The sequence below is a fragment of the Myotis daubentonii genome, chromosome 1 (assembly GCF_963259705.1).
Source record: "Myotis daubentonii chromosome 1, mMyoDau2.1, whole genome shotgun sequence".
Lineage (NCBI taxonomy): Eukaryota > Metazoa > Chordata > Mammalia > Chiroptera > Vespertilionidae > Myotis > Myotis daubentonii.
The window spans coordinates 65,689,873-65,808,268 of record NC_081840.1 but is presented as its reverse complement, the minus strand read 5'-3'; the positions used below and the strand labels follow the sequence as shown (position 1 = coordinate 65,808,268).

General features: G+C 48.9%; 2 protein-coding genes and 1 long non-coding RNA gene across 4 annotated transcripts; all 3 read right to left on the bottom strand.

Annotated features, from left to right (window-relative positions):
- Nucleotides 1-1,024: 1,024 nt before the first annotated feature.
- On the bottom strand, nt 1,025-2,711 carry LOC132238675 (splicing factor 1-like). The gene is given in 2 exon segments (XM_059704574.1): nt 1,025-1,355; nt 1,357-2,711. Coding segments are annotated over 2 exon segments (1,569 nt in total). The 5' UTR covers nt 2,706-2,711; the 3' UTR covers nt 1,025-1,135.
- A 23,715-nt stretch (nt 2,712-26,426) lies between these two features.
- Nucleotides 26,427-113,926, bottom strand: EHD4 (EH domain containing 4). Of its 2 annotated transcripts, XR_009453854.1 has the most exons (7): nt 113,567-113,926; nt 95,769-95,945; nt 80,484-80,581; nt 48,188-48,600; nt 38,135-38,299; nt 28,070-30,349; nt 26,427-28,039 (listed from the first exon to the last, which is right to left on the bottom strand). XR_009453854.1 is itself a non-coding variant. In XM_059704551.1 (6 exons), exons 1-6 carry the CDS (start codon nt 113,800-113,802, stop codon nt 29,813-29,815), a joined length of 1,626 nt encoding a protein of 541 aa, XP_059560534.1. In that variant the 5' UTR covers nt 113,803-113,926; the 3' UTR covers nt 26,427-29,812. The 2 variants fall into 2 exon arrangements, 1 of the variants encoding a protein (XP_059560534.1); XM_059704551.1 differs by having other exon boundaries at nt 26,427-30,349.
- On the bottom strand, nt 87,573-94,283 carry LOC132238669 (uncharacterized). Its single transcript, XR_009453857.1, has 2 exons — nt 88,999-94,283; nt 87,573-88,330 (listed from the first exon to the last, which is right to left on the bottom strand). It is a non-coding gene; the product is annotated as an uncharacterized LOC132238669 (long non-coding RNA).
- Nucleotides 113,927-118,396: the final 4,470 nt, after the last annotated feature.

Genomic DNA, 118,396 nt, shown 5'->3' with positions numbered 1-118,396 from the left:
GAGTTGAAGTCTGCAGTTTGTTGGGTTAAGCTGCAAAATCGCAGGTGGTTCCTTTTGTGCCACTGGCACAGCTTGGGCGGGGATGTAAATTGAGTAGGGTGGGGTCTCAGGGAATCACCAGGGCGGAGCAAGCAGCAATGGCGTCTCCGTGACTCCTCTCCTCTCCGTCCCTGAGTGCCAGCGAGCAGCTCCACAAGAGAGCCACCCTCATTTTCCGACCCGCTGCAAGGCCGTCCTGCCTCTCCACGTAGGGGTCTGGGACCTCAGAATCCCACCCCAAACATGCTCAGTGGATTCGAGAGTTAGTAACCCCTTCCGATTGAAAAAAACCGCGCATCCAGTTGCAGCCTGATTAAAGTGATTAATTACCCACCTGGCACTTAGTTAAGGGGTTTTATTCCCTCCTAACTTCAGGGGGAAATCCCTACCTGGGGAAACAACCTTTCTCGGAGAGGTGACCTTGGTTAAAACACATAGCGCCAAGAAGGGGAGCAAACATATTAAGAACAGTATGCCATATACGCCAGGTCCCTTGAAACATATGCTGTGCAGATGTTTCTTCCCTGCAGTGACTGTGTCAAGCAGCAAGGATGGACCAGCTTCCGGGAACTTCCCCCTTTTTTATTTTTTAAATGCTAGCGCATGCAAATCAGCGGCCACCTCTCGGATTGGGTTGTTTAAGACTGGGAAGAAGACTGACAAGCAATGATAGTGAGCATAGCTATAAACATAGTGGATGGAGCGCACCAGGAGCCTTGTTCCTGTAGAAGGTTGCTGCCTCTTCAGTCAAGGGATTTCAGCTGTCCTCAAGTCGGTGGTTTGGTTGTCCTTGTTGATCTGGCTAGCGGGCAGCGTCATTGGTGACAGGCTTCCCGAAGCTTCAGTGAGTTGAAGGGCTGCATCAAAGGGTCCATCAGGGCCGCGCTTGATGGTGGTGTTGGTGTGGGGGGGGGGGGGAGGGGGGTGTCAGCTGTGCTCTCTGGGTCGGCGGATATGGATGATACCGGGCGGAGGAGGGTGTCCACAAAAATAACTCAGGCTGCTTTGCCGAACCATCCTGTCCACCAGGGGCGCTGCTGAGGCTGTCTGCCTGGAAGGGTCACCAATGGACGTGGAAAGTCCTTACTCTCATGGCTCAGGCCATCGCTGCTGTGGGGAGGGATCTTTGCTGCCATGGCAAGGGGGTACTGGAAGCCATACTGCTGCTGGGCGGAGGGGGTGGTGGAGGCTGCTGCTGCTGCTGTTGCCATGGAGGAAGAGGACCAGTAGGCGGGGGAGGAGGTTGCCCACTGGGTGGCGGCGGCGGCGGTGGCGGCATCATGCCATTTCCTTGATGCAGGCGATAGACCCCAGAGCGTACTTCCCAGGTACTGATCCATCGGAGGAGGGCCATGGTGCCCAGGTGGTTGGGGGCCCTGGCTCATCGGTGGTGGTGGTGGCTGCATCCAAGGAGGTAGAGGTCCATTAGGGTTGTGCTGCATAGGATGCCCACCATGCCCACCTGTGAGGCTGGGTAATGGGTGTGGGAAGCTGTGGGGGCCGCCTCCAGGCCCACCTCCGTGCATGCCGTGGTAGCGCCGACTCTCTGAAGGGCCAGAATTCATCCAGGGTGGGCGGCTCTGGGTGGCAGACATGAGAGACGGTGGAGGTGGGTTGTTGGCGGGAGCAGCAGGCCGAGGTGCACTGGCCAGAGGTGTGCTGGCAGGCACAGAGGTGGAGCCCACAGATGCTGGCACAGGAGCTTCACCCAGTTCAGCCATAAGGGACAAATATTCTTTATCCATCCGAGCTTTATCCTGAGCTGACTGCGGGTCACCAGGCCTTTGGAATTTGCAGTCAGAAGCAATGTGGCCAGCCCCTCCACACTTGGTACACACTGTAGTATTGGTAATGCTACGGGTCTCTGAGCTCTGCCAGGGTCTTAAGATCTGGTTATCATCTTCCCTAAAGGTCCCATTCAAGCGAGCCAACTCCCGAAGTTGCATCTTCCGAAGGTCATTCTGGTCCTCAGGGGTCTCAATCCCTTGCTTCAAGATGTTTCTTATCTGCTCTACTGCTTTCTTCACATTCTCCATGGCGTTGGCGGTAACCAGGGCATGAAGTGGCTCGTCTTCTCCTGACAACATCTGGCCATCTTTGTGCCCGACTTTCCCTTCTTTCACAGACCCTTTCCCTCGGATCATGATCTTCGCATTACACTCCTTCTCTATGTTCTTCAATGTGTTCCCTCTGGGCCCAATTAGCAGCCCTATAAAGTTGATTTCTGGATACTCATCTTGTGGAATCATTACTTTATCGCTCACACGCGTTGCAGGTTTGTAATCTGCAGGTGGCTTGAAGTCAGGGTTGAGAGCAACCATTTCTGTGATGAGGTTATGCCGCTCCTCTTCCAGCGTCTTGCACGTGCGGAACTCGCGGGTGTTAAGCCGCTTCCCCTCGCTATTGTAGATGGGCTCCGGGGAAGGGGACCTGTCCTCAGGGTTAGCGGGGATGCCCAGGTCTCCTGTCCGCAGTTTACGAGTCAGGTCTTCTATCTGCAGTTGCACTATATAAGCTCTCTCTTGTTCCCGAGTAACTCCAGGGGGGATCACCGTAGGCATTCCTGGAATCACCGTTTTCTGTTCCATTGTGTCTTGATCCCAGCGGCTCCTCTTCCGCTTCTTACCTGGGAAGCCCAGCGGGGTGGCGTTCGCTCCGGTAGCCATGGCGCCCCCGGGACCGCACCAGCGCCTCCTCTTCGGTGGCTTCTCCTTAGGGAGCCTTCCAGGGGGAGGGGACTCGACTGCGTTGCCGTGGAATGCGTGGAGCCCTTCCTCTCGCGTGGCCCGTGAGACGCACAAAGAGGGAGGAGAGAGCGTGTCACGGGGTCGGGCTGGGGGCCACGGGCCGAAGCCTGGATTGGGCCGGGCTGAGGCAAAGGGTCTGACCGGCGGCCTCCGATAGGCGGAGCTTCTGTCCTGCTCGCTGTGCGCGGGGATTGGCCGGACTGTTAGGCCCGGCGAGGAAATGGCAGCCGAGGCTGGAGAGCTGGGAGGTGTGGACCGAGTCCGCGAAGAAGGAATGACACGAAGACAGTGTTCAGTTGATCAGCAGCCTAGCCAGGTTCTCTAGCCAGGTTCTAGCCAGGATCTAGCCAGGATCTCCAGCCAGGTTCTGTGTTTTATTGTCTGGTTACATCTGTATTTATACCAGTTGAATTTAATCCTATCAATTTCTATTCCAAAGGTTAGGGCGTTTTTTATCTCCATTCCAAGGAGTAAAGATTATGTAGCTTAAGCGTGATTATTCGTAGTTAAAGTGATTAATTACCCACCTGGCACTTAGTTAAGGGGTTTTATTCCCTCCCTAACTTCAGGGGAAAATCCCTACCTGGGGAAACAACCTTTCTCGGAGAGGTGACCTTGGTTAAAACACACAGCGCCAAGAAGGGGAGCAAACATATTAAGAACAGTATGCCATATATGCCAGGTCCCTTGAAACATATGCTGTGCAGATGTTTCTTCCTTGCAGTGACTGTGTCAAGCAGCAAGGATGGACCGGCTTCCGGCAGAGTCCAGTTCCCCAAAGAGCTGGGTGACCCCCACCCTGCAGGCAGAGCTGAGCCCACAGGGGGGCCAGGATGCCACCTACAGTAGTTCCTGACAGCGTCCAAGGTGTGGCCCCGGGCAGCCTGCTCCAGCTGCCGGCCCCGCTCCTGGACCTTCGCATCCAGGGTGGCCAGGCCTCCTGCACCTTGGCCAACTGCTGGGCCAGGCTGTCCTGGGCCAGGCCCAGGCGGTAAGCCTCCGTCCGCACCTGTGCCACCTTCTTCTCCACGGCTGCCAATTCCCTCTGCTGCCAGGACAGAGGATCAGATCTCACTCCCTGCTGAGTGCTCCTCACTCAAGAGTGCAGTCCTCAAATTTAATTGATATGAGGAGAACCAAGATGGCGGCATAGGTTAACGCCGGAGTTTGCTGCTTTGAACAACTACTTCAAAAGTGAAACTAAAACACGGAACGGACATCACCCAGAACCACAGGAACGCTGGCTGAGTGAAGTCCTACAACTAGGAGGAAAGAGAAACGCATACGGACACTCAGAGGAGGCGCAGTGCTGGGGTCAAATTCTGAGGTGCGGAGTGTGCGGGGCGGGCTGGCGGCGGAGGGCGCGGTTGGCGTTTTCAATCGGGAGGGAGTCGCAGACTCTGAGCTCCAGATCCGGGCGAGTCTTTAGGGACCCAGACTCGGGCGGGAGAAGCGGGACTGTCTGGCTTCGGTCAGAGCGAGTGCAGCTTTCTCTCCGAGCTTTGCTGCGGGTGCTGGGACTCAGAGAGGCAGAGCCCCTGGGGACAGGACTGAGAGCCGCCATAACTGCTCTCTCTGGCCCACCCTGTTGATCCTGTGCGACCTGCCCTGCCCACGCCCTGCACAGAGGCATTTGCCGGATAGCCTCAGGCAAAGGCTAGATTAGCACCTCCCTAGAGGACAGAAGTTCTCTCACTGCTGACACAGCTGATTCTCATAGCCACTTGGCCTGGAGGTCAAACCCTCCCTGGTATTAGCTACAACAATCAAGATTTATCTATAAGACTTCGAACAAAGACCACTAGGGGGTGCACCAAGGAAGCATAACAAAATGCGGAGACAAAGAAATAGGACAAAATTGTCAATGGAAGAAATAGAGTTCAGAACCACACTTTTAAGGTCTCTCAAGAACTGTTTAGAAGCTGCCGATAAACTTAATGAGATCTACACGAAAACTAATAAGACCCTCGATCTTATATTGGGGAAACAACTAGAAATTAAGCACACACGGACTGAAATAACGAATATTATACAGACACCCGACAGCAGACCAGAGGAGCGCAAGAATCAAGTCAATGATTTGAAATGCGAGGAAGCAAAAAACATCCAACCGGAAAAGCAAAATGAAAAAAGAATCCAAAAATGCGAGGATAGTGTAAGGAGCCTCTGGGACAGCTTCAAGCGTACCAACATCAGAATTATAGGGGTGCCAGAAGATGAGAGAGAGCAAGATATTGAAAACCTATTTGAAGAAATAATGACAGAAAACTTCCCCCACCTGGTGAAAGAAATGGACTTACAGGTCCAAGAAGCGCGGAGAACCCCAAACAAAAGGAATCCAAAGAGGACCACACCAAGACACATCATCATTAAAATGCCAAGAGCAAAAGATAAAGAGAGAATCTTAAAAACAGCAAGAGAAAGAAACTCAGTTACCTACAAGGGAATACCCATACGACTGTCAGCTGATTTCTCAACAGAAACTTTGCAGGCCAGAAGGGAGTGGCAAGAAATATTCAAAGTGATGAATACCAAGAACCTACAACCAAGATTACTTTATCCAGCAAAGCTATCATTCAGAATTGAAGGTCAGATAAAGAGCTTCACAGATAAGGAAAAGCTAAAGGAGTTCATCACCACCAAACCAGGATTATATGAAATGCTGAAAGGTATCCTTTAAGAAGAGGAAGAGGAAGAAAAAGGTAAAGATACAAATTATGAACAACAAATATGCATCTATCAACAAGTGAATCTAAGAATCAAGTGAATAAATAATCTGATGAAAAGAATGAACTGTTGATTATAATAGAATCAGGGACATAGAAAGGGAATGGACTGACTATTCTTGGGGGGGAAAGGAGTGTGGGAGATGTGGGAAGAGACTGGACAAAAATCGTGCACCTATGGATGAGGACAGTGGGTGGGGAGTGAGGGCGGAGGGTGGGGTGGGAACTGGGAGGAGGGGAGTTATGGGGGGGAAAAAAAGGGAACAAATGTAATAATCTGAACAATAAAGATTTAATTAAAAAAAAAAAAAAAGAGTGCAGTCCTCACTGGCCAGGCCACCTACGCTCTGCTCCACAAGCTGGGAGGGGGTCTTTGCCTCTCGATTCTGGGGTCCCCTTACCCACTGTCTTCAGGGAGTGGCTCAGACAGGAAGCCCAGAGCATGGGCCCTCACCTCCAGGCACCTGTGCTGTTGCTGCAGGGTCTCCATCGATGACAAAACTGTGGGCACAGGTGTCTCTTGCCATCAGGGTGGCCTTGTCCTGCATACAGGCTGAGCTCAGCCATGGCCTGCTCCAAGCCACGAAGCTCCCGGGCTGCAGCCAGGCCGGAAGAGGAGGGCGGGCTGCTCTGGGCTCGGCGTATTCCTAGGGTCCTTTCTTCCCGGAGCCATGACCTCCTGGGCCATCCCCTTGTGGGGCTGGGTGACTTGCTCATGACCCCCAGGCACAGAACATGTCCCAGATGTGGCAGCTGCTCAGTGAAACGCGATGTTACTGATGATGTGGGGAGAGGGTCTTCAGGGCACAATGTGTGAGAAAGACAGAGATGGGGGCTCTGCAGCGGGTGAGGTGGGTCCATGTGGGGAGGACGCTGGTTTGGGGCATCCACCTGCTGAGAGGAGAGGGTCAGCTCAGGAGGCGGCTCTGGCTTGGACCCTTGGAGATGGCATCTCTGGGCTGCGGGGTCTATGGGGGCACAAGGAGCTGGCTGCTTATAGGAACCATCAGCCGTGCCTGAGAGCTAAGTGTGGGGACCCTGAAGGTTTCCTTGGTGTACAAATCCCTGGAGCACTCAGGTGAGGAGAGCCAGTGAGTGGAGCCTCTGTCGTGCGTCTTAGTAAAACCGGAGCTGTGTGGGGTGGCTTGGCGGAGTTAGGAGCTGCCCAAATGCTGTCTGCTTCCTGGAGGCGTGAACCATACCAGGAGGGGCCAGGTAGGGTGGCAAGAGGTGGAAGACTTCGAGACTCTTGGCCTGCTCGGTGCTGGGAGTTGGGGCAGCCACCCTCCCCCGCCCCCCCCCCCCCCACCCACACACACCCCAGTGGGTCTGTTTGTCCCTGGCCCATGCAAAAGGCACAGGTGGCTCTGCCCCTTGGCTGGCCCGGCGGTGGCACCCACCTGCGTGCGGGCTTGTATCGCCCTGGCCAGCCTCTCCCAAGTGGCCTCGATGTGACTCCTCTGGGCTTGAACCCGGGGACAGCAGCTGGCCTGGCCCTGGCCTGCCCCAGGCTCTGGACTCCTCTCTGGAAGCATCAAACTTCCCTTCCAGCCCCTGCGAGGGCCGAGGGCCGGGAGGGTCACTCGGGAGGGGTGCCCAGCAGCTCCGGACGCTCACAAAGGGCTGGGCAGTGTTGGCAGTTCCAACATCCCTCGGCCCAGGCTCTAGAACCGAGAGTCTCCCAGGGCCCAGAGGTCCCCCATCCCCCTTCTGCTCACCCCTCACCTCCCTGGACGCTGACCTTCTCTGCCTCAATTCACTCTCCCCCAGGTTCACTCAGGAGTGACCCACCTTGAGGCCTCCAGGTCCCGTCCGTAGTCCTGAGACTCAGCCGTGGCCACTCTGCTGGCCAGCCAGGTAGCGAGGAGCCCGGCCGCACGCTCCCGTTGGTGGAGCTGCAGCTGCTCCCGCAGGCCTCGCCCCTGCCGTCTGCTCTCTGCGGCAGCCCCGAAGGCGCCTCCCTCACGCCTGCATCTGGGCCAGCACCTTGGGGCCGTGGCAGGAAGGACAGCCGACTGGAGCCCTTCCTCTCCAGGCCGGACCAGCCTGTGTGGCTCTGTAGGGAGCGCCCCCCTGCTCTTCCCTGGACGGGCCCGGCTCCACCCACCTTTCTGGGCTCTGGCTGCTCTGGAGGAGGGCTGCTGTCCGCTGAAGCCCCTCAATGCCTGTGCCCAACCCCTCCCGGTCTCTCCTGGGGGCCCCCAGCAGCCGCAGAAGGGCCTGTGCGGCCTCGGCACTCTGGCCCATGCCAGGCTATCCAGGACACAGCCCCGTTGGGCCAGGATTCTGCCTCCAGGAGCTGGGGTGAGGCACAGGAGGGCAGGTTTCCTGGGGCAATGCCTCCAGGGCTCCCCACGTAGGGTTTACGCCTCAGGATTGAGAGCCATGGTTGTCAGTCTGGCTGTACATTGGAATCACCCGTGAGCTTAACCAATGCCCTGTGCCTGGGTCTCTCCCTGAGAAGATTCTAATTGGGTCTGAAAATGGAGCCTGAGCATCAGCATTGCCAGGTGAGGCCTGGTGGGGAGTCAGGTGGTTAAAGCCAAGGTTGCAGGTTTGATCCCAGGTCAGGGCACAGACAGGAATCAACCAATGAATGTACAAGTGGGCGGAGCAGCAAATCAATGTCTCTCTCCCTTCCTCCCTCCCCTACGCGCACTCTCTCAAATCAATAAATTAAATAATAATAAAAAATAAGGTTCCAGGTGAAGCATTGATTTAGAAACACTGGTTTGAAGAAATAGTGAAACCAAACCAAACTCAGCAGTCTGTTTTCCTGGAAACATGCCGAGGGGAGGCCTTAAGGGCAGGAGCCAAGTTAGTGGAGGTGACAGAGATGCACAGAGCCAGGACCCCACGTGGGGGTCACCTTTCAGGCCTGCATACACTCTGGGTATCCTCATGCCCACCCAGCCCTCCATACTCTGCCTTATTCCTCGCCTCCTTGCCCCTCGCCTCCTTGCCCCTCGCCTCCTTGCCCCTCGCCCCCTTGCCCCTCGCCCCCTTGCCCCTCGCCCCCTTGCTGGGCCTCCTGAGCCTGCTGCCGCCTCTGCACGGCCTCTGCCTGAAGGTGGCCCCTGGCTTTCTCCAGCTGCTGTACTTGGGCAGCCACGTCCCAGGCAGCAAAGTGCCCAGCCTGCACCAGCTTGTGCCCTGTGCCCAGCACTGCCTGGACCAGGGCTTTGTGGCTGCTCACCTCACTCTCCAGGTTCTGTGGAGTCGGGGGAAGACAGGACCAGGGATGCTACTAGGCACCCCCTAGAGACTCCAGAATTGTGCCTGAAGCCCCTGGGATCCCATGAACTTGTCCCCGAGTAGTTTCCTGTCTTGTGCCACCCACAGAGCCCAGGTGCCCCAGAAGCCCCTGAAGCCAAGCTCCCAGCTGGGCCACAGTGCCATTCCCATGGTGGATTGGCGGGGGGCCTGCCTGGTACCTCTCCTGCAGGCACCGCAGGGTGCTCAGGCTCTGGCCGCAGTCTGGGTGTCCCCCAGGGCCAGCGTCTCCCGCACCCAGGCCATCCCTCATCCGTGTCCCTGAAGACCTGCAGGAGGCAGCTCCGGGCCTCCAGGGCTGCCCTGCACTCCTGCACTCCTGCAGCAGTGGAGGGGGCCAGGGTAGGTGGGCACCATGGTCATCAGTATTAGGGCCACTCTGTGCCCCTCACTGAAGGCAGGGGAGGCACTGAGGAGACGAGCTGGGGGCAGGGAGGAGGAGGGCGAGGAGGATGGGTATGGGCAGATCTACCTTTGAAGCGGCAGCTGCACCTGCTCTGTCACATCCCAGGCGGGCGAGGTGGGGGCCTTCCTGTGTACAGGCCTGGGCCTGGCCTCGCAGGGCCTGCGCCCGCCTGGCCTGCCTGTCCACCGCTGCCTCCAGCTCTCCCTGGTCCCCCAGGAGCTCCTCCAGGCCAGCTGGTCCTGGCGCCGATGGGAGCTCTCAGCTCAACCTCTACAGGCTTCAGCCAGCTCTCTAGTTCCTCCACGCTCCTCCGTAGACGAAGGGCCTGGGGCAGAGTGGACGTGGGCATGATGGGGAGAGGCCCGGAGCCCACCCAGCCTGCTCCATAGCCCGTGGGCCGCACCTCACAGGCCGCCTGCAGCGTGGCTGCCTTCCTCTGGCAGTTGGCCTGCAGCTCGTCCCAGAGCCCTGGCGGCTCCTGCAGGCGCCCCTGGATGGTCTCTGAGCCGGGTGTGCCCCCTGCAGCAGCCTCTGCCCCTCCTACAGCCACAACATGCACTGCTGGTGCCAGGGCACTTGTGTCGGCTCCAAGCACCAGCCCATGGTTACAATCTGTGTGCTGGCTGTGTGATCTTGGGCAAGTTCCTTAACCTCTCTGAACTCATTAGCTTTATCCATTCATTGAGATAATGATGGTGATTTTGCTTAATTGAGGTAAAGCATTTAAAATACTTAGCAGGGCACTTTCTATCCGAGGGAGCCGCCGGGTCAGGGTAATGTAAAAGGGGCTGCACTTCGACTCCAGGACGCTGGCTGTGCCCTGACTGCGTCTTCTCACCTTTCCAAGACAGTTTTAAAACCATCACATCAAAATAGTATCTTTAAATTGTTGAAGAGGCACCATTTTAGGAGGGTGTCCAGGAAGCGACGATTTCTCACTGCCCTTCGGCACTGAGCACGGGCTGCGCTCACAGAGCACTCGGTGAGCATCGGCTGTCCATGACGATGGCCAGAGCCACTGACTGCCAGGGCTCGGTGGAGCAGCCTCGTGCTCTGGCCTGCCAGACTGCCCCCCGGTCCCCCAGCTGGGCCCGGGGCCTCACCATCTGCAGCCTTTGCTGTTGGTGCAGCTCGGCCTCAAGATCCTGTTGCTTCCACAGCTGTGCCCGCAGCCTGGCTGGGTCCCGCCAGCCCTCTGCCAGGGCCACCAGGTTCTTCTCTCTGAGCCATGAGACCACCTGGATGCACAGGGAGGACCAGGCTCTGCTGCCTGGGGCTCCCCCTCCCCTAACCTCTGGGCTGCCCTGAGGAAGGGTGGCCTCTCTCTGGGGCAACTCCTACCCTCCCTCCCACTGGGGATCAAGGACCCTCTCCCCCAACTGGTGGAACCTCGAAGGAATCCTGCAGGAGAGTCTGCAGCTGCCGGAGCTCCTCCAGTCGGCGGCGACGGGTCCGGGCTCGCTCCAGGAGGGCCTCTTTCCTGCCAGAAGGAGGGTCTCATGTGCCCACAGGCCTGCCCACCAGGACCTGGAGCTGCTCAGGGGTGTGTGTATGCCATGTGCAGGTTGCCCTGCCAGCCTAGGGCAGCCTTACTTGGTAGCCATATAACCTGGATCTGGGGTTTCCTTTGAAATTGAGACAGACTCTATCTCCTCTTCCTCAGTGTCTGCTACGGGCTGAATGTGTCCCCTCATCCCCATATTCTTATGTTGGAGTCCTAACCCCCAGCTCCTCAGAACGTGACTTATTTGGAGATAGGGTCTTTAAAGAGGTAATTGAATTAAAATGCGGTCATTAGGGTGGGCCCTCATCCAACAGGACTGGTGTCCTTATAAGAAAGGTTGAGACACAGAAACACGTAGAGGGACGACTATGTAAAGGCAGAGGGAGAAGCCAGCCGCCGTAAGCCAAGGACAGAGACCTCAGGAGAAACCAATCCTCCCAACATCTCGGTCTCGGCCTTCCAGCCTCCAGTGCTGTGAGAAAACACAATTCTGTGGTTTAAGCCACAGTCTGTGGTACGTTGTAATGGCAGCCTGAGCAGGCTGGTAGTGTATAAACAACCTATATATTTTTATTGATTTCAGAGAGGAAGGGAGAGAGAGAGAGAGACAGAAACATCAATGATGAGAGAGAGTCCGGCCGGCGTGGCTCAGTGGTTGAGTATTGACCTATGATACAAGAGGTCACGGTTCGATTCCCTGTGAGGGCACATGCCCAGGTTCGGGCTCAATCCCAAGTATAGGGCATGCAGGAGATGGCCAATCAATGATTCTCTCTCATCATTAATGTTTCTCTCTCTCCCTCTCCTTTCTTCTATCTGAAATCAATAAAAACTTATTTTAAAAAAATGATGTGCCCTGACGGGGAATTGAACTGCGACCTCCTGGTTCATAGGTTGATACTCAACCACTGAGCCATGCCAGTCAGGCCGTCTAAACCACCTTTGATCATGAACTGCTATTAGTAAGAATTTTTTGAGCAGGCACTTCCCAAATATATATGTATTTGTGTGTGTGTGCATGTATTTAGCTATATATTATTCTATCTACACTAGTAAAAGACAAAGATGCTAATTGACCTTACCTTCACTATGCCCTAAGCCACGCCCACCAGCCAATCAGAGCGACTATATGCAAATTAACCCAGCCACGGAGATGGAGCAAGCAGGAGGCTTGGTTGCCTGGGCGATGGAGGAAGCCAAGCTTCCCGCCAGCCCTGAGCCGGCTGTGGCCTCCCCTAAAGGTAACAAAGTTTCAATTATAGAAGACAAACAAATCCCAGATACCTGCTTCCAGCCATCCTCCACTGGGAGCTTGGGTGGCTGGGTTTGTGGCCAGCCTGCAAACAGCCATCAGCCCCTCACCCAGGCTGACCAGGCACTCCTATATAATAAAAGGGTTATATGAAAATTGACCCTAACAGCAGAACTACTGGGAATGACTGGTCACTATGACACACACTGACCACCAGGGGGCAGATGCTCAATGCAGGAGCTGCCCCTGGTGGTCAGTGCGCTCCCACAGGGGCAGCTCTGCTCAGCCACAAGCCACGTTGACGGCTGCCAGTACAGCAGTGGTGGTGGGAGCCTCTCCCGCCTCCTCAGCAGCACTAAGGATGTCCGACAGCAGCTTAGGCCTGCTCCTCGCTGGCAAGTGGACATCCCCCGAAGGCTCCCAGGCTGCCAGAGGGATGTCTGACTGCCAGCTTAGGCCCAATCCCCCAGGGAGTGGGCCTAAGCCAGCAGGTGGTCATCCCTCTAGGGGTCCCAGACTACGAGAGGGCACAGGCCGGGATGAGGGACCCCCCGAGTGCACAAATTTTTGTGCACTGGGCCTCTAATATATGTATGTACTTCTGTACTAATATGTTAAGTACATTGTCATGTGTTCAAAAAAGAAATGAGATCAATAAAAAATAGGAAAAGAAAGTTTAATATGCCTCCCTGGGACCCACCCACACCTCATATTGGCCGAGTCCCCACACTGGTGTGAGTGTTAGCCTTTGTCTCCTCCTTCTGGGGTTGCCGAAGGGGGTGCAGGGGCCATGCAGGGAGCTTGATGGAACCCAACACCTGAGAGGACGCCAGAAGCCTGGGAGGGGAGGGGTCAGGTGGCGCTCTCCATGGAGGCAGCTGGGCCTTCCAGGAACGGTCTAAAGTGACTGGGCAGAGGGGGTGTTGACAGAGACCAGCAAACCAAAGCTTGCCATCTGTCAATCAAAGACCCCCCAAGGTTCCCAGGTAGGGGTCTACCTGCAAGGAGGAGGAGGGGATGGCTCACCTGTCCCTGCCAGGGCGCCAGCACGGGGCATCACAAACACTATGGGTTCCAGTGGGCTCTCTCAGGAGGAAGACCCTGCCAGTCTGGGGTCCAGCTTTTGGCCAAGATCTGCCTTGATCTAAAAGTCTGAGGAGCTGGACGAGGCTCCTTGTGGAACCTGGCACCTTGTAAGCGGTGTCGGTTTCAGTTAAATGAGCATAAAAGAAACCTGTCAGCGGCCAGAGTGCCAGGCACCAGCAAGGACAGGAGGGCTCCCTTCAGGCTCATGCAGCCCCAGAGGCAGGCAGTGCTGTCCCCGTGTAGCAGACACTGGACTCCATGAGGAGTCTGCCCCAGCCCCCCCGTGAGTGGGCAGCAGGGAACTCGGGGCTGCCTGGCTCTGGAGGCCTGACACGGAGCCGTGGCGCTGGTACCCTCATTCCATTAGGTTGTTTCTCTCTTCGTTCCCCCTGTAACACGCCCCCTGATCTCAGCCCAACGACCATGTGCTGCTTGGCATTCATAACGGACCCCCTCCCTGCAGGGGGGAGGTGGTGGGGCCCTGGCTTCTGATTGCAGCCCTTGGCAAAGGCCGGTGAGCCTGGGCCAGGAGGCAGAAGGGCAGAAGGGAAGAGCCAGGTGTCCGTGCCCAGGCCAGCCTCCCACGACTGCCCTCAGCCCCAGAGCCAGAGGTACCCGAGGAGCGTGGCCCGGCACCGGCCGGGGGTGCCCTGGGCCTCGGGGTGTCCACCCGGTGCAGGCTGTGGGCCAGGCGTCTCGAGCGCTGATCCTTCCCGCCGGTGCCTCCAGGCCCCGCTCCAGCACCCTGTGCTCCCGCGGGAGGGTCTCCACGTTGGCCAAGGGGTCCTGGGGGAAGCAGGCTTTACTCAGGGGAGTGCCGGCTCCGGCCGGAGGAGTAACAGCCGAGTGGACCCCGCCGGCTCTCGAGGTGCCGAAGCCCCTGGTCCTCCGCGGCCTTCCCAGGGCCCCACCTCCACGCCCAGCCCCACGCCGCCAGCCGGGCCTGGATGGGGCCCATTTCCTGTGCCAACTTCTCACGTTTCCGCAGCAGCCTCTGCACGCAGTCCAGGGCCTGGACCAGGGCGGCCTGGGAGGAATGGGGAGGTACGGCCTGGCCTTTCTCCAGCTCCTCCCTCCCTGCAGAGGGGTCGCTGGCTGCAGGGTTTTGTGTAAGAAGTGAGCACGCAGCGTGACTCCCTTCCCAGAGCCCTCGGTGTGGCGGAGGGTTCCGAGGAGAGACGTGGGGTGGGGACCGCCATCCATCCGTGAGGTGCTTCCCATACACGGTCTCATTGGACCCTCATCCCTTTGGGGGGAGCTGAGCATGGACGGGCGGGCCTGGCGAGGTGGGAGCCACAGGGGGAGTGAGGATGGTCTGTTCCACATGGGGCCTCTCAGGCTGCCTGCAGCCCCTCCACTCTGCCTCTGCCGGCGGCCGGCCGGCCATTCTCGCGGTGCCAGACACAATCCTGGGCTAACGCCCCGTCTGAGCTTGCTCGGGACAACGGAGAAAACCCTGGGGTGGGGGGTCTGGCCTCTGGACTCGCGGTGCTTCTCGGGGTGAAAGGATCCAGTGGGGTATCCTCAAAGACCGCAGTGGGGGCTCCTACAGTCCAGAGAGGGCCCTGAGAGCCCCAGAGGCCCCCCTGGTGGAACCTCCAAGTGCCCTCGCTGAAGAGGAGAGGTGGGCGAGGGCAGGATCCATGGGCAGCGCTCACCCTGGGCTGCATTTCTCTCTGATTCGCTCAGTGACCCCATCCAACTCACAGGACAACGTGTGTGTCTCCAAGGCATCTTCAAGCTGCCGCTGGTGCCGGAGCAGGTTGCCATGGAAACTGTGCCACCTGGCAGAGAGGATGTGAGGCTGAGTCTGAGCTGGCCCTCCAGCCCCCTCTCCTGCCCACTGCTCCCCACCCTGGGGCTGGCCTGCTGCTGAGCCGGGGTTGCCGCTGGCAGATGGCCCTGACTTGCTGGGGGTCCCGGTTCTTGAGAGGCAGCGACAAGTCCTTGATGCTCCTGCGGTGTCACCCACCGCGCCCTGCGGGGGGGCAGGGTGAGTGCATTGGCACCGCCCACTCGGAGCCCCCATCTGCACTGCAGTTGGCACTGAGTGTCTGCTTGGGCCCGAGGGAGCATGAGAGGCAGCTCGTCCGGGAAGTGGAGGCAGCTGCCTCCTCCGTGCCCCATCCCATCCCGCCCCACCCAGGGGCAGTGAGCAGGGCACACCAGGAGCCCGCAGCCTCACAGTCAGGCCAGAAAGAAATGTGCTCCTGAGTCAGGACCAGATGGGAGGGGGCGGTGGGTGCGCACTAATTAACAGACGCTTTTGGAGCTAAAATGCAGCTTGTTGGGATAAGAAAGGCACCCTCATAAGAGAAATAGATGTTTGGGGGTATGTGTAGGGGGAGATGCTGAGATAGTGAAGGATAGTTACTGATTATCCATTACACTCAGGCACACATGCATTCTTGCATTCTTTTATTTTCAATTTTGAAGTAATTATAGATGTCCAGGAACTTGCAAAACTAGTATAGAAAAGTCCCATTACTCTTCCCCCAGCTTCCCCTGACTGGTAACAGCTTACATTATCTACAACACAGTATGAATAACTGGGCTACAGATTTCATTCAGAGTTCATCCGTTTCTACATGCGCGTATCTGTGTGTGTGTGTGGGGGGGGGGGTGGGGGGGCGGGCGCGGGAGGTATAGTGCTGTGTAGTTTTGTTACTCATACAGATTCGTGTAACCACCCCCACATGTACTTGCTCTCTTGCCTATGAGGTGGTAGGTGTTATCCCCATTTTAAAGACAGAGAAACTGAGGCTCAGCAAGATGAGGGAGCCTGTCTCAGCACATCCAGGCAGTAAGTGCGGAGCTGTCACTTGAGCCCACACCTGACTCCAGAGCCCAATACTCTGAGCTGTTTTCCCAATCGGGGGTGTGTTGGCCGACCTCCCCCCTGCAGGACCCTTACCCCGGCCCAGACTCCTTGGAGCTCCCAGAGCTGTTTGAGGATCAGCAGGCAGTGCTCACGGTCTGTCCCAGGTCACCGATGCTCACCATCACCCCCTGTGGAGGTGGAGCAGCAGGAGGGCAGCCCTGTGAGCACCAGCCCTGGTGCACCCAGCCCCCTGGCACCTTGCTGCCGTGGCTCCCACCTGTCAGGGAGCCAGGGGGCTGCAGGCCTGGGGCTCCCCAGTTCTCAGCCCCACAGCCTCACCCACAACTCCCCCCTGCCAAGCGGGACCTCACCAGGCCCTGCATCCAGGCCTCACAATGGTCCGCTCTCTGCAGGAACTCCAGGAAGTTCTGTATGTCCTGCAGGTTCTGGCCCCAGAGGGCCACCGCCTGCGTCAGCGTCCCCCAGCGCTCCTGCAGCCTCTGGGAGAACTCTTTCACCTGCGGGTGGCTCTGTGCCAGGAGAGCCTCGCCTTCCTGGGAAGGGGGGCCACTGGGAGGCCCTGCCCGTCACCCCCCCCCTCTTTCCTCTGTCACAGGCCCCTGCCTAAGGCCTTTCCCATTGGCCATCCTGGGGCAGGGCTGGGGCTGAGGGCCTGGCTGTTACCTTGGCGACTGACATTATGACCTCCTCGTGGGCCTGGACCTCAGCCGGGAAGGCCTGGTGTTCCCGCAGGTGCCTCAACTGACCTTTCGGTCCCCAGCAGGGGGCAGCTCTCCCATCGCTGAGCCCGCTGAGCCCGCTCCTGGATCCATCCTCGGCCTGGTGGGGGTGGGAACATGAACCCATGATGCTGATACCGCCTCTGCCACAGAGACATCCCGCCGCCTCCCCTCAGCTGTGTCCCAAGGGCAGGTTGGGGGAGAGCCTGGTAAATGAGAACCAGTGGGTCTAGCCCAGAAAGACGCGGCCCGGGCCCCGCTGGCCCCACCACAGGAAGGCAGGACCTTCTGTTGGAGATGAGGCTCGTTCCCCCCCCCCCCCCCCCCCCCCCCCCCCCGCTCTGCCCCGGCCCTGCGAGAGCTGAGGACGCAGCGGGGTTTGCACAAAGATGTCTTTGAGTAAAATATTCTGGGCTCTAGCATGGCCTCTGGGAAGGCACTGAACTCTCCAAAACTCAGTGTCCTCATCACGGGGTGTGGTGACGCCTGAGTGAGCCTGGGACGGTGAGTGTCATCTGTAAACTACAATGTGGCCCAAATGGAAGGCCCTGACCTGGGTCGCGGCCCTGGTGAAGCCGCCATCAGCAGGGAGGCGTGCAGGGCCCGTCTCCGCGTCTCGGCCAGTTTCTTTACTCAAGCCCGATGCTCCAGCACAGCCTGGAGCAGGTCCTGGGGCCCCCAGGGAAGCCCTGCCCTCAGGCCTGCGTGGCCTGGGGTGACCCAGCGCTGGCTGATCCTCCCCGACAGCCAGAACCCAGTGACCCCATGATATGGGGCCACGTGGGCTCCCTGTCCCTGCCATGTGCCCCACCCATCCAAGGCCCCCTTCTTTTTTTAAATAATATATTTTTATTGATTCCAGAGAGGAAGGGAGAGGGAGAGAGGCAGGTAGAGACATCAATGATGACAATGGATCACTGACCGGCTGCCTCCGGCACGCCCCCCACTGGAGATCGTGCCACGCAATAGCACCAGGGGCCGCTGCCTCGGATTCCCTTGGCTACAGCGGGCCCAGAACAGAGGCACAGGTATGGCCCCAGGCCCCGTTTGTGGCAAAACTCCCAGGCAGAAAGCAGCGGGTGGAAGAGACTTGGAAATCAGGACACCCTGAAGCAGAGGGTTCTAAGGCCTGGGGATAGGACGTCACAGATCCTGGGAGAAGGAGGGACGATACCTCATGCTTGTGGGGAAGGCTCTGGGCGTCATCCAAGCACTTGGTGGAACTGGCAGAGTTTGCACTGGGCATGTGCTCAGCTACCCGCGTGAGCTCCGTGCTGGTCAAGTGGTGGAACTGGTACAGCTCCACCCAGGCCGGTGCTGCAGGCGCCGGGTGGCCAGATGTTTCTGCGAGGACTTCAACCCGGTGGAGGCAGAAGAAATGAAAGGTTGGGACACGTGAGGACACACCTTCAGGCCTTTCCTTGGCTCAGCCAGGGACCCGGGAGGAACAAGGTGGGGTATGAATGGGGAAGCCTCATCTGATGGAGGGGCGGGGGGCACAGCTGGAGACGGTCCAGGGCCCAACCTCCCACCCAGGTGACCCACCTGATTTCAGAGACTGTGGGGTGCTTCAGAGACTTGGGGTCTCTGCCGCTCCTACCCTGGGAATGACTCCTCTCATGAAGGGGATCTGGACAGCCTCAGGCCCTGGAGGTGCTGCCTGCTGGGCTCACAGGGTGGGACGCCCTCATGCTCACACGGGAGGGTGACACGTGGGGTGAAGGTGGAGCAGGCAGGTGAGTACCTCTGCAGGGACTTTGGGGTCTCCTCCATGCCGGCTGGGAACTGACCACCTGCTGGGCCTGGGGGGCGAGGGCAGCTGCTGTTTCTGCAGCCCCGGCTGGAGCCCAGGTCCTGCCCCGTGTCTGCCCTCCGCAGGGCCCCCTCCAGCTGCTCCGTCTTCTCTTGGGCGTCCTGGGGAGGGATGATGGTGCGTGTCCGGCTCCCCACAGGGAGGCTAGCAAATGGCCCTTTTGGGCTCTCAGACTGGTGCTTGCAGCACACCATGTTCACCAGGGACCTGCTGCTCTGATGCTTCCACCCCCTCCAGCCCTGCCCCAACCTTCCCCAGAACCTCACAAACACCCCTGCCCCTCACGCTCTTCCTCCCTGGGGGACTCAGATGGCATTCACACACACTGGGGGCCCAGGAGACAATCCTGTGTTGGCCTGCCGGTGGGTAAAGCCGGGCTCAACTTGCCACAGGCCGGAGGCATCCAACGGCTGCAGGACTTCCCAGGCCACTCCGGAGTCAGCCACACACCCAGACTCCTCCTCTCCCCACCCGTCCTGCCTGAGCCCAGCCCAGCGCGGCCTCAGTCTCCCTCCTGTGCCCTGCTCTGACCTGTAGCAGCCCCGGGAGCTGGTCCTGCTGCCTGGCCTGCCGCAGCTGCTCCCCACGCTCTGCCATCTTGCGGTTCAACTCTTCCCACCTGCGACTCAGGCCCCGAAGCCTGGCCTGCACATCCCCTTGGGTACGGGGCCCGCTGCTCAGTAGCTTTCTCCCCACCTGTGTGGACACAGGGGCCTATGATCAGCCACCGCAAGCTGGACCCAGGTGGCAGAGGAGGGGCGGCTGGCAATGAGCTGCATTCTACAGGCTGCAAAGGCTCAAAGAGTTCACGTGGCCCCGAACCTGTGGGCAGAGGTGGGAGGGCTTTCCTCGGATGCCCACGATAGTGCCAGGCGAGCAGGCATCCATCCAGCTAATAGTAGGAAGGGCTTTGTTCAGGTGGAGGAGGCAGGCCCTGGGCCGCTCCAGAGGGCTGAGGGGAAGGGACAAGGGAAGCTCTCCGGCTGGTTTGGGTGCACAGAGCGGAGGAGCCCACTGAGGGAGGGAGGAGGGGGCAGTCCTAACTGTGGTAACTGAGGCTGAGCCTCCTCCAGTGAGTGTGTCCATGAAACATGCCGTGCAGCTGGGCAGGGATGTGGGCCCCACACCCTCTGCCAGGCCCGCCTGCTGCAGGCCCTGCACATGCCCGCGGCGGCCAGCAGCTCGTGCTCAGCTCTTTCGTGCCTCTTGAGTTTCTGCAGGATGTGGCCGGGCTCCTGGGAGGGCTCGTCCACCGCCATCCGCCCCTTCTCCTCCAGCCACAGTATCAGTTCAGCCACCTGCTTCCATTCCTGCCTGAGAACCGGGGGAGAGGGTCTCACAGACAGAGGCGGAGGGCGCTGCCAGGGCCTCTGTGATCGGGGTCTAAGAAGGCTCCGTGGGACCCAGAGCCAATCCTGGGGTGCAAGAGGAGTGGGGCTTGGGGTTACTGCTCCCAGGTGGGGACAGGGAACCTGAGATTGGGAGGCACATGTCTCAGGGAAAACAGGAGGAGGAGGAGGAGGAGACCGGGGGATGGAGGACCCAGCCCCACAGTGCCCTCTGCCCAGCGAGGAGGAGAGCCAGCCAGGCCCCACCACTCCGCCAGTGCAGGGCTGTGTGGCCGTCCCTCTCCAAATGGGCTGCAGCCCCGGGAGGCCTGTGGGCGGGCCCAGCGCTGAGCCCCGGTGGGCAGAGGAACCAACACCTGGCAGCCACAGTCTGCAGCTGGTGCCCAGGCCCCATGCAGGAGCCTAGAGTGTGGCCATGGACCCTGGGGCAGGGGAGGGGCTGGAGGAGGAAGGGTGAGGGTGATTCGAGACTTCGGGCCTAGATTTGCTCTGATCAGTGCGGCCTCAGCCTCGGTTTCCTCATCTGGAATCAGAGTCACGATGCCCGTCTCACAGGGCGCTGTGAGGGCCGGTGACTAACGTGTGGGGAAGTGCTCTGCCTGCTGCACAGCCGCTAGGGCAGCAGTGGGCCCTTAGGGGTTCCTCCAGGGGAGCCTCAGGCAGGTATGTTCGTGCTGCATCCCTCTGGGAGAGCCGGCGTCTGTGCCCTTAAAGGGATAGGAGGACCCTTTGAAAATTCAGGGGCAAGCATCCAAGTTGGAAAGGAAGAAGTGAAACAGTCACCAGTTGCAGATGACATGGTTTACAGAGAACCCTAAAGGTTCCACCAAAAAAGCGTTAGAACTAAGCCATGAATTCAGTAAAGTTGTAGGATGAAAAACCAATACACACAAATCTGTTGCATTTCTATACACTAATAACAAAAGAGAAACTAAAGAAGATAATCCCATTTACAGTGGCATCAAAGAGAATAAAATACCTAGGAATAAATTGAAACAAAGAGGTGAGAGATCTGAATGCTCACAACTGTAAGACATGGATGAAAGAAACTGAAGACACAAATAAATGAAAAGATAGTCTGTACTCATGGGTTGGAGGAATTAATGTTAAAATGTCCATACTACCCAAAACAGTCTACAGATGCAGGGCAATCCCTGATAGGTCCCGATGCTGACCTGGGGAGGAGGTAATGGGGACATAGAAAAGTTCTGGAGAAGGTGGATGAGGGCTGAGGCCGAGCCCGTCACTCCAGCTACGGGAGAAGTCGGTGATGCTGACGTGAGCGTAGCAGCTGCCTTCCGCGGGCCCCGGGCCAGCAGAGCTTCCTTGGCAGACAGCAGGGCTGCCCTGGCTCCAAGCTCCTCCTGCAGGGACAGGGCAGCGGTCACCAGGCAGGGACAGGTGGGGCGGCAGCGGGGCCTGTAGCTGCGGGGGAGGCAGGCAGGCTGGGGCTGAGATGCTGTTCCCCTTCCCCACGGGGGCTGGCTGTGCCCTCGGGTTGTCTGAAAGCTTCACCTCTGAGCAGCCGGCTTTCAGTTGCAACAGGAGCGGTAGCCCCCGTTCCTCAGCCCTTCTAATGGGCCGGCATGGTGCTCACCAACCCCACACAGCATGGAAGCAGGCGGCTCCTGGACACTGGGCTTTCTGCCAGCCAGGCCTCGGGCCCATACACGCAGCTCTCCGTGCCGCACGTGCTTCTTATTAAAGCTGGGGACCTGCTGCCCTAGGTCTTTTCACTTGGACGGGGAGGAGGAGTGAATCCAGGGAGAAAGGAACACATAAACATCAAAGCCACGTGTGACCTGGGTCCTTTCACCTGCTGGCCACGTCCCCCTCTCCTGGGTCACATGGCAAGGCCCAGAGGGTTCTTGCACTTCCCCGAGAGTGTAAGCCCAGGCCGCAGGGCCTTTGCACTGGCTGTCCTGGTGTCTGAAAATATTATTCTCCCCAATTGCCCTATGGCTACCTCCCTCCCTCCCTTTGCTCAAATGCCACTTTCTCTGCGAGGCCCACCCTGGCCACTTTATTTACATCAAAGCCCGAGGACTGTTCCTGCTGCCCAGACACACGGGCTGGCGCCTTCACTCTGCGTGGGCGGGGATCCTGGTTTTGTTCCCTGATGCTCTCTCAGTGGGAATACTGTGCCAGGAAGGACTCCTTCTGGACTCAGGCTCCAGAGCGTCTGCTATGCCCCGTGGCCAGCCCAGGAGAGATGGTCTAGGAGTCCAGCCTGTCCCCGCTGCTCACCCAGCACCCACCCAGCAAACCCCTCCCCGGTGCCCACCTTGGCCCTGAGGAAGGCCAGAGCCCGGCTGCTGTTCTCCAGGAAGCACACTCGCATTCGGCCCTGGGGGCTGGGGGTGGCAGAGCCTCACCCGAGATGAGCTCCAGCAGCCGCAGTAGGTGGGTGCCATGGGTCAGCTCTGTGTACAGTTTTTGGACCTTGAGGCCCACCTGGGGGGAATGGGGGAGGGCACGGGGTCAGCCCAGCCTCACCTGCCTGCCCCCCAGGACCTGGGAGATGCAGCCCAGAGCAGCTGCCTCGAGGAGGGAGCATTGGCCTCAGTTGTGCTGTGGGGTCCAGAGAAGTCTCAGCCAGATGACCTCCTCGCCAGGCCCCAGGGTCCACTGGCGGGAGAGCGGGGGAGGGAGGGGGAACGGAAGGGCAGAGGCGGGCTGCGGGGCACCCGGTCGCACTGGAAGATGTTGATCCAGTTGGTGAGTCTCCTGCATCCGCTTGTGCTGTGCCCGCAGCTGCCTAATGTGGCCCATCTCCTACGCAGAGTCCATGGTGGGCCTGGGCTGGGAGAGCCGGCTCAGGGCCCTGGGCAGCCCTCCTGCTTCAGGTGTCCTGGAGCCCGAGGAGCTGCTGGGGAGTGTGGGGCTGATGGGTCGAGGGGCCAGTGGCAGACATTTCCCTGCTGGGGATGTTGGGGGAATGGAGGCCGGGGAAGCGTGTGGATATGATGGCTCCTCCGTGGGACGGGGTGCCTCTGCCAGGGGTAAGGAGACCCTCCCTGCCAGGCTGGCTGCCCACATTGGAGCCTCGCCAGGGGAGGTTGGGGTGCTCCCGGCTGGGGCCCTGCACTTGAATGGCCCAGGGCCCCCTTTTGCCCACCGCACTTTCCAGATTGTTCTTTGAGCTCTGGTGCCAGAGGTCTCCCCTGGGCCACAGCGATTGGCTGCTGCTCCTTGGGATAAGCCGCTCACCGTGGCGATGCCTGGGCCTGTGGAGGAGACGGGCTGGACGGACGGGGACGGGAGACAGAGGACACTGTGGGGCAGGAGTGAGCCGTCAGGAGAGGCGGAGGCTGGAGCCAGGCTGCGTCATGGCCTCCTCTTGAGCCAGCAGGACGGTGGGAACGCACAGCCTCAGCCCACATTAACCTCCCACCTGCCGCGGGGCGTGGCCCAGGCTGGAGCGGGCGGCTCAGGAATGCTCCAGACCATTGGTCAGATCCCCTTCTTCATCATGTCCCCAATGCCAGGTGGGGGCCCTGGCTCCCAAGACACAGAGGCCCATGGGCTGGCCTCCAGTCGCTGGGGTCGGGAGCCCCATGGAGGAGCTGCAGTCGGGGGAGAGGAACTAGGGCAGAACCTCTGTCAGCAGCTTTTGCACCCACTTCCCAGTCAGGGACTGCCTTTCTGCACCCACAGGGCCTCTCTGGGGCACACACAGGGCCTCTCTGGGGCACACACAGGGCCTCTCTGGGGGCACACACAGCACCTTTCTGCACCCACAGGGCCTCTCTGGGGGCACACACAGGGCCTCTCTGGGGGCACCCACAGGGCCTCTCTGGGAGCACCCACAGGGCCTCTCTGGGGCACACACAGGGCCTCTCTGGGGCACCCACAGGGCCTCTCTGGGGGCACCCACAGTGCCTCTCTGGGGGCACCCACAGGGCCTCTCTGGGGCACACACAGGGCCTCTCTGGAGCACCCACAGGGCCTCTCTGGGGCACCCACAGGGCCTCTCTGGGGCACCCACAGGGCCTCTCTGGGGGCACCCACAGGGCCTCTCTGGGGCACCCACAGGGCCTCTCTGGGGGCACCCACAGGGCCTCTCTGGGGCACCCACAGTGCCTCTCTGGGGGCACCCACAGGGCCTCTCTGGGGCACACACAGGGCCTCTCTGGGGCACACACAGGGCCTCTCTGGGGACACACAGGGCCTCTCTGGGGCACCCACAGGGCCTCTCTGGGGACACACAGGGCCTCTCTGGGGCACACACAGGGCCTCTCTGGGGCACACACAGGGCCTCTCTGGGGCACCCACAGCCAGGGGTGGGAGGGAACATGCTGGGCCGGAGCCCCTCCCTTCCCCTCCTGGGGAATTGTCCGACTCTGGGCTCGGCCTTCCAGCCCAGACGGAAAGGCACCCAACCTGGCCCAGGGCGGACTGGCAGCGCTCCCTCACCCCCGGGGCTGCTCTCTGAAAGGGACTCCCCCCGGGAAGGGTAACCTGGATCCGAAAAGGCCATGGAGACCACAGTGGCTCCTTCAAAGCCATGGGTCCCTGTTTGGGCTCCAAGACGGGGCCCCAGCGCCTACGGGCCCGAGTTGGCCGGCGGGGCTCCGAGGACAGCGTGCGAGGGAGCGTGAGTTCTGCTGCAGGCGGCTCACAGAACAGTCTGGCTGAACTCCGAGCTGGGGGACGTGTCTGTGGTCGCCCACCCGGCAGCCCTGGGAGACTCGGGGGAGACACAACACTCCCCAGGGAGGTGTCCCTGACAGGCAAGGCCAGCGAGGGGAGGCGCGGCCACTGCCTGAGCCTGAGAGCCAGGGAGGGCGACTCACACTGAACCCCGGCTGTGGCTCTTGGGATGGGGCAACTCCCCTACATCTGAGAGGAGCTTTTGCCCGGGATCCTCTCCCTGTGAGGTCCTCGCTCCCAGCCCAGATCCACTGTCACCAGTGGCTGCGACTGCGGCGCCCCCAGTGCTCCACGGTCCACCCTCCCGTCCTGTCCACTCTCCCTGCCCCTGCAGGTGCTCATCACAGCCCCCAGCCTGTCATCCTGCCTGCACGGCACCTGCTCACAGCCCTGATTTACCTCCCAGGGCACAGCTCTGCTCACACCCAGGAAGACTCCCCATTGCCTGGGCAGAAACAGCTTTCCTGCCCACATCTGGGCTTCAGCTTAGAATTCCCTTCTACTCTCCATTCCCCTATCGGATGCAGTGGTCGGCAAACTGCGGCTCGCAAGCCACACGCGGCAATTTGGCCCCTTGAATGTGGCTCTTCCACAAAATACCGACTTCTGCGCATGGGCCACGAAGTTTCAATCACACTGTACGTGCGCGCCGCACGTGGTATTTTGTGGAAGAGCCACACTCAAGGGGCCAAAGAGCCGCATGTGGCTCGCGAGCTGCAGTTTGCGGACCACGGCCCTATCCTATCTGCCCGTTAAAACCTGCTCCTTCTAGGAAGTACCCCCTCTCACCCCCCCCCCCCAGCTTGCTCCCCCTCCTAGTAAGACCTTGGCCCAGGTAAGACCTTCCCCTGTGTGATGCGACCACGGGGAGCTGCACGATGCTTGCACACAGATCTCAGCAGCGGTCGCTGTAGCTGAGGCTGCGCGTGGGGCTGGGGGACCACGTTCCTCCCCGCTTAGCGCAACTGCAGAAAAGCCCTGCACCCAAGGGCGGCCTCTTTGGCAGCGACTGACCGCGCCCCCTCGGAAATGAGTCCCTGGTGGTTTTGGATCACTTACCTCGAAAGTAAGTGGAATCTCAAGTCAAATGGGTTTAAACAATGTAAAGGGAATGTATCGGCCCACATAAGGGAAGTGTGAGGGAGGAGGACTTTAAGTGAGGTTTGATCCAGCAGCTCAAAGGATGCCCCCACAAGCCTGGGTCCTCTCTGCCCACCCTCCCTCCCCTACCCCAGCAGCTCTGTGCACCATTTCAAGGCCATTTATACTGCTGCACTAACAGGCTTGCTTTTTCACATGGCAGGATTCAGAGAAGAGAGCATTTCTCCTAAGAACTGAAACAGAAGCCTGAGGGGTCTGGCTCTCATAGGCTCCACTGAAACACATCCAGTCCTGAACCAATCTCTGTGAGCAGGGGGATGAAATACTCTGCCTCAGGACCCACCCCGGAAATATCTCACCCAACCCTGACGGCTCAGACTGAGGGTGGGGGAGTGGGACGTGCTCTGCAAAGGAGATTCTAGGTCTAGAACCCCAGAAGGTAGGTGGGTGCCGGTGGGGAGACCCAGGTGTCTGCTCTGGGGTCCACACCTGTGAGGGGTCCCAGCAGCCAGGGCTCCCCCTGGTACCACTGCCCCGTCCTGTGTGCGGGAAGGACTCGCGGCAGGACTGCTCCCTCAAGGGTGCTCAGTGATGCCCATCCGTCCTCGGAAGGGCCCGCCTCCCAGGTCCCCTCTGGTCTTGGCTTACACTCCCAGTTGGAGCGTCAGCTTCCCTGGGGGCTGCGCCCAGACCTGGCCTCGGCCCTCGGCCCCCGTGGCTGAGCTGCTTTCCCTCTAAAGCCCCACTGGGGGAGCCCCCCCTAGAGGGCAAGGAGGTCGGGAGTCACAGGGGGCACCCGCCCCCTCACCCGCCTGGTTTCAGAACAGATGGCAGGGATCCCCACTTTACCGCAGACCTGCAGACGGCTGCGGGCAGCCCCTGGACAACCAGAGCCAGCAGAGCAGCAGAGGAAAGGTGATTTTTTCAGAAGTTTATTGATCAGTAGACGGTGTCTTTTTTTTGTTTGACTTCTAAACAAGGTTACAAAACAAACAGAAGCATTGTGTATTAACTGCATTGGCTAATTGACAGGTAACCTGACACACTCTTAAATCAGGCCCGTTTACCTGAATAAACTCAGTGCTTATCTGTCCCAAGAATGTTCTTGTTAAATGCGCTCCTTATCCTCAAGGCGACTTATCCAGGTGTTGGGTGTCCGGCAAGGCACCGGGGGGTGGACTCCAGTACAAGACATTCCCCGGGGGGTGGAGAGGGGCTCCTGAGGACCCGGAGACACTGGGAGGGACAGTGGTTGGGGCAGGGGGCCAGGCTCTGCCAGGGCGTCTCCTGTGAGCTGGTAAGGAGGGCAGGGGCTGGGGAGAGAGCAGGAGGCATTTGCTGCTCACGCCCTCTGACCCACCTGGACCCTCAGTCCTCTGATAATAGAATAAGAATTCAGCTCTTCAAGGCCCTCCATTTGTGGGAGCAACCAAAGCCCAAGTCCGAAGACACTATTGCTGCACAATGACTGTGTTCCAAACAGAACCCAGTCCAGCCCTGGGGAAGCAAACGCCAACTCACTGAACGGCCCTCCCCACTGAGGAGGGACCCGCCGTGGGCCGTCCAGGTGCTGGGGGAGGAAGGGGAGATGCTGGGCTGGAGCCGGAGGCTGAGGCAGGTGGCCGCCTGCACGTGCGACAGAGCTGGGGAGCCGGGGCAGGTCTCAGTGCGGGTCCGTTACAGATGGTGCAGGAGGGCCTCGTAGCAGGCTCACAACTGGGAAGAGGAGGCTAAAGTCTTCATTCCCCCCAAACACCAGACTGCAGAGGTCTGTTATGTGGTATCACGTGCTGTGTACAATCAGATTTTCTCTTGTGGAACCATGGGGAGCACGAAGATAGTTCTTAGAGCTAGAGTTCACCTACTGCCACCCTCCCAACCACCTGTAAACACTCTGGGGAGGGGAACTTGGAGAATTGGGGTGGCGTGGGACGGCAAGAAGGTCCGTTGAGGTGGACAGGCCCTCCTGTCCCCCTGCCCTGCTGCGTGGGGTTGGGGGTGGGGATAATGGATGTTTTGGACACAATTAAAGGAACTTTGTGCCAATCCTGGGAAGATACGGTTTCTCACTTGGCGGCCATCCCTAATGTTTCCCAGTGTTTTTCTTTCCAGTCAATTCCAATGACTTCATGTGGGAAGAGAAGATATTAAGAAAAAAGGGTCACACGATTTCCCCCCTTTTTTTCCTGAGCAGGGAAAGGATTCAGCTGTCCGATGCTCTCCCCCTGAGGGCATGGGGTAGAGGTCACAATGCCATCCGTTTCCGTCCACACAGAAACCAGAAACCTCAGTCCATTGGCTCCCTAAAACACCTTTCTTACATGTCTCTACATACACAACCTTTGGCCATATCTACATATGTACACATTGACAAGTTCAAAAATACATATTTATGTGACATATATGTGTATATATTTATCTTTATATGTGACAATTCAGTAGAGTTAAAGCAGCGAGATAATTCTGGATGGAAAATCGGCTAACCCTGGCATCTCTGAACCTGTGGACGATTGAACTCTCTCTCTTCCTCTCTCGGTGCTGCCCTTCGGTGGACGCCACTGTGCTACACAGGTGGGCAGTCCCCATGCATTCACAGAACTCTGCTCATAATACAGCAGGAATTGTGACCGTCCCTTTTCTGTGTCTAATTAATTTTAAAGTGCTCAGTAAGAATAAAAACCATGCTATGCATTTATTTCTCTTAAAACAAAATTATTGAGACAGCAAGCTAGGGAGTATGCGGGCTGGCATCTGGATGCATGCTTCTCTAAAGTAAAACATTTCTCTTAAGCCTGCAGTTCTGACCCTGATGTCACAGGTAACATCAGAAAAAACCACAATGTGGCTTTTGGGAGGCTCGGGTGGGGCTGCTCTGATTTCACGCATGTCTGGTGCTGGCAGGGCCCCTGCCATGCGGCCACGCCGTCATTATTTTGCATCTCTCCCCTTTACTGCCTAAGTCATGGTGAAAGGCACTGGGCCGAGCCAGCGCCCACATGGTAGGGAGGGTGTAGGCAAGCATTAACACCTCCACCCAACACAGGGCCCAAGTGCTCGGTCCAGAGGGGCTGACATGGGGGACCTGGGAGAGACCCTCAGGGAGCCGCTAGATATGGGCCTGCCCAAATCCTGCCTCGAGATGGGCATTCATGATACAAGCCACACAGCTTTTTGAAGAAAAGGCTTTATAGGAAAGGTTCCATCCTGTTTCTGTATAAAGGCTTTTATCCTATAAGGAAAAAACCAAAAACCTAGACATAATAAAAATGCCTTTAAAAAATAAAAATGAAAATAGTATCTAAGGCTAGTAGACCGATCTCTTATCCCTGACAGCCGTGCAGGCTGGCTTCTCATCCCTGTGTCCGCAGGTCTGGACTCTGCTCACTGAGACACGATTTGCCGAATTTAAATCCTGCCGTTGAGCAAGGAGCCCTGGGGGCCTGTAACAAGGCTAAGTGACAACTGGGGAGAACCACCTCTTTTCCTCACTGTAGTGTGAGTACGATAAATAGACTTTGCTACAAATTATTGGACAGACCAGTAAGAAAAGCTAATCTTTAGATTCCAACATGACTTGAAATCTTGCTGGGGCTAATCAAACGAATTATTAATTAATTCCTAAGTAATTCCAAGTTCCTAACCAAATACAACTTGGCGGGGAAGGCCCGGGGGTGGGTGCTGGGAGGGCCAGTGAGTGTGATGCTGGGACAGACCATGTTTGTGGCCAGCTGCCTGTTCTGCTCGGGGCTGCAGAAGGCATGGGGCATAGGCAGGCACTACACCCTGCTTTCAAACTGTGGGCACCAATCGCCTTCTCTTTGGTAGACAGTTGAGAGAGAACAGAAACCCTCTCTGCCCTATTCCCTCCTCCCCCCTAAATATATAAGGAAACAAACAAGATCATCTTTGCTCCCACAGGGCAAACAGGTTTATGATGATGAGTGGTCCAGGGAAGCCCCAGCTCACTCCCCAATCTCCTGGGGCTCCAGCAAGCCCAACCCCACACTTAATGTCTCTCCAGGATTCTGAGTACTCTTTGGTCAATTTCCATTTCTTTTCCAGAGTTACAATCTCCTTACCCACCTCCCCCCAGTATTTTAATAAAAACTCAGGGAATTTTAGAGGTGAAAGGACCTCATCTAGTGTCCAATGTCTGCCCTCCCATTCTACAGATGGGGAAACTGAGGCAGAGAGGGCAGTGCCTTTCTCGGGGTCACTCAGTGAGTCAGTGGCAGCAAGGACCTCAGGCCCCAGTCCCAGGAGCCCCACTCCGCACTGCCTGCCTTGTGGGTGGCCCGCCCCTCAGTCGGCCTTCTGAAAGGACTTCCTGTGAGAGGGGGGCACCAGGTGGGGAGGCAGGCTGTTGGGCAGCTCGTAGCCGTCCAGCTTGATCTTGATGAGGTGCTTGGCCAGCGCGAACTCCTCCTCGTCCAGCATGCCGTCACAGTCACAGTCGGCCAGCTTCCAGATCTTGCCCAGGACGCTGTTGGGCAGCTTGGAGGTCACCATCTCCTTCTTGGCGTTGACCCCTGATATCTTGCCATTGATGGGCGACAGGGCATAGAAGAGCTCATCGTAGACGGGCTTGTCTTTGGCCACCACCCACTCCTCCTCGTCGGCGCCCTCCTTGGCGCCCTCCCCGTAGCCCTGGTTGAAGGGGCCCTCGGAGGTGCCATCGAAGGCGCCGCCCTGCACGAGCTGCATGGGCGTGTTCAGCTCCTCCTGGCTGATGAGGCTCATCAGGGATGAGATCTTACTGGTCAGCATGTTGTCCACGGCCTCGATCAGCTTGGGCTTCAGCGAGTGGAATTTGGTGAAGTCGTAGCTCTCAAGCTGTTCCTGCAAAAGGAGAAACCACAGACTCGGTGGCATGCCCTCTCCTCCGGAAGCAAAGAGAGGGGAGCGGAGGGAGGGCAGTTCTCCCGTAAAGCGCACCCCGTGCCCGGGCCTGTTCCGGGGCTCTCTGGTGGGGTCCCCACATCCAAACTCACCAGACACAGGAGTGGCTTTTAGAACAAGAAATAAGATGCATGGGATGCCACACTTAGCTACAGGAGCTCAGCCCTGCGGGCTGCGGTGTGACTGACAGCGCTCCCTCAGGGCCGACGACCTTCCCGCACCCTGCCTTTTCAGCCCTCAGATTCAGCATCTCATCTCTTACCACAGACCTCGGTTGACCTTCACAACAATGCTGGGAGCAAGCAAGGACAGCATAATAGCCGTGTGTTACAGAGAGCACACGGGGCGTCCTGGCGGAGTCAAGACAAGACCCCGTGCCTCCTGCCTTGCCTGGTGCTCCTTGTGCTGTGACATGACGCTGTGGAGAGGGACTTAGTTAAGGACACTATTTTTGGGTCAGCTTTTAAAAATGTAGTTTAGGGTACAAATAAGTAAATGTTGAAACTGGTAAGAGGGAACAGAGTAGGATGGGAAGGGTGAGTATAAATCCTATGCTCGTCAAGTCAGGCAGGTCTCAGCTCCTCCCAGGAGAACTGGCCGTCAGCAGTCGGAGAGGCAGGAGCACAGGCTCCAGGGACACCATGATAATTGCCTGACGGGACAGGAACCAACCATGGTGCCCGGATGGCTGTGCAGAAGCACTCCTCCTACCTTGGCTCTCTTTGGTTACTCATCCATCCATCCATCCATCCATGCATCCATCTGTCCGTCCATCCATCCATCCAACATTTATTGGCCATTTGTTATGTGCCAGGCCGTTTTAGGGCCTGGGATATAAATAGGAAAAGCCAGTCCATACCTTCAGGGGCCAGTGTTGTAATAGAGGAAGGACATTTAAGTATCTCTGTTCCTGTCTAATTGCAAAAAGGGTGGACCTAGCTTATAGTGAAAATGTTATCACAAAGTAGAAGTCATAAAAAAGGGAAAAGCCAAGTAATTAAGAGGGAGAGGTTGGGAATGAACACATCAGACAACTGAGGAGAGAAAAGTGACTGCCCCTCAGCTGCCCCCCACTGAGTCGGGGCGGGGGATGGGGGGAGGATCACATCCCCTCATTGTCCGAGGGAGAAGCCACCTGTTCATTACAAGCTTTCTCTTGTCCTGAACGGTGAGGTGGTTACCCAGGGCCTTGTATGAGGGGCCTCAAAGATCCAGTGAAAAATGTCTTCAACAGCAGTTTTGTCAAGTAAATGCAGGAAATTCCAGGATGGCAGTTTTTATATGGCCTCTCTGTGAAGCAGTTCTGTTGGGACGACTCTAGAGGGCCAGTGTGCCACGTCTGGGAGATGAGGCAGGGAGGCTCAAGGAAAAGAGGTTTCACATACCTTCACACCTGACTGTTTGTGGCAGAAGTAAAGCAGTAGGCCATTAGAAAATATAAAACTTTGAGCTATCACAAATATCATACATTTATTGTAAGTACTAGAGGCCCAGTGCATGAAATTCATGCATGGGGGTAGGGGGTCCCTCAGCCCGGCCTGCACCCTCTCCAATCCAGGACCCCTTGGCGGATGTCCAACTGCCTCTCGCAATCTGGGACCACTGGCTCCTAACCACTTGCCTGCCTGCCTGCCTGATTGCCCCTAACCCAGCCGTGGGCAAACTACGGCCCGCGGGCCGGATCCGGACCATTTAAAATGAATAAAACTAAAAAAAAAAAAAAAACCGTACCCTTTTATGTAATGATGTTTACTTTGAATTTATATTAGTTCACACAAACACTCCATCCATGCTTTTGTTCCGGCCCTCCGGTCCAATTTAAGAACCCATTGTGGCCCTCGAGTCAAAAAGTTTGCCCACCCCTGCCCTAACCCCTCTGCCTGCCTGATCACCCCTAACCACCTCTGCCTGCCTGCCTGATTGCTGCTAATTGCTCCCCTACCTGCCTGATCACCCCTAACTGCTCCCCTGCTGGCCTGATCACCCTTAACCACCTCTGCCTCGCCCCGCATCTGGGACCTAGGATTCCTTCCTCCGGCTGGTCGCAGGCACCTGGGACCCAGGCTTCCCTCCCTCTAGCCAGCTGCAGGCACCCAGGACCTGGGCCAGCTTCACCTGGGCCAGCTGTAGCTGCAGGGGACCATGGACGGGTGGCTTCGCCTGGGCTGCAGGCGCCCGGGACTGCGGGGTGGGCGGCTTGTCCCTCTCCCGGGCTGCAGCCTGGCTGGTCCCCATTCCTCTCTTGCGAGCTCATTTGGGCCTGGCTGGTCCCCATTCCTCTCTCCCCAGTGTTGAGTGTTTGAGCCCTTATGGTGGCATGAGGGCATGATGACTATTTGCATATTAGCTCTTTATTATATAGGATTATAGGGGGTGGGGGGACCGGAAAACAAAAATAAAAAATTTAAATCACTTATGGTCCCATCACCCAGCAATAACCTGCTAATATTTTGGGACATGCATTTCCAGCCATTTTTATAAACACACACACACACTCTTTAACTGAAATAAGACCACACTGTAAAATAACCTGTATTTTAAAGAAATAATGTATTATATTGTTCCATGATATTAATTTTGTACAAACTTTTTTTGTAATTTTCCCAAACTATTTTTTGCACAGACTGCATTCACTGAAATCCGTTTCTTAGTCTGTGTTCAGTTAGTGTTTTGACAGACATTTCCTTAAATGTCAGAAGCTAAAACAAAAAATAAAAGCAAAACTCCAAGACCAGCCAAACCACCAAACAACCAACAAAAGAATCCACCTCCCGCCTCTGCAGAATTGCTTTGTCCTGGGCAGTGCTTCCATACTCAGCCAGGCTGGCTGAACCCCGGAATCAGCCTGACCTATAACCTTAACCTTAATAGCTACAGAATACTGAGTTTTTAGCTGAGCCACTGTCATTCACCTTGTCCCATGTAGTTGGATGTTTAGACTGTTTCCAATGGAGAAGCAAAACTGTGGTCTCTAGGGCAGTGGTTGCCAACCGGTGGTCCGTGGACCACTGGTGGTCCATGAGGTCCGAAAGGTTGGAGACCGCTGCTCTGGGGAATACTGGCAGGGCAGGCATTCTAAGTGGTTCATTTTGAAGCAGAGCCCTTAGCTTTAGACGGTGGAGGGGGCAGAACGGAAAGCTAGAGTCTGACATTATCTCTAGAGAGGCACCTCCAAACACTCTTAGCAACTCTGCAGTTGTAGGTCTCGTTGGGCTGGGCTGACATTATCCTCCCTGACAGTCTGTGGACACCTGTATGGCACCCCAACATCAGCACCAAACGATGCTGCCAACATCTCAGTCAGCCAAGGGCACTGAGACAAGAAAGCTCAGGAGGAGAGCAGGCAGCCTACACAAAAATCCCAGCGCTGCAGCGGCAAACAAGCCCGGATTCCCCGGGTGCACAGACACCTACCCTCTTTCCTCATGAATGAGCCTGAGCCCTGAGCACACACAGAGCCCTGTACCTGGCCAAGCAGACAAAGGAGGGTGGTGTCCGCCCAAACTTTCCACCCTCCTGCAGGGGCCGTGCATCCAGACTGCAAACCTCTGGAAAGCTGGCAAGGGGAAATGGCCATCCTGTGGGGGTGGCAGGAAGCAGCAGCAGCAGCAGCAGGCACACAGGAAACAAACCCCACATGGCCCGCCCCCAGGCCTGACCAGGGAGTGTGGGGTAGAGATTAAACCACTGCCTTCCCTGCTCTAGGGTGGCTCCAGAACAGAAGTCTTTTTAATGGGATGAATGCACCTCAGGGAATTTAAAGATCAACTCATCAACAATCACACCTGTCAAAGCCACCAAGCCCAGGAGAGCCCCTCCCAGACACAATGGTCAGTGCCCAGCCCCGTCTCCATTCGCAGTCCCTGGCCCCTTCACTCCCAACCTTCACCAGAAGCCGTTTTCGAATCCAGAGATCTGAGCAGATGGGATGGCTCTGCTGCCCTCTGCTGTTGAAATGCTGCCAACTCCTCAGCTGTGGGGCCCAATTCTCAGAGGACCACTGAGGCAGCAGTGAAGGTGGTCTCGCCAGTGTTCTCCTTGTTTGGCAGTATGGACACATCAGTGTGGTAAATCAGGTTCCTTCCCAAAGGGAAGGGTGGACACAGGCAGCTCACCAGCAGGTCACAGTTACCTCCCAGCAGCAGGCAAAAGCCTTCAAAATGCACTTGGCTCCTTATGGCTAAGAGTCAACCAGACCAGCTTGGTTTATGAGAGCACAGGGAGAACAGAGACTCAGAGCTGGCATCGGGAGCTCTGAGTGACCCTGAGATGTGCAAAGATCTTAATAAAGTCATTGCCAAGCTTAAGCCCTGTCCTGGATGAGGTTAAGGTGAGGTCGAGTGCCTGAGCTGTAGAGGATGTCAGACCTCGAGACTCAGGGATGACAGAGGCCCTGGCCCACACTGTGAACCCTGCTCCCCCCGCCCCCCCAAGCTTCTAGCCTGAAGCACACCTTACAGGCTCCGGGCCTGCCTTGTTTCCTGGGGAGTCCCTGAAGGGACTGGGGTGGTGTGATCAGGGCCCAGCTAGCTTCCCAAGGAGGAAGCCTGTTCCCGCTCCCAGGGGGCTGCTCTGGGAACTGCGGGTCTGTAAGCCCTGAGAGAATCAGTCAGGGCTGGGCCAGGGTCTGAGAAAGTCACCAGCCGAGAGCCTGCTGTGATTCACATGTGAGGAAAACAGAGGCGATGTAGCAACCCTGCCAAGCACAGTGACCGGAGGGACCACACAGGATGTTTGCTCACCAATTCCCAGCTGGGCATGTCACAGTGCATGGGCACCCTCTGCGCCTATCGATTCCTTATAGAAGGTTAATTTGTGCCTTAAGTGAGCCCCGTTTATTGTTTTGTGCATCTGGGATAACATGCCCTTAAGAATGTCAATAACTGTCTTTTCAGACCTCTTGGAGGAGGCATAACCATCTGCACCAGGAAATGCCTTATTGTTATCTTGTTGCCTCGGACCATCTCTATTTACTGTAAATGTGAAATGATAAGCATCCTGTACCTACCACTGTAAAAGAAGTATGTATCTATTTTACTTTTTATCCAATCCTAGAGATTTCCCTGCTTTGCCTTCTGCTACCTCCCTAACTTACCAGCAATGGATTGTATGTAACCTTCCTTACATTTTCTCCTTTATTTCGAAATGTATAAAAAGAACTGCAAAACTGCCATTTTTGAAGCATTTGCTCAATCCTTTGAGATTTTGCTTCTGGCTGGCCTTCAGTTTTTTCCCCCTGAAATAAATGCTTATATAATTTTCTATAGGCTTGGATATAAGCATACACTAACTTAATGATGAACTCACTCAACACATATTCATTGAGCACCTGCTACATGCCAGTTGCTGGCGATATGGAGGTGAACAGGACATGGGTCACTGGCCTCATGGAGTTGTAGCCAATGAACACAACATCACTTGTAACAAGGAGCATATGTCCCCAGAATAAGCTTTGCTGCCAAAAGTTTCACTGCCAACCATAGTCACAGTGGTAGATACCATAATCCATAACGTATACCCCATAGGGACAGAGATATTTGCCATTTGTTCATTTTTGTTTGTTGATTTATTCTGGGGCCTAGAAAAGTGCCTGGTCACAGTAGGCTTAATATTCCTTGAGTGAATGGACGAATGAACACAGGTGAATGGGGCACCTGTCAGGTGGGACTCCTTGATCCCAGTCCTAGGGCCCTCAGGTGTCCATTGAAGGTGCTAAGGCACCTGTATGGGGCCTGACCCCCAGGGTCCTCAGAGAAAGTTTGGGCCCTTCCTAAACTGTCCATCTAACTGGGCTGTGTCTGCTCCAGAGACCTGACGTGAGGGGGCATATGGCTTCCTTGTTTCTTCCCCAGGGACTGCCCTTCTGCCCCAGCTCTGACCTGGCAGGCTCAGGCTAAAGTAGTCACAGTTTGCTCCCTATGTTAAGGGAGGTCACTGGGGGATGGGTGGTAGGCCTGGGTAGGGGGGCTTGCAGCAGCCCCCGGTGGCTCAGTGGTGCCTGAGATCTGGGGAGCAGCATTTTCTTGTGAGTGGGCATTGTGGTAGCCTCACTAGGCTAATGAGCCGCAGAAGCCCCAATGGGCTATAGTGTGCACAGTTTTCAGTGCAGTCAAGAAGCCAATTTCCCTTCAAAAATTTCTGAAGGATGCCAAGAATCAGTTGTCCTTCAGCTGGTCATGGGGTGCAGCGCATAAACCAAGGGTGTGCAAGAGGAATCTGCTCAGGAAGTTGCTCCGAGAGGCCCCTAAAATTAGCCATCTTGTGACCAGAAAAAAAGCAATTCGTCTTCTGAGTACAGGAATAATTATTTCATTTATGGAAGAACGCAGATATTTCTGTATTGATTCTGAAGTCACCTAAGTCCCATCTGACCAGATCTTGTATTGCAGATACTCTCCCCTGAGCCCTGCCATGGCAACAGGGAGTGTAACCTGCCCCTCTCCCATGTGCACTGTATACTGCACCCCCACTCGGCGTTCTTTCTCTGTGCCTCGGGGCGCAGCCAGCAGGAAGGTATCCTCTGTCTGGCCTATGCAGTATTCTTTGAAAGTTTGAGCCGAAATTGGAAAGCCAGGGGACTTTATAGATTTCCAGCTTCCAGTGTTCCCCCAGGGCAGCGACCACTGGGCGGGACAGGGCCTTCCTGCTGGCGTGGGGTTCGAATCTCCCATCTCCCGCACTGTGGGCCCCCACAAGTCCTCATCTCACTTGTAGATTTGATTTCTTCCTTGTAGAGACACACTTCTAGGAACCTACACCTCCATCAAATGTGAAAAAATAAGAGGTAGTCAGAGAGGGTGACATGGTTTCCTTTTGCCTGGCCTGCCTCGCCTGCTCACGTTACTGGCTAGCGGCTGCAGCCATCTCAACTTGTACTGCTTGCCTTCCAAAGGACTGTGGCCTCCAGGGTGGCCAGGTCCCTCACTGGACCGGAAGATGGGCAGCCTGGCTCAATGAGGACCATCTTCCTGTCCAGTGCAAGGGCCTGTCTGCCTGGCTTGGAAGGATGATGTGGTCAGCATTGATATGTTCACCTAACACCACTGTGCACCGTGGGAACACTGGTTGGGCCAAGATGGCTGAATGCAGCATCCAGTCGGGCTCATCTGGGGCTGCCCACATACAACTCAGGGAGACCCTGAAATCTGGCCAAAGGCTGCCCAACACGGACATTTAACAAAATCCTCGGTGAGCATGTCTCGCTGTGTCCAGAGATGTCCAGCATGTCCACAGAGCCCCACGCCTCTGATGCCTCCTGAGCCTGCAGCAATGACACTGCCTGAACACGTAATCCCACAGCGCAGGGCAGTGCCGGACAGCGCTGGCTGGAGGGGCAGCCTGGGTGACCTCCAAGGTCATTCCCAGCTCTGATTCCCTTACAGTCCTGGGATTCCAAAAAACAGGTGTCATCTCAATGTCAAAACAACATTGAACAGAGCCTGAGAGGGTGGCTCAGATAATTTTTTCATGTGAACTTAACTTCCTGGACTGTGTCCCCTTTTGTTTAAATGTTTCAGGAGGCAGGCAACTCCTGCCTTATTCACAGCAGCCTGTTATCATGGATCACCACAAGGAAGGTGAATTCATTGCATTCTTCTCCATCCTAAACCATGAACCATGTGTATCCTGTGACCAGCCGGACAAGATGGCAGTGCCTCTGCCCCCCGCCCCCCCCGCCCCCCCCCCCCCCCCCCGGCCCATGACGCTGTAACGGGCGCCCAGTACCTGCATTGCCTTGACCTCCGGGAAGTCCCCTGCAGAAATCTGGTATTCTCGCTGCAGCTGAATGTAGATTTCTGGCAACCTGTCGATAAGCTCTCTTTTCTTGTTTTCCTTTCCAAAAACACTCGGCATCTCCTTTTTCAGGTGGCTGATGATGTAGGCATGTACCTGAAAGGGTACATGTCAGTGAGGACGTGCCATTCAGAAGTGCACCAGGACAAACAAGAGGGCATCTTATATGCATCACAACACACAGCAGGCACCCATGCAGAGCCATGGTCCTCGGGACCAGAGGAGGGCAAAGACAGGGAGATTACAGCCTGGTTCTGGATGTGTAGAATGTGAGGTATATGAGGTATATAGGGGAGCTGTCTCAGGGTGAGTGGAAGGGAGAGCTGACCTGGACGATGGGTTTTAGAGTGGGACTTGAGGTGGTAGCAGAGCCACGGGAGTGGATGAGACCACTCGGGGAAAACGAGCAGAGAAAACCCCACTGTTAAGGGTCAGGAGAGGAAAGAGGTGAAAAAAGATCTTGGGATGTGGAATGTGGCAGATAAGGACTGTGGGAGGACAGATTCAGGGAAGAGGTGACATCTGAGTTGGGCCTTGATAAACAGGTAGGATGTGTGGGCAAGGGGAGGGATGTGGCAGTCTGGGGGAGGGAAGAGCATGGATGGAGGTGTGGAGGCAACATGCTGGGCCATTTTTGGGGCAGTGCCGAGTATGAAGATGCAGCGCAGGCTTAGAGGTGGGGAAGGTGGGCTGCATTTAGACTCTGCCTGGGGAACTAGGAGCTGATGGAGGATTTAGAAGGACTGCTGTCCTAGTGCTGTGCTAATGATGGCTCTGGGAGAGCAGGGAGACAGGAATAATGCCGAGAGCTCCCTGCTTTCCAGGGCTGATGATGCCTGGCTGCGTATGGGTGGGGGTGAGGTGGGCTTGCACAGATTTCTCTTGGAACCCTGTCCTAAAAAGCAGCCCTGACAAAGGGCAACTGACATGGGGAAATTCTATAGCCATAGTTCAGTTGTGCCTCTGATTGGTTGTTCCATGGGGAGTGAGCGGGATGGGTGGGGCCTGGGTGAGAAAGATCTTAGTTCTGGTGATTAACCAGAAGACCTAAAGAGAGTTTGAGATACTAAGGCTTCCGGTCAAGATGGAGGCGTAGGTAAATGTAGCACTCTCATCCTCCCTCAGCTATATCAAAATTATAACTAAACAAAAGAACATCCATCATTCAGAACTGCCTGAAATCTGGCTGAATGGAAGTCCTACAATTAGAGAATTAAAGAAGAGGCCACCCTGGCCAGTTTGGCTCAGTGGATAAAGCGTAGGCCTGTGGACTGAAAGGTCCCAGGTTTGATACCGGTCAAGGGCATCTACCTTGGTTGCAGGCACATCCCCAGTAGGAGGTGTGCAGGAGGCAGCTGGTCGATGTTTCTCTCTCATCGATGTTTCTAACTCTCTATCCCTCTCCCTTCCTCTCTGTAAAAAAATCAATAAAATATATTTAAAAGAAGCAGCAGCCATATTGAGACTGATAGGAAGGGTGGAGATGTGGAATGGGCTGATCCAAGACCCATAATTAACCTGTTTTTAATCCGGAGAAGTATCTTGGCTGTGGAGGTCTACATGAGGAACAAGGGGTCCCAGCTCCACATCAAACACCTCAGCTCAGAGTTCCAGTGCAGGGAAGAGAAGTCCCCATAACTTGAGGCTGTAAAAACTAGTGGGGATTGTGACTGAGTGATATGGAGTATGTGGGAGTCCCAGGCAGTTCCTCTTAAAGGGCCCATGCACAGACTTATTTGGACTAATTCCCTTTGAGCTCCAGTGCAGCTTGAAAGGATCCAGGAGCATACAGGAGGAACTAAATTGTGTGGCATCAGAGCAAGAACTCAGAGGCAGATTTTCCCAGATGAAAGTGTTTGGACTTCCCTCAAGCCAGAAAGCCGACTGGCAGGTGCCATATCTGAGTTTCCATTAACCTGGCTCACACTGTTTGCCTGGCCCTGGTGACTCCCTGACACCCTATTCTACCCAATTTGCAGCCCCACCCAAGTTGTTGGCAGTGGTCTTTCTATATGAATAACCTGTCCTAGCTCAGGCTTCAGACTTTTCTAAAATCTCTGAAACAAGCAGCAGCTGGCCTCAGTGTGCCCCATACCTCTCAATAAGAGGCCCCAGGCCTGGAACTAGCAGAAGCCTGCCTTGGTTCACAACTTGGCCTCTCCTGGACATCTCCAAGCCCAATACAAGTAGCAACCATCTGCAGGTCTCTCTATAGCTTGTGGCCCCAGGCAAGATACAGGCAGTGGCTGACTTTGCACCTCCTGTGAGGCCCCAGAGCCAGTGCATCCTGTGGTCAGCTTCAGACAACGCCAGATTACAACCCTATCACATCCATAAATGACATATTCAAGGGGAAGACTCTGAGAGCACCAAAGCCCCACTGAAGCAAGTCCTGCTCTATGGAGGTGTCTCCTGCACAGCAGCTCTTCTGCTATAGTTTCAGCTGGTCTGCACAGCCAATTGGCCTGGTGGGGTCAATCCTGCTCAGTATGCCAACAATAAGCAAAGCTCAACTACAATAGGACAGGGCACACAGACCACAGAGGGCTGCACTTAGAATGCCCAGCTCCAGTTACTGGGGAGACTGAGCCACTGGGACCTACAGGACACCTACTACACAAGGCCACTCTATCAATTCCAGGAGACATAGCAGCTCTAACCAATGCACAGAAACAAACACAGGGAAGCAGCCAAAACGGGGAGACAAAGAAACAGGTTGCAAATGAAAGAACAGAAGAAATATCCAGAAAAAAAAAACTAAATAAAATGGGAGCAAGCAAACTACCAGATACAGAACACTGGTTATAAGGATGCTCAAGGAACTTAATGAGATCTTCAAGGTACTTAGTGACAACTTCAAGGAACTTATAGAGAACATCAACGGCATGAAAAAGGACCAGTCAGAAATGAAGGATACATTAACTGAAATGAAGAATAATTTACAGGGAAGCAACAATAGAGTAGAGGATGCCAAGAATCAAATCAGTGATTTGGAATATGAGGAAGCAAAAAACACCCAATCAGCACAGCAAAAAGAAAAAAGAATCCAAGAATATGAAGATAGTGTAAGGAGCCTCTGGGACAATTTCAAGTATACCAACATTTGTATCACAGGGGTACCAGCAGGAAAAGAGAGGGAGCAAGAAATTGAAAACCTATTTGAAAAAGTAATGACAGAAAGCTTCCCTTACCTGGTGAAAGAAATAGACTTACAAGTCTAGGAAGTGCAGAGTCCCAAACAAGAGGAACCCAAAAGGCCCACACCAAGATACATCATAATTAAAATGCCAAAGGTAAAAATCTAAGAGAGAATCTTAAAAGCATCAAGAGAAAAGCAGTTAGTTACCTACAAGTTGCCCATACAACTGTCAGCTGATTTTTCAACAGAAACTTTGCAGGCCAGAAGGAAGTGGCAAGAAATATTCAAAGTGATGAAAAGCAAGGACCTAAAACCAAGATTACTCTACCCAGCAAAGCTATCATTTAGAATTGAAGGTCATATAAAGAGTTTCACAGACAAGAAAAAGCTAAAGGAGTTCATCACCACCAAACCAGTATTACATGAAATGTTAAAGTGTCTTCTTTAAAAAAAGAAGAAAAAAAAGAATAATAAAATGGCAATAAATACATATCTATCAACAATTGAATCTAAAAATCAAAATAAACAAAGAATCTAATGAACAAAATCACCTGATCAATAAAATAGATCCAGAGGTATGGAAACATGGAACAGACTGGAGAATTTCAGAGGGAAGGGGAGAGGGGAGGGCAAGAAGAGATTAATCAAAGAACTTATATGCATATATGCATAACCCACGGGCACAGACAATAGGGTGGTGAAGGTCTGGGGTGGGGCATATCTGGGTAACGGGGACATCTGTAATACCCTCAATAATAAAGGAGAAAAAAATAGTTTCACTAGGGCCAGTGCCCAAGAGCACCAGGAAACGAAACTGAAGCTGAGTAAATGGCTGATCTTCACAGAAATGTGTGCCCAGTGAGCAGTGAGATGAGGATTCCCATAACCTTCCTGAGAACAGTGTAGACCCCGAGATCTCCACAGGTCAATTCTGCACAGGACCAGCTGCCTGGGCCCAGGCTGGACAGCAGAAGCTTGGTCTGAGAGAGGGACCCCCAATACACGAGGGGGAGCCCAGAAACTCTGACCACACGGGGGTTGCAGGCATGACTAGTACCTGGGAGGTGAATCCTGCTTGGCTGGGGCACCACCTTCCTTAACTTTGGCACTTTTCCACTGAGTTCCAACTTCAGGACATTAAGAAATGTTCTTTAGAAAAGTTCTCTTTGTGTATCTAGAATTCTACAGAGTAATTTAGAAGTCAAGAAAATAACTAAAATAAGAAAGGATGAAAAACAGAGCGGTGATTACAAAACAAAAAATGACTATGTAGCTATGGAAAATCCTATTAAAGAAAACAGACTTCTTCTGTAATCTTGTGGAAGAATGGAAATTAAATAAAGTAAGTAGATACGTCCCATGGTTCAACGGAGGGCCTCTGTGCATGGACACACACTGGGCACAGCCAAAACCACTCAGCTAAGACCCAAACACTAAAATAACTGCACAGTGAAAACGCTGGCATGCTCAAACCAGACAATGCCAACTTCTCCATCCCTATGAAGGCCATTTTTACATAAGCACCCATTGTGCTGTCTGGCTACTGCTACAACTATAGGTTGGGAGAGATGAGTCTAAACTTTCTGCCACTAGTAAACTTGTTTATTTAGTTATTTTTCAAATTAACACTACTTATAATATTTACACAATTCTTTGAGATAGAGAAACCCAAAGTTTGGAATCTTTAATTTAGAACGATGGGCTTTAACTGCATTCCTGAGGGTATGATGAGTAAGTGGTAAGACTAGTAATTTCCTTGTCTTGGGTAGTGATGCCTGACTCGGTTTGGATGGAGCAGGGGAGGGCCCTGTGTAGCCCTGAAGGACTTGGAGGGCTCTCTAAGACCCTCTCACCATCTACTATTGAGGTACCTCAGAGCTTCCAGGCCCCTGCTCAGGGAAGGCTGACTCCCCACCCAGCCCCTGGCCCTCTAGGGTTGGCACTCTGTTCCTTAGCACTTCCTGGTACCCAGGGGCCTGCTCTACCTGGGCTGAACCGTGGGTGATGTGCACCTATCACCCAATGCCTGGCACCTGCTCCCTGAGCTCAGCCCTCATGCTGTTCAATGGCTGATGACTGAGGCTGCTGAATAATGGGCCACCTTCAGACACCAGGCCTCAGGGTTCTGAGATAACTGGGGCAGTTTCTGTGCCAGTCCTCAACTCCCTCCTCCTCCCACCTGCCTGGTGCTACCTGAGTCATGACCCTCAGGTGGCCGACTCATGCTGCAGGATACTCTCAGCCACAACCTCCACTTCCAGGAAGTTCCACTGGCCTGTTTTCTGGAAATTTCCTATTGTGCTATCTCTGAATGACCACCGCTCCCCCCCTTGCCCCCCTGCCCCTTCCTGGGTATCCTGAGACAATAACCAGGGTCAGATTCCATGAATGGGCCCCATCTCTAAGGAGCTTATCAAGTTATGAGGTAAATTATAATCCTTAGAATCATGGAGTATTAAATCTGGAAGGGACCTCCTATATGGAAGTGAACACCTGGTTCCAGGAAATTCATATGACTTTACTCAAGGTCACCCAGCTAGTTAGGGGATGGAGAGTTGACACCACCATTCAACTGCCTCATTCTTATAGAATTCTTATAGAATTGCTTTCTATGAGTATGAATTAAAAAAGTTACTGAAGCTGTTGAAGATCTGGAATTCAAAATGAATTGGGTCCTATAGAACAACAGTGTGGGAAACTTTGAGGTTTGGCTTCTGATTATTCCTAACTCATTTGGAAGGTCATTTACTCTTCCCTTCGACACACAAGAAACAGATATGACACACAACACTATGGACACAATGTGGGTAAAGACTGCAATCTACTGGCAGGATGGCACCCTGTACATTTCTAAGGCCTCTTGGTAAACAGAGGGCACAGCTGGGATGGCTGAAAGCCCTAGTCAACATCAATAAAAGCCCTTATGTGTCAAAGGTGTGTCTCCAAATAAATGGCAGATGGAGGGCCAGACCAGGTGGTGGTCCCCATGGAAGGAGTTGGAAACAGTCTGACACCTTTTGTTCTTCATAATGAGAGAAAACTCACTAAGAAGAAGATATATGGGAATGGGAAGGGGGCAGAGGGAGGGGAGAGGGAGGCAGGGCAGACCAAGCACTGGAAGGGGGGTCAGGCCCTGCCACCACTGCCGCTCCCTGAGCAGCTCCAGGAGAGATGGCTAATCCCCAGCCTCCGTTTGCTCATTTGCAATTTGGAAATTACAACCCTTACCTCACAAGGGAGGGTTGTTATTAAGACTTGAAGGTACTCTGTCCATTAGAAAGAGGAGTAAAAGTTACTTGTTATTGATTAATGGTCAAAGTCCAACAGCTGGAGGTAGCAATGCCAGAGAAGTCTCGTGGCTATTTAGTTCTTATTGAATAATCAATAAACTCTCCATATTTAAATAGTAAGATGGTGAATTCGGGCCCCAAGTGCCTTATTCCCAAGTGAAGGACACTGAACCCTGGGGACTTTGGAACAGTCTTAGCTTGTCCAAGTCACCCATTTATTTCATTGTATAAAACTGGAAAAGCCCAAATGGCACTTTTTCTCTGGGCTAATAACTCAATGAGCAGAAAGATGTCCTCCCTTAAAATGAACATGAATTGATAGTTCACAAAGAGACTCTGCCGCAACCTCGTTAATTGTGCCCAGTGGCAAGTGTTCATATGCACCCAAGACTGAGAAGCATGTACTCAGACTGATACTGGATACATCCACCTGGGCTGGAAGGACAACCCCCAGCAGCGAGACTGGAAGCGTCCAGTGCTCATGGTCAGTAGGAATGGAAGTGCTCATGGAATTTGGATACCGGAAGCAGTTTGAGGGAAGTTAGTCTGGAAAAACATGATTCTACACTGTGCAACCTCATCTGCAAGCTTGACACGACCTGGTGGAGACCTGCGCCTTTGTAGGCCCAGCTGGAACCTTGCAAAGAGCCCTTAACATCAGGGGATCAGCACATTTTTAAAGGGGCTTATGATGATATAAGAAATTCTGTTCACAAATACCCAAAGATGAACCCCTGGGGTCATCAAGTGTGAGACTGCAAGAGGCAGAGAAAAGCAGCTGACAGGTTCCCATTTGAGCAGGAGGTTGGCTGTTCTGTTGAAATCAAAGCTGGCACTGATGGTCATATGATTCTTAACAGCTTAAAGGGGACTTGAGGGGACCACCCAGCCATTTGAGGTCAACCTTCAAAAAGACAGGCTTCCCTATACGGGTTCAAGCACTGACACATACCTCCACAGCAGCTTGGGGCTGACAACTGAGCTATTTTTAAAAGCCCCAATGGCGGACCATCATCACCTACTATGGAATGACTCATACACCTTAACCTGGGTCCCTTTGGTGAGTTCAAAATGTCTAACTTCTCCACAAAAGGAACTGACAGACGAACCAGAAAGCTGGGCTCTGCACATTGCACGTGACCAAGAAGAGAACATGCTTTGAAGATGAAACTAAATTCTGCAGAACTATAGTGAACCCCGAAAATCACTGGCCTCTCCTTTTCCTTCTCATTTTTAGTTGTTCCTTCCTCAAATGTTGACTCATTGTTTTGTTGAGCAAAGATCTCCAAGTGGGCAGGAACCTTTCCTATTCTGGGGCAATGTGTTATAAAGGGTGAGGTCTGCTCGTGAACTGGCCTCGATTTTTACTTTTGTGCATTTACCCCATAAAACACTATCACCTCAGGTTTGTAAGAGCCTCATTTTTTAACGTGGCTATTTGAATCATAGCTGAATACAACTCAATTATATTTTCTAAATGCTTTCTGGGTCTTTCCTCAAGTAGCTTATTTTAAAGAATCATGAGACAAACCTCAACTGCATCTTAGATTGTGGACACTCTCCAGAGAATGATGTCTACTGATATCATGACATGTGCGATCTCTGAGGCTAACCAAAACCCACTCCAAAGGTTTCCTGTTATGTGAAACAGAGCTGTGAAAAAAATACATAAATAGAAAAAGCCAGGAAATCATTAAGTTTCAGAGTTCTTTGGTCAGAGTGCCATGTTTCATAGTATTCAAATGCCATCTTCGTGACACCTCGAGTTTGATCTCCACAGAACTGGCAGGACAGTAACACACTTGTTTATTTTTGGATGCTCATGAATTCTGCCTCATTATGGTGTTCTATAAATAGACACATTCCATACCCTAACTCAGATCTGACACCTCCGAGGTGACATCTGAATACCCTTTGCAGGCTTTCAAAATGTCAGCTCGATAACCTCTGAACTTTTGTAGGTTTCTGTGGGTGGAGAATTTTATAGAATAAACAATGGCAGATCAACGCAGAAAGCAAGGACACTTATTGAGGAGCAATGAATGCCGTCCACGCTGGATTTCAGGTGAACACTTTGCAGGCCAAGGAGGAGGACTGACTGGGGTTGGAATCTGTATTTTGCAACTTACAGGCTACGAAGCCTTGGGCAAGTGGCTTCACCTCTCTGAGCTTTAGCTCCCTTTAGCAGGAGAAATGAAGATAGTGCCTAACTGTGCAGTTACTGATTGGATCAGACGAAACAACACATTCAATGCAGACCGCCATGCTTCCGAAACACGGCAGGCCCTCTGCCAGGGCTGACTTGCAAAAGGAAGACTAGATAAAGAGAAATAAAGATGAATGTACCAAAATCTAAGAGTATTTTTAAGAAACATAAATACAGCAAAAAGAAAAACTCAGGCGACTCCGTGTCCATTTAAGCAACAAGTTCACAAATGGCCATACAACTGCAGATGGTGTAAAGAGGATGGCACCGCAGGCCGCCGGGCCGAGCTCTCCCTCTTACCCTCCCGGGACTGTTTCCCGGCCCCTGCACAGCTTGGCGCTGCCCCCGGAGCACACTGGCACTGAGAAGCTCGGGCTGGATCAGCTGTACTTTAAACATGTTTCTTTATAAGAAGGAACAAGCCAGCACTATTCTCAGGAAGAAAAAAGGTAGACATGCTTTTTTCCTAGAAGTAAACTCAGCAAGTTGACTGCTCCCTGCTCCCATCTACACCGGCCTTCGTTATTCCTGGTGTCTGTCCATTGCAGTATTTTGTGTCTCTCTCGACCCAGGCCACACTGGTCCATGCAGAGGGCGGCAAATGCTCAAAGGTGGCAAAAGGTCCCACGGGCTTGGCACTTCCCAGCGAGCTCTTGGCTCTTTATTTCTTTTTTAAAATATTTTTATTGATTTCAGAGAGAAAAGGGGAGAGGGAGAGAGAGATATATAAACATTGATGAGAGAGAAACATCGACCGGCTGCCTACAGGGGATTGAACCTTGACCAGGAATTGAACTGACAGCCTCCTGGTGCCCAGGATGATGCCCAACCAACTGAGCCACACCGGCTGGGCTCAGCTTTTTATTTCTTTATATGACCGAATACAGCTGCATCTTGAGTCACTAGGCTCTCAATAATGACAGGTAAATTAAATATCCCATGTGCATTTAAAAGTATTTCGAAAAAAAAATATTGAAATCTGCAAAGACTATGACATGATTTACCAGCCTTGATTAGAAAATAATGTTGGGTATCATGTACCCTGACGGTTAAGTCCAGCTGTTTCCACTGGAGAAGAGAAATACCGCATGCCAACAGGTCACTAACACCTGTGACGTGCTCTTCTTCGCTCCGTTTTACAGATTAGAAAACAGTTTGGAGAGGTTAAGCCATTTGCCCAAGGTTAGAGAGCTAGGAGCTAGAATTCAAACAGGGCACCAATCTCAAGGGTCTCTTCTAACCTCTGACAAGTTCATTCCCTAAGTCTCCTGGGATGGGGCACCCCCCTTTCTCTCAGAGAGCGGGAAGAGTCCCCTGCCTGAGGCTGGTGCGGGGACTGTGCTGCTTACCTTGGCCAGCCTCGCTCGCTTGATGAGGTCGTTGAGCTTGCGCACCGCTGCCTTCTGGGGGAGGCTCTGGATATCTCTGAAGAGGTCCTGGGCCTCGGCCTCGAAGAGCCGGCGGTTGTCAGTGTTCTGCAGGGGCTGCGCCCAGAAGGAGCCGATGTAGACGCGCAGCACCTCGGGCGTGTTGATGACTTTGCCCAGGGACCACATGAGGGCCCCGTAGACACGCATCAGCTGCTGCGTGTCCACTTGGTCGGCCTTGTTCAGCACCACGCGGATCTTGTCATCCTGGCCCCGGAAGGCCTTGATGGCCTCGGAGAACTCGTCCGAGATGTCCAGTTTGTGAGCGTCAAAGAGCAAGATGATCCTGTCGACCCGCTCAGCGAACCACTGCAGGACCTGGCAGAAGTCGTACCCTAGGTGGAGAGAGGAGCACGTCAGTACAGCCACTGCTGCGTGTGGGAGACACATGTAACGAGAGTCTGTGAATCACTGGTTCTCCAGCAGTGCCAGGGAGAGGAGGCAGTGGAGGCCTGGACCTGAAAATCACTTCAAATAGGGCCCCTGGATTGAGTGCATCGCATTAATGTTGGTGCTCCCAGGAGCCCTTCTGTGGGAAGAAGTAGGGATTAGAAAGGGGCTCACAGTCACATTGGGCATTCCTTACTTCCACATCTGAGGTTTCATTGAGTCCTCACAAGTCTCTTATTTCACCTAGCACAGTCCTTGGATCAATGGAAAAGTTGATCAATGGCTCTATAAAACCACAGGCCATAGGTCAAAAGCTCCTACTTCTCTCAGCTTCTCACTTTTCTGAAAGTACCAGAGATGGAGAAGAAAGAAAACCTGTTGACCACCTGGAGACCCACTGGGTGTCCAGTAAGTGCAACAAGAGACGAATTGCCTTTTCTTGACCCAAGTTTTTAAGAGTGTTAAGGAGGTCAAAGGTTGGGCTGACTGAAATTGTGACCAATATTTATCATTTGGACTATTTATATCTTAAGGATGTTATAAATATTTAAAAAAAAATTATGTCTCACAGCCATTCTATGAAATGGTCTCTTGCCAATTTCTTTTTTTAAAGTGGCTAGGCCCACCACAAGTTCTGTTTAGTTTGCTTTGGCCACGTACCAATACACTTCAAATCATGCAGTTAAATCAACACTCCTCGTAGCCTGTGGTCAAGACTTTCAGGATTTCCCCAGGGAACAGAGTCCCCCAAAAAAGCTAATTAGAGGAGGTTTATTTTTAATCTCAATCTGATTAGCTTCAGAATCAGAGTCAGTGCAGCCATTCAGAGCCGGGATGGCACCTTTCTTAACTCCTACTTTAGTGCTTGTCTGTCTTGTTTTAGATTTTGAAAACTTCCAAACGCATACCAGTCTAGAGAATCATAACATAAGTCTAGATTATTTATATAACAAAATACCATACAGCACTGAGGATGAACTAGATTTTTACTTGTCAACACAGGCCAATCTCCAAAAAACTGGTGAGTGAAAACAAAAAAATCAGTTTCAAAAGGATATGTACAGTTTAATAACATTCAGGTAAAATGCAAAAACAAAACAAAGCAATACTCAATTGCCTATGGATGCATACTGCAGCAGAAATATAAAAATGTTCACATCCATTTTGGGATACTGGGAGTGAGGGATGTAAGATGGATGAGAAAGTGTCTAGAGGGCAATGATCTATTAGGCAGAAATAAAGGGACTCCATGCACTAAAGTTCCCATGACATTTGAAGAGCAGGCGTAAGAGGAGTCGTTGAACGAGCAAACCGATCCAGACCCATTTTTAATATAAACCCCAAATGTTCAGCAATGCTGAAGCCGCCTGTGCACCCGTCCCCAAGCCCTTGACTCAACCTCCTCCCGGAGGAAACTGCTGCCCAAAGGCGGCATTTATCGTCACCACCCGTCTGTGTGCTCTGGGTCAGGAGGTTCACTTCTCTATTCTGCCTCACTCCTGATTCCCTGGGGACGACGAGGACAAAGGTAGTCCTCAGAATGTGGGCCCAAGCTTACTGTCATTGCTGCCAGCAGCTAGCGTAGAACAGAGGAAAATAAAAAACCCAGTGAACGGGTCACACAGCAGCATGTAAAGACTCAGAGCCAAGCTTTCACTCTGAGTTCTTTCCCTGTGAGGCCAGAACAAACTGTCTCCCGAGATAAGAGTAAGTGGTTCTGTCACTGGGGACTGGCTTGTGGGCCAGAGAGCCCCAGGTCCTGGTGGTGGGTCAGCAGAAGAATGAGGCGCTGTTCCCAGGAGCCGAAGGGAAGACACCTTGGCCCCGCCCACCGGAAGAACCTGCCTGTGAACGCGCTTTTCCAATAGTGATGATTGGCCTCTCTCTGACCCAAACACTCTCTCCCTTGGTCTCCTCTGTGACCAAAATCAGGTAACTGGAGGTTCAGAAACAGGTCAAAGAAGATCTGTGTTGGGTGCACAATGTGCATTTTTCTGAACACCCTTTCGGTTAGGGTTGGGAGGTTCTTTATGGGCCAAAGCAGCGGCAGGTGTGGCGGACAGGCTCTTGCCTCATCATAGCAGGTAGGGCACAGGCGGTCTAGAATCAGACCATCATCGCCTCCCACCACAGCGAATTACTGAATCTTGAGGGAATGATGCAGACACAGGGAGAAGGGAAAATGAGACTTCATTCATAGTGGTGGTGGCTTCCTAAGCTAGTTTTTGAGCCTCGTTCTCCAATTAATTCTGTGAACAACCTGATCTTTTAGAAAAATGCATTTCCTGCTTAAGTTAGCCAGAATCAGCTTCTTTGGTGAGCTACCAAGGGCCGTGACTGGTAAGTAATCCCCCCGCCGCGCCCCCCCCCCCATTTGACTTCTGCCTGCTTCTTACAATCAGTACCGAAGGAAACGTGCCACTCCCATAACTGTCACCACAGGTGCACACGCAAGGTCAGCCAAGCAGACAGCGTCTCTTCCTCCGAGGGCCCCCTGGCTTGCGGGGTTGGCCCTCATAGCACCACATGTGTTTAAGCTTTAACTTAAATTTGGGTTCCTAATAGTTACTTTTGATGTTTTTAAAAAACACTTTATTCCAATGCTTTGGTACAATAAAAAGTTACAGGGCACTGAAGTGCCAGATATAAGTTTATTATAAGTGAACCATTACTCATCTCTGGAGGAATGGCTGCATGTACATATTCTCTTGTTTTAGAATAACAATGAGAGCTTAACAAGGTTTGAGTAGTACAGGTAAATAGATGGGTGTTTGTCACTGAGCAGGTGCAAAAGGATCATTTGTCAGACATCAGGCATCACAATCAAAGGTGAAGAAATCAGTGTTTCAGAAGAAAACAGAATTATCAAAGCTGAGAAAGGCTGATTTACTCAATCCCTCACCCCAGTTTTTATTTATTATTATTTATTGGCATTCAGCACATTCACGTGGTTGTGCAACCGCCCCCCCCCCCCCCAATTCTTTTCTTCTTCCCAAACTGGAACTCTGTGCAGCACTGTCTTTCTGTGACTGGCTTCACTTTAACACAATGTCCTCAAGGTGCAGCTATGTTGTAGCATGTGTCAGAATTTCCTTCCTTTTTAAGGCTGAATAGTTCTGCTCAATTCTTCTACCTTCATGATATAAGATGGGCACCGAATACCTATCTACCAAAAAGTTCTGGCTGATTCTTAAGAAATGATTTAATTTATGATGTTTAATCTGCCTGAATAAAGGCAGAAGGAAAACAGTGACCTAGAGACCACAGATTCTCAAATGTGGCCTTGCATTAGAATCAAGTACGAGGCCTGCTAAAACGTATACTTCCCAGCCCCTCTCCAAAACACAGAATCCAAATCCATGTGTTTGAGTTCGATGACTGGTACAGTTTGAGAACCACTGCCTTAGACTGAATACTAAGGCGTGGATTGCAGATATGTCTATGTTATAGTTGGTCAGCAAAACAAAACACATTTAAAGTAGTTTCTTTTTATTATAAAAAGTTACCAATAGATGGTTAGATGGTGCATCATGGAATTGAGGAAACACAGACTCTGAATCTGTTTATTTGAAGATGGATTTAAAAATTCATGAAAGCTCCACTATCACTGCTCAATGCTGGGCTTTGGCCCTGGCAAGCCCTTCCCCTCTGGTTTAGGACCTATAAATCTAGCCTAAATCTTCCTCATTCTTCAAAGCATGTGGGTGAGCCTTAATTAAGTTATATGCTACTTAACTTCTTTAAGCCCCCATTTTCTCATCTGTAAAATCAGGTTAGTGAGTGATTTCATGAGAAAATGCCTTTAATGTGCTCAATATAGTGTTGAGATGTGGTAACCTTTCAATCAGTATGAGCTACTACTATTGCTTCTGCTCCCTCTCTGGCTGCAGGTGGACTCAACTCCCTCTTTTGAGCTCCCAGAGCCCTTTGCTACGCTCCTATCACAGCCCCTTACAGTGTGTTATCATTGGATGGATGGATGGGGCTCTCTTATTAGACCATAAATCTTTAACTGCAGGGACATGTCTTCCTCATGGTTGCACAAGACAGTGGTTCTCAGTGTGGGCTTTGGACTCAGGCTGCCTGGGACCTAATCCTGGCTCCATTACTCACTAGTTCTGAGACATGGGCAAGTTACTTAACCTCTCTGTGCCTCCTTTCCTCATCTGGAAAATGGAGCTAATAATAGTATCCACATAGCTCATGGGGCTGTGGAGTTAACATATGTGGAAGCATTTAGAATCATTTTGGCACCTAGAAAGCTCTCCAAAATGTTATCTACTAGTTATTTTAAAAATATTTGTGTCCAGTGCCTGGTCCACGGTGGGAGGTGCAATAAATATTTGTTGAAGGATGTCTAGCTTGGCAAAGTATAGTCTGCAACCATGGAGAGAAACAAAATTAATTAGCGTAAAGGTGACAATGCAATGAAGCATGAGCCAAACAAGGGGACAGGTGCTCAGAAAATAGAGTAGAAGACACTGTCTGTGCAGAGAGCTGCTCATGCTTTATAAATAGAGCTCATGGGCTCACAACAGCCCAGTGGCCTTTCTTTTTCTTGCTTGTGAAACAGAAGGAGTTTTACAAGTTGATTTTAAAGACCCCAGGTCGCACCTAAAATAAATCCATGATTCTAACGCAGATGCTTCCTGGCGTAAGAAAGTCCAGTGTATAAGCACACTGGCTGGGAAAATGCAGGGCGTACACTGTACTCAGTAAGGGGAGAATAGTGAATTTTCCCAAAGATTCTGTTACAGAAGGTGGCCAGGTCCCATTTAACATGAAGTAGGTCTGTGACAGGACTACCACTTAGAAGCAGGTTGAAAACCAGTGGTCCTCAGACTGAACGTGGCCCCCGCTGCTGCTCTGTTTGGCCTACACAGGGTCGGCATTTTGAGTTGACTGTCTTTGGTGCAGACATGCACTGTCCACCTGGTGCCCACTTGAGTGAATACACCACGGCTCCAACTCAGCCTCAGAGACCAAGCTGTGCCCTCTGAGAAGCCACCCCAGCTTTCTTGGGCTTTCGCAGGGTCTCACAGCACCCAGAGAACTGTACTGTGTTAGTTCTCAGGCGTCTCCCTGGCTGGGCCTGGAACATCTGAGGGCAGGGCCCCTTCTTACCTGCTCTCTCAGCATCTAACAGTGCTCACCAAGAGCGGGTCTCAGCAGATGCTTCTGAGGACTGAATGTTTCCTGTGGAAGTGCATTAAACATTGATTTGGCTTGCAACAATGTTTTGGCACACATCTCTCCAGAAATTGGAAATACATCTTGGAATTTAACAAAACATGTTAGATACAAAAGTAAAGAATGGATTAATAAATAATTACCAAGTGCCTAGGATGTGGCTGAAGCTGTTGCTGAGGGACAAACAGCTATAAAACTGAGACTGCTAGCTTTCCCCATAATAGCCCCCAATGGAAACAATCCAAATGTCCCTGAACAGGTGAACAGATAAACTGCGGTACGTCTACACACTGGAATTAAAGCGATAAGCTGACACATACAACAACTTAGGTGGATCTCAGAAACATCATGCTGAGAGAAGCCAGACACTAAAGAGTACACACTGTGTGAGTCCATTTAATCTAAATCCCGGAACAGGCAGAGCTAAGCTACAGTGACCGAGAACAGATCAGCAGTTGCCTGTGGCTGAGGGTGGGGCTGGGACTGACTGCCAAGTGGCATGAACAAAGAGGAACTTCTCAGGGTGACAGAAAGTTCTATTTCTTGATGATGATGTTGGTAGCACGGGTACGCAAGTCTGTCAAAACTTGAATACAATTAAAATAAGTGCATTATTATATTCTGTACTTCAATAAAATTGACTTAAAAAGTGAAAAATAATGAAGAAATAAAGAGGAAAATAAAGAAGGAAAGAAAGAAAGGGGAGGGAAGAAAGAAAGACCTGAAAGCTGCTAAACTGGTTTAAGGATATACATCTTCCGAACTGCTGAAGGACCTGGAAGATGAAATCTGTTCATCAAGGGGCCATGCAGCTAATTGGGCTGATATGAAGGTGGATTTAGCTAAAGCAGGAGCCCTACGCTTTAGCTGAAATCAGTCTTAATCAAAGAAATTAATGTTAAAATTTGGCTAATCCATTAGAATTTTGAGAGTTGTGTAATTTCATGTGATCTGCCTTCTGGCCATGGTGTGAAAAGAGCCTCTTTTGGTGATGGATTAGGGACAAGAAAGCTCTGTGTCTGTGTGTGTGTATATACACGCGAGCATGCATGAAGGCGTTATGTATGTATGTATGTATGTATGTATGTATCAGTGTGTGGGGAGTATGTGTGTGTGTGCAGGAATCAACATCATAATAGAACTGTCTCCATGCTCAATGTATTTTAAAAATTTATTCATTCAATTACAGACATTTCAGTTCTATAAGACCTTCCAGTGTAACTTTTATTAGCCCGGGACAAAACAGAGATGTAATCAGTCCAATGTTTAAAAATATAATTTCTATCTTTGAAAAAAGACCCAAAGCTCTATAGCTCTGGGAGCTGGGAAAGAGTATTTATCCTGCGGAAGATCCCAGCTTGGCATTCCTGCCTCCATGTTCTGGGAACTAAGGGAGGGGGCAGGAAGGAAAGGGTTCTTTCCACCCAATCAGGGGCTTCCGTCACAGCCCCCATGGAAACTGGTCTCCATCCCGGCCACAGGGACCCACCAGGAAATGGCATCTGAGGTTAGAACAGTAGCCCCCTGGCTCAGGTAAATATAGGGTGGGGGCCCTAAGGAGGCAAACTTGGCAGAATAGTTTTAATAGAGCAGAAAAAAAAAAGGCTTCAATTTGTTCCCAGAGCCAAGTTTCTAATTACATGAGTTTTAAACAAGACTTGTGTCAATAAAAGGATGCAAGATAATGAAGGACAGCAGGACTGAGGCCAGGTTCTCCCTTCCATGCCCCCAGTTCCATTCTTGGGGTGGCCAGGCCACTGGCCAAGCTGGACTCGGCCCAAGGCTCTGCTCAGACTGCTCCTCTTTGATAGGCCCTGGCTGCCCCTCTGAAGCTGGCAGCTAACATTCCATGGTGGGCATTCATACCCCTCCCCCAACACTGACTGTGTAGATTTGTTTGTGTAACACCAGCCTCTCTCCCGAGGCCCTTACGTGTCACGTCTATCTTTGTGCCCCTCTAGCAGCTAGTCGATTGTCCAGCACAGCCTGTCCCTGTCCTGCAGGCACCGAGAGAGTGCTGGAGGCGGCCCTTAACGCCTTTCTCATCCCTGCTTCTTCTTCTCCAATCCAGCTGTCAAATATTCCCACCCCTTCTTAGGGCTCAGAATCCCCAAAACTGTGAGGGTCCCGATTACATCTAAATAAATTACTTCTAGAACCTGTTTACAGAACAAGTTCTCCATCACTAGCCCCAACCTCACCCCTCTAGCCTTTTCTCATAGCCTCTTACTAAACCCAAACTACACTGGGCTCTTTGCTGTTCCCCAAAAGCATCCTGTACTTTCCTGCTTCTGCACCGTTGCCCAGACTTTTCCTCTGCCTGGAATGCCCTCCCCTCTGCTCCATCTTCTATATACATATTCTTTTGTTGTTGTTAATCCTCACTTGAGGATATTTTTTCCATTGATTTTGAGAATGGAAGGAAGGGAGGGAGGGGGAGGAGAGAGAGAGAGAAACATCGATGTGAGAGAGAGACTTCAATTGGTTGTCTCCCGCATGTGCCCGAACCGAGGCCGGGAATCGAACCCATTACCCTTTGGTTCATGGACAGATGCTCTAACCACTGAGAACACTGGCTAGGACCAATATATTTGCTCTTTAAAAAAATATTTATTGTTGAGAGCATTACAGATGTCCCCCCATTTTCTCCCCCACCGTTCCCCTCCACCCAGTTCCTGCCCCACCTCAGGCCTTCACTACCCTATTGTTTATGTCCATGGGAAATGCATATACGCATATAAGCTCTTTGACTAATCTCTTCCTACACCTCCCCCTGACCCCCCTGCCCTTCTTCCCTCTGAGATTTGTCAATCTGTTCCATGTTTCTGATTCTATTTCATTTATCAGTTTATTTTGCTCACTAGATTCCATGTATAAGTGAGATCATGTGATACTTGTCTTTCTCTGACTGGCTTATTTTGCTTAGCATAATACTCTCCAGGTCCCTCCAAGCTGTCTCAAACGGTAAGAGATCCTTTTGTTTAAAATGTTTTTATTAATTTCAGAGAAAAGGGAGAGGGAAAGAAAGAAAGAAATATCAATGATGAGAGAGAATCACTGATTGGCTGTCTCTTGCACACCCCCTACTGGGGATCAAGCCCACAGCCCAGGCATGTGCCCTTGACCAGAACTGAAACTGGGACCCTTCTATCTGCAGGCTGATGCTCTATCCACTGAGCCAAACAAGCTAGGGTGAGATCCTTTTTTTTTTTTTTTTTTACAGCTGCATAGTATTCCACTGTATAAATGTACCACAGCTTTTTTATCCACTCTGCTGATGGGCACTTGGGCTGTTTCCAGATCTTGGCTATTGTAAATAATGCTGCTATAAACATAGGGGTGCATATACTCTTTCTGGTTGGTGTTTCAGGATTCTTAGGATATATTCCCAGAAGTGGGATGACGGGTCAAATGGCAGTTCCATTTTTAATTTTTTGAGGAAATTCCACACTGTTTCCATAGTGGCTGCACCAGTCTGCATTCCTACCAGCAATGAACTAGTATTCCCTTTTCTCCACACCCTAACCAGCACTTGTTTATACATATTCTTATAGCATTGTAATTTTTCTTTCATAGCAGTTATACTCTACTAGCGCCCCAGTGCACAGATTCCTGCACATTGAAAGGAAATTAATTAGAAGGTGGCCGGCAGGGTGGGACTGGGTGAGATGGGCCAGACATGCCCTGGAGCCAACCTCCCACGGTCCCTCACTGGCCGGCCGGTGCCATGGCTCAAAGGGTGTCTGCGGAGTGAGCTGGGCCCTTCCGGCTGGTGGGGTCCCTCGGCCTGGCCTGCGGGGATTGGGCGGAAACCAGCTTTCTGACATCCCCTGATGGGTCCCGGATTGTGAGAGGGCGGTTCTTGGGTGATGGACCCTGGAATTGGGCTCCCTCCTCTCTGGTTCTGGGGTGTGTCACCCTAGAACACTGCTGCCAAGTCACTGCAGCTCGGCAGTTCCTGTGTTGAGTATCTGCCCTTGGTGGTCAGTGCACATCATAGCTACTGGTCAGAGCGTCTGCCCCCTGGTAGTCACTGCACGTCATAGCTACCGGTCGGATGTTCACTTAGCCTTTTATATATATAGATAGTGATATATTTAATTGGTAATTACAAGACATAAATTCTACGAGGGCAGACACCACACCTCTTATTTCGTTCACCACTGTACACCCAGTATCTACTATCAAACATAATAGGTTTTTAATAAATTTGGTTTATTCCTTGAAAAATTAAAAATAGAACTACCATATGATCCAGCAATCCAAAAGAATGTAAATCAGGATCTTGAAGAGATATTAGCACTCTCATGTTTACTGCCACACTACTTACAGTAAGCCAAGATGTGGAAACAACCTAACTGTCCATTAACAGATGAATGGATAGAGAAAATGGGTGTATACATACAATGAAATGTTATTCAGCTTTAAAAAAGGAAACTCTGCAGTATGCACAACATGGATGAAGCTGGACAACATTACATTAAGTGAAATAAGCCAGTCATAGAAGGACAAATACTGCATGCTTCCACTTACATAAGGGATCTAAAACAGTCAATATCAGAATCACAGAGGGGAGTGGTGGTTGCCAGGGATCAGTAGCAGGGAAAACAGGGAGTTATTATTCAACAGGCAGAAAGTTTCAGGTAAGAAAGAGGAGTAAGTTCTAGAGATCTGTTGTACAACACCAGTGCCTATAGTTAACAATACTCCATTGTACACTAAAACATCTAAGAGGGTAGGGGGTAGGAGGGACTGGAAGAAATTAACCAAAGAATATATATGCAGAGCCCATGGACACAGACAATAATGTGGTAAAGGACTGGGTTGGGGGGTGAGGATTGGGTGGAGGGGGGAAAAGTGGGAGAAATAGAGGAGCTCTGTAATAGTCTCAACAAAAAATTTAAGAGGGTAGATTCCCATGTTAAATGAATAAAATAAAATAGAATAAACTTGGTTTAATGAAGTGAATTGACATGAATAAGAAGTGTAACTGATTTTTTTAGCAAGTTGGAGGATTTAGTTACTTAAATAGTAGTGTGAGTTTCTTTAAATGGCTGTTACTAAATATAGCAAGTACAAATTGGCTAAAAATAAACATCAAATATCTGGGATCACTCAGGTATTAAATATATATTTTCAAAAATAGTCACTTCAGTTAAGAATAACAGCTGCTTCAGTTAAACACGTGCAAAGAGTCCTTGTATTGTTTCCAGGCTGAGTTTACTTTGCAACTGGAAAAGGCTGTTTCTGAAAATGTTAATGGGGTTGGTGTAGAAAAATAGCTAAAAATAAATACTTGCAGCAAATATTTACTGGGCCCTATCGACATTCCTACACTGCTCTGACAGCTTGATATCAACAGGCTCTCCTGCAATCCTCACAATAACCCCACGAGGCGGGTAGTTATTATCCCCATTTTGCAGGCAGGGACACAGAGACCCACAGAAGCCAAATAATTAACCCAGGGTCACACAGCTATTTCCCAGGGGAGCCAGTATTCAAACCCAGGAACTGAGCCCAGAGCCTGAACAGTTATTCACTGCACTGCGCTGCACCATATGTATACCAGAATGGTGAAATTAGGGATCGTGTTTATTTTCTCCTTTTTTGATCTTTTAAAAAAAGTAGTTTTCTAAGTGTTCTACAATGACTATATTCTATTTTTATAATAAGAAAAAATAAGCATATTGTAAAAATGATTGGTCCATAGGCGACTGGGCTAACGATATTGAGGAAGGAGTTCCTTTTCTTCTATGATGGTGTTTATAGTGGTTGGAGTTGGATTTCCAGTGCTTTCCAGTCTATGGCTACCTCAAAAAACAGTGAGTGTGAAGTAGTGTCTTTGTAACTACACAACCCCTGAGGGAAGAGGTAGCCCCGATCAGCTGTGTGAGAATGAGTCACAGACACTCAGCTCAGCCTCCCTGCCTCCCCTCTCCTCTCCAGCTGGCTCCCTCTTCCTCCCAGGTGACCAGACACAGAGGGTGTCGGTGGGAAGGGGCTGATACTAAGGCCCATAGGAGGTCAACAGGCTGCCCGGAGACGACAAACACTGTGGCCTCCGCGTCTGCACAGGCGTCCGAGTTCATTTTGTGGAGGTTCAATGTCCACTCAGGGTGTTCAGTTAGCAATGGCCACCCTGGGAGAAGGTCATTGGTTATGAATAACCCCTACAGGAACAGAGTTCCTGGCCTTACTGTGCCTGGCCTGCAGGGGTTTGGCCACTGAACATATCACAATTGAAATAAAATCTGGGACCGAGCCTGTCCTGGGATGGGCTTGGTGTTGTGAATACTCTATCTCCTCTCCCCACTCCTTCTCCTTTGGAATTCAGTCCAAGACCCTGCGAAATAATTTTCCTGTGCCTGTTTCCTCCTAAAATAAATAAGCTAACCCCACAGCCTGTCTTTCCTTCCTCTGGAGGATGTTGTGAAGATAACGTTGGGGCAGATGAGGCCACGTGACCTGGAGGCCCTCACGCCACAGACTCACACCACATCTTGAACGGGGTCAGAGGAAGACTCTACTTGAATATTCAGCCTGATGAACACTGCTGCCTCTGGTCATGTGACCCAGTACAAGGGAAAACTGGCGTTCATATCTTATTTTCCATCTCAGATTAAAAATTAGGTTAAGAGGACTGAGCCCTAGAAACACACAGAAACTTACAAGGCATTCTAGGCTCTTTGCTTGAGACAGAAGTTGGTGAAAATCTACCAAGAAAAACCTGCAGGTCCTAGAGCCTGGCTCAGCCATGTTACTTCGCCGGCCCTTAGTTTCTACATCTGTCTGATGGGTCCAATGACCAGTGAGAATGCTCTCCAGATCTCAAAGTTATATATGGTGAAAAAAGAAAGAAAAAGTTATATATGGTGGTTCTAAATATCAAGCTTTTCTAAAATAAAGAGTCATATTCTCAGGAGAATCTATTTAGTGTCTGTACAGTAGATATCAACCAGCTACAGTACCAGCATAAGAATGCAAAACCGTTTAAGTGGCGACTGGAATACTCAATTACTAAATTTAAATGACAAAATTATGAAGTAGCAAGTTTCATTTTGTCATAGGCATTCCACTGGACTCATGTCCTGTGACATTTTGGGCTGGTTTGAAGGTCCTTCGTGTTTCCATAGGGATAGTTAGTTGCCCTGAAGTTTAACTTACTTGTCACTCAGTTCTAAACAACTCTATGCTGAAAGAAATTATCTGACGAAAAGTCATAGAATTTCAGACTTTCAAGGATGCTTAAGAGGTCATTAGATTCAACCTTCTAATATTATAATTAATCAAATCCAGGAATCAAGTGTAATGCACAGGGAAATTGCCCATTCCTCATTTTCAAGTGGGCTTTGTGTACCTCGGGCAAGAAAGTCTCAGACAATAGTCTATAAATCAGTCAGTTTGTATTTGCATTGGGTTTTCTTGGGGCAAACTGCCAATAAGTATACAGACTCCACCCAAGCGTGATGAGGCCAAATATTTACAAACAAGGCTTCAATCTTGTCATTTTGTAGTTCGGAAGGGCAAAAAGATAATGTTTCTTCAAGCCACAATTTTCTAAAGAGAACTGTTAAACCAAGAGGATGACAACTTTGGGATCGACAGCCTGTAAGGGCGTGTAAGCACCTTCTGACCTTGGACGCCCTGCCCTGACCTGTTCCTCCTTTTAAACTTTCCCAGAGTTGCATGAGTGTTCTGTGAGCATTTGGAAACTAGCCAGTCATGAAAGTCCAGCTCCAGCAACTGAATTATCAGCTAACTCGCTCCTAAAGCCAAACTATTACTCAGAGATAGTTATTTCTGGGTTTATGTCACAGAAGAAAAGACAGATCAAGTCAGTGGGGACCATGTGAGTCCACACTGGGTTCCTTATTAAAAAGAAATGAGTCACTTATTTTACGGAGTAAAAGTCCATATAGTTACCAATAGTACTTCCAGGAAGGAAACACTTTGAAAAGATTTGTCAATGTGAAAAGATGCTCAACCACACTAATAATGAGAAATGAAAATTAGAATTATAATGAAATGGCATTCACCTATCAGATAAAGCAATCACCAAGCAAGATTAAAAAAAAAATCGACAGTGCCCTCTGTGGGGAGGGTGTGCGGGATCAGGCACTTCTGCCTTGTTGGTGGGATGTAAGTAGTCACATCTTCTGGAGAGGGCATTTGGCATCAGCTACACAGTAAAAAGACCACAGTTCCTTCCGATTCAGCAATCCCTCTACTAGGAGTGCATCTTACAGTTACATTTGCACATTACTGTGCTGTTTGTAACAGCAAAAGATTAGAAATAGCCAGAGTGTCATCCATCCAAGGATGCCAGCAATTAATGTTGGCACATCTTATTAGATGGAATAAGAAGGAAGTAGCTCTAAAGTCCTGACATGGACATGCCCCAAGACTTCCTGCTAAGTGGGGAAATCTTGGTGCAGAGCAGCGGGCAGAGGATCCCACTCTGGGAGGAAGCCTGAGAGACTGCTGGCGGGTTTGCCCTGGGAGAGGAGTCGGTGTGGGTGGGACAGACGCTCTTCACTAACAGTCTGTCACTTGACTGTTTCGTCCCAAGCATGAGGCAGTGGTCCTGAAGAGCACTTGGGAAAGGTGAAGTGCTGAATCAGTGGTCTGACTTATGCTTTGCATCGTGATTTGGATTCAGACAGGAGGTGGTTTTGAGAAAGAGACTAAAAGAATCCAGGCGATTTAGAGGCTTCTTGAGGAAACTAGGTCATGGCACGTCTGAGAAACATCTCCAGATACGAGAGAGGGTGTTGGCAAAAAGGATCGGAAACGTGATGAGAGCTGGGCCCTGGGCCCCAGGAGAACACTTCCTTAGGTTGTTCTCTTAAGCCGCCTGCATCTCTTGGCATTCTTCCCACAGCTCTGCTGTCCAGTCTAAAATTTTCCTTTACCCGCCTCCCTCCTTTCCTGGGTCCCTGGAAGAGCCAAGTCCTTTTCTGTCTGAGTTTCAGGACTTGACCACCATCTGCTCTCCCTGAGGAAACTCAGATACTTGGCTGAGCCAACCCTTCAAGCCTGGTCATTCTATGCTAGACCATCCCCGTTCCAAGACCTGAGCAAAGACCTCCCTCACCACCAGTTATTCAACAGGACTCTATGCTCAATGGTTTGCACACATTGTTTCGCTTTCTCTTCAAACAACCCTGCAAGGGTCCCACAGTGAAGTGGAGGTGCCAGGATTTGAGCTCAGGTCAGCCTTCTCCAGGGACCACAGTAAAAAGAGGAATCTGGGGTAGCACTGGGCCTGCCCCCTCTGCTTCCATGGAAAACCCAGGTGCCCTGAAGGCACCACTATTTTCAGTGTTTCCACATCCACCTGGCGAAGACGCCGACCTGAGGGACACCAGCGCAGGAAACCTGACCTCCATCCACACTGCGGGTCCTCTCACTCTGTGCTTCCCGGCTCATGTCCATGGAGCACTCAGGTATTTACACAGTTACTCAGCTTCTCACAAGATCCAACCCTGTGAGGGAAAGTATTTTCTTCCCATTTTACAGAGGAGAAAACCGAGGCTCACAGTGGTGGAGTAATTTGCCCAGGTCTTCCAGCTGGTGGGTGGAAGAGCCAGGGGAATGGAAAAATGTCTGATACTGCCCCTCTCCAGCCCAGAGAGCTTCAGTCACTGCCCCAGTGATTAGGGGAGAGGGCTTTGCCATGTAACAATAGGGATGGAGGCTGTGTAACAAGAATGTCCCCATTACGGCAGTGAAGTTATTAAATATTTAAAAATGTAAATGACCAATCTTTAAGAAATCAATTCTTTATTTTTCTTTAGGGGTTGCTAAACATCTTACTTTCCAAAGAGGTCTAGAAGGGTTTTGGGGTGCTCTTACATCGAGGGAAGGCATAGGCAAACAAAGCAAGATAAAGAAAAAAATAATTGGCAATTCCCTGCATGGGGCGGGTGTGGGATCAGGCACTTCTGTAGCATCAGGCCAGACTGGCGTATGCCCATGAGGCTAATGCAATAGCAGTTACTTGGTCACCTGCAGGGAGGTGACTCTTCTACTGTCACCTGGGAAGATGTTGGTTAGTCACACAGCCCAGCCCAGTGCTGGGCTGCCCCTCACCCCACCCAGAAACACCCCCTCTTTCACTTATATCTTCTGTCCTGTCATCTGAGGGCAGCATTCACACTGGTGAAATGGAGATGTGGGACACAGCTCAAGTCCATTTTGATGGGTTTTCCAAGTTTCTGATCATGTTTTCTTTCACTTGGCTTGAGGTGGCAGAGTACACAGGAGGGGGTAGGCTCAGTGCTACCCCAGATTCCTCAAAGTGGGGACCTCCTGCATCAGGACCCCTGACAGCCAGCTTTCTGGGCCCATCCCAGAACTCCCAGGAATAATCCGTGTTAACTGTTTATCCTGAGACCAGGAAGTAGCATATGATCCCTGTTGCCTGAGGATCACCGTTTCAGGCTTCAGTGCATCATGCGTAGCCTCATCGAGTCCAGGGCGGGGATGGGGTGGGGGCGGGGTGTGTGTGTGTGTGTGTGTGTGTGTGTGTGTGTGTGTGTGTATGTGGGGGGGCCTGAGGGGAGAGGGTGACTTGAGAATGGGTAGAAGAAATGACAGTGACAGCCTGGCGTCAAGGGAAGAGAAAATTAACCAACCCAACGAACCCACAGAAACTGGTTGGTTCTGGTATTGCCCAACACAAGAACATCCGGATGCTCATAGTGATAATTCTGGGTAATCAAGAGGTTATAAGAGATAATCCTTCAATGGCTTCCTGTTCCTCTCAGCATAACACTGACACACTTCCCTAAGGCCAACATCAGCAGGCCTGCCTGACCCCACTGCCCACCACTTCTCCAGCCTTCCCTGAACCGGCCAGGTCTTACTACCCTCTGGCCTTTGCCTGTAATGCCCTTCCCCCAATTCCCTGCCAGGCTGGTCCCTTCTTTAGGTCTGAGCCTAAATGCCACCTCCTCAGAGGCCTCTTCTCACTACCCATCTAAAGTACAAAAGCCCTGCCGTGGGACTCAGCCAGTGTTTCCTCCAAGTCGTTGCTTCTGCTTGCATTTGGGCTCCTCCATCGGCCCCAGTGTATGCTCCAGGAAGGCAGGGACCGGGCCCATTCCGTTGCTGTCAAAACTAAAGCTCCTGGTGCCTGACACATAGTATGCACTTTAAAAATGGGCAGGAGGCACCTAGCAGAGTGTGGTGCACGGCAGATTTCAAGGTAAGCAAACGTCTTCCCCCTCCCACTGTCCTCTGAATGAGAATGCAGGACAGTGTGCACTGTCCTAAGAATTACCATCCAACAGGGATAAAGAAAGCCCCCAGGAGATGTTGTATTTGTAGGAGAAAAGCACCAATTACATGGGCACTTGGCCCACATGGTACCCTTCCCCAGTGCTGCCGTGTGTGTGTGTGTGTGTGTGTGTGTGTGTGTGTGTGTGTGTGTGTTTGGGGGGGGATGTCTGGAGGGTATATCTCTGGTTTGTGTCCTTGTCTCTTGTGGTTAACAGCACGTGATCTGGAACCAGGATGTCCGGTTGGAATCCCACTCAGCCACTTGCTCGTTGCTTTGGTTATCAGTCACCTTAAAACTTAGTGGCTTAAACAACGTGTTGTTTCCTCTGGTCTGAGGGTTGACTGGGCTCAGTTGGGTGGTTCTTGACTGGGGCCTGTCATGAGGTGGCAGTTAGATGGCAGTTGAGGCTGGAGCCATCTCAAGGCTCAATTGAGCTGGTCACCACCACGAATTCTTCACTCGAGTCTCAGCTGGGTTGGTTGGAACAGGCGAAGGCTGCCTAGCTTGGGCTTCCCTCACAGTGTGGTGGCCTCAGGGGCGCTGGATTTTTTAGATGGCAGGTGGCTTCCCCAGAACAAACATGCCAGGAGGTCCAGGTGGCACCTTCAGGGCTTCCTGTGATTTTGACTTGGGAAGTCAGAAAGCACCACTTCTGCTGAATCCCACTGATCAAAAAGTGAGCTGGGAAGCCATCCCAGACTCAAGGGGAGGAGACACCACCAGGGCACAAATACTGGGAGGTATGGTTCCTGGTGGTGGGGATGGTGGGAGCAGAAGGCAGCTTTTGAGACTAGCTACCATACTGGCTACCAGACGGTAGGTGAATTATTTAACCTCTTTGTGCCTCAGTCTTCTCGCCTATAAAATGGGATAAATCATTCCTACCTCATAGAGGAGCAAATGAGTAAATAATATATAGAAAGCACTCAACAATGCACTAAGTATTAGCTATTATTATTATTACTCAAAGGAGTAAGGAACAAACCTCTCCTTTGATTAATCCCTGTATCCCAGCATCTGTGAAATGTTTTATGATGATGAGCTGCTCTATATGGAAAGAGAAGTGCCCTCCCCCCAACCCCTCCCCCCCAATTTTGTTTTTCATTTAAAAGTTTAAAGTTTGGGTAGAGCCCTATCAGGTGTTCAGTGGTTAGAGCATAAACTTGTACACTGAAGGATCACAGGTTCAATTCCTGGCCTGGCCAGGGTGCATGAGAGAGGCAAAAATCGATGTCTCTCTCACATTAATTTTTCTCTCTCTGTCCCCCTCCTCCCCTCCCTCCCACTCCCTCTAAAATATCAATAGAAAAAATATCCTTGGGTGAGGATTGACAAAACAAACAAACAAACAAAAGTTTCGGTAGAAGAGGTCATTCCTCATAATCAAGTATGCATTCAAAATATTAATAATATTGAAAAATAGTTGCCAGTGTTTGGCAAACACTATTCTGAGTCATCTTAATGACAGGCTCACATTAGGGGCAGAATAGCAACACTTGTGGTGTGGAATTTCCCGGGCACCGGCGGGAAAGGAGCCATGAATGTGTTTGTCAGCAAACTTCCCCAAAACAAAAAGAAACCAGGATTTCCTGCTGGAGGCCAAGGAAGCGAGTGATGTCCAGGACCTCACAACTCAACTCCAGACTGGCCTTAGCACTGCGCAGAAAACAGGATCTGACAACAAGTCATCAGCCGGTGGCCCAGCCCAAGCGGATGGGCACTTTTCTGTGGCTGCCAAATTCAAACAAAGCTCAGAGACAAGTCATGGAACTCAAACCCTAAGTATAAAAATGGCTTCATAATCCGTCCAAGCCTGTGGACACATGTCCTATTCTACAGAAGTCTCCACCATGTCACCTGCTGCCACATACCCCTCAGTATTCCACACAGCCTTTAGGATAAAACCTAGTCTCCTCACGTGTGCGCTCACCGGCCACACACCCAAATTCCGGCCTCGCGCACAACTCGCATTCCTCCAAAGGGCCCTGGACTCACACATCCTCCTAGGTCGTGCACACATTCTTCCTGCCAACTGGGAGGGAATAACAATAGTAAGGACAGCCAGTTATCCTTCCCCTGACCATGGACCACACAGGTGCTGTGGTGAGTTTCATTCTATCATCTCACTTTATCCTGACCCATTCTATAAGGTCCTGATCTCACAGGCTGATGAAATCACTCATTTACCTAGACTTCATTAAAACTGAAACCTTTTGTGCTTCAGATGATACCCTAACAAAAGCAAAAGACAACCAGAAAATAAGACAAAATATGTGCAGAGAAGATATACACGTGGCCAACGAAGTCCGTGAAAAGATGCTTAATATTGTCAGTCATCAGAGAAAAGCAAACCAAAACCACAAAAACATTACTACTTCATACTACAAAATGGCTCTAATCAAAACAACAATGTTGACGAGGATGGGGAGAAACTGAAATTTCATACACTTTTGGTGGAAATGCAAAACAATGGAGTCACTTTAGAAAACAGTCTGGCAGTTCCTCAAAATATTACATATTGAGTTACCATATGATCCAGCAATTCTGCTCCTAGGTATATACCCAAGAGAATTAAAAACATATGTTTTCCCAAAAACTTGTACATGAATGATTATTGCAGTATTATTCATAATTGCCCCCAAAGTGAACTAAAGAAAAACTAAAATGTGGTAGAGCACACAATGTAATGCTATCTATATATATAAAGAGCCAGGGTCTGTCATGTCCAAAACAACCGGAGAAACGAATGAACACTAGGCTGTGTGCGCAGCAGACTCTGGTGGGCGGGGACTGGTGAGAGGGCTGAACTGCTGTCCTGGGTCCCAGCCGCCCATGGTGGCAGTCAGTCCTGGGTCCTGGAGCAGTGGTGGGGAGGGGGGAATTTCGCAGAGCATGGTGGGGCGGGAGGAGCCTCGCAGAGCAGTAGCAGGGTGGGGGGAGCCTCGCGGACCAGTCAAGGGGCTGTGACCATCACGGAGAGTCCCAGGGCAGGGAGCTTCACGTAGTGTTGCATGGCGGCTAGGCCTAGGGACCCCAACCACACACAATTTTGTGCGTGCTCGGCCTCTAGTTCAACCATAAAAAGGAATGAAGTACTGCTACATGCTAGTACATGGATGAAGTTTGAAAGCATTGTGCCAAGTGAAAGAAGCCAGACACAAAGGCCATATTGTATGATTCCATTTATATGAAATATCCAGAATAGGCAAATCCACAGAGATAGAAAGTAGAATAGTGGTTGCCAGGGTCTGGGGGAAAAGGGGGAGAATAAATAGTGATATCCAATGAGTACAAAGTTTCTTTTTGGGGTGATGAAAATATTCTAAAATTGGTTGTGGCAATGGCTACATGGCTCTGTAAACGTACAAAAAAATCCACTGAACTGGGGGGGAGAGAGAGAGGGAGAGGGAGAGGGAGAGGGAGAGGAGAGAGAGAGAGAGAGAGAGAGAGAGAGAGAGAGAGAGAGAGAGAGAGAGAAAGAGAGAGAGAGAAGAGGAATATGCAAATAAAAAAATTTGGGGAAAAAGAATGCTTTCTCTTAGTAGTTTTGCTGACTCTGCCTACCTCCACCCCCCGGCTGGAGGCTGGTAAGGTCCATCTGTTCACTGCACTTCTATTAGAGCTTGTTTGCAGGTCCACCCATACCAACAGCTTGTGAGCATGTGGGCCAGGGCCTATGCCTCACTCATTTTGGCATCCAGGACAGTGCTTGGCACTTGGTACATAATCAATATATATGTGTGTTGAATGAATAGCCTCTAGCATGCCCCTAAAATTGCCCGCTGCTTTTTACATAATCACTTTTAAAATAAAGAAATGATGAAAAGATCACCCATGCACACAGTTATTTTAAAATTAGTAGCCCGGTGCACAAAATTTGTGCACATTAAAAGGGAATTAATTAGCAGAAATATTTTAATATTGCTATTTGCCCTTTCTCTATAATAGAAGTGTGAGAGATGAAAGGAAATTAGTAAAATGTATATGAAAATAACATAAATTTATTAATTAACAGTCACAAAAGGATATAACAACAACAGAGGCATGATCTAAACATGACAAAAACATGATATGAAAACAACAAAAACACGATCTATAAACAACAGTGATGCACACAATGACTGACAAAGTGATTATTCTAATATCTCCCTGTACACCACATTAAGAGTGAAAACACTTTCAGAGTGCTTGACTAATTTCCCTTGTGCTGAAGTATTTTTTTTAAAAATATATTTTATTGATTTTTTACAGAGAGGAAGGGAGAGAGATAGAGAGTTAGAAACATCGATGAGAGAGAAACATCCATCAGTTGCCTTCTGCACATCTCCTACTGGGGATGTGCCCGCAATCGAGGTACATGCCCTGGACCGGAATCGAACCTGGGACCCTTCAGTCCGCAGGCCGACGCTCTATCCACTGAGCCAAACCGGTTTTGGCAGTGCTGAAGTATTTAGAACTTTAACGTCACATGCTCTTCGAACTCGAGAGAAAGCAACATAAAACTGACCATGTGCAAAAAACGGATTCAGGTAGGAATATGCCTACTCTGTCTAGAGTTTGGCCTTGTGATTTATTAATAGTCATCACAAATGCTGGCATCACGGGAAACTGTTGTTGAATCAATTCAAATGGGAGGCCAGTGTCAGATGGGGACAAATCAATTCTTGGACTCAGAACAACTTCTCCCTCTGCAGATCCTGTTAATACTTCAGCTTTGATTATGTTCAGTCGTAATCTTTTGATAATAAATCTGGTACCATTACAAAGACCCCATTTACTATTAAGATTTCTCAATAGCATGATGATTGCACCCACTTTCAATTTTAATTTATGACACAGCATTCCCAAAGGAGTAATATTATTAAGAAATTCGATGGGAAAATTTTCCTTTTCAACATCATCTGTGGAATCAATGGAATCATCACTCAAATATGTGTGAAAATCTCCATTGAGTATATCCAAAATTTCTTCATTTAATTTTTGAACGTGCTCATTTTTTGGACAAAGAATTGCATGTTTAGATATATTTTTAATACTATCTATAGATATAGTATTTCCAAAGGTAGCTTCAATAATAGATCCATTACAAATCATTTCACAGGGGGTTTCAATAATATCCATTCCTAAATGAAAACTGCTATCAAGTTTGCCTTCTCCAAGTTTTACTAACCATTCACTATAAGCAGAATCCTCTGATTTCATATTTGTTGTAAGAGACAACTTTCTGAAACATCCCCAAACATTGCAGTACTTTAAACTCGTTTGTACTATGGCTGATCGCATAGCATGCGGTACAATACTGAGACATTCTCAAAAATCCCCTCCAAGGAGAACTTTCCCACCAAATACAACATTCAAATTTCTCTTAGTAATCTGTCTATGGCGTTTATAGCATGACTGGATGCCATGGTGCATTCATCAATAATGAGAAGTGGGCCTTTTCAATAGTTTTAGCAACTTCACTGTTTATATTGAGTCTAGAAATTGAAGTTTCATTTAGTGGAATGGGTAATTTAGATTGAGAATGAAAGGTGCTTCCACCGAGAAATAAATTTGCACCAATTCCTGTAGACGCTGTGGGTAAAATAGTACTACCATGACCTCTAATATAATGTATTAAAACTTTATAAATATATGCCTCCATGCTCCGAGGGCCGGTTCCTGCCTCAAACCTCGCCCTTACCAGAAACATCTCGGGGAGGGCGCAGAGTAGCTAAGAGGACCCAGGACTCAGTGCGGCCACATTCTGAGGGCCGGTTCCTGCCTCAAACCTCGCCCTTACCAGAAACAGCTCAGGAGGGTGCAGCTGTGGCTAAGAGGACCCAGGACTCAGTGCAGCCACGCTCTGGGGATGGGTTCCTGCCTGAAACCTCACCACCCTCATGGGAAACAGCTTGGGGAGGGTGCAGCCATTTCCAAGATAACCCCTGCAGGACTGACTTCCTTCTGGTTGGTTGAGCCCAGGGTTTTTATATAAATAGATTCTTTTTCCATCAAATATTTTAAGCTGAATAATCAATTAGAGTGTTATCTCTTTTCTACTTCCTGCAAGACACACAATTTTAAAACTGAAAACAAGTCATCAATAAAATAATGTAAGAAAAAGGTAGAAACACTTATCCAAAAATAGCATTTTCAATCCCTGAACAACAAACTTCACATTTCAAATAACTTGACAAAAATTTCCCCTACTCTCTGAGACAGAAGACTTTATGAGACAAGGGACCAATATCTAGATATATAAAAGCCTAAGTGACCAGAACAACCGGTCACTATGATGCACACTGACCACCAGGGGGGCAGATGCTCAACGCAGGAGCTGCCCCCTGGTGGTCAGTGTGCTCCCACAGACAACATCCCCAGGCTGGCCAACCTCCCGCAGTCCCTCCCTCCTGGCTGGCCAACCTCCCGGGGTTCTCCCCCTTGCCCCTGGGCTGGGACAGTGAACCGGGGGTAGGGAGTGGTGGATGCAGCCCTTTTCCCAGTGGGGGGAGCCAAGGGCCGGCTCCCTCCTTGGGGCCCACTGCCAACCTCCCATGCCCTGTCCTTCCCCCGGCTGGCAGGCCCCAATCGGCCCACTGTGGTGGCGGCGAGGGAAGGAGGAGGGAGGAGGCGGGGAACCATGTGGTGGCAGAGTGCCGATGATGGCAGTGTCAGAGTCCATTTCTTCTGCGCCCAGCCCAGTGACCGCTGCCTGCTCTCCCGGCCTGGCCCTGATTGGCCTGGTCCTGATCGGCCCTGATCACCAGCCAGGCCTGGGAACCCCACCCGTGCATGAATTTCGTGCGCTGGGCCTCTAGTATACCAATATAAACTTTAAATTCAGTCTTTGAAAACGCTTTGGCCTTCAACAACAACACAATGAAATGATGAAGCTAATATTTATTGAACACTTACTATGTGCTAGGCTGGGCATTATTTTCTGTGTCCTATATATTAACTCAGTTACAACAACATTATGCACTAGGTACTATTACTCTCATTTTATAGAGATGTTAACAACTTTTTCAAGGCCACAAGGTCGGTAAGTGACTGAAACCGAGGAAGTTCAATTCTATTGTCTATGCACTTCCTGCTCCATGAAGGACAGCCTTCAGGGACTTTAGTCCCTTGATTTGATCAAGGAAATCAAGTTGTAGGATTCTGGGTTTACAGACTGATTAGTGTAGGTTAGAGAAAAGATCTGTGGTGCTGCAGAAAAGTTGAAACTGCCCGGAGATGGATCTGTAATTGCATGGTGACCAGAATGAGGGAGAAGATAGTGTTGTCTCACAACAACCTCCCCTTTATTTAATTACTAGAAGCCTGGCACACAGATTCGTGCACAGGTGGGGTTCCTCAGCCTGGTCTGCGCCCTCTCGCAATTCGGGACCCCTCGGGGGATGTCAGACTGCCGGGTTTCGGCCCGAGGGATTTAGCAGTGCTGAAGTGGCAGGTGGCCAGGGAGGACTCCCAGCCAGGGCCAGGTGCAGCTCTGCTGCTGCTCATCCCGCCGCCGCTACCACTGCTCAGTACTGTTGCCATGGAGATGGGAGAGGCTCCCACCACCGCTGCAGCTGTGCTCACCAGGGGGCAGCTCCTGACCATCAGGGGGCAGCTCTTGCATTGAGCGCCTTCCCCCTAGTGGTCAGTGTGCGTCATAGCAACTGGTCATCCAGTCGTTCTGGGCGTCAGTCGTTCTGGTCGTTTGGTTTTAACAGTCACTTAGGCATATATATATATATATATATATATACACACACACACAAACACACACACACTAGGGGCCCGGTGCACGAAATTCGTGCACTGGGTGGGGGGGGGGGAGTGTCCCTCAGCCCAGCCTGCCCCCTCTCACATACTGGGAGCCCTCAGGCGCTGACCCCCATCACCCTCCAATCGCAGGATTGGCCCCTTGCCCAAGCCTGACGCCTCTGACAGAGGTGTCAGGCCTGGGCAGGGGACCCTCATTTCCCCCCATCACTGGTTCTGCCCCCAGCCCAGGCCTGATGCCTCTGGCCCAGGCATCAGGCCTGGGCAGGGGACCCCCAGACCCCTCTGACTGCTGGCTCTGCCCCTTGCCCAGGCCTGATGCCTCAGCAAGAGGCGTAGACCCCCATCACCCTCTGATCACCTGATCAGCCCCTTGCCCAGGCCTGACGCCTCCGCCAGAGGTGTCAGGCTTGGACAGGGGACCCCCATCTCCCCCCGATCACTGGCTCTGGCCCCCACCCAGGCCTGAGGCCTCTGGCCCAGGAATCATGCCTGGGCAGGGGACCCCCATCTCCCTTTGATCACTTGCTCCACCCCCTGCCCAAGCCTGACGCCTCTGACCCAGGCTTCAGGCCTGGGCAAGGGGACCATCATATCCCCCCAATCCCCGGCTCAGCCCCCCGCCCAGGCCTGATGCCTCGGCCAGAGGAGTTGACCCTCATCACCCTCCGATCACCAATCACCGGATCGGCCCCTTGACCAGGCCTGAGGCCTCCGGCAGAGGTGTCAGGCCTGGGCAGGGGACCCCCAGCTCCCCGCGGTTGCAGGCTCCGCCCCTGCCCAGGCCTAACGCCTCTGGCCTGGGCGTCCAGCTCGGGCAGCGGGGACCCGCAGCTGCAGCGGCCCCCCGATCGTGGGCTCTGCTGTAGGCCCAGGCAAGGGACCCCTAGCTCCCAGGACTGCCAGCTTCGACCGTGTCCAGCTCCCATCGCTGGCTCCACCCCTACTTCCTGCTATCACTGGCCAGGGCAGAAAAGGCACCTGATTCTCCGATCATGGCTGGGGGGCAGGGCAAAGGCGGCCCCAGGGCCGCCTTTGCCCTGCCCCCCAGCTCTTAGCTCCCCCCTGGGTTTCCGATCACTGTCAGTGGCAGGGGGCTTCTTCCTGCTTTCCCTTTCACCTCCCTGCATTGTGCCTACATATGCAAATTAACCGCCATCTTGTTGGCAGTTAACTGCCAATCTTAGTTGGCAGTTAACTGCCAATCATAGTTGGCAGTTAATTTGCATATAGCCCTGATTAGCCAATGAAAAGGGTATCGTCGTACGCCAATTACCATTTTCTCTTTTATTAGTGTAGATATATATATATTTCCTTTTCTTATTTAGAATACTACCCAAGTAAGGCCTGAACTTCCTTGTTTCAGGGTAACCTGGCAGGCATTGTAGGCCCCTCTTAGGAACTCTTTTTTTTATTATTAAATATATTTTTATTAATTTCAGAGAGGGAGGGGAGAGAGAGAGAGATAGAAACATCCATGATGAGAGAGAATCAACAATTGGCTGCCTCCTACACCTTCCCCCACTCACTGGGGACTAAGCTTGCAACCCAGACATATGCCCTGACCAGGAATCAAACTGGTGACTTCCTGGTTCCTGGGTCAACACTCAACTGCTGAGCCACATGCGACTGGGCCCCTCTCAGGAACTCTTCATGAAATTCAGCACTTACACCTATGGCTGGCTGTGAGGCCTACCTCAAGGATAGGCCCCACCTGCCACCACTGCCCCGCTCGGGGAGCTGTTGGTCTCTGAAGTCTCTTTAATCTAGTGCAGGGGTGGGAAAACTTTTTGACTCGAGGGCCACAATGGGTTCTTAAACTGGACCGGAGGGCCGGAACAAAAGCATGGATGGAGTGTTTGTGTGAACTAATATAAGTTCAAAGTAAACATCATTACATAAAAGGGTACGGTCTTTTTTTTTTTAGTTTTATTCATTTCAAGCAGGCCGTAGTTTGCCCACGGCTGGTCTAGTGCTTCCTAGAAGGGTCTTTGCTGCTGTTGAGCCTGGCCAACGTCTTGCTCCAAGCCCTCTTGTTCTTTGAGGGGACAAGACATATTTGTGTTTTCCTCTCTAGCCCTCGTTTCCAAAGCCTGTGAGGAAGTTGTTCTTTTCTGGACATCTCTAAATGTTCTCCTGCCTTCCTTGGGCCGCCTTCAAAACCTGGTCTTTTGTCTTTCAAGTTCAAAAAACATGTCATTTAGGTGTGTTTGCACTTCCCTGGTTACAGTCTGTTTTGGACTTCTCTGTTTTTTTCTGCACCTTTATTGATTATAGGTTGGATTTCCATGCCCTGTTTTCTAAGTCTGTCAATTCTTTTGCAATACTATGTTTGGGCACCTCAGTTGTGTTGGCATCCTGTTCATGTTTGCCTGTCAGTATTCAGAGGCCTTTTTTATTTTTGAGGACCTCATTTAATGTTACCAAAATCAGGAGGACTGAAGGATGTCTGTATGTAAATGATAAAACATTAATCAATGATTTTGACACTAATTATTGTCTGTTATGTTACTTGCAGTGCAGTGAGATCCTTTCTGTTTCATGCATTACCATTATTTATTGTTTTCACTAGCTGGACATTTTCTGCCCTTTTATTTTTCACTATCTTTTTAGTTCTATTCATTGACTTATAATGGAAAGGACTTATAGTGAGAAGAGCTTAAACACCAGGGGAAGACACTTCTCCCTTTCATTTTATGAGCTGCTGGAAATTCAGATCAAGAGGTTTTTTCTTATAGAGTTCTTAAAAGGGAAAAACTGTACTATTTTTATGACCAAAGTCCAGTGTGTTGAAGACTATACAGAACCTCATACTTTCAGGAAACCACAGTACCTTCCAAATGCTTTTGTGCTAAATATGTGGACAAGCCCATCAGGCGCCACAGTGGTTTGCACAGTGTTCTCCTTGTCACACAGGGACACTGTGATGGGAGCCAGACGAGAGGTTTGGACGCCATAGTTGGGAACACACTGGGTTCATGCTGGGTCCAGAAATAAATCCTAGATGATGTTTAGGTTCAGTATGAAATAATTAGTGTTTTAGGATGCAAACAGTCCAGGAGCCAGAATAGTAAGAGAATGGGAATAAAAATAAGGATGTGTCATCACACAGAAAGAGTCAGGGGGGAAAAAAGAGTTAAAAATCTGGATGTTGTCATCAGGGGGCAAAGAATGTTTCTCAGGAGTGAGCCAATCAGATTCCACCCACCCATTTTGAAAAAATAATCTAAAAATTCTTAAGAATCAAGATTTTTTTTTAATTGGCTACAAGAAAAGAATTAAGAAAAGTCTGTAGAATTTTTAGGAAGCTATTACTTGATTAGAATAAAATTATTACTATCAATATATCAGAACATTTTTGTCCCTACTTGATGGGAATTCTTTATGTCGGCCAAGAAAGTTACAGTTTAGAAACTATGCTCAATCTTTTGTTCCTAAAGATTTTATGCCACTATAATGAAACGAAGGAACATTTTAAGGGGATGGGTTTTCATATGGAGAATACTAAAAGCTGCTCCGAAGTCAATTACCATCGTGGGTTTTACCTATAGAGCTCCCGAACAGGAGAGTTACTCCCTCCAGTGCTGACTTGCATTCTGATTTTCCTGGAGCAGAGCAGGGAGGTGACGAGGGCAGTGACCTGATGCTCAGGGTCAGTGTAAGATTCTGCTGATGAGAAGGCAGTGCTTAGACACATTCTGATCTGTAAAGGCCATTTCTCACATAAAAGTGATTTCACTTCAAACCTAACACCGTGAAATTTGAACTATTGTGTAGAAATATCAAGTGTTTCTTCTTGTCACCTACAGCTTTGGCCTAGGGAAGAACAATGTCTGCAAAATACCATGTCCTCCTTGTAGCCCCACTTGCCTGCTCTACTCAGCACAAAAAAAGGGGGGTGGGGAGGCCTAGGCTTATGATGTCACGAGAGAGAAGACTGAACAAAGAAGAATGAGCCACAGGTGAGGTGAGATGCGCAACTGAACCCCAGGTTGAGAGTCTCCATCTTGTGCTCACTACTAAGGCATCAGGACTCCTTCCTGGAGACACACCCTCACTAGGCCATCTTCTCTGCAGAGCTCTGGGCACCTGGGCAATGCCCGGGAGGTACCTGAATGCTGCTGGTGATGTGATGCCAGCTCCCGTGAGGCCCCTCGTTCCCCATCTGACCCCCAGCAAAGCGGCACAATGCACCAGCACGCTGCCTGCCGTCTGTGCTGTCCTGTGCTGATGGGGAAACCTCTGGGTGTGGTGCAATCCATAGGTCCTCCTAGGGCACGTGCAGCAGTCACCACACACTCGCCACCTCCTCCTGCAGCTGCACTGTCTGTCCAGCACGCTCTCTGCCAGGGCTGCACACCCCTGCAGGCCAGAGGGTGGGCTGGGCCCACACCGCAGCTTCGCCGTCAGCACTGCCTGAAGCGCTCATCCTCGGAACCTGTTCTCTGAAAGTGGCACTTTCTCAACAGTTTTTACTCTGCCCATTCTCCCAATGTCAAGCTCCACCTCCCGTCTGCCCAGCAGCTGGGGAGAGAATTCTCATGATCGTTGGGAGGCTCTGCTTTCCAGGGGAAGTGAGGGCGAGAAGGGTTTCCTGGGCCAGGGCTCAGCTTGTGTGTGCGCACGGTTGTGTGTAACGTAGATAGAAATCCTAAACAATTAGCACAGTGTAGACACACAGCTCAGTACATGGTGGCCATTCTCATACCACTATCATGGATACACACCTCAAGGAGAAGCCTTCAATGTGCAAGAGGGCCTCCGTGATGAGACCCCTTGTTGAGGGTTAACACATCAACTGCACGGACAAACAGAAGACACAGCAGCGGTTACCTCTCCTCTTTCACAGACGAAACACCACAGGGGAGGCACAGCTCCACTGATTAAGTCGATGCAGATGTTTCAAATGTTCTGCACCTCCTACCTCACCCCATGTTGACATACATGACCGACGAAGGTGGTGCTGTGATTTAGGAAGCTGAGAGATGCAAGTAGATACACGAGTGTGTGTGAGAATGTAGCACCATTTGCAATAGTTTAAGCAGAAGCAGCTTTAAAATAGCATATGTTCCTTGGGATGAATGTGCTGGAACTGTCAGCTGAGTGACTCCAACCACCAACGGTGCCCAAACATGGTAAGATACTCTAGCTGGGGAGCGCTGGCCCCATGCGTAGTGCTGACACTATCTGCAGCTCTCGGTCCGTGTCCTCACCAGCTGCTCTGCCTGTCAGGGCGGCAGGGACCAGCCGACTGGTTGGAAGCGCATGTGCTATTTCTGTGCATAGGATGTGTGTAAGCACATGTCACAGTAAGCCAGACCAGGATGTGAGTCAGATTATTATAAAGCGGCAAAAAGCACCCTGAAAGCATCCTGCCATGCTACAAACGAGCTACAGTTTGAAAGACACAATTACTAAGCGAAGGAGAAATCCTGAAGAATACGGGTGATCAGAATTGGCCAAAGGCCTACCTACCAATGAAAAGAAGAGGATAAGGTAGAAACTACAATCTGGGTCTTAAAACTTAGAGGTAAACAGAGAGATTTATTATCAGCAACCCCTTGTTTCTCAGTAACGTTGGTCAGACATGCAGAAGTAGTGTACCGTGGGCAGCTGGGAAAAGCTCTGGAACATGAGTTTGCTTTATTTTCCTTTTAAAACAAAACATTTTATCTGCAGAGCAACTTTCATGGGGCCAGTTAATGGTCCTAAACTGGCTCTTTAAGAAGAGTCTATTGGCATTGAGGTGTAAAATACACAAAAGAGAGGGGGAGGGAGGGGCAGAGGGGCCAATGGGGGAAGAAAGGGGACATATGTAATACTTTCAACAATAAAGATTTTTTAAAAAGATACACAAAAGATGCCTATCTATAACACTATTTGTAAGAGTGAAATTATTATCCACCACAATATCCACAAGTTGGTTAAATAAACTATGTTTCCTCTCTTTGATGGAGACTAAGCAGCTATTAAGTGGAATAAAATAATTTGAATACACTGGCATGGAATGATGTCTGCGACAGACTGTTATGGCAAAAAGCACGCTGTAGAAAACATGCATACTAATCACATTTCTGTTCAAAGTGATGTGTTGTATATGCACAGAAAGAAGTCTCCAAGGAGCCAGAGAAAATCATTGGCCATTGTTATTTGTGACAGAGGGAGATTTTTGTACATCCTACTCATTGTTTGAATCCTTTACAATAAAGATTACTTTTATAACAGAAAATAAAACCAACAAAGATAGTTACGAGAGAAGAATAGTATTAACCTGACTTTTGCTGTAAGTGTAATGTTTAATGGCCCATGAGTCCCTGACCTGGGTGGTGAAGGCACAGCCAGGCAGCCCGAGCGAGCGCTCGGTGAGCCCATGGAGGCTGCGGTCAGCACCCCTGAAATACTGGGAAAGAAGGGCATGCAGACCAAGGAAGCCGTATTTACTGTATTGGGGCTCTTGCCTGTTAGCTCTTGCGGCCTCTGTAACTACATTCAGTTCAGGAGCACTGAGGGAGTTCACTGTGTGGCCGTGACCCGTGACCACGACCCCAGACAGGTCACTGCTCAACTTCAGCATGCCAGCACTCTCAACAGAATTCCACGGACTCGCTGTTCAAGGGGTGGCAAAGTGAAAAGCGATAGCAGCAGTTCATCAGCTCGTCTTCGCCTTCCCAGCAAAGCCTTTTCTGGTATGTACTTGCCAGGCCAGGATGAAGGGAACTTGACCTATCTCTGTGGTCACAGGAGTCCATCATGGTGTCCTCCCAGTCAGGAATTTCCTTTCTCTAAGTAAACTGTGTCCTCTGGTCTGCCCCGGATACCCCCTTTCTCCAAGAGGGTGGGAGAGCGAGCAGGCCCATCTGTTTAACCATAATGCAAGGGTCTGGAAACAGTCACTGCCTCAGCCTTGTTTCCTGAAGGCTGAAGACGCCCAAACATCACTGTTCTTCAGTCATTTCCTATTCTTCCTCAGTCTCCTCTGAATACCAGTCAGCCAGTCTCTCCTTCCCGCGCCAGCTGCCCTCAGGTGATTCCTGGGCATCCTCCAGATTCTGGCTCAAATGCACGTCCTCTGGGGACCTTTCCAAGCACCCCACGGCCAGGCCAGGTCCCCTGATACCTGATATACAGCCCCCACCTCAGAGTGCTTATCCCGGCTCGCATTTTCCATTTACTTCGTAAAAACTGAATTAACGTCTGTCTTCCTCAACAGAACATAAGCTCTTCGAAGGCAGAAACTGCACCTGCTTTCCGCACTCCCAATCACAGGACAGTGTCTGGCACCAAGTACACACCAGAAAATGCTTACTCAAGGCAAGGATGCCGAGGGGGCAACTGGGTGGAAAATGTGCCAATGGGGGAGGGAGAGAGAGCAGCTGGGAAGCCCCCCTACCCTGCTGCCGTCATTAGCTTGCCTGCTTATGATTGGTTAGCCAGACTCCTTGGTTATTTCTTGGGGCCCCTTCAGCTCGGGACCTTGGGCTGCTCAGGCACGTTGGGGGTCCTGGAGCATGGGGAGAATACACTAGGAATGGAAATCCTCTGCCAACAGCAGAGAGCGCCTCGGCCAGCACTGGGTGGGGCGGGGCGGGCAAGGGCACTGACCTCGGCTGATGCGCTGCTTCTCCCCAGACAGGATGCCCGGGCTGTCGATGATGCTGATGCTCTTCAGGACTTGATTGGGCAGCTGGGAGCACATGAATCTGGAAGAAAGAGATCAAAGGTGGGATCAGAACGGCACTGCAGAGTGTGCCAACGACGGAGCACCTTGGCCTTTCTGGGCTGCTGACATCATCTGCTGTGAAGTGGGGCTTGCAGGGGACTGATGGGACCTCCATTGGGGCTACCTGCTACCAGACTCCTTACAGTTCACTGTGATTTTTACCAACATTTATTGAACACTTAGATATTTTAACATCATCTCATTTGCTCCTCATATTAACCTCAGGAGGAAAAAATTACTCTTAACCTCAGAGAGGTTAGGTTAAATAACTTGCTTAGAGTTACTCAGAGCTGGGCCTTAACCCAAAGCCTGCTAGCCTCACCTGCACCTCTTCAGGCTGCTCCTTGGTCAAGTGTCCGGATCTTCTCACCCAGGGGAATCCCAGGCCGCACTGGGCTGGAGCATGCCGAGCTCCTGCCAGGCCCTGCCCGATCCCTAAAGTGACCTCAGAAGTACTGGGGCCTGTTTTCACTATGTGATGCCTAGGGACTCAGCACCCAGCCTGACACTTGCTATGGCTTCAGGCTCAGGATGGGGCAGGCACCTGTGGGCAACCCCCCAAATCCTCCAGGTGTTTGAGTCCTAGGAGTACCCTATAAGCACATGGAGGGCAGGGTTGGGGAGGGACCTGGCCAAGCTTCTCCAAGCCTCCTTCCTTGTCCGTCACTTCCATTCCTTCTCCTTCTGCTCTCCCTCCTATGGTTCTAGTCTGCTGTCCTGACGTAGGCCTCATGGAGGTAGAGTGGAGTGGCAGGAAAACTGTGGCTGGGGTCAGCAGACCTGGGTTCAGGTTCAGCTCAGCCGCTGCCAATAAATTCCTGTGGGACCCTGGGCAAGGACTTCCGCCCTCTGGGACTCAGTTTCCTCTTGGGTAATTGGAGACACCTGGACCAGGGCGGGTGAGTCTTTTTAGCTCTAACAATGTCTAACTCTAGAGTACTAGAGGGAAAGGCTGTGTTCCCTCCACCCCAGGTGACAGAGCCCGAGGGGGATCTCTTTAAAATAAATAAATAAATAAAAATTCCGACGAGGAAGGGAGAGGGAGAAAGAGATTGAGACATCAATGATGACAGAATCATTGATCGGCTGCCTCCTGCATGCACCCCACTGGGTATTGAGCCTACCACCCGGGCATGTGCCCCGACCGGGAATTGAACCGTGACCTCCTGGCTCATAGGTCGACACTCAACCACTGAGCTACTTCAGCCGGGCCCAAGAGGGATCTCTTTTAGCATTGGGTATGTTTTCAGGTGGAAACGGTACAGGGACAGGAAGGCTCTCCTTTGTCTATATAGTCAGTGCTAACTTCTGTATCTGTGTAGGCAGAAAGCTTGAAACCCTTGGTGAAAGCTCAATTCTTCCATTCAGTGGAACTGGTGGGATTACTCAGAAAGTAAAAATGCGGGGAATGCAGGACAGGGAGGCCTGCCCAGCCTTCGCATGCACTGGTGGACAGCACAGAGGGCAGGCTGGGGCGTGGCCGGGCGGGCAGGGGTGGGCAGCCCTGAGCTTTCGCTGTAACTACTGACCTTTCAAAATAACTTTCTTTGAAGGTGCTCAGGACAAGTTTGTCATACATTCTTTCCTAGATTTTCAAGTCAGCCTGGGATGATGTAGGAAAGACATTATGAGCATTCTGTAGCTAGAAACGCTGAAGCACAAAGCAGTTATGGCATTTGGAGGTCATGCCACGAATGCATGGCTGGCTGGAGTGCAGCCTAATGTTCTGATGTCAGTTGAGTAGAACTCAACCCATAATGTTAAAAACCCTATAACGTGAAAAATAAAGGGTCAAGTTAATTTAAGAGAAGCCCCTCATTTCTGATTTTTCCTGCCCCTCCTGCCTCCTCCTGCCCTTTACGTAAACCCCACTGCCACCACTTGGCGAGATCTGTGAGAATGAGTGCACAGGGATCCCCGAGCAGCCTTTGTAGGTTCACAGAATAAGAAACGCCATGTTCAGTGCTCTAGCGTTGGGGAGGAACGGAGTTCTGAGCACAGCTGTGTTGGGCCACATTTCTTGTCGGCTGTGATTCAGACTCTTAACACAGTCCTGTCCTTTCTATGACGTGGCTGGAGGCAGCTGGCAATCTGGAAAAAGTGCCCATATGTGGAAAAGCATTCCTGGGAGAGGCTGACCTTTTCCCCAAAACCACTTAATATCAGTATTTCCGAAACACAAAATCCCTGGATTCTACTGTAAAGTTAACAGAGGGACTAAAACATTCACAAACTGTCCATTCCCTCATGTGCCAAGTGACAACGTTTCAACAACTCCCTTGGCTCCTGATGCATCTGCAGAGGCAAAATGTATGAGCCGCGAAATAAGATGCAGTCAGATACAGTGAAGTTACCACACAGCAAACAAGGGAGAGGGATTGGGCCAGGAGGGGTAACTGCAGAAAAAAGGAGGAGGGGACAGAGGGGGGAGGGAGAGAGAAAGGAAGAGGAAGGGAAGCAGGGAGTGGGAGAGGGAGAGGAGGGAAGACAAGGACCTTGAGGAGAGGGGGAAGGAGGAGAAGAGGAAAAGATGGAAACATTCCAATTCAAGGAGGAAGGGAGAGAAGGAAGAGCGGGGAGGAAAAGAAAAAGGAGCTCTCCAGAGGCACCCAGAGAGGGGTAGTTGGGATTGTGTCCAAGTCTGGTCTCTACTCCACAGAAGAAAGAGTATATGGGGGTGGGGATTAGAGGGGTTGGGGGGAAGAGAGCACAGAACACAAGTCAGCTTTTAGATCCCTTGTGGGGGGCAACTCATACTATAAGGCAGTGGTTCTCAACCTTGGCTGCACATTAGAATCACCTGGGAATCTTTTTAAAATCCTGATTTCTGGGTCTCATCCTCCGGAAATTCTGTTTCTTTGTTACTAATGTTGTGGCCCCACCCCATAACAAAGAAACAGAATTTCCAGAGGATGAGGCCCAAAAATCAGGATTTTAAAGATTCCTGGGTGGTTCTAATGTGCAGCCAAGGTTGAGAACCACTGCATTAGGGTTTTTTTTCTGATTACAGTTATTTAAGAAAACGTGTGTGTGGTTCTAACCCTTAGAGCAGTACAGTGGGGCCTTGACTTACGAGTGTCCTAACGAGTTTTTTGAGATACCAGCTGTCTCTCTGCCGATTTTTTGCATTGAGTTGATAGAGTACTTTGAGTTAACGAGCTCCTTAACGAGCTCGGTCTCGGAAGGAATTAAACTCATAAGTCAAGGCCCCACTGTAGTTCTCAACCTTGGCTGCACATTAGAATCACCTGGGAATCTTTTTAAACTCCTGATTTAAATTCTGGAGGATGAGGCCCAGAAATCAGGATTTTAAAAAGATTCCAAGGTGATTCTAATGTGCAGCCAAGGTTGAGAACCACTGCTCTAAGGAGAAGAAGATGAAAAGCAAGGCTGTGTGTTGAGTAGGGCATCATCAGCCATGGCTCAGGCCTCCCTGCTCATGTGTCTGCTGAAATGTTTCCAAGCACAGATTTGCTGTCCCAGGATGGACTTCCTGCTCCTTGGTGGAGTGACTAACATGAAGTATATCCACGCCTTGCCTTGAAGTGTATCCTTTCACATTTCATATGAAATATGCAGACATGTGCTAGTTCATAGTTCAGCCCAGGAGACTCACATAAGCTTTTATAAAGTGTTTCCCTCACCCAGGGCTGACCTGATACATTTTATTTTATGATAAAAGGATGGCAGGAGGGGGCCAAGCCCTACTCTGGACTCCTATTACCTGTCACCCCCACAACCAAAGAAGACTCAGGGGAAACAGAAAGCCAGTGGGTAAAGGAATGGTCAGGGTTCTAAGTCTTAGGCCAGCTGAACAAGGGGGTAAAAGGATTAGAGTTCATAAAATTGTTTCCAAACATTAACATTCCAATTCATTGATCAATGTTTTATTATTTTACTAGAGGCATGGTGCATGAATTCATGCACAAGTGGGGTCCCTTGGCCTGGTCGGTGATTAGGGCTGATTGGAGCCAATGTCCCAATCAGGGCCAATGAGGGCAGGCTGGCTGGGCGGAGGGACCACGGGAGGTTGGGTAGCCAATTGGGGCCGGCCGGCTGGTGAAAGGGACTGCAGGAAGTTGGCCAGCTGCAGGAGGTTGGCTGTGGGAGTGGACTGACCACCAGGGGGAAGCTCCTGCATCGAGCGTCTGTCCCCTGGTGGTCAGTGCACATCATAGCAACAGGACAGTTGTCTGGTTGTCCAGTCGTAAGGATTGCTTAGGCTTTTATATATATAGATTTATTTGTTAATCCTCACTTGAGGATATTTTTTCCATTGATTTTTAGAGATAGTGGAAGGGATGGAAGGATGGAGGGACAGAGGGAGGAAGAGAGAGAGAGAAGAGAAAGAAACATCGATTGGTTGCCTCTTGCACATGCCCAGACCAGAGCCAGGATCAGGATCAGAATTGAACTTGCAACCCAGGTACATGCTCTTGACTTGGAATTGAACCTGAGACCCTTCAGTGTGTGGGGCCCATGCTCTATCCACTGACCCACACCAGCCAGGGCTCACTGATCAACATTTTAAAAAAACCAGGCAGTACCTTAATTCTGCTTTTGATTTCCAAACAGTGCAGTGACATCTATAGTTAACTCACTCAATCCCCACCACAACCTCAGAGGTGGGGCTTTGTATTATTTTACTGAGGAGACTGGGGCACAGAGGGGGCACAGACCACAACTTATCAAGTCACACAGCTGATAAGTGACGAGCTGGTATGCTAACCTGGCAGTTCTGACTCCAAAGTCCAGGTTAACTACTAGTCTGCTCCTACCATTTCATGCATTTGAGCCACAGCTGTGTGCCTTTATCACACAGACGGCAACATCCTAAGCAAAGAAGTGACATGCCCTAGTCCTGAACTCCCCATTGAAGAGGCTCCCGCATGTGACTTGTTCTCCACCCACTGGTGCAGGGTGGAGCAGTAAACAGGAGGCAGAAGATCCAGGCTCTGGTCATCTTCTTGCTCACGCACCCTGTGACCGCCTGTAGGTCTCTGAGCAATTCTGAGAACTCCCAGGCTGTCATTAGGTTCAAATAAGCCGAAGCTTCCAGGGAGAGCATATGGAGCTATTTAAAAGCACCTCCTTTACCAGCTCACTTTACTGATAAGAGTAGGACCAGAGAGATTACACAAATTCCTATTTACTAGTACATAGTAAATAGCATACAATATACAAAAGGATTTTGACAACTAACCTGTAATCATTTTATATGGTCCTACAGCACACATGTCTGATCTAACCTTCTACTGCCAGCAGAAATTTATTTTAAATCCACACTATAAAAAGCCAAAGGTTACCTACCCCTAGATCTTATGAATTACCATTTTTACAAGTAAAAGATGGTTGAATATTGGTAATTTCATGTGGTTCAACCTAAATATGTCCTTTTCTAAATCAAGTCTCACTGTCATGGGGACTAGGGGAGCTGGGTGCAAGGTGCCAGTTAGAGCCAGTGCCGGGAAAGTCTGCTTGAGCCCAGGCAGTAAAGCTGGTTTTCTGGAATGTCAGCACCAGGACTGTACAGGCAGCCAATAAAGAACAATGGGCTCATGACCTGGGAGCCACCATGATCCTGAGGTTAAAGATTAATGGCAAGAGCTTCAGGAAGTTTATCATGGATAAGCACGGCACATACACAAAGACCAACGAATGCCTCAGATTAAAAAACAATTTCTTTTGATGGTGAATCAAGAGTGATTCTTGGCAAGAGCCTGTTTCCCATAATCTCTGTAGCTAAATTAGCTGGTGGAACCAGCATGTGTCTGGACTGACTCTATATATTTATATTAAGTCTGTTTTTATTATTTATTATTTTTATTTTTTTATTTTTTAAAAATATATTTTATTTGATTCTTCACAGAGAGGAAGGGAGAGAGATAGAGAGCCAGAAACATCGATGAGAGAGAAACATCGATCAGCCGCCTCCTGCACATCTCCCACTGGGGATGTGCCCGCAACCCAGGCACATGCCCTTGACCGGAATCAAACCCGGGACCCCTCAGTCCGCAGTCCGATGCTCCATCCACTGAGTCAAACCGGTTTTGGCAATATTTATTATTTTTAGTTTAATTTTTTTAAAATTCATTTTTATTGTTGACATTACAGATGTCCCCTATTTCCACCCCATTTCCCTCCTTCTTCCCTCCCCCTTTCCCTCTGAGATCTATCAGTCTGTTTCATGCTTTGATGTCTCTGGACCTATTTTGTTGGTCAGTTTATTTTGTTCCTTAGATTCCACATATAAGTGAGATCATGTGATATGTCTTTCTCTGACTAGCTTATTTTGTTTAGCATAATAATATTCAGGTCCATCCATGCTGTCTCAAAGGGTAAGAGATCCTTCTTTCTTTACAGCTACATAGCATTCCATTATATAAGTGTAGCACAGCTTTTCTATCCACTCATCTACTGGTGGGCACTTGGGCTGTTTCTAAATCTTAGTTATTATACTAGTAAATAATGTTGCTATGAATATAGGAGTGCATATATTCTTTCTGATTGGTATTTTGGGATTCTTAGGATATATTCCTAGAAGTGGGATCACTGGATCAAACAGTGGTTCCATTTTTTATTTTTTGAGGAAACTCCATACTCTTTTCTATAGTAGATGCACCAGTCTGCATTCCCAACAGCAATGTACTAGGGTTCCCTTTTCCCCACATCCTCAGCAGCACTTGTTTGTTGATTTATTGATGGTAGCCATTCTGGCAGATATAAGGAATAACTCATTGTAGTTTCAACTTGCATCTCTCTGATGATTAGGGATGTTGAGCATTTTTTTCATATGCCTACTGGCCATCTGTATGTCCTCTTTGGGGAAGTCTCTATTCAGGTCCTTTGCCCCTTTTTAAATTTGATTGTCTTCCTTTTGTTGAATTGCATGAGTTCTTCATATATTTTGGAAATTAGCCTTTTATCAGAGATGTCATTGGCAAATATGTTCTCCCATTCAGTGGGTTCCCTTTTCATTTTGAGGATTTTTTTTTTCTGTGCAGAAGCTTTTTAGTTTAATGTAGCCCCATTTGTTTATTTTTTTCCTTCGTTTCTCTTGCCCTAGGAGATGTTATCAGAGAAAATTCTGCTATGTGAGATGTCTGAGATTTTACTGCCTGTTTTCTTCTAGGATTTTTATGGTTTCATGACTTACTTTTAAGTCTTCTATCCATTTTGAGTTTATTCTTGTGTATGGTGTAAGTTGGTGGTCTAGTTTCTTTTTTTTTCATTTAACTATCCAATTTTTCCAACACCATTTATTGAAGAGACTGTCGTTATTCCACTGTATGCTCTTGCCTCCTTTGTCAAATATTAATTGACCATAATGGCATGGGTCAATTTCTGGAGTCTCTGTTTTGTTTCATTGATCTATATGTCTGTTTTTGTGCCAGTACCAGGCTGTTTTAATCACAATGGCTTTGTAGAATAATTTGATATCTGGTATGCTGACCCCTACAATTTTGTTCTTCTTTCTCAAGATTGCTGTGGCTATTCACGGTCTTTTTAGGTTCCATATAAATTTTTGGAAAATATTTTCTAGATCTGTGAAATATGCCGATGGTATTTTGATAGGGATTGCATTGAATCTATAGATTGCCTTGGTTAGTACACATTTTAATGATGTTATTCTCCCAATCCATGAACACAGTATATGCTTCCACTTGTTTGTATAGTCCACTATTTCTTTTTTCAATGTCTTAGAGTTTTCCGAACATAGGTCTTTTACCTCCTTGGTTAAGTGCCGGGAGCCGGTCCATCCTTGCTGTTTCAAAGGACCTGGCATATATGGCATACTGTTCTTAATATGTTTGCTCACCTTCTTGGCACTATGTGTTTTAACCAAGGTCTCTGAGAAAGGTTGTTTCCCCAGGTAGGGATTTTTCCCCTGAAGTTAGGGAGGGAATAAAACCTCTTAACTAAGTGCCAGGCGGGTAATTAATCACTTTAACTACGAACAATCTTGCTTAAGCTACATAATCTTTACTCCCTGGAATGGAGATAAGAAACGCCCTAACCTTTGTAATAGAGATTGATAGGATTGAATCAACTGGTATAAATACAGATGTAACAAGACAGCAAGACACAGAACTTAGAACACAGAACTTAGAAGAGAGAACCTACAGACAGAACCTACACAGAACCTACAGACAGAAGAACTTCGCTGGAGAGAACATGGCAAAAGATCCTGGACTGAACCTGACTACAGAAATTGGCAAGAGAACCTGACTAGAACCTGGTGACTGAACCTGGCTGGAGATCCTAGACAGAACTTGGCTGGAGACCCTGACAAGCGAACCTGGCTATGATGATCACCTGAACGCTGCCTCTGTGTCATTCCTTCTTCGCCGACTCCATCCACACCTTTGGGGATCCCTGGACCCGCTTGGGCTGGACCCCAGCAGTTAAGTATATTCCCAGGTATCTTATTATTTTTGTTACAATGGTAAATGGGATTGGTTTTTTAGTTTCTCTTTTTGAGAATTCATTATTGGTATATAAAAATGCCATTGCTTTCTGGATGTTAATTTTGTATTCTGCTACTTTGCCAATTTCATTTATTAAATCTAGTAGTTTTTTTGGTGGAATATTTAGAGTTTTCTGTGTACAATATTATGTTAATTGTGAGTAATGAGAGTTTTACTTCCTCCTTTCCAATTTGGATGCCTTTTATTTCTTCTTCTTGTCTGATCACTGTGGCTAAACTTCTAGTACTAGGTTGAATAAGAACAATGAAAGCAGACAACCCTGTCTTGTTCCTGTTCTTAAGGGAAATGCTTTTAGTTTTTGCCCATTGAATATATTGTTGGCTACAGGTTTATCATATATGGCCTTTATTATGTTGAGGTGTGTTTCCGCTATTTCCACTTTGCTGGGAGTTTTTATCAAAAGTGAATGCTGCCCTGACTGGTTTGGCTCAGTGGGTAGAGCATCGGCCTGTGGACTGAAGGGTCCAGGTTCGATTCTGGTAAAGGGCATGTACCTTGGTGGCGGACACATCCCCAGTAGGGAGTGTGCAGGAGGCAGCTGATCGGTGTTTCTCTCTCATCGATGTTTCTGACTCTCTATTCCTCTCCCTTTCCCTTCCTCTCTGTAAAAAAATCAATAAGATATATGTATATTTTAAAAAAGTGAATGTTGTATTTTGTTGAATGCTTTTTCTGCATCTGTTGATATGATATGATTTTTACCCTTCATTTTGTTTATGTGATGTATCACATTTATTGATTTGCGAATATTAACCAGCCTTGTATCCCCAGAATAAATCCCACTTGGTCATGGTGTATGATCTTCTTAATGTATTGCTGGATCCTATTTGCTAATATTTTGTTGAGAATTTTAGCATCCATGTTGATCAGGGATATTGGCCTGTAATTTTATTTCTTTGTAGTGTTCTTATCTGGTTTTGGAATTAGGATAATGCTGGCCTTGTAAAAAGAGCTTGGAAGTCTTCCCTCCTCTTGAATTTTTTGGAAGAGTTTGAGGAGGACAGGTGTTAGCTCTTCTTTGAATGTTTGATATTACTTGTCTGTAAATCTATCAGGTCCAGGACTTTTGTTTGCTAGGAGATTTTTTTGATTACTGCTTCAATTTCATTAGTTGTTATCAGCCTATTCAGGTTTTCTGATTTCCCCTGAATGAGTTTTGGAAGATTGTATGTTTTCAGGAATTTGTCCATTTGTCCCAGGTTGTCCAGTTTGTTGGCATATACTAGTAGGTGTTCAAAGTATTCTCTTACAATCCTTTGTATTTCTGTGGTGCCTTTTTCATTTCTGATTTTACTTATTTGGGTCCTTTCTCTTTGTTTCTTGATGATTCTGACTAAAGGTTCATCAATCTTGTTTATCTTTTCAAAGAACTAGTTCTTGGTTTCATTGATCTTTTATATTGTTTAGTGTCTGTGTCATTTATTTCAGCTCCGATATATTTTTATTTTTATCCTTTTATTGATTTAAGAGAGGAAGGGAGAGGGAGAGAGAAATAGAAATATCAACGATAAAAGAGAATCATTGATTGGCTGCCTCCTGCATGCCCCCTGCTGGGGATCAAGCCCCAAACCCGGGCATGTGCCCTTGACTGGAATCGAACCTAGGACCCTTTAGTCTGCAGGCCGACACTCTATCCACTGAGCCAAATCAGCTAGGGCTTCCGCTCTGATCTTTATTATTCCTTCCTTCTACTTCTTCGGGGCTTTTCTTCTTGTTCTCTATTTCTTTTAGGTGTAGGATTTATCACTTACTAGAGGCCTGGTGCACGAATTCGTTCACGAGTAGGGTCCGGCTGGCCCGCCACGATGGGGGCCCATGGGGGGCAGGGCCAGCTGGGGGGAGGGGCTGCAGGAGGTCTCCAGGGCATGTCCGCCTGTCTTGCTCAGTCCCAAATGGCCATACCCCAGCAGCAAGCTAACTTACAGGACAGAGCATCTGCCCCCTGGTGATCAGTGCACATCATAGTGAGCAGTTGAGCAGCCTCAGTATATCATTAGTATATTATGCTTCGATTGTTTGATCGGATGACTGGATGACCAGGCACTTAGCATATTAGACTTTTATTATATAGGATTTGAGCTTTTTCTTTTTCTTGAGGTAGGCCTGTAATGCTATGAACTTCCCTCAGGACTGCTTTCTCTGTGTCCCATAGAATTTTGTGTTCTTGTGTATTCAATTTCATTTATTTTCAGGAAGTTTTTTATTTCTTCCTTGATCTAATTGGTAACCCATTCATTGTTAATAACATACTATTTAGCCTCCATGTGTTTGAATGTTTTTTGAGTTTTTTTATTGTAGTTGATTTCTAGTTTTGTGCCGTCGTGATCTGAGAAGATGCTTGATATGGTTTCAGTCTTTTTGAACTTAGGAAGATTTGTTTTGTACCCTAACAGGAAGCATAGCATACACACAAAAACCAACTAATGCCTCAAATTTAAAAAAAAATTTAAAAAAATGTATATTTTGCTGGTGAATCAGCAGTGATTTTTGGCAAGAGTCTATTTCCCTTCATCTCCGCAGCTAAATTAGCTGGTGGAACCAGCCTGTGTCTGGACTGACACTGTACACTTGTATTAAGTTAGTTTTTTTAAATTCACAATGATACTAAATGACTATATACTACTCATAATCTAAAAAGAGTCTATTTAGTAAAGTCTCTTTAATTAAAAACATAGAGGTAACAAATAAGAGTGTAAGTCCAAAAATACTCATATGTATTCTACTATTGCTAAATTATTACACAAATGTAAGACAATATTTTTTTTATCATCACCATCATAAGGCCTGGCTAAAATAACAGGTGCACTAAAAGTACTATTCAGATTCCTTCAGTTTAAAAGGAAGTTTCAAAATGTAATCCCTAAGGCTAATGATTAAAGTTATTTTTTAAAGAAATTGAGGCAATGAAGAAGTAAATGAGATTAAGAATGTGTTCTCTGGAAGACTACAATTTAAAATTATACTATGTGCTAAATTTAAAACAATGTCTGTAGCTGTCTGAATCTGAAAAACAGACTAATATTTTTAGAAAGGAGTCTGAGGGGAAAACATAACATCCAATTCAAAAGCAGCTGCAGGGGGAAATGTCAGAAGCCAATTCCTGACACTTGTTGAACTGACCAAAATACACTGGTGTCTGTCTCCCAGGCTCATGGCCTCAGGGTGCTTTGGTCTGTCCATCTCCTCCTCTGGGAAGTGGAACTGCCTCCTGATAACAGACTCTGTAACCTCAATAACCACATTTCCATGGAGCAACTCCGCGACAGCCTGCCTGTGAGATTCCTCTCGGAAGTGAAGTTGCAGAACGTCACGGTAAAGCCGCTTCCATATAACTCTTTTTGTTCTAGGCTCGACTCCAGCTTTTATCATTCAAGTATGGAATTTCTATCATTTGAAGCTGCCCTTTTGGGAATTTGTCTTCATTTTTCAAAAATGCACTGTAGACTCCCTGTTACTTTCTGAAGAACCGGCCTTGGAGATCGAGACTCAGGCTCCACTGGTTTGCTTAATGCTTTGAGGCTAGTGTCACCCTCCAGGCGTCATCTGGTACCACCACGGGAAGTACTAAACTCTTTTAAAGATGCTGCTGGGGGCAGATGCCCAAGCCAAGGCCCTATAAGAAGGGGGCCAGGCCAATGGAACTTGTCCCATGGGTGGCTGGTGGTTGCTCAGTGGGGGAATGGAGTTCTCCACAGCAGGCAGATGAGTCTCTTCTATGCGGTATAGTATTTTGGCCTCATTCTCAGAAAGTATCCTATGTAAACAGAAGTTTGCCTGCCTTTAGACCGAACCTGCTGATATTCCCACAGGGATGCTAAAATTACGTACACACATTTGAGCGCCCTACACTGACTGACTCTCTCTTACATAAGTGCTGGGCTGAAACAGCAGCATTTTCATCATTGCTGGTGGGCTATGTTAAGAACAGCTTTAAAAGTCAGATAGGGGGGCAGTAAGGCAATGATTCTTAGTGTAAACATTATATTACTGGGCAGCTCAGTATAATGTCACTAGCAGGACTCTGGGCCAGATGGCCTTGGTTCCAATCCCAGCACTGCCACTTAGCTGAGTGCCCTGGAGAGGTTAAATCAATCTCTCTACACATCAGTTTTCCTCTCTATGCTAGGGATGATAGTAGCACCTAGTCACAGGGGTTTTTGAGGACATTTAGAGCTAATATAAAGTTAGAACAGTATCTGACACAATAAATATCATATAATTATTTGCCATTATTTTTCTATGTATTCTGAATTTAATTAATATTTGCTTATATAATGCACGGATTATTTTCAGCAAGTTTTTGATTCTGAGATAATGCACCTTGCTATTCAACATCTTTCCTAAATGCTTTGTTTTCGTACTCATCCGATAAATATTTGGGATTTGAGAAAAAGAGATCTGTTGGGAAAGTAAATCACCTGCCAAAATTAAACAAGCCAAAAACCACTCTTCCTGGTTTTTCTCTTGTGAAAATGGACTTCACAAAATGGGAACTTGAAAAAAGTCACAGCTTATTTCTTTTTTAAGGCTTTGTCAGGCAAAAAGAGAGTAAGACTGAGTGCAGTGGTAATGGAACCACAGGACCCCAGGAAGCCTTCCACAGAGAAGGAAGGGTGCTGTGCCCTGCACTTCCTTTCAGGGCTAGTCTTGGGACAGGAAGCCTGGCTACTGGCTTCCCCATGACCACAGCTTCCCGGGAGGCCCAGATCAGGGAGCTCTTGTCCCACTTCCCTTCAAGTGTGGTTTACTACTACCCACCCCTTCCCGAGAGACCCTCTGTTGTTCCCCACCTGGGCTTGACCCCTATTTCTCCCACCAGAAGACGCTCTGGAGTTGAGGAATAAACTGCAGTTCACTGTTAGCAACAAGATGACATCTCTCCATGCTCCATCTATGCATCGGCACCTTTCTATTTATCCTGCTGCCACGTTCTCCCCTGCCACTTGGATGCTTTCTTTGATCTCCACAGCAGCATAAAAAAGCCCTTAACGGGGAGTATGGGTCCCTAGAGAGTTCAGGTTTCCACAGAAGGCACCTGTGGAGGTTGCCTAGACCACTGGGGGCAGAGCCACTGCACAGCACCCAGGCACATCATTCATTCCATAGTCCCCATGAATGGCGCCCCCTGGAGTTGTGCAATGAGATATCTCAGCCTCTGGGAGGACAGCAGTCTGCTGGGAAGATACATTCCTATTTTTATTTTTATTTTATTTATTTATTTATTTTTTTTAAAATATATTTTATTGATTTTTTACAGAGAGGAAGGGAGAGAGATAGAGAGTTAGAAACATCGATGAGAGAGAAACATTGATCAGCTGCCTCCTGCACATCTCCCACTGGGGATGTGCCCACAACCCAGGTACATGCCCTTGACCGGAATCGAACCCGGGACCCTTCAGTCCGCAAGCCGACGCTCTATCCACTGAGCCAAACCGGTTTCGGCCATTCCTATTTTTAAAATCCAGCTAAAAAGGAGAAGTGCAGTTCAAGTCTCTTGTCTGTCAGCTCTAGTCCCACCTCTCCCTAAAAGGGTATGGATGACCCCCAACTTGTCCTTGAACCTCCCACAGCCCACTCCCTCAAACCAACCAGTCTAAAGCAGTAAACTCATAAAAGAGGGGGCGAGGGGAGAGGGGAGTTATAGGGGAAAAGAAAGAAGAATGTTAAAAAAACACAACAAAAAACCCCCGCTAGGAGTGGCCATGAGGAGTGAGGGGGCGGGGAAGGTAGGAGCAGATCATATCTGAGAGGGCAGAGCTGCCTCCGGGAAAACCTGCTGGCTAGTCTCTGCCCTCTCACCCATTTCAGGGGGAACTCTGGTGAAAGGTGACGGGTAGTACAACTGCATCTCCAGTGAAGACAGTACTTCGGCTATCTTACAACTTCACATCGAAAAAACAATGCCCATGTATAAAAATTAACTTTCTGTGTTGTTTTGGCTCTATTTCCTCTGCTCTGCTCTAATAAAGAAGGAAGCAGCTCACAGCATGGGAGTGAGAAGCATAAGGGGCAGCCAGGGAGAGGAGGTGACCTGTCCTGCAATAATCAACAGACCAAATCTGGGGTCAGGTGTGCCTTAGGGTCCTCTGGGCTCAGCTCTGCGCGGGAGGCCCCGACACACTCATCCTGAGTGGTGGCCCTCCAGCCAGCGACGGGGAGCTCACACCTCACAAGGCAACTTGATCAATTCTATGCAGCTCAAACTATTAGAAATTTGTTCCTTATACTGTGCGGCCTTATAATGTCCAATCCTGGGCCTTAATTCTGCTCTCTGAAGTCATCCAGAATAGGTGAAATGATCATTTTCTATGAAAATCTTTCAATTATGTTTTTAAATTGATTTTAGAGGGGGGGGGGAAGGGAGAGAGGGAGCGAGAAAGAGAGTAACAATGATTTGTTGTTCTACTTATTTATGCATTCATTGGTTGATTCTTGTATGTGCCCTGACCATGGACTGAACCCTCAATCTTGGCGCATCAGGACGACATCCTAACCAACTGAGCTACCGGGCCAGGGCAAGTTTCAAACATTTGAATACCAAAAGCATATTCTCTATAACGTCTCTCTTTTGGAACAGACATGTTCAGTTCTGTTTTTGAACCTTTACATGTAATTGGAAAAAATTCAAAGGAAAGTTTTAAATAACCTGCCCAAAGGTGGCAGTTTGCTGGTCCTTACCGATTCAGGAAAGCATTTCCAAAGCGACCAAGCTTTCGGAATGGCTTTTTGGGGTCCACAACTAACGCATTCCCTGGGGTGCTGCCCTCGTTCTCCCCATACATCACAGCGATGAAGGAATCGGTGGTGGGCTCTGGACCAATCCTCATGCCAGGGAAATCTTGCTCCAGTAAGTATCTGGGAGAGGGGGAAAAAGAAACAGTATGTTGTCACAAAGCAAACCATCAGAAAGCTTCCCGGGCCTACCAATTTTTAACATAACCATTTAAAACCTAGCAATATACCTCTCCGCCCCAATGAAGGAGCATGATTGATTCTTTTGCTAATAATGATTTTTCAAAGCTTAAAATAGACAGACCTATCTCCCCCCACCACCCCAGTGTAAGAAGCCCAGTGAACAAGGTCAGACACCTTGCTGACTGACTGGGCCTTCTAACACACCTCTGCTCAGCTCAGCAATTCTTGGTGCAACAAGCACCACGCAGAGCAGCGTACCCAGCGAGCTCCTATGTCTCCTGGAAGACCCTGCTCAGGCCCACCTCCTTTAGGGAAGTGTCCCTGTCCCTCCAGCATGTTGGGGACACCTCCTCTGTGGGCCCGGCACCCTGTGCCTTGGCCATCACGGTGCTCACCATGGGTACTGCACTTCTCTGCTTGTTGTCCCTTGCAGACAGGCCCTGTCTGTGGCCAGATGCATAGCCCCAGCACCCATCACTGTGCCTGTCCACAGAGGGCACTCCATGTAGGGAACGAAATAATGAACCATCTCCTGCCTTGTCACTGACAGTCTATGAGCCTGGCACATCCTCCTTTGTGCATTTACAGCTCCCTTGGGCTCCTGAAGGTTGTAGCCATTGAAGAACATTTCCAAATAATTCAGTAGCAACAGAGGCTGCTATGGAGGATGGGGGTGAAAGAGGAGAACTCAGATTAGATATCACCAGGGCCGTCGAAAGCCTTTTGTGCAAATTGGGAAAAGGTGTCCTTTCCTATAGGCAGACACAGCCCCAGACCAGGATTCACAGCTTAGCAAGGAGGACTCTGGCTGGATTTTATGCGCCCTCCCCTACCCCGCCTCCACATGCCCCTTTGCCCAGTGGCCCTCATGTAGTTTAACCTGCACAACTGTATACAGTGGCCCTAGCAAATGTCATTGAGGATTCTCATTCAGTGGCAGAGGAAACCAGTTGATGAGTTACAGGGCATTAGGATCGGCTCAACAACATGTTGGGTTGGGGCAAGTCTACTTTCTGTGGGAACTGGATGAGCCCTAACATAGCCCTCCCACCCCACCAGCACTTCATTCAGATGAAAACACTTAGAGTCCTTCCCTCCCTCCCCACCAAGATTCCCTTTCCATGATGCAGGAAGACACTGTGTGTTTATGAAAATATGGGGGGGGGGGAACCACTCCTTCTTTCCTCTGCAACCAAGAAGAACATGAGGAAGGGAGTACAGTTGACCCTTGAACAATGCAACTGAAAACTCATGTATAACTTTTGACTCCCCCAAAACTTAACTACTAATAGACTATTATGGCCCGAAGCCTTAACGATAACATAAACAATTAACACCCATTTTATATATTATATGTAATATAAATTGTAATGGGAAGGGGGTGAGGGTATGGGGGAATAAATGATGATGGAAGGAGACTTGACTTGGGGTGGTGAACCCACAATATACAGATGATGTATTACAGAACTGTACATCTAAAACCTATATAAAATTATTAACCAATGTCACTCCAATAAATTCATTAAAAGAGTAAAAAACAACAACAACCTGTATTCTTACAATAGAGTAAGCTAGAGAAAATACACTTATAGCATTTGCTAAAACCAATCAGCATATATGTGGACCCACACACAGTTCAAACTCATGTTGTTCAAGGATCAACTGTACTTTGGAATACATTTTACTCATTACCAAGCAACAGGTTGGAATGCAACCCCTTCAGAGAATACTTGACAGTGGCTGTGAACAGGCACTGGGGGTGGAAAGTGGTGGAAGGGTCCCTGTTCAAGGGGGGTAGGGCAGAGTCATGTCCCAACCCTGCCGGGGAGATGAGCCTTCACCTTGGGGAAAAGCTCAAGGGCAGAAACCTGCAAACTTCCTCCAGCTCCCCATTCCTGCAGCTAACAACCTACTTGGTTCTAAACTATTTCCTTTATTTCTACAATGCCCTGACTGATCAAATTTAAGCACAGTACCTGTGATTTTATTTCTAGGGATAGAAGAAAAGAACTGAACTATCAAATGTCCAACAATTTTGCCATCTTTCTAAGAATAAGAAATTAAGCCACCCTTTAGATCTATGTTTTCTACATACATAAAATGAAAATTGTTTAGCAATTGCAGCAGGCTATTTCTAAACATTTAATTGACCTCATTGCTAGTTTTAACATCACCCAAAGTTTCTTCATTTCTGTGAAGCTGTGGAGCACCAGAATAGACGCATCATTTAAATATATCCCCTGAATTTAGAGTAAGTGTGAAAAAAATTGGATCATAGCTCCCAGTATTTACCAAGTATTCACTACTAACCTGGTGTAGTACAAAGCCCTCCATGCACACATTGTTTCATTCAATCCCTACAGCACTCTGAGGACGCCACTACACTCTCATTGTCTGGTGGGACACTGAGGCATCAGAAAGGCTAAGCACCCTGACCAAAGTCACACAGTCAATGTTTCAGTGGAAACGGAATGCAGGCAATTAGACTCCAGGTCTGTGCTGTCTCCAGATATATTTAAACCTGAGTTCGAGCTGGTGGTTTGCTCAGGGATGAGGAGCACAAGGGAGTTCAGGGCCATAGCACACCGTGTCCCACTGGGCATGAGGCACCATATTTCCTTATAAGTGAAGGAAAAAGCCCTCCGCACTGTCCTGCATGGTCTTTGGGCTGCCCCAACAACAGGGGCCAGCTGTCTCTCTTCTCCCTGGAGAAAAGCTGGGGAGAAGAGGTGCTATTTTCAAAACATATTAAAATTTAATTAAAATTTTTCCCCCCAAAACCTTTTCAGGCACCTAGTAGACTAATAAATACTCATAGGAGCAGAAATATTCATGTTTATAAATTCTTATAAATTCCACACAAATACTGGTAAAAGTGAGTGTCTCAAATTTTGCAGAACTCCATGTGTAGAGTGTGTAAGGAGGGTGTGGATTTCACATAGGAATGTGGGATTTAGGTTTTAGGGCTTTCAGTCTGAAGTCAGCAGCAGCAAAGCTAGAATTCAAGTCCAGATCACACCCATTCATGTCCAGTTTGATTTCCACACCCTGTGGCCTGGATGAGGCTAAGCCAGGAGATCCAGGGGACAGACGGAGGAAGAGGAGAAAAGTAGGGAGAGGGGCCAGGGCTTGGAAGAACAGCAGCCAATGTCACCGGGCTTCCTGCAGCACACAGTTCCCAAGTCACAAAGGGTTAGGTCCAAGTGTTGTCTTGAAATTTGACAGGCACTTTCCATAGAATCAATTGTTACTGCAATGGTTGGCTTGCCAAGACAGCCTACAAAAGGTCTGTGACCTTGGTAAGTCATCCAATCCCAGGTACAGAGGAAGAACCCAGACTACAAAAAAATTACTATGTTTTATAATTTGTTTACATTATTTTGTTTAGTGATACTTTCCCCCACAGATAATAAAAAACCAAAAGTCAACTTTCAATTTCATTATCAAGGTAATACCAATTAAATAAATAGCATATTAGCACTTAAAAAAACTCATAGTACTCAATGCTGATGAGGCTGTAGTAAAATAAACACCCTTATATATGCTGGAGGAAGAATAAATTGGTATAACTTCACTGAAAAGCAATTTGATACTTTGTGTTAAAAACCATCAAGATGGGGGTAATTCTACTTTTTGAAATCTAGCCTTAGGAAAAATCCTTAGACACATGGAAAAGATTTCTGCATGAAGATGCCCATCACAGCATTATCTATAATAGCAAAAAATTAGAGAAAAAAAAAGTGTTCTCTTTCCCATAGCTCTTATTCCCTCTATCATAATATAAAAGTACTTATTTATTATTTTATGATTTATTCCCTATCTCCCCCTGACAGAGTATAAGCCTCAGGAAAGCAGGCTTTTTGTCGCCCCTGCTCACTGATGCTTCCCACGTGTCGGAGCCATCTCTGGCACACGGTTGAGATAGTCAGTAAGTACCCATTGACAAAGCAGCCTCTCCAGGCTGTCGGATGCCCCCACCCGCTCTCATTTCCCTGCTCATGGCACAAATCAGTGTCTGAGATTATGCTACTGTTTGCATGTCACTGTCCCAGATGCTAGGAGCATATTGAAAGAGAGGACCCTTGTCTGTCTGGCTCACCACAGTCTCCCAGCATCGAACAGTGTCTGGCACATGGTAGGAGCAGAACCAGTATCTGTGGACTCTGACTTTCTCTGAGCCCTCATCCAGGCAGTCATCAGGCTCGGGCCTCCCTCCCTCACTTCTCCGCCTCCTCATCACACCTCATTTGGACTCTGGTCACTCCACACTTCCCATACTTCCTCTCCCCCATTTGCCCTTGAAGATCAGATTCTTTTTCCAAAGCACCACTCTAACAGCCCAGTCCTTCACAGATAACTTCTTTCAGGAACCCCCACAGCCACCCTTTGAGTCTGGGCTCCTGCTCCGCCGCTACAGGGGCCTTTTGTTCCCCTCTTGACCAGTCTCTTCTGGGCTGGAAATTCCTGCCCCCATCTTCCCTCACTTCATCTCCTCTCTGGTGGGGAATCATGTCTCACAATCTCTAGGATCTGTCCTACCCACCCTATAAGCCACTTCATCGCCTCCTTCGTGGCAGTTCTCCCTGATCACTCCAGGACCTTGTTTTGGTCACTCCCTGAAAGGAAGAGTCAGAGCGAATTCTGAGGTGCGATGCACTAAAACAGGTTCCGCACACAGCCCCACGCAGGAGGCTGATCAACTGTGGTAAACTTTTTCTTTTTTGACACCTCAGAGGCTTTCCCAAAGCCACGAATTCCAGGGACTTTGTGGTGTTATCTGCGATAACAAGAACTCAAAAGAACAAGAGGCCACAGGAAGCTACAGAAATGAGTCCACCACGGCCCAGAGCAGCTGCCCCCTCACAGGCATCCTGTGCGTTAGGCTGGGTTTCTGTCCCTGGCTCCACCTCGCTCTCCTTTTCCTGAGTTCTCAGAGAAGCTGCCAATTCCAGCGGTGATTGCTCCCCGAGTCTTGAGCCAAGCCACCAATGTAAAAAGGGACAGACATTTGGATTCCAAGAAGCTGGGCAGAAGGGGTGGTGGGAGGACGGGAGTGCCGACATCTCTTGTCCCTGTCTGCTGAGGGCCACGGTTCAGCCTCGCCCAGATGGCTCCTGGGCACACTGGCTGCCACGTTCAGCCTAGGCTCACAGAGCTGCTTTCATGCCAGGGGACGTGTGGACGGTGTCTTTCTTCTTCCACTGCTTAGGCTAGATTTTTTTTTTAACTTTATAGAAAAAAAGGTCATGTGACAAGAAGAAAAAACCTTCAGGAAATGGAAAAGTCCCTCAACATACCCAAGCACCCATCATCCTCTCAAAGATGGGCATAAGAATGACTAAATTACAAATGAACAAACAAACTATAAGAGGCACATTATTCCAAAATTCCAGCTGCAAATTTTGTCTCTCCTGAGTATTCATCCATGCATTCTTAAACTTATTCCATTCTAAGTACCTCTGGGTAAATACTATTTTTATCCCCATTGTACAGATGAGAAAAATAGCGCTCGAATAGGTTAAGTGGTTTATTCGAGCCTAGGATTTCTGCTAGTCCTGTGGGAACATTACCTGCCCTAAGTCGGAGCCTGAGAGGCTGAGTCAGGCTCCCATAGGAGCGTTTATAGGAACACATTCTATGAATCATAACACACATACAAACGTAAGACTTGTTAGCAGTATTCAATAATTAAGCAAGCACTCTAAAAAGTATTATGACACCTATATTTGGGGTATATTATGAGCATTAATTTAAAATTCTCAAAAAGTCTAGAGAAATAGCTTGTGTAATGATAAATGAGATTTTAAAAAATGTTTGTGCCTACACTGGCCTCTGCGTGTACACTAGAGAGTGCAATTCATTGATATGGCCTGGGACGTTTTTAAAAGCATTAAACTAACCCCAACATATTATTTTATTCCTTTGGGTATTACTAAGGTTTTAAACCACATAGATGTGAAAGAAACATATAAAGTACAACTTTTGAGTTCTGTGAAACATTTTATTTCCTTATTTTTAAATACATGGCTATGAGTTTAAATAATTTCAAATTATAATAAGTGTTGGAGAGTTTAACATGAGGTATTTATTGATAATACTTGACCCGCTGTTTCACTAGGAGAGAGAATGAAAAGGAAGGGTCAGTCCTTCAACTCTGATTTGTCTGGAATCTGGAAATGATGTTTTTAAAACAGTTTCCTTTGTTTATCCTCATGTTTAATCCCATGAAATAGAAGTGGGAGGAGAATCAAACCTTTACTATCACAACTGTCTTATAAAATGGTCCCGAATATGTAAGTTAGTACTACCACCAATTCTACTGCCAGACACCACCAAATAACAGATAATTATGAAATGATGTCGAACAGTTTATAAGGCTTTTCACGTGTTTTACCACTTCACCCTCGCTGTTGTTGGGGCAGGTATTCTTATTCCTACCTTATAGAAAACGGCTTATGACAAGTTAAGTAGATTGCACAAGACCATATTAGTAGTACAAGATAATGACCACTTTTAACATTTTGAAATATTTTATCCATTTTTTGCACATATATTTTTAAAAATAAAATTGGGATCAAAGTGTTTAAATAAGTTTGTACTTAGATTTTCATCCTTAGTTTTTTCTTATACCATTAAAAATCCTTTGTAAACAATTTTTAATGGCTGCATACTGTTCTAAGGTGAATATGTATCAACTTAGTTTACCATTTCCTAACTGGTGGGTATTTAAATATCTTCCCATTTCTTACTAGTATAAATAATGCTGAGATAAATATCCCTGGACAAATATTTCACCTACTTTAAAATTTTAATCTTCTCTGAAATATTAAAAAACTAAGTCAGAATGAGCTTCACTTGCATTTTAAAACTATATGTCTTCTTTAAGTGTGAAACCTTTTATTTTCATTTTTGTTTTTCCCTTAGTTAAATCATTGACATATTATCACCAGGAATGCTTATTCAGAATATATCATATTTGAAACTGCTGACCTACTAAGGGAATGTTATCCTGTTGTACCAAGAAACTGGAATCTGCTGGGTAAAGCCTTTCCACATCTCTGTTTATCCTGCTATGAATGGAAGTTAAACTACTGCGCTGTTCTTAAAACACACTGCTGTCTAACACGAGCTGCTCCTTGTAGCTGCTCCACTCCACCTTCCATGCTGTTCTGGAAGGAGGGTGGAAGAATGGGAAAGGAAGAAGAAGAAAGGGAGAGGGAGTTTACTGGCATCAAAGGCAACATGCTTTCTAATTTCTTACAGCCTTGTTTATTTTCCCATTCATTCAACTGCGCATGCAATGAAGATCTATTGTGTTTCTGCTATGACTTGTAAGTTATGAATCTTACAATAGACTTTAAATTGACCTTGACGTACTGTAAGCTTCATGAGGAGGTTACAGAACACAGCATTTCCCAAAGTCACTTACTAGAGAACCCTTTTTTTCCCTTTGAACATCTATTTACAACCTCCCAGAATTGCACTCCACAGAACATAGGTTGAAGTAAAAAGCAAAACCGCATTTTTGTTTTGTTCTGTTAATCTCCACCTGAGGATCTTTTTTTCCCATTGATTTCTTTCTTTTCTTTTCTTTTTTTTTTTTTTAGAGAGAGTGGAGGAGAGGGAGAGACAGGGAGAACAGATGCCTCTCCTTAGGCATCTGAAACACCAGCTGCTGCCCCTCCATACCCCCTTCCATCAACATTAAACTCATGCTCATCTTGAACCAAACCTCCGGAATGCCTGTGACCAGGGCACGGTTCCTCCCCTTCAGTGCCCAACTGCTGAGAGTTTTCTATATTTGACGTTTCACCTCCCACTCATTCCTCGACCCATCACCACCTGGGTTCTATCACCACCACTTACTGACATGGCTCTTGCCAAGGTCAGCCTGATTCATGGTGGCTAATCCACTGCTTCTATTTTCATCCTTTCCCAGGCGCAGCTGACTTTGCTGACCACCCCTCTCCTCTGTTCCCCTGGCTTTTGTGGGGAGTGTCTGCTGTTTCACCTGTCCAGTATCCATTTCCCCCTTTTGATAACAACACCCTGAGGAGGCACCTCACCCCACTCTGAGTCCACATAGTTTGGGGTTGACTACCCCGCTCCAGGCAGGGGTTATTTCATTCCCCTGGGCTCTAGGGAGTGGCTCAGGGATGGGCATTTGGCCAAAGTCGAACTACTGAGACTCAAACCTGAGATTTCTGCTAAACTGTTGGGGAAGAGATTCTCTTTTTTCCCACTGGGGTTGCTGAGCCGACAGAATATGAGTCTGGAATTGGAGACAGCCACCTGCCCACTCCATGAGGGGCAACTGACTGAGAAGGAAGTCAACATGAGGGAGGCAGCAAAGCTGAGAGTCCTCAGCTGACTGTGCCACTTGGGGTCCTAGGCCAGGTCTGAAGCCAGTACACCCGGTCTTATCAGTTTCATGAGAAAATCTGTATTATTATTATTATTTTTTTACTTAAGCCTTTTATAATTGAATTTCTGTCACTTGCAACCCTAAGAGCCCTGAGATGGCTCGGAGCTACATCTTCCCCTGACATGACTCTACCTCTCACTGACTTTTTCCAAGAGTCTCCACAAGCTCCTCTTCCTCTCACCCCAGACCCATATGTCTGATCCTTTGTGGACTCTACACCCACTTCAACATGGGTTTAAATCTAAGCTCATAATTATGCCCCACTCTTCCTCTTATTAGGTCCCCCTCGCAGTGGATAGCTCCTGTTATCCCAGAAACCTGGGCCTCATCCTTGACACCTTCTTGTCCTCACCTCCTGGTCTCCTTTGGGCAGCTAATTCTCAGTGCTGGGCTGTTAGGTTGTATCCTCGGGGAGGATTTTCTAACCTCCAAGCCTGAATGAAGGATCTCCATTTCACCCCGTGCTTTTAGGGGCACATCCAGAGCCCTAACGGCTTGTGGATTCTTTTCCATATTCCCCATGAAACTCCAGGCTCTGTGATTAGCCAGGCCCATTCCTGAAATCACATTATTTGAATAAATGAACACTAGGGTGTATAGGCGTGATGTTGTAAGTATAGTCTATTCTTCTGTAAAATTTAAATATTTCTATATCTCCGAGAGATCTGGAGAGGGCATGGTAGCATGGTATCTGGCAGAGCAGACTATGATTTTCAGGAGCTCCAGTGCCTGGATGAGGGTGAGAACCACCAAATTAGCCCATGGTGTTTCTCAAATGGGATTTTAAAAAATTTTTGAAATATTATTTATTTTAGAGAGAGGAAGGGAGAAAGGGAAAGAACAGTGATTTGTTTCCACTTACCTATGCATTCACTGGTTGATTCTTGTATGTACCCTAACAGGGGATTGAACCAGCAACCTTGTTATATGGTACCATGCTCTAATCAACTGAGTACCCAGCCAGGGCTCTAATGGGATCTTTGTAAATGGGTGAATCAAGCTACCTCCTGTGAGTGCCTTCACCTCTCTTCTCTTTCATAATGGAGTCTAGAGCTTATCAAAGGAATGAAGTAGAGCTTTGTTCTTGAGCACAATCTATTTCTCTCCCTTTTTGAAAACTGGGACATCTGGCTGCTTCCAATTTTCTGATACTTTTCATATTCTTCACAATTTCTTTAAAAAATACCAACCACAGATCTTTGAGCACAAGTACACGTTTTTCCTACACCATCCTCCCATTCATCTATCCACTTAGGTATTTACTGGGCCATGCCTGCGCAGGCTCTTGAGAGCACCTCATCCCCAGGGTTTGAACACCCTCTCAATTAAGGCTGGGCCCCCTCTACCATCTCTGGATCATTTTCTTTGAGGAAAATGAGGAAGCAAAACAATAGCTGAGTAGTTCTATATTCTGTTCATGTTTCAGCAAGAGTCCCAAGCTCATCATGTTTTAGTGGGGTTCCTAGTTCTTCCCAGTTATGGGGGGGAAAGCAGTGGGCCTGTGGCTTCCTGATTCTTTTCTTGTTCTCAATATGCCTATAAGGGCTTTTTAATTGTTGGAGGCATTTCTGCCCTCTCAGCCCACTCACTCCAGCTTCTTAGTGCTTGTTCATACTACCCATAAACCTTATTCCCCCTCTTGCACATGGACCCCCTTTTCCCTATTAACATTATATTTAAATAATATTTAAAGTTTTAATGTACAATTACTTTATCAAACATCTTATAGGAAAATATATCTTGATTTTAGTAACTTGAGTGTTATGAAGAATGAACATATTTACACATTCATAAGAGTATGTAGGGGAAAAACCATATAGGGATTGTGTGCTGGCGAAGCCCTTTTTTCTCATGTCTGCTTCTTAGTTCCTTTTATCCTTGTGTTCATGGATTGGTAGAATCAACATCATCAAAATGTCCATACTACCCAAAGCAATCTATAGATTCAATGCAATCCCCATTAAATTACCAACAGCATATTTCACAAATCTAGAACGAACGTTCCAAAAATTCATCTGGAATAAAAAAAGACCCCGAATAGCTGCAGCAATCCTGAGAAAGAACAAAGTAGGTGGGATCTCAATACCAGATATCAAACTGTATTACAAAGCCACTGTTCTTAAAACAGCTTGGTACTGGCACAAGAACAGACATATAGATCAATGGAATAGAATAGAGACCCCAGAAATCAACCCAAACCACTATGCCCAATTAATATTCAACAAAGGAGGCAAGAGCATACAATGGAGTCAAGACAGTCTCTTCAATAAATGGTGTTGGGAAAATTGGACAGATACATGCAAAAAGATGAAACTAGACCACCAACTCACACCATACACAAAAATAAACTCAAAATGGATAAAAGACTTAAACGTAAGACGGGAAACCATAAAAATACTAGAGGAATCCACAGGCAGCGAAATCGCAAACATATGCCGAAGGAATTTCTTCTCTGATAATGCTCCTAGGGCAATGGAAACTAAAGAGAAAATAAACAAATGGGACTACATCAAAATAAAAAGCTTTTGCACAGCAAAGGAAACCATCAACAAAACAACAAGAAGACCCACTACATGGGAGAACATATTTGCCAATGATACCACTGATAAGGGTTTAATTTCCAACATTTACAGGGATCTCATGAAACTTAACAAAAGGAAGATAAACAATCCAATAAAAAAATGGGCAACAGACCTAGATAGACACTTTTCAAAAGAGGACATACAGAAGGCCGAAAGACATATGAAAACATGCTCAAAGTCACTAATTATACGAGAGATGCAAATCAAAACGACAATGCATTATTATCTCACACCTGTCAGAATAGCTATCATCAACAAATCAACAAACAACAAGTGTTGGAGAGGATGTGGAGAAAAAGGAACCCTTCTGCACTGCTGGTGGGAATGCAGACTGGTGCAGCCACTGTGGAGAACAGTATGGAGCTACCTCAAAAAACTAAAAATGGAACTCCCATTTGACCCAGTGATCCCACTACTAGGAATATATCCCAAGAAACCAGAAACGCCAATCAGAAAGGATATATGCACCCCTATGTTCATAGCAGCACAATTCACCATAGCAAAGATTTGGAAACAGCCTAAGTGCCCATCAGCAGATGAGTGGATTAGAAAACTGTGGTACATCTACACGATGGAATACTATGCTGCTGTAAAAAAAAAAAAAGGAACTCTTGCCTTTTGCAACAGCATGGATGGAACTGGAGAGCATTATGATAAGTGAAATAAGCCAGTCAGAGAAAGATAAATACCACATGATCTCACTCATTTGTGGATTATAGAGAACAACATAGACTGATGAAAAGGGACAGATCCAAAGACTGAGAAACAGCGATCAGGCTATCAATCCCCAGAAGGAAAGTAGGGGAGGGCGGGGATAAGGGGAAGAGATCAACCGATGGACTTGTATACATATATATAAGCCAAACCAATGGACATGGACAACAGGGGGATGGGAGCATGAGTGTGCGGGGCGGGGGGGGGAGGGGAGGTTGGGGGTTAATGGGGGGGGGATGAGGACACATTTGTAATACCTTAACTAATAATAAAAAAAAAGAATGAACATATTTACACATTCATAAGAATATGTAGGGGAAAACCATATAGGGATTGTGTGCTGGCGAAGCCCTTTTTTCTCATGTCTGCTTCTTAGTTCCTTTTATCCTTGTGTTTAGCTATTTCCACTTCTTCTTCTTCTTCTTTTTTTTTTGCCGTGTTTTATTTCCGGCATCCATTTTTATTTTAAATTATTGCACACAGATGCAGGAATTTCTTGACTGGCATAAATTGCAGAATTGTGGAAGTTAAATAAATCATAGGATGCTCAGTTTTGGAAGACTCAATTGTTTTATATTTTTATTGAGATACTAGAGGCCTGGTACACAAATTCGTGCATGGGTGGGGTCTGGCTGGCCCACCCTGGAGCCAATCGGGCAGGCTGGCCAGCAGGTGGTTGGCTGGCCGGCCCCACCCCCTGGTCAAACTCCTGGTCGAGGGGACAATTTGCATATTAGCCTGTTATTATATAGGATAATTCACATACCATAAGATTCACCCTTTTAAAGGATATAATTCTGTGGATTTTAGCATATTCACAAAGTTATGCAACTAATACAACTATCTCATTTCAGAACGTTTTCATCACCCCCAAAATAAACCCTGACTCCATCAGCAGTCACTCTCTATTCCTTTTGCAATATAGATATACAACTGTCCCACCATCATTTGTTGAAAAGAATATTTCTTCCCCCATTGGATTATCTTGGAAACCTTATAAAAAAAGTTACCATAGATGTATGAGTTTATTTCTGGACTCTCAATTCTACTTAATTGATATATATGTCTAAACTTAAGCCACTACCACACCCTTGTTTACTATAGCTTCATAATAAGTTTTAAAATCAGGATGTATGAGAACTCCAGCTTTGTTCTTTCTTAAGATTGTTTTGGCTATTCTGGATCCTTCATATTTCCAAATGAATTTTAGAATAGGTCTATCAATTTCTGTAAAGAAAGCAGTTGGAATTTTGGTTGGAATTGCACTGAATCTATAGGTCACTTGAAGTAGTATTGCTATTCTAAAAATGTTTAGTCTTCCAATCCACAAACCTAGGCCGTCTTTCCATTTTTTAAAGTTTTCTTGAACTCCTTTCAACAAAGTTGTATAGGTATTTTATTTTATTTTATTGTTGTTAGACAATCATATATTTTACAGTGATCCCCCTGATATTTCAAGTAAAATTGTATAGTTTTAAATGTGTAAGTTTTACACTACTTTTGTTAAATTTAATCCTTCTATTCTTTTATATGCTATTATAAGTGGAAATGTTTCTTAATTTCATTTCCAGATTTTTCATTGCTAGTGTATAGAAATACAATTAATTTTGTATATTGATCTTGTGTCCTGACACTTTGCTGAACTCATTTGTGAGTTTTAAGAGATTTTTAAAGGATTTTCCTAAATCTTCAGGACTTTCTAAGATCATGTCCTCTATGAATAGAGATAATTTTACTTCTCTCCAATCTACATACCTTCTATTTCTTTTTCTTACTTAATTGTCTTCGTCTCTGACCTTTTAAAGCCTATACAGTTTCTTGAATGACTTCCCTCTTTTCTCCTCATTAGAAAATTTTTTCTGGGAGAAGGGGACAGGGTGTAGGAGGAAGAAAGCAAACCAGGCTTTTAAAAATCAAAAGTTGCAACTTTGTGGTTTGAATTGATTTTTGGTGAGCCTCTATCCTCTCAGTGGAAACGTCTTCCCTCATAACACCTGGCCCAGGGATTTTCTGGGGGAAATCTCTGAAATCTGTTTTCCTTGGGCTTTGGACACAAGCCTGACTGAGCCCAACACCTAACCTCCCTTGGCTGTTACAGAGCCTAAGATGACGGGCCATTTTCTTTGTGCCCATCTCTTTTTCTTCTCTGGCCAAATATTCTTTGCTGGTCAGAGGTGGAGTTCCTCTCCTTGCATCTTCTGTCTTATGGGAGATAAGAACTGTCAGTGAGACAATAGGTTTTTCAACTGCTCAGCTTCTACCCCAAAGAGACTTTGGCAAGTATCTTAATCACATCTGAAGTCTCCTTTCAGGACAGTTTTGTGATCCATGTGAGGACGGTCCACCAAGCCTCTCCTTCAGTCCCTCCTCTTCCTTGCACGTGGGCCCCTCATGGTGATCTCTATGCAGAAGTGAAGATATTTTTCTTGACACTCAGGCTCTTTACCCCACCCAGGAGACCTTTTCCTTAGAACAAGCCACACACTTAATTTCCTTATTCCTGATGAAGGTCATGGCTCACCACGTTTTAGTGGGGCTCCGAGTTCTTCCCAGTTATGGAGGAAAAGGAGGGAAGAGTAAGGTTCCATTACAAGGGTGTGGAATGGCCCTAGCCAGTTTGGTCAGTGGATAGAGCATCGGCCTGCAGACTGAAGGGTCCGGGTTCAATTCAGGTCAAGGGCACATGCGAAGGTTGTGGGCTCGATCCCAAGTAGGGGGCATGCAGGAGGCAGCCAATCAATGATTCTCTCTCATCATTGATGTTTCTATCTTTCTCTCTCTCCCTTCCTCTCTAAAATCAATAATATGTGTGTGTGTGTGTGTGTGTGTGTGTCAAATGCACACCAAAGGCCTTGCTAAATGGCTTTGCAATAAGTTAAGTATCTCTCCATATCAGTGCAGGCTCCATTATCAGTGACTTCTTGGGATGTGCAGAAAGCCAAGTGGATAGAATATACTGTATAACTATGTAGATAGGTGCATCCCACCCCACAGCCAAGTATGAGCTTCTAGTGCTCAATGGCTAGAAGCTAACGACACAGGCACTGCCCAGCCTCAGAGAAAAGACAGCTATGGATGTAGGCAGAACCAGGAAGTCAGCACCATAGGCCAACCCCTCTGCTTCCAGTTACAGTGCAGGTCTCTAAAGCAGTGGTTCTCGACCTTCCTAATGCCGCGACCCTTTAATACAGTTCCTCATGTTGTGGTGACCCCCAATTTCATTGTTACAAATTGAACATAATTAAAGCATAGTGATTAATCACAAAAACAATATGTAATTATATATGTGTTTTCCGATGGTCTTAGGCGAACCCTGTGAAAAGGTCGTTCGACCCCCAAAGGGGTCGCAACTCACAGGTTGAGAACCGCTGCTCTAGAGGGTAGCTGCCCTTTTGTTTGGGGCTTCCCTCCCAGGAACTAAATCTCTTCCTTTTAGCTTCACTCTGAAACCAAACTCAGGTCTCTGGTGCCTCAGCAAGCTTCTGACCACCCTGATTTCCTTCTAACTTCACAGGTCCACTTTATGCCTGCTACCCAATGCCAAAGTCACTTAGGCCAGGAGAGGTCTCAAGAGCAAGTGACTTTCTGATATGGTAACTCCTCCCTCACCCTGAGGTTGCGCATGGCTCAGTGCCTACTGAGAAGTGCTCCACTTGGATAGAATCTCTAAGCGTCAGATCTCAAAATTCTTCTTAAACCTATGCTTAGCAATACCACAAAGCTCCTGCCAAATGATGAAGCAGAGAAAAGAGTGAGAAACACTATAATGAATTTGTAAACTGAAAAAAAAAATCAATTCACGTTCCTCTGAATTGTGCTCCCCTACTTCAGGCTTGCTTCTTATGCTGTCTTATGGGAGCAGAGTGAGCCACATCGCATCCAGGTTGGTAGAGCATCAGGGCTCCCTCATCACAAAGGGCATAATAAAGTCCTCGTGGCAGACGGGCAACTGCCCGGGGTGCTGTGAACATGCCACCACTAATGTCTGAGATTACTGTAATTACAACAATGCCACCTGCTCATCCTTTATCTCCCACTCTTGTACCACTTGAGTAATACTTCATTATCCCATACACTTAAAAATTTGTTAGTATTACTAAGACCTTAAATGCATTGTCTTGTCATCTTTCAAGGTACCAGGTACTGTAATATTCCTATGGTTCATTTTGAGTGTCTGGGGTGACATATTTTCAACATATTATAAGCACCAAAAAAGCAATTTTAAAATTTTCTTCAGTCTTGCTTCACATTCAAGTTACTGTCTAGAACAGCAATTTTCAACCTTTTTCATTTCAAGGCACAAAAATAATTACTAAAATTCTGCACACACCAAACAATATATTGTATTTTTTCCAATCTGACAAAAAAATAAAAAATAGGTATAATTTTCATTCACTCACACCAGACAACTATTGTGTCAGCTGTTGTCATTTTTTATTTCACAATCTAAAGGAACAGAGGTCTGTGCCCCTGACTAAATAGTCAGGTACTGCATGTTTTAAAAATTCTTGTGCCACACCAGTTGAAAAATCACTGGTCTAGAACTATATTTCAATATAGTATATTTGCTTGGCTGAATTCATTCATAGAATATCTGTAGGCCTGGACTGAACATATTTCCTGTAGTGACAGCTACTCTATTTGTAGAAACTATTTAGGGTTCTGGAGTGGAGAAAAAGAGGCCACTACTTAATAGCAATGGCATGTATCCAAATATAGATATAGTTTTCTGAACACCTGTTGAACATCAATGATGAAGAAACTGTTATAATTTCCAAAACCCTGGACCAAAACCTTAAATTCTCAGGCACTCTGTTTCAATTGACACAGGATTTAAGCCAGGAAAACAAGTTTCCTAACCAAAGAATGTAAAGTCTTAATATGCCAGCTGCTTTAGAAGTAAAATAAGCCTCTTCAAAAATCTGTTTCAAGGTCAATTATTTCCCATCAAAAGTCACTACCGAGGAAGCTACATTATTTGAACCTTAGGGCATGTACTGCAATTGTTTGCTTTTGGAGACACAGAGGGCATGACAAATATTTTGAGTTGTCAAGGGTGACCAGGAAGAAATGACCCACCTAAGAAATGGAAACTCAGAATAGTAATATGACACTCCCCCTTAGTTGCACTGGGTGCGGTTTGCTACACGCAGCTTACTTCCTGCGGTAGGAGAAAGGCAAGACGGTGCAAGAACTGAATGAGGTGGCCTCTTGACCCCTACCCCCAACACGGAGGTGGGGGTGGCATGCGACCTCAAGGGAAGGGGTCATAGGCAATACGCTCTACTGTTGCCATTCATTCATTCATTCATTCATTCTTCATTCATTCAATAACTAGTTATGCGTTGGGTACTGTGTTAGAGACTGAACTCTCCAACTCTGACTCAATAGCCCTTCCGATACCCCACACCACTGCCCTCATTTCGGCGCTAGGCCTCACTGGCTCACCAGGACGCTGATGATAGCCAGATGGCAGGATAAAGCTAGCCAGAGCGGTGCCTTTCCAAGAACACGGAAGGAGGGTTTGGAGTCCGCGAGAACAGGTTCCCAGACCCTCCTGCCCGCGTGAGGACAGCGGGCCCCGACCCTGGCGGCCGCGCTCCGGGCGGGCCTGCGGTCATCACGCTCTGACGCGGAACCCGAGGTCGCGTCGATGCTGGCTGGAGGGGGAAGCAGCGGCGAGGGGGCTCCGCGAAAGGGGAAGTGGGCGCTGCAGGAAGCCCGAGGGCGGCGGGAGGCTGGCGGCCACACGCGTACGCCAGGGGAAGACCGCCTTCCGCCAGGTGGTGCGGGGCCAGGGTCCCGGGAGGGCGGCGGAGGGGAGGGGCGGGGCGGGTTACCTGATGAAGGTGGTCTTGCCCGTGCTGTACTGGCCCACCAGGAGGATCATGGGCTTGTTGTCGAAGTCGGCGTCCTCCAGCGCGGGCGAGTGGAACTCGTGGAAGCGGTACGCCTCCTCCAGAGGCAGCACCTTGCGCAGGTAGAGCGAACGCAGGCCGCCCGTCACCGTCTGCACAGCGTCCGCGCCGCCCGAGCGCTCGCGCCCGCCCGCCTGCCGCCCCATCCAGCTGAACATCCTGCCGCCCGTCCGCGAGCCCACCGTCCGCGCCCCGCGCCCCCGCTCTCAGCCCGGCGCCGCGCTGCCACGCCACTCGGGTCTGACCCTCCGGGCTCGCACTGAACTGCCCGAGCGGCGCTCTCCGCGGCTCGAGCTGGCCCCGCCTCGCGCCCTGGCAGCCAATCTCCGGTCGCCACGTCACGAGCGCTCGTTCACTATTCAGAAGGGCTCCCTCAAGTCCTTCCTCATTGGGCCGCTGTCAGAGCCGGTGGAGGTGTCAGCCAATGGAGAGGAGGCCCTTAATGAATTACGGACGACGGATCCGGGTGGAGGACGGGGGCGGCTAGAGGATGCCCCTCCAGCTGAGTGACGCAGACCCGACCTCCAAGGCGCCTTCTTGAGTCGCTGGGTCTCCGCGTCTGGACCGGTGGCGTTGGCTTGGCTTCCGGGCACATCTGAGCTGGCAAAGTCCCCCAGAAAAAACACACAAACAGAACGCACACAAAACGAACACACAAACAGCCCCGTGAGCCTCCGGAGGCTACTTAGTCTCCTGCAACGTTCACTCATCCCCGCCCTATAGACGTCGATACTGGAGACAAAAGTTCAGAAAGTTGACAGGCAGGTTCTTTGTACCCAATGAAAGGTTATTATTACCTTTATTCTAGTGCTGGAGACCTTGACTCACGGACATAATTGCCAAAATTTTAAGTAGGGGAAGTAGACTTCAGTCTACTTGGACATGTTCCTCTTACTTTGGCAAGCTGCCTCCACTAGATTCTGGATCAATTGAAGGCCATGTGTCCTTAGGTTTCTTTATTTGATTTTCTGTAAGATTGAAGATTTAGTCATCATCCTCATTAATTACCAATTTCCACGTATTGACATGTTACCTCCCAGCTGACTCCTTTTCAAGTTAAAAAACAACATTTACCTAAATTGAAACTGGAAGAAATAATTAGCCATCACTTTTGGGGTCCTAGGTTACGGTTTTTTATATTTCTCAATTGTTTTAGAAAGCAGCTATGTGTCCTTTGATGTATGAATGTATAAACAAAATGTGGCATCATACAATGAAATATTATTCAGCCTTAAAAAGTAAGGAAATCCCTTCACATGCTACAATCTAGACCTTGAGAACATTATACTAAGTAGAATAAGCCAGTCACAAAAAGACATACAGTGTGTGATTCCACTTACATGAGGTACCTAAATAAAATGGCAGTTACCAGGGGCTGGGAGGAGTGTGAAATGGGAACTTGTGTTTAATGGGTATAGAGTTTCAGTTTTGCAAAATGAAAAATTCTGGATATCTATTGCACAACAATGTGAATATGGTTAACACTACTGCACTATACTCTTTTTTAAAAAAATATATTTTATTGATTTTTTACAGAGAGGAAGGTAGAGGGACAGAGAGTTAGAAACATCAATGAGAGAGAAACATAGATCAGCCACCTCCTGCACACCTCCCCACTGGGGATGTGCCCGCAACCAAGGTACATGCCCTTGACCGGAATCGAACCTGGGACCCTTGAGTCCGCAGGCCGACGCTCTATCCACTGAGCCAAACTGGCTACAGCTGCACTATACTCTTAAAAATGGTTAAGATGGTAAATTTTGTTAGGTATTTTTTATCGCAATTTTTTTAAAAAGTGAGTGTATAGGATTTTTGTATTTTTGTAAAAAAATTTGAAGTATCCAATGAGAAGATGGGATAAACCCCCAAGTAGTAATTCTCTGAGTTTTGGAATGATTTTAGTTTCCTTCTTTTATGTGCTTTTGCATTTTTCAAATTTTACACAATAATCATATTCTTGTTCTACAATCAGGAAATTTTTTTATTGTCCATATTCCTAAAAGAATGGAAGGAAGAAAGAGGAAGAAAGACTTGAAGGAGTCTGGCCCACAGGATACACCATCGTATCTTGTCTTCCTTCTCTGTCTTCTTACAGCCGCAGTGGCGGCTTTCTTGTTCTGCCCTCGTGGAGTGGGAGAGTGGCTGATTCTCGCCAGGGTAGTTATCTTGCACCATTTGCAAGTTGTTTTCTTCTGGTTTTCTTTCTTCAGACGAAACAATCCCAATCTGTCACTTTTTAAATTTGAATTCAATTGTTTTTCAGGTTAAATCCTATTACAGACCATTCTATAGGGAGTGCTATTGTTGCCTAGAAATTTGTTGTATTGAATAATTCCTTTTTTAAAAAATATATTTTTATTGATTTCAGAGAGGAAGGGAGAGGGAGAGAGAGAGAGATAAAACATTGATGATGGGAGAAGTCATTGATTGGCTGCCTTCCACACACCCTTCACGGAGCCCAAAACCCGGGCATGTGCTCTGACTGGGAATGGAACAGTGACATCCTGGTTCATAGGTCAACGCTCAACCACTGAGCCATGCTGGCCAGGCTGTATTGAATAATTCTTAAAATAAGTAACTTGGTAATAAGATACAACTTCCTTTGCTATATGAAAATTATAATTGTAATCCTTGTGGAAGTTCCCCCCCCCCGCCCCCCGCCTTCATCTTGGTAATTTGTTGGTTACAAGGTTTGCTCTAGATTATGTCTAGTGTTATACTCTGATAACTTTAAGTTTCAGAATGGTCAAAGGCCTGGGCGACATGTGATGAGGAGATTAGAGAACGTATTTTAGCCTGGGAAGAGCCCCCTCCACTCTCAGACACATCTTTTCTTTTTCTGTGGCAACTTACCCAGGTTACTGCTGCTGCTGGGAGAAGTAGCCTTTAGGAAATGCAGGTGGAAATGTCTAGGTACTTGCAGCAGGATTGCCAATTGTCTATGAATTGTCCTTCGTCAGTAATAGAACTGACTTTTAGCTGGGCATGTTGCAAAACGGGTAAAAAATTTTCTAGTCTCCATCCTGTTGTGTCACGAGACCAAGTTCTGGTTGCTATGTTACCTGAAGTATATGTGGGAGTTGCAGGAAGTCTCCTTTAAAGAGAAAAAGTTCTGCCTGGCCGGTGGTGCTCAGTGGTTGAGCATTGACCTATGAACCTGGAGGTCACAGTTAGATTCCTGGTCAGGGCACATGCCTGCATTGGGGGCTAGATCCCCAGAAGGGGTCATGCAGGAGGCAGCTAATCAATGATTCTGATCATTGATGTTCCTATCTCTCTCTCCCCTCCTCTCTGAAATCAATAAAAAAACAAAAGCACCCCACATAGATTTATTTTAAAGTTCAATCTTTCTTCTGCCTTCTTCCATCTTGTAGCCTGGGATGTAACTACACAAGGGATGGTGAGTCGGAGAGCTGGAAGGAGCAGGATCCCCGAAGAATCAATGAATTGCCACACCAGCCCTGGGCTGCCTCTTTTACATAAACGCATTTGAGCCACTCTCTGTCAGGTCCCTGTTCGAGATTAAAGTAATTCCTAACTAACACTGGAAATGCAGTCTGTGGTAACAAAACCTAACATGTGACATTCACTTAGTGGAAGAAGAGCAAGGTCAACCTTAAGGATCCATTTATTGCAGCGTGAGGTTTAAACGTTGGCCACAGGCCTCCTTTCAAGAGATGGAGTCTTTGTCCCCTACCCTTACATCTCGGCTGGCTTGTGAACGCTTCTGCCAATAGAGGAAGTGGTGCTATGTGATGTCTGAGGCGAGGTCATAATACTCCATGCACCCGCCACTGTGTAACTCACCCTTGGAGTCCTCAGCTGCTGTTTCAGATGACCTGCTATGCCAAGACCGCTGCTCTGGGGAGGCCACATGAAGGTGCTGTGACAGGCAGCCAATCAAGCCCAGCCTGCTCTTCATCCTGCCAGCCTGTCCAGCTCAGGCACCAGAGATGTGCATGAAGTAGTCATCTCGGCCATGGATCCTCCAGCCTTATCTGTTCTAGATCCCAGCCCCCTGAGGCCCCCTGAGCAGTTTAAATCATTTGAGCTGAAGCCCCACACATGGAGCAGATAAGAGTTGTCCTTGCTGTGCCCCTTCCAAATTCCTGACCCACAGAGCCCGTGGGCATGATCGAATGGTGGGGTTCTTTATGCCTTTATACTTTGGGGGGGTTTGTTGCTCAGCAATCGATAACTGGAACAGCTGGTAATTCTTATGATCTTGTTAAGATCAAAGTTTAGTTTTCTTTCACAGAAAAAAGTCCAGGGCTAGGCAGACCAGGACTGGTTTGGTGTTTCAAAGTCAGCAAAGGCTCAGGCCCCTTTATCTTCCCTGCTGCCCGGCATGTGGGCATAGTGGGTGGAGCTGCAGCAGCCACAATGAACCAGAAGGCAAACTTGAGGATGGCAGCTGAAGGGAGCCTGGGTCTTTGATAAGAAATGCACTTCTGCCCGGTTTGAGCCACTGTAATTTTAGGTCTTTTGTTATATAGCAGAAGTAATGCTAACTGGTATAGAATTTGAACACATGAATCAAGAACTTAGGAAATTGGTTAGGCTACAGTTAAAGGTTTCAGAGTTTTCAAAATAGAAACAGTAGTTGAAGTCCTGGGTGTATATGAGACTGCTTTAGGAGAGCATAAAGTGAGAAGAGAGCTAAGGAGAGAACCTCAAGGAATACCAGCATTTAAAGGAGAACAGGAAGGTGAGGCCAGGGGAAGGACTTGAAAGTGGGATGAAATCTCAGAC

Excerpts from the sequence above, each read along its gene's own strand:
- EHD4 (XM_059704551.1), bottom strand. The coding sequence starts at position 113,802 with ATGTTCAGCTGGATGGGGCGGCAGGCGGGCGGGCGCGAGCGCTCGGGC. Across the intron at positions 80,582-95,768 it reads GGAAATGCTTTCCTGAATCG|ATTCATGTGCTCCCAGCTGC; the intron begins GTAAGGACCAGC and ends TCTTTCTTCCAG. Across the intron at positions 38,300-48,187 it reads AGCGAGCGAGGCTGGCCAAG|GTACATGCCTACATCATCAG; the intron begins GTAAGCAGCACA and ends GTACCCTTTCAG.